Source organism: Silene latifolia, chromosome Y (genome assembly GCF_048544455.1).
Source record: "Silene latifolia isolate original U9 population chromosome Y, ASM4854445v1, whole genome shotgun sequence".
Taxonomy (NCBI): domain Eukaryota; kingdom Viridiplantae; phylum Streptophyta; class Magnoliopsida; order Caryophyllales; family Caryophyllaceae; genus Silene; species Silene latifolia.
Window position 1 is genome coordinate 480,052,646 of NC_133538.1, and position 144,179 is coordinate 480,196,824.

Consider the following 144,179-nt stretch of genomic DNA (forward strand, 5'->3'; position numbering starts at 1 on the left):
CAGTATTTTCGACATAAATCGCCTAATCCAATGTAATTATTGTAATTTATATTTATTGTAATTCATAGTTATTATATTTCTTTTATCATTTGTATGTTTTCACATGTAAATGAGCACTAATTCCAACTTCGACCCAATTGTATGCTAATTACGTGTCAACCGACTTAGTCTAAATTCTCACATGTTAGGATTAATCAATGGATGTTGCATTGCATGCATACAACCGACGATATATCAAGTACGAATAACTTCCCTAATCATTAGTAGAGGCCGCTATCGAGGCGGGCGGGATTAGGTGTTCGATCAAAAGAGCTTCCTAATACGTACCCTCACCCCTTACTCCAGATCTCCGTGAGCACCCGTGTTCATTGGCATCCACGAGAGTCATTCTAGACATAGAATGCTAAGGGTAACGATTGCTTAGTGTTCATGTCACTACTTTGTGTCTTGACATGACACGAGGTATTCGAACGGTTCCAATTTCCCATAAAAATTGGTGGCGACTCCTTACAAAATGCAAACGCTTGTTCCCCGTTTCTCACCAAGCGCCCCAGTGGGCGGCCCGCTGTCACGGTTTGGCGACTCCATTGGGATTATACACTTACGTGTAGCTAGGGTGAAACTTGAACAAGGTTAGGGAATAGTTTGTACAAGACAATTGTCGGTTTTCATAACTCTGTCTTCCTAGATCGTTTAATTCGGCCTTCCTAGGCCCAACCCAATCCATTCGACCAATCGTCCCGTCTAAACGGTCCTAATTCTTATTTGGGCCTAAGGATGGATAGCGATTGACGTCATCCATACCATGATGCTTACTCTTGTTTGTATCAAGGGCCTTCACTACTTGAGGAAATGGACTAGGAATCGGCCTTACTCTTGTTTGGCACGAGCCTCTCCACAGACTTCGGGTTTGATGGTTCGGTATGGCAACCTACCCTTTAAACCAAAACCCTTCTAAATGCACTCAAAGATCCGTTATAATGCTTGTATAATGTTTGTATCATATGTGATCACCATTTTCTAAACGAAACCATGACGATTTTTGTAAAATTAAAACCTCTTTTTAAAACGTAAATATTTTCGAGAAAAGGCAAAACAAAGTCCAAACTCTGTCCGTTTGTCGAGTCAAAACTTCGGGCCTAAAAGCCATTTCAAAAAAAAAAAAAAAAAAAAAAAAAAAAAAAAACGTTTTATTCAAAATATTTTCAAACCGTGTAAATGTAAATATGTAAATTTAATTTTGCTAAGTTAGAGTCAAAGTTCAAACGGACTGTGTCCTAGTCCGAACTCCGTCGAGTCATGAACCCGTCTTCCTTTACATTTTGGGTCTTTTCAAAGTTCAAGTCAAATCCTAAGGCGTCACGCCGTCATTTTGGACCCCCTACCCCAATTCAGTTAGGATCTAAACACTCGAGTCACACGTTCCGAGACTCAACACACGAGTCTTAATGGGCCTCATATTTGAGTCTAAACTACAACATTCTTCTTAACACCTATAAGCAAACTCGAGTCCAGAATCAACGTGCGTCATCAATTCCGTCAATAAAGTCAATCATATGAAGGTCACTTCGGTCAAAGTCAACACTCGAGTCTAAATTAAAGTCAAGCACCGTGAATTCAAACACGAGAAGTCGTTCACGACATTTCATGAATTCACAAGTCAAGTCTAGATTTGTCATCTTATCCCTTCCTTTGTTTGTTGCCTTAGTATGCGTGATCCCATGTCGAATCGAGTTGTAATGCGCGTCATTTCTGTCAAGTAGGAATCCAACAAGTTCTGTCAGTCAGCAAGGTCACGAAGCAGATCAAGCCACAATCACAATGTCTCTCCAGGACGTTTATGCCATGGTCCTACGAGTTCAAGCTACAGTGGAAAATCTGAGCATTCGCGTCCTCCCCCTTGAAAATGGAATGGTGGAAAAGAACACACCACCTAGAGAAACCTCTAGTCTAGGTCATCCAAAGCTTACCTCTTGTACTAACCATCGTCCTAGAAAGCCGAAGACAGCCGAAAGGAAACCTGGGAGGCATCAAAGGGTGCTTACCGATTTAGGCATGTCTTATGCTGATGCTTTGAAGAGACTCTCTTCCCAAGGCAAGCTACATCCAATAGGACCGACTCCGGATCCACCTTTAGAGAAGCAAGTGAACCTCTGGAAGGGCAACAAATATTGCCTATATCACCAAGGTAGAGGCCATGATATTGAAGAGTGTTTTCTCTTGAAACACACCATCGAAGATATGATCGAAGAGGGCAAGCTTCCTAAGCCACCTTCTGTCTAGCGATCCAAGAAAATCGACCCTCTTGGGTCTAACATCAATAAACATGATGAAGAATCATTCCTGGATTGTTCTCATCTCCTCAATCATCATGATGATAAAGAAATAAATGTCCTCGAAGACGATGATATCCAAAGTGAAATGCTCATGCTTTCCATTGCCTTCAACAACAAATTCTCCAAGATAGAAGGAGCCATTGATAATCTAAACTTCCGACTTTCCAACATGGAGAAACAGTTTGCTGAAATGAGTAAGAAGCTTGATGCCCGACCTCTCAAGATAAAAAATGTCCAGACAAACCCTCAACTTGACAGTCTTAAGGAGAAAGCAATAAGTGGGCAATCCATCCCTAGTTCTTCTCATCCAAGAATCAAAATCAACAAAGGCAACCTCATGGAGCCTTCGGGGTCATTTACAAAGGCTTCCGAAAATAAGGGCACACCTCCTAGGAAATTTACCAACATTGGTATTACATACACCGATGTCCTTCAGAGACTCATGGAACAACGAATGTTGAAGCCTATAGGACCTACTCCCGAACCCGAAAAGAAATCCAAGTTCTGGGATGAGAATTCCTACTGCAAATACCATAGAGGCAAAGGGCATGACACAGAGAAATGTTATAAATTAAAACATGTCATTCAGGATATGATCGAAAACGGGAAGTTGTCCCTCTCAACCTTTAACCCACAAGGTAGCTTAGGCAATCCTCATGGATATACCACTTATCAAGAAACTCTTCTTGACTGTTATCCTTCCAATGTTCCCAATGATGAGGACGAGGTGCTCAAATGGGTGAATGCTCAAAGACAGATGCCGAAGCCAGTTGCTGGAGGAGTAGATGTTCAAGCATGAGCCGATGATTACGAGTCTGGATCTAAGATCGAGTCAAAGTCTGGGTCCGAGTCCGAGTCTTAGGCTTTCTATCTCATTTTTTGTTCTAGTATCTTTCTTCGTGTCCATTTTCTATTTCTAGTGACAACCTGGGGGATGTCCCATGAGTCACGTGTCTTCTCGAGTCTATGTTAAATACATTATTCATTTCAATAAAGGTATAATTTTCAATCCACATATTCTTCTATCATATCTCTTCCTTCATCCCTTTTCCTGTGACAACAAGAATTGATTTGAGATATTTAAAAATGAACAACAAATGAATGTGAGTGCACTTAGATGATGTTCCATTCTAAGTTGTAAAGGATCCGAAACTCCGTGTTCATTTTTCTTTACCTATTCCATGTCTAGCAATAGAAACCACAAAATACCCTAGTCTAGGACGAGCATATCTCAAGAGATTCTAGGAAGAATCCAGACCGTCTCCCTTGTTAACGATCCATGACGGAAGGCAAGCCCATTCCCCACAATAAACAACCCGTGTTACTAAAGACCAACCCATTTCACACCCAAAGGTGCTAGTGTGACCCAAATCCATGGTAACAAGCAAATCCAAGACGATACGAGCCGTGATCAAAGACAAAGGCTCAATCAAGAGAACCCAAGATCAATATCTAAGGCCGCAGTTATGTGCGTAATCCAAGACAAAAAGAGTCATAAGAACAAGGCTCGATCAAGCAAGTCAATATCGAAAGTCAAAGTTATCCTTCAAAACCTGATAAAAAATCTGAGCAAAAGCCGAGATATATTCTAGACCAAGAATCTGAGTCTAAATCAAGAACAAGCCTGAAATCAAATGCTAAGCGGAATAATGTTGAAGTCTATATAGAATCAAGACATCGATAAAGATGGTCAACTAGCACCCTCACTTAGCCTTTCACACATCACACCCTAAGTCCTTCTCAAGACCGTTACGGGGAGATAGTAGGAATTTTGAGAATCCTCTAAAGCTCGTCAAACATACCCATCACTTAGGGCCAAGACATGGAAACTTGATCCCACGTCATTTTAACCTACCCTTATGTGCTCAGGCTACATCAAGCCAAGAGACTCCATTTCCAAGCCACATTACAAGCCATAATCCCGTAAAGCCTTAACACCACAAAATCAAGCTCCAGAGATTTGTTTCATCAAAGCCTCTTATTACCGAGCTCCACATTCCAAATATCCAATCCAGTTTCACCTTGACCCATACACGGAGTCTTCAATACTTTGCTACCTGGAACGAGACATACCCAATTCATCCTTAGGGTCCACCTTTAGGTGTGCTCACAGGACAAGGAAATTTTTATAAACCTAATTATACCTCTTTGGTCTATGATCAGAGGGAGTTATCTCAAATCGATTCTTCGAGTCACCAAAGGAATATACCCTCCTGACCCCTGCACTATAAGGCCCTAACAACATAGCTTAGGCACACACTTGAACTACGAGCATGGTTTGATTTCACCTTTTCAGGTGGATACGTAGGCAGTCCTTTCTTACACAAGAAGGATACAACCACAACACCCAAATAAAATTAACCAAACCTCAGAACTACGATCTGGTTTGATTTCACTTCACGTGAATACGTAGGCAGTCCTCAAGGACACAACCATCTCAACCATCACAATTTTCAACCTTCCAACCTCAATTAACATCCCATCCACAACCAACACCTCTATACTGGGGGCTCCTTATTGTCGCCCAGCCTCCTTTTTACCAAAGTCCAGAGTCATCTTCTCATCTTGGGGGCTTCTCTTCCGAGATGCCACCCTTCCTTTATTCCTATAAGTCTAGCTTTTATTCGGTCCAGACAATGACAAAGATCTTAGATCGATTCTCCAAGTCATCGTGCCTCAAGAGGGGTCTCTTTTACAGCAAACGGTGGTGAAAGATGCCCAAGTAAACAGATGATCCATGGCTCATGCCTTGCCTTTAATATGCCTTCATCATCCTTGCAATTATTCTACCTTTGGAATCGATACGCATTGTCACCCACACTTGGCTAGGGGTTGCGCATACTTAAACGAAGTCTGTCAAAGTCATCCCTGTGTCGCGTCAAACCTAAGTCTATATTTTGCGTCCATATAAGGTCTGTGTCATGACAAGCCCTATGTATAAAGCCCATTGAATATGCATAACGCATTACAAACGACAAACTTCTTTGAACAAGTTTTAAACGACTTTTATAAAGAAACAACTTTTGCAAAGCCTATGTGTTTCCTCATTCGAGGTCCATGTGATAATTGCTTACGTGCATATGTGTTTATGTTCTATTTGCATATTAGATTGCATTCTTGTGTGGCTAATATCCATGCAGGTAAGTATCAGAAGCAGTGCTCGCTCCAACTGGGGGCTTCACCCAAGTCTTCGTTCTCCCCAGCGCAGCAGTATTTTGCAGTATTGCTCACTCAAGATTTCTTCCATGACGATCAAGGTGTTCCTAATCGTCAATATATTCCCCAACAAGAGTTCGCTTGAGACCGACGCAAGCAGATTCAACCTCAAGTTTTTGCCAGAGTTCGCTTGAGACCGACGCAAGCAGATTCCCCAGCAGTTTCTACCGACGTCCTGCTACCCTCAATATTATTGTTTCCTCACGGAGTTCGGCAAAGGTGTCGTTCTCCAGAAGTTCCCAAACCAGAGCCTCCTTCCTTAGGTTCGTAAACCCAAAGTTAGGATTCTTACCCCTAGATTCTTAGATCCCACCATGGCTTCCTTTAGGTTTATAAACCTTTAAGCTCCCACACCAACATCCTTAGGTTCATAAACCCATAAAATCCTTTTGGAGTTCTCATACCTCAGAAACCTTAAAACGCATGCGTTCAAAACAAGAACTAGTACCCCAGTAGTTCCTAAACTTAACCTTAGGATCCCAATTCCTTTAGGTTCACAAGCCTTTAAGTTCCCATACCAGCCGTCCTTTTAGGTTCGTATACCCAGGTTCGCACACCTAGCTTCTTTTAAGTTCCCAAACTCCTTAGAGTTCATACACTTCTACCCTTAGGATCATATTCCTTTAGGATCATCACTTCCTTAGAGTTCCTATACCCAAAGCTTAGCTACCCTTAAGTTGACCTTATTGTTAGGCCTCCTTCCCGTCAATGCTTTCCTTTAGGGCCCCATACCCTAGCACAATCCTTATATATCTTTTAGGTCCTAGCCTTAGCTCCTACGCTTACCCTTAGCTCCTACGCAACTCCGAAAGCATCTCGAGAAAGAAGTCTCGGGTATGGTCTCTTCTTATGGCTGGCGAGCTTCCTAACATAGTCTAATGGACTTTAAACGACCCTCCCCGGAAGTCGACAGACTCTAAAATGTTCCCGACGACAGGTCCTTGGCTCAGACCCCTTGAGCCGTCTCGCGTCGCCATAGTCGTCAGGTTGTAATCTTCGATTGACCTGATGGCTATACTTTGACTTTCGCCTTGTCCAAGCCTCAGTCAAAGTGGGGGCTCTGTAGACACCTCGTTTCTGCACCTCTCGCAAACCACCCGGGGATGATTGGGCCGCATGTTTGTTACGCGGAACGATTTGTGACAGTTCGTAAGATTATCGTCAAGTGATTGCTCAAATATTAATGTCTACCTCTTAGTTGTCATCTACGTCCCGATACGGTCGTTTTGGCAGTAATTAGAGTACATTTGGAGTCCGGGTCAAAAACCGTCTTCATTTCCTAAAAACCGTCAAATCCCGAGTCAAAGCAATGGGCTTGTCTACCTAAGGTTAGGATGTCATAAAATGTTGAGATTATATCTCATTTTGAGTCTCATGTCACTTCATTAGGCTAAACTAAAAGTTTACATTACAAAATGTGCATTTCATTTAGCTAAAATGACAACCCGAACTTTAGGCCCGTTTTACGAGGTCATAACGAGTTTTTTGGGTCAGGCCTATTTCACAGAAAGTTCTAGATCTCTTTCTTAGCTTTCCAACGCCACCGAAATCACCTTAATCCGAGTCTTGTCGAGAAAGTTATGCCTAAAATACGACAGGCTGTCAAACGCGTTTTCTACGCGCAGAGGAACCTACCCGAGTCTTCCAAGGGACGCAGTACCTGCTGCGCCTTTTCCCAGGGCTTTCTTTTTGTCCAAGTTTCCGTGTTTTAACCTAAGTCGGTTGTTTCCGGATCTTTCCTTCCGTATCCTAGTCTTACCATAATTCCGTCGTGTGATAAGTATAAATAGGAGCCTTCGCTCCTCATATTTCTCACGCGAGTGTCCGCCCTTCTCTTCTCCCTTTGCATTCTAGACTTCGTTCTTACTAATTGGCGCCTACGTGCTTGGACTTCCGACCACGTAAGCTCGGATCTTTCCGGGTACCAGCCTCTCCGTTGCATGACCGACCAATTTGACCAACTACACAATAATCAATCTAATTAATCAATCGTTTTCCTCTTACGAGGGCACTCTCTTTGCATTCGCGTCGAGCATCACTAGACGATATCTTAGTTCATCTCGTTCCGTCAACATGTAAGTCTGAGGGTGTATAATCTCTCTTTTATTTATTGTATTTTATTTATCGTATCATCATTGTAAGATTTACGTCGAAAGTACCTTTAAAACCGATTTCTAAAACCGTCTTTCAAACCTCTTTTACGGATTTTCCAGAAGACTGAAAGTCGAGAAAAGACGCAGCAACTGCTGCGCCTCTTCGAAGGAGCGCAGTTCCTGCTGCGCCTCTTCGTGAGGCTGCCGCAGTTCCTGCTTCTTTTCTTCTTCCTCGTCCTCTGTAATTCGTCTTTGTTTATTTGTTTTTCACTTGTTTTCTTAAATTCTTCGTTCATCATCATTAATATTCACATGTATATTGTATCACATAATTCCTTCATCATTAACATGCTTAATCCGTCTTTAAATCCGACTTAAATCCCTTATAATCCAATGTTCGTGGGTTTTCGTCATTAAATTCAATTCCGGGTTGTAGAGATTCAATTTGTTCATATTGGGTTTCTGGAATTCGTCTTTGCTATAGTTTGCATCTGTTTATTCACATGTTCATTGTATATTCGTCATATATCGTCATATCTAACCTAGTTAATTGATTTCAATAGAGGACTCATTCATTAACATCGCTCCTTCTTGTAAATTAATTCGTTCATTCCGTCTCATCCATGTTTATTGCTTTTATGACTAATTCATATGTAATTAATGCATTAAATCACTTTCATCCGAGTCAATAATCTAATCAATCTTTAAATTCACCAATCGACATTAACGGTTTGCGTTCGGCTTCACGACGAGAATTCACCACTTGGGAAAGACGCAAAGAATCGCCGCGCCTCTTCCAGAGGGCGATCTCGCTGCGCTTTGTTCAGGATGAGTTCGTCCCGAACTCCTTTTCTCGCCTTGACGTAATTAATTAGGCTACGTATTAATTAACTATTATCCGTAATATCACGCTAATTCCTGTTCGTTATTTCTTTTAATTTATTCTTTTATTCCTTTTTCTCAAATCATCCGTTTTAGCGGTATTTTCGACATAAATCGCCTAATCCAATGTAATTATTGTAATTTATATTTATTGTAATTCATAGTTATTGTATTTCTTTTATCATTTGTATGTTTTCACATGTAAATGAGCACTAATTCCAACTTCGACCCAATTGTATGCTAATTACGTGTCAACCGACTTAGTCTAAATTCTCACATGTTAGGATTAATCAATGGATGTTGCATTGCATGCATACAACCGAAGATATATCAAGTACGAATAACTTCCCTAATCATTAGTAGAGGCCGCTATCGAGGCGGGCGGGATTAGGTGTTCGATCAAAAGAGCTTCCTAATACGTACCCTCACCCCTTACTCCAGATCTCCGTGAGCACCCGTGTTCATTGGCATCCACGAGAGTCATTCTAGACATAGAATGCTAAGGGTAACGATTGCTTAGTGTTCATGTCACTACTTTGTGTCTTGACATGACACGAGGTATTCGAACGGTTCCAATTTCCCATAAAAATTGGTGGCGACTCCTTACAAAATGCAAACGCTTGTTCCCCGTTTCTCACCAAGCGCCCCCGTGGGCGGCCCGCTGTCCACAAGCTCCTGCTGGTTTATTACAACCTTTGCCAATTCAAGAGGCAATTTGGATAAATATATCCATAGACTCTATAGAGGGTTTACCCAAATCACATGGGAAGGATACCATTCTGGTTGTGGTGGACAGACTGAGTAAATATGCTCACTTCGTACTATTGTCTCATCCTTTTGATGCAGTTTCTGTTGCTAAAGTGTACGTTGAACAGATGTTTAGACTACATGGGGTACCTAAACCCATTGTCAGTGACAGAGACAAGGTGTTTCTGAGCAAATTCTGGCAAGAATTATTCAAAATGATGTAGGTAGATCTGTTACTATCCACTGCTTACCACCCACAGACCGATGGTCAAACAGAGATTGTAAACAAATGTTTGGAGACCTACTTAAGGTGTATGTTAGGGAAAGACGTAAAGATTGGGCAAACTGGACCCCTCTTGCTGAATGGTGGTATAACAGTAACTTTCACTCTGCAATTGGTACTACTCCATATGAAGTGGTGTATGGGCAACCTCCTCCCTTGCATATTCCTTACTGTAGTGGTGACAATCTAGTAGCTGCTGTGGACATGAGCCTAACTACTAGAGAAGATTGTATAACAATGTTGAAATTTCATCTTAAAATAGCCCAAGACAGAATGAAACAGCAGAGTGATAAGCACGTGAGTGACAAAGAATTTGCTATTGATGAGTGGGTATATGTGAAGCTACAACCCTATAGACAACAATCATTGGTGTACATGCTTTACCACAAGTTAGCTCCCAAGTATTTTGGTCCTTTTCAGGTAATAGCCAAGAAGGGAAATGTGGCATATGTGTTGCAGCTGCCTGCTCATGCTAAGATTCATCCGATGTTTCATTTATCTCAGTTAAAAAGGCATCATGGGCCTCTTCCTGTTACAGTTTCAGTGACAGAAATAGATGGGATCATGCAAATACTAGCTGAACCAATTGATGTGTTGGAGAGGAAGATGGTTAAGAAAGGGAATAGGGCAGTGGTATATATATATACTGGTACACTGGTCCAGTGGATCTGAAGCTGATGCTACATGGGAATCTTATGAAGATATAAAGAAACGGTTTCCTGGTTTAAACATGAATGGAACTTGAGGACAAGTTTTGCTAAGGGGAATGAATTGTAGCGAATCTAGCAAGTCAACTGTCCACATCAGTAAATAAAGTCAACAAGTTATTAGGAAGTTTGTTACAAATACAGTTAGACTGTTAATAAGTGGTTGATTATTTTAAATAGGAGTTAACAGTCATTCCGTCATTCACTCTGAAATAATTCATTACACATTGTCTCACTAGAATCTTTCTACATTTCTGTTATTATCTTGTAGTTTGTTACAATCTTGTATCCTTTACATTTTTGTAATCAATTTTTCAAGATAATACAATTAGTTGAGCTTCATCCGAATTTCTTCTTTCTTCTAGAATTCCTGTAAATGATCTGCCTTGTGTAATCTTTCTTCCAGATTAATTCCCTGAGAATCGTTACACCGCCCCACCGGCTGCCGCCCCCACTACCGGCTCACAGCACCCCATAATTTTGGTTCAAACTTTCAGAGACTTCCAAGTCGGCCTAGCCACCGACAGTCGACTAGCCGGCTGGCGACACTCAACAACATCTCAAATTTTCCTTCCCAGACGGTCCATCGGCTCCCTCCTCACCGGCTCGCAGCTGCACAACACTAATTCCACTCCTTTGTTTCCAGAAGGTTCCCAGCCGGTCACCTCACCAACGGTCGGTGAGCCGACAGAGAACCCTTTACTGCGCTTAACCCGTCGCTTTCCCCCTTTTTGTTTTGCTTTATGTAAATTCTCCCCCCTCTCTATTTGTGGGTGTCGTGTGTCTTATTCTTCTTCTTATTATTATTATTATTTTTATTATTTACTAGTATTATTAACGTTATTGTTATTATTATTATTATTATTATTATTATTATTATTATTATTATTATTATTATTATTATTATTATTATTATTATTATTATTATTATTATTATTATTACTATTATTACTACTACTACTACTACTATTACTACTATTATTATTATTAGATTATTAGACTAGTATAAAAGACACATACTTATTACAACACACACAGCCAATTCGATTAGTTAGTCCATTTTTCTCTGAACATTTTAGAACCCTAAAATATTTTTCTCTCTCAATATTTCTTCAATAAAAGTTACAATGTTTCTTTAATTCTAGTTTAATTACTCTCTTGTTTATCCAAGTTCCACTCTTTTCAATAGTTTACATTTAGTTGTGGGTTGTATATTGAAGACTAAAAGAAATTCTTCTTCATATTTCTATCCAAGACTCTTACTTTCCTCTTAGCTGGTATAATTCTCACCTTTTGTTTACATTTGCTGCATTAGTTTACAGTTATTATCTTACTTGTTTGTTATTCATTTAAAGTAGTAATCTTTATCATATGTACCATGTTACCTTGTGTATTGTTGCACTTTGTTGTTGATTTCTCACCCATGAAAATGTGTGAGTAGTTTTATTTAGAGCTTAGGGGGATCTTGGGTTGTCTATGGGTGTGAATTTGGGTTATTAACATATAGGTTTGGGTGGTTTGTTGGTCTTTACTTTCATGCACATGAAGTGTTTGTTGGAATATTTGAATGAGAGTTTGACCCTTTTCCTCACATGTTTGGCTTTTCTTGGTGCCCTTTTCTAGTGGATGACCTATCTTGGTGCTTAGGCTATTAGAAAGTCGATGTGTTATGTGTGTGATGAGTTTATCTTAACTAAATGAAAATTTGTTAAGGAACTTAAGGTGACTAAGAAATTAGACGTAAACCATTGGCCATTGTTATCACCCATATCTTGTTTTAACCTTGTTTCATGCTCTATTATCAAGTGAACCCAAAGGCTCTAGTTTTTCATGTCTTTGATCAATCAACCTCCTTCTTTGTTAGACTAAACTAAAGGCTTAAACAAGCGAAGTATCTAACCCATGCCATCTTCGTGTTCGACCCCGATAAATATTACTTTTATTGGGTTTTATAAATAGTTTTTGATACCGAAAACAACGACTAAATCTGGTTATCACTGCTTTATGCCAAACAACATGGGTTTTCAGCTTGATCTTCAGTGGGTGACCAAGTTGAGCAGGAGTATGAGGTACTGGCTCCTTACCCTTACCCATTTGAGGCTTATCCTACTCTATCACCTTTGGTCTCCATACCTTTTGAACATCAAACTTTGGTGTTGTGTAGTTTTCTTTTTAGCTTTCTTAAATTCATTAGAACTATGTCCAATTCTTTAACATCCACATTTACCCAGGAGCATTTGGAAAGACATTCCCAGATAAATAAAGGTATTACCATCTCGGTTGCCGAGGCAGTGAATAACAAAAGTAACAATACAAGGTACTTTAATATAAAATTACTGTAAATTATCTTATTATAATAATCCAAGAACTAACTGAGTATTACATAACTAATTATAGTGGAAGTCATTATGATAACACTACCACAAACCCCTTGCATTCTCGACGCTTTATGGTCGACACTTTTAAAAGTGTCGACCCATTTTCCCCCCTAATATTCATTTTAATGATATAATAATCAATTTTTATTGAATAAACCGTTGAACCGTGAAATTTTTTCATTTACGCGCTTACTTTTCAACTTTTCCCCAAAAACTCAAACCACGCACCTGTACGATTCATCTCCCCAAACTTTTTTCCCCAATTTTTTCATTCATCTCCCTCATCAGTCGCGACCTAATCCATCTACCTACTTAATACGGAGTACATTGTTTCCGCAAAAAATCCCAATTAATTAATTAATTAAAACCTAATTCATCTACTGTACTCCGTCTTTCTCAATTACTCATCCCATTGAATCGCGCCTCTTGTTAATCATCATCGTCATCAGCTAAAGGTACGTAGTTAATCAAAACTTTATGAACGGTTCTATTTCATTTATTGCTTTCGATCGTGTTTTGTAGATGGAACTAGTTATGTTGGAATAGTTCCCAGTAATCTTGTTTGTGATTTCTATGAAATAGAGGGATATAGGATAGGATTATGACAAAGAGGTTCATGAATATGTTGTTGGTAATGCCCACGAGGGTGACTTTCAGATTTATTTGGTGATTTTATACTTTGTTAATTGCAAAAGTTGACTCAAGTATGTAAACTAACCTTCATTATCTATGGGAATGCTAGAGAAATCAAAATGGAATTAATCGGTAATTAGTTAATTAATCAAAAGCTAATTCATTTACTATTCGGTTGTCGTACTATTCATCTCTCGCAATTGCTTATCACACTGAATCGTGACGCTCGTTGACCATCACCGTCATCAGCTAAATAGGTAGGTAAATAATCAATTTCATGCTTTCAATTGTTGTTTCATCGTCATCGCAGGTCTTTGTTTGCTGCTCATCGTTGTTTGCTTTGTGTACTGTTCATCACTGTTTTAGTTGGGTTTATAATTGAAACTCAGATTATGATATTATAGACTTCCAGTACCATAGAGAAGCCCTAGTAAACGGTCACTACTTCACCCAAATAACCATATTCATCAAATGAAAAATTACTTGCTTTTTCATGGTTTTTCCTATAAAGATTGAATCTTTGAGTTGATTAAAGGTTGAAACGGCTGGAAAATCAATCAACGTTGGAGCTTTATTGTTGAATACTTGAGTTTTGTTTAACAGGAAAAATCAATGAAAGATTTGAGTTGATTTCACTTAATTGTCCTCAAATAATACAAATTTTACTTTATTGACCTAAGGTTAAGGTATAGAAGAGGCAAAACATAGCAAGTAGAAAGGTGATGCTCTTGTCGTAAAAATCGCTAAGTTTGACATCCTATTAATTTGGTTCGTCTTCATCATCTGATGAAATTAATTTTTGTATCCGAATCCGCTCAGTCTTGAGTTAACGCTACTTAAGAGTTGAGGAAAAACAATAAGTAAAGTTTTAAAAGAATGTAATACAGGGGTGATAACTTCAGGTATTGGACAAAAATTTATTGTTCAATCTGAAATAGGTAATGTAACATTGAATATTTATTGCTCAATCTGATTTTGATGATAAGTTGAAATCAATTTTAAGATCAGTGATTTGTTTGGAAACGTATCGACAGATTGTTTTTAAATCACTTCAAGACTATTATATATATATATTAGTGAATCATTTTCGATGCAAATGGTTTATCATAACTTTAATATATTTAATAGATGTGCATAATAAAAGTTTCGAAAACCATGTTCCCTGAATGATAGAAAATTAAGCACTGATAGAAAATTAAGCTGAAGTTTGTACCAGTGTAGAATCCATCTTTGAACGTCTCCTTAGCCTTACAGATTCTTTTCCAGTTCCAGGCATAGTCATCTTTAGGCTTATACTGCTCCCAACTATGCCCTCTAATATAGACACTATTAATCTGTTTGACCCATAGAAACTCGGAAATTTCCTTTGATTCCGCTTTTATTGAAAAAATTTCACTCTTTGTTATGCACTTATGCTTACTATTTTGTGCAAATTTCTAAAACTAGTATTTTTTTAGAATTATTAATAAATATTGAGCAATTACTTCTTCTGATCTTAAATATAGAGCAAAGAGAAGTCAAATTATTGGGCGTAGTATAGAGAATTCGCATAAAATGGACATACTGAGAACATTAATTTCCAACATAAAAACTATGCATATCAGAAAAGAGTTAAAGCATGTACTCTCGCAACTTCGTAAGGCGACAATACAATACGGCTAAAAAAAATGAATCATTTGCATTACCTTAACAAGAAATGTGCCAAAAGCGACTTACTAGCTAGAAGGTCCCTTAGTCTCCTAAAAGTCTTGACTAAGTTAGCTCATAGTCTTATGCTTAGACTCGACCGAGCTCCCTTTCTTCTTATTCTTTTTACTACTTTTATCTCTCCGCTTCTTAATTCTAAGACTGTCATACCGGCCTAGTAATCGAGTATTCCGAGCAATCCAATTCGATTACTAAGCAATCAAGCATCAGCCTCTGCAGTTATCCTTTGGCCTCGCATATACGTTTCCATCCCCAATCGCTTTCGGCTTTTGGACATATTCCTTCGATTCGCCCTTTAAGTGTACTTGATGTACCCACTTGATCCATAATTTATCATTCTTAACAGTAACCCACCACACTAACTTGCCAGCTAATGCTTTGATTCCAGTTAGATGTAATTTACATTTTTAATTTTCAAAATTCAGATTGCTTGAGTTATTGTGTATTTTGGTCGAAGACTTCATTTGTTGCTCTTTTTCAATTGATTTAGCAATGAAGATTTTGTGTGGAGCTACACCGAAATTTGAAGCAAGAAAGAGGATACGTTATCTTTTTTGTGAATGGATGATCCATAATTTCCCATTTTTACAGGTTAATTGAAAGCTACCATTTGTTTTTTTTTGCGTAAAGCTTAATTTCCTATCAACTTTGTTGAATTAAAAGTTCCTCGATTTAATTGAATAAATTATTCGGCATAGGGTTGTATCTATATTTCTAATTCAGCTGCTTTTGTTCATTCTTACCATTATATGTTATGTTTGTTATATATTTGTTGATTGCAGCCGCTTGTCTTTATTTATGGTGTTTTGTCATCTACCCCTGTTGATTAAGTTTTATCTTAATTGTTTTCTAATGTTAATTATGGAATAGATCAACGCAGCTAATTTACATTAGTAATTAAGGGATAGCTCTGCCTATCTATCAGTGCCTTCCGCTGGTCATCAAAATCATTCAGGCGGAAATGAGTGAACTAAAGTAATTATAGGTTAAGATCTATTAAAATAGGAAGTTATTTACTCAGATACTTTTGTGTTGTAGGTTTACATGTTTCTTATATGGTTTTGAGGAAGCAAGTTCTTAAAACTCCCAAAATTTCTTCTGTCTTTGACAATCTCGCTTCCTCTTTATCAGAAAAACTTTGGAATTCATTTTTGATGCTTTCAGACAACAAAGAAAAGTGTAATGCATTTTCCGCCTCAAGTTAGCTAACATGGATGATTAGTGTGTTCAGGTGGGTTGATATTGTTGTTTTTTTTATCGTCTCTTTGCTTCTTGTTCTTTGTCATTTGTTATTATTATTGTTGTTTTTCTTTGATGTTCTTTGTTGCTATTTAGATATTCTTTGTGTTGATCTTTATTCGCCTACTTTTGTTTGCTATTGTCTTTCATTTTGTCGCTTTGCATTTCTTATCTTCTTGTAGTGTTGTCCCGACGGTTGTCCGATCTTCTTCTTGTTGTTGTCTCTTCTTTGCTTTTTTTTGGGTGATTCCATGGTTATCCATTCTGGATAGGCCTTCTGCATACCTCATTTCATATAGGCAGGCCTGGCTGGTGAGCTTCTTTTCAGTTATGAACCATGTGTACAATCACTCTATTTTTTGTCCGTCCATTTTAGTTGTTCTTTAATGCATTGCTTATTTTGTAAAGTTTCTGCTCTACTTGATTACCCGGTGTCGTAGCGATATTAGGAGCTGCCAAATGATGAATAATACTCTTTTGCGCAAGGGCTTTGAGCTCGTTAACTTATGAAGCTATGAAAAGACATTGTATTTGTATCAGCTTCTCATGGTAGCAAGCAATTTTGTTTCGGCCTCCGTCTCCATCAATTGCTTACCTTTGGTTAAGCCATCAATGCATCTTTATAATCGGAGATTGGCCCGTTGTCTCTTATATATTATCTCCTCTCTCGCTCCCCTGAAAAATTTCATCTTGATGCTTAACAGTCGGTGATATTTGACTGTGTGGTTGGTAAACCACGATCGGTTTAGGATTTCAGATCTGAATATTTACAATATATCAAGTGGATGAAAAATGTAGAATAGTAAAGGAGATTCAAACATGTAAGAATTTTCTATGTACAATGGCATTTGGTGTTTGATATTGAATACATGATGATGAAACTACTAGGAAACAGATATGAGAAAGTAGATTAGAGAATGGTGTGAAAGTGAAACTACTTTGAAAAATTTATTTGACTATTTTCTTTAGTAAATGTAAATTTCTAGTATCATTTTTGAATTTATTGCACGTAGAGAATTGTGTCAACTTGTGCATATAGGCAGGTGAAACTAGTGAATGCAATCTTGTCGAATGAGTATTAAGTTGAGTAAGACATCTCTTTTTTCATTATGTGTATCATATACTCCCTTTGTCCCAATAATTTGTTCATAGGGTTAGCATAGTACCTAGCAGCACAGGGTTGCATCTATATTTCTGTTTTGGCTGCTTTTGTTCATTCTTACCATTCTATGTTATATTTGGTATGTTTATCGATAACAGCAACTTCTCTCTTTTTTTTAATGGTGTTCTGTCCATCTATCCCTTTTATTTAAGTTTGATCTTAATTGTTTTCTAATGTAAATTAGTTGCCTTTCTCTATCTCATAAGTTTTCTTTTGGGGAAGAATTTAGATGTGAATGTATCAGTGCCTCGCCTCTTGTTGGTCGTCAAAATCATTCAGTTGGAAATGAGTGAACTAAAATAATTATAGGTTTAGAAAATCTATTGAAATAGGAAATTATTTACCTAGATACCTTTGTGTTGTAGGTTTACATGTTTCCTTTGTGGTTTTGAGGAAATAATTTCTAAAAACTCCTAAAATTTCTTCTATCTTTGACCATCTTGCTCCATCTTTTATCAGATAAACTAATAAAAAATAGTTTTGATGCTTACAGACAACCAAGACAAGCCAGATGCATTTTCCGCCTCAAAGGTAGCTAACATGGATAGTATGGAAATCTCTAGGCTTGTGTGTGTGTGTGTGTGTGTGTGTGTGTGTAGGTGGGTTGTTATTGCTGTTGTTATTTATTGTCTAATGTTGCTCTGTTTGCTGCTTTATATTGTTGTCAGCGATTCTTGTATGCTATTATTGCCGCCGATGTTCTTTGTTGTCTTTTGATGTTGTTCTTTGATTGTATTGATGTGTTCTTTGGTGCTTTCTTCGCCGTCGTCTTCTTTGGTCTTTGTCCCTCGATGTTGTTCTTTATCCTGGTGCCGCATGCTTCGCTTTGTTTTTGGATAGTTTCATGGTTATGCATTCTCGGATAGGTTGTGAAATCCAAGTCAAGCTTAGCTTCCAAAGATTATTCTCGAAGATTTTTAGATAGGACCTTCGCCATTCATGGGTATGTATTGACTTTAAATTTGTTAGATAGGACTTTCGCCATTCATGGGTTGTCGAATCAGTTTTAAGTTTTGCTTCCAATTCAATTTTAGGGTGGAACCTTGGCCTTCATGATCTGTCAATATACATTTAAAGTAGAATCACTTATTTTGGTCGAATTTTGATTGTGAGTCAATGCGAGCATTCCATAGGTGGCTCAGGAACCCCAAAGACGGAGATTTATGTTATAATGTGAGGTAGGAGAACTCTTGAAGTGCACTTTGTACATTCCATAGGTGCCTCTAACAAAGGTATGTGACCTATTTACTGGTTTCCCTAATTATACTAATGCCTTTTTAATATAAAATTTATTGACAACCTAAGCCAACTTTTCAAGCGATTTCATGGTGTAGATGTAATACTGAGGTAAATTGCGAGTCTATTTTTTTTTTTAATTATGACAGTGCTGACTATGGAGTTGGATTAACAAGAAGACATCCTCGAAGAACAGCTTTTCGTCATCAGGTGAGAGAAGCGAGGCTATTTTTTTTTTTAAAACTTGAAACCATTGAAGTTTTATGTTTATCCAATGGAGATATACTCTTGTACAAATTTGAACAGGCTACCTCGTAGTGCTGAACTCCTTACCCTCAAATTTCAAGTCTTGTTGAATGTGTATAAATTTGCTGGCTCTCAACTTATTAACTAAATTAACTGGTTTGAATTGACTCTCTCATACACTAATACGCCGCTATAGGTCAGACACTATGTTCTCTGCAAAGCATTGTTTCCAGCTGAGTTTTTTCGATTATTAATTTTGCTGTTAAACTTTGCTTTATGAACCCGTTTTAAAGTTTAGCTAGTATACATACATCAGTTTTTAACATTTGGAAGACTATCTTAAGGTGGAATTGGCTTTAAATGCTGGACAACAAAGCTTTTCTCGGTGATTAATGGAAGGTTTCAAGTGAAGCACATTGAGTCTATTTTTGAGAAAATATGCCAGGTTTTTTCCTTATTAGTACAAAGTTGGACGGGGGAAGTTCTTGAAGTGAAGATCAAAGAGACGATACAAGAGCTTGAAGTAATGTAAATGTTACTTGTTTCCTACCATATTATAATGTAGTATATATATTTCTTGTGTGTTTTTGAAGAGGGTAGGTTAATGATTTAATATATTGTAAGGTTGTAATCCAAATTTTGTATTGTTGTTATTAATGTTCATCTACTTTCTACTTGGCTATTTCTTTTATCAATGATAAAGTTTGATGGGTTACTCTTCAAATATCTTAAAATTTAGCTCCTTTTAATTTGCTCGAGTATGTTGGGAGATATGAAAGAATTGGAGCCAAAAGAAACAATAGGGAAAAGTGCGGAGAGGTTCAAAGATTCATGATGTAATAATAAAGTGTCAGCAATTCTTGATGTGTAAAAGCGTCGAGAAATTTTGACGTAAAAAAGCGTCCCTCTTAAAACGAGTCATTGACGCAAAAAAGCGTCGACAAGGTTGACACTAAAAAGCGTCAAAAAATCCTGACGCCGAGAAAAACCAAGCTTTTTAAAGTGTCGAGAAATAAATTGGCGACGCTTTTAAGCGTCGAGAAAAGCCTAAAAAAGCGTCGAGAATGCAAGGTATTTGTTGTAGTGTAATTACACTGTCAAACTAAATTATATGACTAAAGTCCTATCAACTAAGACACGGTTACTTCTTGCTTGTCACGCCCCACTCCGAGCATCCAACACATATAGTTTCACCTGTTTGTCTTACTGCTCCCCATTTGAACGGGAATAATAAATGAATCAGGTCACCAAATAGAAAGGGTTGGGTCATACATCATATGGTTAACTAACTCAATGTCAGGTGTCCTTTGTTTAACTATAAGAGGTTTATTATTAAACAGGAAGTGCCCCTATTTTAAAACAGCCTCCCTAGCAAATATGCTCTTTAAGCGAACAATAAAAACTTCATTAGGTAAAAAGGACAGTTTATCTACTTGATGGTTAATCCAAAGCCTTCAAATAAAGCCTTCTACTATTTCCCATGGAGAATTGGCACCTAGAATGAACCAATAGACTAAATTCTTCCAATAATTTGATCGCTCTACCTTGACTACATCCTCTGTAAATTGCAGTAAGCCTTCAGGATCCTCTTCAATGACTTCCAAAGTAGTAGATTCAACACCGGAGTTTTAACTCAATTCTTCTACAACATTCTCAGCCAACTTCTGAAGATCCAAAGAAGGAATACCCACTAATCCACTATCGAGCTCATATTTTTTTTGCTTGTTCTTATCAGCACTAGAAGGGCCAGCATTTCTTGTCAAAGCAGGAAATTCTTTCTGATTATGTGGAGAAAGAATAAAGAAGTGTAATTACTACTCCCTCCTATCCATCGTTTTTTTCTCCTTTGAAGTGGGCACGGGGATTAAGGCTGGGGAGTATAATATTGATAAATATATGAGTGGAGTTTGGTAATTGGAGAGAGAGGTAGGAATAATTAGAATTAAATATTAATAAAGTATATAGTGGGGTTTGGTGAGTGGAAAGAGGTAAGAGTATAATATTAATAAAAACTTTCTCAAAAAGGAAAGGGGAAGAAAACCTGAATAATCCGTTTTAGGAAATAGGGAAGAAAAGAGTGGATAGGAGGGAGTATTTTTTTTGTAAGATGAAGAACACGATGATGATTTCATAGTTGCGGCAGTATTGTTTTTTGTGAAACAAAGATCCCTAGGGTTTCCCAAATTCTTCTATTTTCTCTTTCTCGTTCTATCTCAAATATTGTTTCTCCCTAAATCCGTGATAAATAATATTAATTGCTTGTGCAAGAACTTTATGTGCATGTGATGGGGCCACTGACTACTCCAAGTCCCCTCTGGTTGCATGGAATAAATTTGCATGCACAAACATGAAGGGGGAGTAGGCCAGGTTGTCAGGAACATTCACGTTTGGAATGAGGCATCTATTATAAAGTTGGTTTGGTGGATCTTTGACAAAACGGATAAATTATGTGTTTATTGGGATAACCATGTTTACTTGAAAGGGAGAGATTAACATTATTATAAGCAAACTGGACAATGAAACTGGTGTTGGAGAAAAATCAGTCATATTAATTAAAGATAAAATGAAGCATTTGTTACAGTAGGATATATGGAAAGATTATCCCAAACATTACAGAATACCCTGATGGATATGAAGCTATTAAGGATGTTGATACTAAGGTGAATTGGCAATCAAGTTTGGAATGTATGGTCCTGTTCCTAGGCACAATATGATTTCTTGGGTGATTCAGAGGTCTGCATTGAATACAAGTTGAAACTGATTAACTTAGGCATAGGTGACAGTCTTAATTGCTATCTATGTCAAGCTGATAATGAAGCAATCCATCATTTGTATTTTCAATTTGAGTATAGTTCTAGAATCATTCTGAGTATTGAAATAGCGCTTGGAATTAGGATGGTTAAGAATGTGATGGGCTAAAGTCATATGCCTCAAATTAACAATTTATATCACTTAAATCCTTGATACTAAACAAGTAGTAAAGATCATCGACTACAACCAATTACCAATCTTGAACAATCTATTACGATATCTAATAAAGTTTAGTTTTATCAAACATCAATTTCTCATCTAATTTAGTGAAGAAAGTCAAATCGGTTGCCTTTAATCACCCTTTCTGTTACTAACCCAAATCACGCAATTCAAGTTCAAGTAAATAGAAGCATTCAATCAATTGAGAAAAACTAATAGAAATAATTAATACCAACAACGTTGTCGATATTCAAATCACAATTTTAATCCTCTTTATGAATAAATTATGACAAATGTAGTTCAATAATTTTATCACTATTGCTACCTCGATAAGATTAATATAGCAAGCTGAGCATTTAATCGAATCTTAGCATAAAAATTAATATAAACTCTAATTAGTTGTACACCTAATCAAGATGAATATAAAAATGAGTAATAAAACAAGGTATTAAACAATACTCACGATGAAGCAAAAGATTAATAATCTCACAAGAAATTACCGGAGTTTCAACTAGTTTAATAAGGTAGAAGAGAATTAGCCTTGCATAATGGTTGCTAAACAATATTAGGTTTTTTTAAGAAAATTGTACAAGCCTTACTAAAACTGAAATCTTATTTAAATACTCCCTAAAAAGTCAACTAAATATAAAAGTAAAAAATGCCAAATTTCGTAACAAACCGAGTGAAATAATAAAACGCGACATAATAAGGCGAGCTACATCTAGGTCGAATGTAACTACAGACCTCAAATGTAGCTCGAATGTAGCTCGAATGTGATGCAAATTTTAGCAAATGATAACTGAAATAACAAACTCTTATGTTTGGCGCCAAAAAGTAGTTAGGAAGTTGTTAGAGTTGAGCTATCAGTTGGTTAGCAATTAGTTGTCAGTTACACTATATAAACAATAGTCGTCAATTGTATACATTCATTCAACATTTTACAAAAATTCTCAATAAAATTCTCAATCTTTCACTAATCTCTTCTCTCTCTCTAATTCCTCTAAAATCAGTTAAATCATGTGGAACCTCAAAATACCCTTTCTTCCATCAATTAGGGTTATTTCCTGCATTCTACATCACTGGTATCAGCCGTTTTCGATCCATTCTTTTAAAACTTTCGCCATTTTTGTCACCTGCAAATTACACTGGCACCTCCAACAAAGAAGCTCACTGTACAGCAAGTAAAGACAACAATGGACGGACGAATTGCAACTTTGGAGCAACAATTGGAGCAACAAACATCAGTTCTTGGGGAAATTATGAAGATGGTAAAGGAAAAGGAGAACGAAAAGGGAAGTAATTTTCAGGAAATGGGAAATGATAATACAGATTCTTCACAGAGTGGACTACGGAACAATCTCAGGTTTACCCCAAACTGGAATTTCCCTCTTTCGATGGCAATAATCGTAGGGTTTGGATGAAAAAATGCTTGAAATATTTTAATTTGTGCAAAATACCTGATAATCAACGTTTGGATTTAGCTAGCATGTATACGATTGGTAGAGCTGAATTGTGGTTTAATAGTTACATCATAATAAGACCATATGTGGAGTGGGATGATTTTATTGTTGATTTGTGTGCTCGAGTTAAGGAAGAAATTGCTGGAAATGTTGCCGAAGAATTTAATAAGTTGCATCAGACCGGCTCCATTGATGATTACTTAGATGCCTTTGAAAATTTGAAAGGCTTGATGATGCAACGAAACCCTCTGTTACCTGAGCAATATTTTCTTGACAGCTTCATTGGTGGTTTGAAACCCTCACTAAAGCCTTTTGTAAAAGCATTCAAACCAAGAAGTCTTGCATTTGTGGTTGAGTATGCCAGACTACAAAAGGAAAGTTTGTCTGTTACAAAACATATTTCCAAAATTTTTTCACAAATACAGTTTCTGTGACAAAAACAGTACCCTTTTAAAACACATTTGCAAACAAATCATCTAAAGGCTTACTCCCAACTCTCACCACCACTAATAACCAGACTGCACAACCTCAAAGGCCCCATAGGTTTATTAGTGTAGCAGAGAGGGCACAAAAACAAAAAAGGGGTGATACTACTTCTGCACTGAGCCATTTGATAGAAACCATAACTGCAAATTTAAAGGAACCCAACTCGTTTCAGTAGAAATTGTAGGAGATGACTGTGATGTTCAGTTGAACATGAGTGTGGAAGAGGGAGTAGAGGAATTAGATGTGGGATATGAGGTAATTGGGTGTGATCCTTATATTTCTGTGAATGTATTTGCTGACAGTTCTGGTTTTCAGACTATGAGGGTGACAGGATATGTAGGAAAGAAATCTATACATATTCTCATTGATTCTGGAATTACTCATAACTTCTTGGACCAGGAGATGGCAATGAAGTTGGGGTGTAAATTAGATAGCATTGAGGCTCGGTCTGTAACAGTAGCAGATGGAAGTCAAGCTCCAACAGTTGGAGTATGTGTCTTCAACAATAGTGCGATCACATTATTTAAACTCATGATAAGAATACACAAAGGGATGATTCATTTTTATACGTCAACTGATCAACATTAATCGGTAATGATTGGCTTACTAGAGTTTGACATTACTATCGTTTGACGGTAGTGATCAGTTTATACCTTAAGGTCACACCTAAAGGACAATTCCCTTATTAGATAAATTAATTAATTGTATAATAATACAGATTAATTAATTCCTTAAAATTGAACAATTTACATATGTGAGTAAGAATGTGAATCTTGTTGTAATTTGATTAAATGAGATTCGTTTTAGTAATTAAGATGTTATATTACTAAAACTTTGTTTTATGAAACAATTAAATTAAGAATGAACGGTTATTTATAATTGCAATATGTTGTAGATTATATTAACATTGACCATTTTATATACTTGTAATTGTGAATTACTAGTCAATTGTTGTATATAATTAAATTAATATATATAATTATATTTAATTGTTAAATATGCATTAATATTATTAATAACATGTTACATGTCACATGTCACACATTATATGACAAAATTGACAAATTGACAAAAATAAAATAGACTCCATTTTAACCTAGGGGCACTGGTTTTATGAGGTAGTTTAGGTGAAATGGTTAAGATTATTTTATTAGTGGTAAACACAATCATTATCTACAAAACCTAAACTACACCCTAGCATCTTTGATAAGATTAATTAGAAAATGGAAAATGGCGTGCATTGGCTCAATGGCCATCCCCCCACCCACCGGGTTTTCCACCCCCATATGATAAGAATTGTTCTTATTTTTATACACAAATTCTTACACATTCTCACTTCTTACTCCTCTCTCTTTTTGTCTCTAAAATTAAGCTTTAGAAAAGAAAATAAAATTTTTCAAAATCTTATATTTAGATTACTAAAATTAGTAATAGAAATAATAATAAGATTAATTTTAAGGTCACTAATTATATATATCTAGTTAATATATTAATTTGTATTAAGGGTTTGTCTTCGTGCAATTGAAAGAAGGTTCTCACAATATTGAGACAAAGGGGATCATCCATTTATTTTGAGCTCAAGAACAAGTAAGAAAGGTGTTCTTACTTGTGCCCTATAAACCGTATTTCTCAATCTAAGGAACATTTTCTTTACTTATCTATTTATATTCTGTTATGCATGCATAAGATCATCATATTTAATTAATGGGTAATTATATGTAAAATTAAAAAGAGTTTAATTTCAGGGTTAATGAATCCTTTCAAGTGGTATCAAAGCTTTGGTTGTTGCATGCATAATCGGCTTAGCTTTTCCGACTAAATTAAAACTAGAAATTTGTGTTTTATATGATTAAGCCACGAAATTATTTTTCATGTTATTTATTCTGGTCCTAAAATGTATTTAGGTCATTTTGATTATTTATGGTAATTTTTGGCTCAATTTAATGATTTTTAGTAATTTTATTACATTTAAATGTATAAAATGGTAATTAAAATGCTAAAAATAGTTAAACATTGTTTCTGACTTTGAAATTTTTATATGACCTCACATGCATATTTTACTTATTGTATGTAAAAGTTCGTATAAATTTAATTTATTTTGCATGATTTATGATTTTATGAGATAAAAATGACATAAATTGAGGTAAAATGGTTAAAATTAGTTAATCTTCAAAATAAGTCATGACATTTTAATATGTTGTGACGTGCACATTTTACTCATTGTGTGTAAAATTTTAGATGAAATTGGTTCATTTTGCATGATTTATGAATTTTTAGTGTAAAAATGACATAAATAGTGACTATTTTAGCATAAATAGCTAAAATAAATTAAATGGCATGAGAAAATTATTTTAGGTTTCATTTTTATCTCATATATCAGATCTAAAGTTGGAACATTGATTAAATTAATCTTTATATACTTTAGATGTTTTATTAGATAAAACCTATAAATTGCAACTATATTTTTTTTCTCGAAATAAATTCGAAAATTTTAACCTTGATTTTTGACATTATGAGTGTCATGGAATTATTCTAGAATGTTCAAAAATTTAAAATTCATAATTTGAAATTATTGTAATTTAATTTGGATTTATTCATAAAAGGTTATGATATTAAGGTAAAAAATGAGCATAATTGATAAATCAAGTTGAATTACTGTCAAAAATTGAGTAATGACTAATGTTTGAGTCCTAAAAGGTTAGGATAATTAACTTGGACTAAAATTAGATTTTAGTATTATTTTGTTATTTTAATAAGTTAAAGATCGTGAATATCCATAAAACCGGTTTATATTTACGATATAAGTTTAATAGGGCGATTTGGCACATAATTTGGCATGTTAGATACATATTATAATGCTGCATATTTCTTTGATGAATGTCATATTTCTTTTATATAATTTTGAATTATGTAATTTTATCTTAGTATGACCTTAGTTTAATCGATATTACCCGTAATGTAAGGGAATATTGATTCAGTTGTAATTTATTGTGATATCGTATCACTTTTATTTTATTAGATTTTATTTTAAAAATGTATAATAGGAAGTACAATGTACATTTTATTATTTAAATATTTGTAATTCCGGAGTTCCCAAAGACGGTGCTATTCGGAAATGAGTTCCGATCGAGACGGTGTCTATCCTTGGGAGGCGTGTCAAATGAAGCTTCAAGGGACCAAAGGAGTTGGTTTACGAATATGTAATAGAATATAAGATTTTCTATTTTAGGAAAAGCCATACTAGGAAATTTGTTTTCTTTATTTGCTTACTTTATATGCTTGCATGCATTGCCAAATCGCCATAACTACACATGCATAATTAATCGTTTTATCGACTATTGTCAATTATAATTATCGAGCATTCATCGACTTAGTTCACTTAAAGATGATAGATAATAAATCGACAAGACCTCTCACATATTTAAAATTGAGATTAGCCTTACGAAATAGTAGGACTCATGAATCCCTTTGACATTTGGGGTAGAATCGGTTCCCCGGGGTACTTTCATTTATCATTGGGTAAGTGGGGTAATAAAACGTTATTACACGCGAAATTTGGTTGGACTCAACGAGATATAAAGACTAGTCTTATGTTCCGGGGCTAGAGATGGAATTTATGGAATACATCGACCGAGAATTCAATAGTAAAATCAATTAAAGAGTTAATTCACCAAATTTATGCAAGTATGGGTTGTATCGGTTTCCCGTGCCCTTTTGTATAAAAATGGATCTCGGAATCATTTATATAATTTAGGTGCGAGGTCATTATATGAATGCATATTTTCTTTAAAACCTTGTTAAAAATGTTTACAAGTAAGATGATAAATTTTAATTGTTTGCTTCATTTCTTTTTTGTAGTCAATTTCAATTAATTTGCAATGACAACTCCGATTTTATCCGCTTCTACTAGTGGAACCGCTCCACCTCTCACCAATGCTTCTTGGCTCTGATCCTTTATGGATCGATGTAAACTTGAAAAGAATGGGACTAACTTTGCCGATTGGGATGCGCAACTCCGCTTGGCCACGGAAGATGACGACAAGCTTCGTTACCTTACCGACGCCGCTCCCGCTATACCTACTACTAGGTCCACCGCCACGGTTAGGGAGGCATATGAGGCTTACCTAAAGGAATCAGCCGCGATCAAGAATGTCTTGATCTTCTCTATGGATACCGATCTCCAAAGGAGTGCTATTAAGATAGGCACCGCCTATGAGATCTACACCAAGCTTGTGTCCATGTTTTCACAAGCTTCTAGGATCATCCAATATGAGGCGGCCTTCGCATTATTTGAGCTCAACATCAAAGAGGGTAAAAAAGTGAGCCCTCATGTGCTCAAATTGATTGAGCATGTTGAGACGCTCAAATTGCAAAAGGTTTAAATTCCTGAACAACTCGTTATTGACTGAGTTCTCCATTCCTTGAATCGCATCAAAGCATTTGTACAGTTTAGGGTAAACTACAATATGCAAAACATGAAAACCTCTCTCCATGAATTGCACAACTTTCTTGTACAAGCCGAGAGAGACATGGGTCTCAATGTGAGTACGACCAAGGATGTGCTCAATATTAATGATAAGAGCAAGGGGAAATTCAAGAAAAGCGCTAGAAAGGGTAAGAAACCCACACCCAACAAGGGCAAAGGGAAAGCTATTGTGAATAGCTCTTCCAAGCCCAAAAAGGGTGCTTCTTCCGAAGATAAGTGCCACTATTGTTGTGGTACGGGCCATTGGAAACCTAATTGCCCAAAGTATCTAGGAGATGTCAAAGTTGGATGTGTGACTCCAGTAGGTAATAAGTTCTCTAATTTATTGTGTTATTGATATAAATCCCAACTTTGTTATTTTGATACAAGTTCTGATTCTCACCCCCTTTACTGTAATTTAGGGCATGTGAGGAAAGACAAATGCAAGGAGAAGCAAGCTTGAAGAAGATCTTCAACAAAGGGATGCCATGGTAGCCGCCCATAGTAGAAGACCTATGGAAACTTGGCTTTCATTTTGTATTGTCTTCTTAGTATTATTGTATTTTGGCTTATTGTTTTTATAACTTATTTTGATTTCCATGTTGGACATAGAAGTTTGTTTTATTTCCATTTTGCAAACAATGGCTGTATGAATTTTAATGGCTTGGCTTTCAACCCAAGTCATTCGGTTGAATTTTCTATGATCTAAAAACCCGTCATTATGCACTTTTTACATCAACAACATAAATTGATTTGACTCAAATTAATCATAAAAGAATTACAACGATTGGATCATTGTAATGAAATCATAAGCCATGAATTTGATTCCCTCTTATGCTTTTATGACTGAATATCACATCTTATTTGAGATAAGATAGAACGATTGGAAAGTCAAATAGAGTTATTTGAACTCAAGGTAGAGAATTTTATAAACCAATTGAGAACACCACTTTTAACTAAGACTTGTAACCACTTATAAGACTCCATACTAGTTATGGGTGGTCTTAAGACCCTAAAATTGTATAAGACATGGATATGAGTCCAATCCTTTATCTTATAAAGGTTAGTCTATCTTACTACTAGATTACAATGTCATTACAAAAGGGTCATCTATTAAGGTCATAATGTGCGACATTTACTCTTGAGAATTGTTTGTTGCTCACATAGCTATCTTTCGAGAAAAATAGACGTATTTTTCAAAATATAGAGTGGGAGAAAATTAGCAACAAACTCGAGACTAGTGAGGAGACCAAAAGAAAGCTTCCTAGGTCAAACTCGAGACTAGTGAGGAGACCAAAAGAAAGATTCTTAGGTCAAACTCGAGACTAGTAAGGAGACCAAAAGAGGAGACCAAAAGAAAGTGTTCTTCAATAAAGATTATGAAGTGGTTGTATCAAGAAAAATTTAATTCAATTTACATAAGAGCCTAATGAGCCAAAGTGAAATTTGTGCATATGAGTTGCATAGATAGACATTAAGCTGTCTACAAAGCTGAGTTAAAGAGTAACTACGCTAAGATCCATATCATTATTGCTACACCTCAAAGTGTGAATAATCAAGTTAGATGATAAAACCAATTTCTTAATAAAGGGTGTGTGTGTGACATTAACACAAGGTTTTAATCAACACTTAGAAATTGCAATGATCATCTCAAATTATGTGATAAGAAAATGGTTTCACTCGAGTTGTCGAAAAGCCATGAGTTTACATGGCTTTAAGTGAGAGTCAATATTGTCATGTTTATATATGAAAGTCAGTGGGAGAAATTGTCTTTCATGTTAATGTCATTGAGGATGACATGCTAACACTACCGTCGATGAAGGAGTGTTTTTGTTTTCAATTCTCGATGAAAGAAGACATGTTGCATTTTAAAATTCCAAATCTATCATTATATAGGGAATTTTAAGTTGGCACTTAGATAAGTGTTTTGTGTGGATTTTGCGCAAGGCGAAATCAGGTCAGGGTAGAGTTGTGTAAGGTTAACTAGCTCTAGATAGTTTGTTAGTCAGGTCGTCAGGGTACAATAATAAGCTGTAAATGAAATAATAACAACAATAATAAGACAAGTAATTTTGTACGTGGAAAACCCTTGAATGGGAAAAAACCACGGGCACCAAGCCAGGAGAGGATTTCACTATGTAATTTGGGAGAATAATTATATGATTATAACAATGCTTATTTCTCTCTATGTATTGCGTATGCTTATTCTTGCGTGTGAATGATCTATATCCAATATCTTCAAAGTATTCTTTATATAGGCTTCTTCCGTGAACGGCTGCTTGATATGGTATTGATTGCATATTATTCTCCATTATTACCAGTAATAATTGCCAATTATTCCTCCCTTAATTACTGCATTTACTGCGAAATCTTCATACTTAATGCTGCGTATATAATTCCTTTATAACACGCGTATATGGTCTGATATCGTCCTGATATTTTGACCGTTGTCCTCTCCATGGCCAGGCGCCTATCTTCATGTGCCCTGATAGCCTGTCACCCTAACAGCCTGACAGTCAGGCTTAGATGAGATACTGATAAGGAAGGTCTGCGGATTTCCAGGCCTAACAATTGCCCCTTATCTCCTTATTTGCAGTGTGCCATGATGAAAAAATGAGGAGATAACTTTATTTTTAGGAAGATTACCCAACGGTTAAGTTTTGCCTAGTCAGTTTCCTGTAACAACTATTTTACTGCAGTTGATGACGCATGTGATATTTACTGCAACTTCCTTAATGATTATCCACTTCCTTTGCGGCTGAAACCCTAATCTTCTTCATTATAAATACCTGCGTGCTTCATTAAGTTGAACTCACCAAAGCGATTTCTTCTTATTTTCTCTCTTTAATAATCTTTCTCTTTAGTTCTCTTAATTTCCAACTTCTGCAATCTCTAATCAATTCTTCATAATCTTTCAAATAATGGCTGCAAAGAAGAAGTCTACCAGGGCAGCGGTTCCTGCAACTCCTCCTCCTCAGAATCCTGAGGAAACTTCTTTTGAAACATTGCCTACTTCTTCTGCTGCTCCATCTCCCACAGGCAATAAGCCGAGTGATTCTCCATTGGAGATGATCTCAATATTCCATGGTGATTTTCAATTCAAGCTTACGAAGGCTTTAAATGAGGATCAGTCTCCTGCAAACCGTTTGAAGCCTGAGTTTGAGAAGATTTTGAAGGATAAGGGGATCATCCTCGATCTTTGAAGTATGGATCCCGAGAATTCTCTTATCGGGCCGATTTGGGCTTGTCCTGGTTGGTACTTGTATTCATGATGGGCTTTTAGGCAAAAATTTGTAAGCTTCCTTTTTCTCCTCTTATGGTTGAGGTTATTAAGGAGATCGGTGTTCCATCTTATCAGTTAATGCCAATGGTGTGGAAGGTCGTATGTTCCATTGAGAATCTCTGTAAAAAACACAATATTTCTATTTCTCTTGATGATTTGAAGACTTGTTATGCTGTTAAGACAAACAGTCCTGGCCGTATAAGTTTGAAGGTCAGGGCGTCTATTACTCCTCTTCTGAGTAATTTGGACAGCGGCCATGATAAAGGCTGGGCTGTTGGGTACATGTTTGTCAGGACCAATTCTGTGGGTCCTGACTTGGCGTATTTAAATCATGAGGCCTGCGTTGCTGGTGAGTCTTTTGGTTTCTTTCTTTGCTCAGGTTTTATTTGTTAGTGAAGAATAAAATGAAAATTATAATAAGTCATACCTCTTATGGTTGTAGTTGATGACTGGGTTACTGAAACCGAGTATCCCACTCCCAATGTTTCTGCTTTCCTCGCTATTCCTCCTTTGGAGAGGTCATGGCCACTCTGTTGTGGGGTTGGTCACCTTCCTCGCTGTTTGAAGGCTGATAGTGCTGCCAGGGTGGCTAAGCCTTCAGGGGCTGCTAGTGCTACTACCTCAGGCAGTAAGTCTATCTTAGTCTTTCTTTTCTTTTACTTTACTTTCCTGATAATGTTTGGTTTATATTGCTAAAATAGTATTTCGTGTTACAGCCACTAGGTCATATATTCGCCTTGCCAGGTTTGGTATGGCTGACCTTTCAGCCAGGCTAGCTAAGATCAAGGAGGAAGGTTCCCAGGGAAGCGGGGATACTGAGCCTGTTATTGACTTGTGGCGGTTTGATCGCCAAGGTCTCTATCAGTACTGCTTTGCCCTATTTGAAACAGTTCAATGAGCCCAAAAAAGAAAAATTGAAGATGTTGATGTTTTTGCCCCGGTCAGGAAAGTAGAGAGCCAGGGTGGACAATATGGAGGTTGCTAGGGTGAAGATCAGAGACTATGCTGCTTCTAAATCAGATGTCATGCTCACCCTTGACTCTGTTGAGACTACTACTCAGGTAGTTGCTTAAGTGGATCATTCAGTCAGCCTCTTGGTTGGTGCCTTGGCTGCCGTAAGAGAGGTAGGTTGGAACAATTTCTATGTGTGTTTTGTTTTGGTAGTTTTCTATTATTAGGGTAAGTTACTCATTCTTTTCTCTCTGTTTTTGATCAGGGTGCTGCGACCTGTCTCCATAATGCCTATCAGGCTACTTCATTGGTAGCCAGAATTGATCTGATGAGATCAGATTATGATAGGCTAAAGTATTTGGATTTTGCACGTCCGACTGGGCCGTTAAAAAGCCGCCGACTTGACAAGGTGCGGTGAGAGGGATCTTTGCTAAGACCGAGGCGATTCGAGCAAGCGACTGTTGTAGGAGGCCTTGGACAGGAATGAGGAGCTCACCCAAGAGAGGGATGACTTGGAGTTCAAGCTGGATGATGCTTCCCTCTACTTCTATATCAACGGAAGGGCGGCTGCTATGTCGGAGCCTGTCGAGGCAGGGCGAAGTGGAACCCTGAGGCTGAGAGGGCTTTTGCTGCTTCAAAGTATCCTGACCTGCATAATATGGAGAATGAATAGGAGATCGACTCTCAAGGGGAGCAGGATGTTGATGTTGATCCGGCTAAGAGTGGGGAACAGGTTGTTGATGCTGCTACTGTTTCTAAGGAGAAGTAGTAGTTTATTTTTTTAGTTTGGTATTTTGGCCCATCCAGGGGGGATGTCCCTGGACAAACAATATTTTTCTTTTCCTGTATTGGGTCAGGGAGGCTATCCCTGGCTTTTATGAATATTTTGGCACCTTTGCCCCAGGGGTAAATGTTTTTATTAATATAAGCATGATGGCCTTCTTTTGGCTTATTCTGCTTTTGGTATTCCTTTGTGAGTTTCATCCTGTTAGGCCTGTTAAACATTCTATTTGAATAACCTGCACATTATTTTCGTTTTATTTTGTTATCATGAGTAATTCAACCAAGTATAGTTTTTTGCTATAATGGTTGAAGGGGTGGGAAAACCGGCCTGTCAGGAGGGCTTATGTCCCCTGCCTAGTTGGAGGGCTTGGTATTCGGCCTGTCAAGAGGGCATTTTAGACTAAGTGTTTGGGAGAGAACACCCTTACACCTGTCTTGCTGCGTCCAGCCGGTTGTAATCCGTGGCGTAAACCTAGTCGTCGAGGCAATTATTTCATGCACGATTCGTCCCGACTCTTTTTCATCTGATCGGTGGCGGTTACCAACTCGCCGTGCACGATTAAGTGCAAAATTTTTGTTTCAGGAATATATAGTAGATTAGCCCTCAATCCTGAATATTTATGCATATAATCTTTTATCATGTATTATTGTTCAGGATTTAAAAAATCAATATATGGGTTAGTTGAACAGTTATAAAATACAGACAAGGCATGTAAAACATGTAGTTCATCACATAGCATGTTAGGTTGAGTAGTGATTGAATTTTATACCTGATTGTAGCCTGATCTTTACATATGGAATAATTTTAAATTAGTTACCATTCCAGGATCTTGGGATCATTTCCCCTTCTAGCGTTTGGAGCCTGTATGCTCCTTGTCCAACAATTGAATCAATTAAGTAAGGGCCTTCCCATGTGGGAGCCAGTTTGCCTGCTGATTTTTCTTTTTTATTTGGGAATACTTTGCGTAGTACAAGGTCTCCTTCTTTAAAGACCACGACCCGCGTTTTTATTGTAAGTCCGGCGATCGCTTGTTGATATGATGCCATCCCGATTTTGGCGGCGTCTCTTAATTTTTCACGTCGGCACCAAGTTGTCTTGCATCAGGTCTTTGTTTGCTTCAATGTTGTTCAGCCGCATCTGGATGTTGGTACTCGTACTTCGCAGAATTACTGACTTCACGACCATACACCAGGGAGTAAGGTGTTTGGCCCGTTGCAGTTTTTGGAGTTGTCCTGTCTGCCCATAGTACTAATGGAAGTTCTTCAGCCCATCTGCCTCGTCTTCTTTTTAGCTTCTTTTTTATGCAGCTTATGACTACCTTATTGCTAGATTCAGCCTGGCCATTAGCTTTTGGATATCCAGGGGTTGATGTTACCATTTTAATATTCCATTCTTGGCAAAATGCTTGGGTCCTTTTCCCCGCGAATTGAGTTCCGTTATCGCATACTATTTCTGATGGGACTCCATATCTACAAATGATGTTTGTCCTGATGAAGGATATTACTTCTTTTTCAGTTACTTGCCTGAAAGAGTCAGCCTCAATCCATTTGGAGAAGTAATCAGTCATAGCTAACATGAATACTTTTTGTCTTGTAGCTACGGGCAACTTTCCCATAATATCCATGCCCCACTTTATGAATGGCCAGGGCGCGGAAATTGAATGGAGGAGTTCAGATGGTAAATGTATGATTGGTGCATGAATTTGGCAGGCTTTGCATTTTAAAGAGTAATCCAGGCAGTTAGCCCTCAGTGTGGGCCAATAGTAACCTGTCCTGAGAACTTTGCTTGCCAGGCTCTTTCCTCCTTTGTGGTTGCCACAGTGTCTATCGTGTATTTCTTGAAGTAGTAGTTTGGCTTCGTCAGGCTCCAGACATCTCAGGTAGGGTCCAGCCTGCGATCTCTTGAACAGAGTGTTATTGATGATAGCATAAGTTGAGGCTCTAATTTTAAAAGCCCTTGCCTCATGTCTGCCCTGAGGCAGTATTCCTTGGAGAAACCAGTCATAATAGGGTTTAGTCCAAGAGTTATTATCCTTATTGACAGGACTTACTTGTTCAGGTTTGCTGATGGTTGGCTCTAATAAGTGCACAATTGATATTTTGTCGAAAACAGTGGGGGTAAAATTCGAACCTAGGCTGGCTAGAGCGTCAGCCTGGGTATTCAGGTCTCTTGATATTTGATCTATGTCAAATAACGCAAATTTAGCGTTAATGTTTTTTGCATATTCTAAATACGAAATCATTTTTGCATCCTTAGCCGTATAAATTCCCTTTATTTGATTAGAAATTAAGAGTGAATCAGTTTTTACCTTTAGGTTTTGAACACCGAGGTCTAGACATACCTTTAAGCCTGCTATAAGAGTTTCATATTCTGCTTCATTGTTGGTAGCTTTGAATTCACAGCTTATAGCCTGACCTATCACGTCTCCCTGTGGTGATTTAAGTACTAACCCTAACCTTGTCCCCCTGGCGTTGGATGCCCCATCTATGAATAGGGTCCATTCTTGGTCTGGGGTTTTATTTTCTAGTTGGTTGACCTCTTTTATCAGGTCTGGTTCCAGGTTAGGGCTAAAGTCAGCCACAAAGTCAGCTAGGGCATGCGATTTGATCGCTGCCCTGGGTTCAAAAGAGATATCGTATGTGCTAATCTGTACTGACCATTTGGCCATCCTGCCTGAAAGTTCAGGTTTACGCAGGATAAATTTTATGGGCAGATTGGTCCTGACTATAATGGGGTGACTTTCAAAATAGGGTCGCAATTTAGTATATGACATAATTAAAGCTAAGACATATTTTTCAAGTAGCCCATACCTCAACTCAAAGATCTAGCAAAGGCTTTTACTTACATAGTATTTGGATGTTTCTTCGACCATCCTATTCTTTCACCAGGATCGCTTTCTTTGTGTCGATGTGAGATAGGTATATCTTGACAAAGGCTCTCCCTTTTCTCGCTTAGCCGATAAGGGTGGAGATGATAAATAGGATTTTAGATCTGAAAAGTCTGTCTCATGCTCATCCGTCCACTGGAATGTTTATTTTTTTACGAGGAGGTTATAGAATGTTTTGCATCTCTCGAGGATCTTGAAATGAAACAGTTCGGGCGACTACCCGGCTTGTCCATTTTTGGATATCCTAGACAGACTTGGGTGACAAGTAGTTCCAGGATAGCCTTTATCATTCGGGGCTAGCTTCTATGCCTCTCTTTGTGACCATATATCCAAGGAATTTACCTGCAGAGACTCCAAAGTGGCATTTTGCGGTTGACTTCATGTTATATTTTTCCAGTATCTCAAATGCTATTTCTAGATGTTTCACATGATGTTCTTCATTCTTGGATTTCACCACCATGTCGTCTATGTATACTTCCATGATGTCACCTATTTGGTCTTTAAACATCATGTTGACCGGCGATTGGTACGTTGCCCCTGCATTCTTGAGCGAAAGGCATGGCGGTGTAACAAAGATATGCCTCGATCTCTTTGTGGCGTCTACCATGGCATCAATATGAGGCAGGGGGAATGGATCTTTAGGACAGGCTTTGTTCAGGTCGGTGTAGTCTACACGGACTATCCACTTCCCATTCTTTTACGCACAACAACTACGTTAGCCACCACTCAGGGTACATTACTTCCCTGATCATCCCCATATCCAAGAGTTTCTCTACTTCCTCGTTTATTATGGTATTTCTTTAAGCTGTAAATTTGCGCCTTTTATGCTGTACAGGCTTAAAAGATGGGTCAACATTGAGCTTATGAGTAATTATATCAGCGCTAATTCTAGTCATATCAAAATGTGACCAAGCAAACCAAGATGATTTATTTTTAAGGAATTTTTACCGATTCGGGCGACTATCTCAAAAGTGCGTCGATCCTATTAAAACATACTGTCAGGGTACTCGGGGTCTAGGATTACCCGATCTGTTTCCATTCTAGGAGGTGCTACATAAGTGCTCCTGACAGTCTTTGTAATTGCTATGCCAGGGACTTACCTGCCTTGGAAGGCTTCAAGGCTGCTGTGTAGCATTCCTGGGTTGTCTTGTGATCCCCTTTGATTGTGGCTATGCCCCAGTCTGTTGGTATCTTGATGCACTGGTGATAGGTTGATGGTACGGCCTTGACATTGTGAATCTAGGGTCTGCCCAGGATAGCATTGTAGGATGACAGGCAGTCAAGGACTCCAAATTTCTCATAAGATGAGACTCTTTCCACGTAGGTTGGGAGGTGGATTTCTCCTAGAGTGCTCCTGGTTTCACCACTGAATCCTACTAGGACGCTGGATTTTTTGATGATTTGGTCCTCGTTGATATTCATGGCTTTTAGTACGTCAATCATGATCAGGTTCACTGAGCTGCCTCCATATACCAGGATCCTTCTTACTGTGGCTGTTCCAATCTGCATAGAAATTACCAGGCCATCATGATGAACATCAGGGATGCCCACTAGGTCACAATCATTGAAAGTGATTGTTGGGACATGATCCGGCTTGCAGGGCGATACAGTCCTTGGCGTCCTGGCTATCTTCATTGCTGCTGAACTTGTCAGGCCACAAATCTCTGAACCGTGTTTGGGCTAAAATTAGCACAACAAAGGAGGCCCACTTAATAAAATAAAAGCTATAGTAGGAGTAATAAGGAGGAAGGAAGCCCGTGGATGGAGGAAGAGGGAACGGGCTAAAGGGAGATCAGGAGCCCATCATAGAAGGCGTCCGGACTAAGGAAATAGAAGTTAGGGAGAAGTTAGGGAGAAGTTAGGGAGAAATTAGGGAAATCAGGGAGAATTGGGAAAGGCGGCCAAGTATGGAAAGAGTTCTTATGGAAATTATATTCCCTTTGCATATTCAAAGTAGGACATATCTAGGGTTCTTACCCTATAAATAGCCAAGGAAGCAAATCAAGAAGGACATTCGACACACCCGTATTCACACATCCACATTCAAGATCACACCTCGACATATTATACTCAAATATACGTTCGTCCAGGATCTTGCAAGCCTGACGCCTAGGGCCAGCAGGATTAGCTTTGTGCCACAATTGTAATCATCCTCCTATTCATATAGTGCAATACTTAGCAGGGTACCGTCCCTCCCGCGGGTGTTCCCACATTGAGTTTTCCGCGCTACCAAATCTTACGTGTCAATTTACATTACGCGATTTATTTTTCTTTTTACTTATTGACATACAAACGATCATACAACCAACCAACGAGTAAGACTACATTGACCCTAATTAATCGACTTGGGTAAAAATACCTAAACAGTTTGGCGCCCACCGTGGGGCATTGTGGTCGTCAATCATTGATATTCTAGATACACAATGGATAAGCAAGCATCTGAATCCGTGTCAGGGAGCAGGAAACCATCGCCACCGCCACCATCTACACAAAATCCAACATCAGTAGTGGCCACGCAGGATCCCGGACACACCTCAAGAATCATACCGACAACAAAAACCTCTTTACCTCCTAAGGCTCCTGCTATCACGGCCCAAGCCAGATCAGATAAAGGAACAACAAGTTCAGGCCTCCCTCCGCCACCTAGTCCCACACAAATCTTGCTCACCGGCGTGGAAAATCTTCAGAAAGCTATGGAAAACATGAGAGAAGACCAGAGGAAAGCTGAAACTGAAGCAAGAAGGAGGGACAGAGAACTCTGGGCACAGATAGACATCCTGAAACAGCAGTCTGTTACCCTAGCAAGCAGGATAGACGTAGGAAGGCCTACACTAATAGATCTGACGCAGGGGGCATCAGACAGCAGGAATTCACTTCGACAGGTACCGGCTGAATTAATAACAAGATTGGATCTGTCCACGATACCATAAGATGGAAGGATAACCCCACAAGGGCTAGGATACCTCACGCCAGATAACTGGACCGCAACTAGCTGTATGGAAGTACGAGCAAGTGGCATTCCTGTCAGCAGCCCCGCAACGATCGATCACACGCCTGGAGCAGGATCTGAGTCAAACCAACAAATAGACTGGCAGTAGGGGACAGTCGTTACAACAACTCCTCTAGCAGCTGGAACACATCAGAACAATCAAGAGCTCGGATCAGGAGGCAATATATTAAACCAGGAGGCAGCCGACAGCTAAAAGACGTGCCACCGAGATCAAAGGAGACAGGCTAGCCAATTCTTGCAGAATTTTACACAGTGACCTGCCAGCGGTCAGTTTTGATGAAGGAGATACATACGACGAGCGAGAACATCATGACGCACTTATTATCACCTTATCGATGGCCAATTGCACAGTTAGAAAGGTCTTGGTAGATACAGGAAGCTCGGTCAACCTAATAATGCTGAAAACTATAGAAAATATGGGATTCAGCGAGAAGGATTTACAGAAGAAGACTATTCCGCTAGTAGGCTTCAGTGGAGAAACAGCCAGCTCACTAGGCGAGATAGTCATTCCAACCTATGTGGGAGGAGTCAACAAGCAAGTCAGGTACCTGGTTATAGACGACCCCTCCACCTACAACGTCATCCTGGGAAGACTATGGTTGCACCAGATGAAAGCAGTCCCCTTAACATACCACCAATGCATAAAATTACCCACACCATAGGGAGTAGAAACAATAAGAGGAGATCAGGAGGAAGCTAGAAGCTGCTATAAGAAGGCACTCAAGTGCACTACCAGCCCTCCCGCATAGCAATTACAGAAGCAGCCTATCCAGGACGAATACATTGAACCCCCAGCAGAAGAGCTGGATCAAATCAACCTGGACAAGCTGCACCCAAAACGAACCGTGCTCATTGGAGCAGGATGCAAAGGAAACTTAAGACAATAACTAGTCAAGTTCTTACAGGATAACATGGATTGTTTTGCATGGTCACACGATGACATGATAGGAATAGATCCGTCCATCATAACACATAAGCTTAGTGTGGACCCAAAGAGTAAACCCATCCAGTAGAGAAGAAGAATGTTTGCAGCGGAGAGAAATAAGGTGATCAACCAGGAGGTAGATAGTCTGCTAGCAGCGAAGAAAATAAGAGAAGTAAAATATCCAGAGTGGCTATTTAACTTAGTGATGGTGCCTAAGAAGAATGAGAAGTGGAGAGTATGTGTGGACTTCACCGATCTCAACAAAGCATGCCCTAAAGATCCCATCCCGTTGCCTCATATTGACGCAATGGTAGATGCGACAGCTGGACATGAGATGTTAACATTCCTGGACGCATGGAGTGCATACAATCAGATCAAGATGGATCCTGCAGATCAAGAGAAGACGGCATTTATGTCTGAAAGAGGAATATACTGCTACAACGTCATGCCATTCGGCCTAAAGAACACAGGCTCCACATATCAAAGGCTGGTTAACCAAATGTTTAAAGAACAGATAGGAAGAACAATGGAGGAGTATATTGATGACATGGTGGTGAAATCAGAAAAGGCCAAAGATCATATGCGGCATCTGGCAGAAACATTCAGCACCCTCAGAGAATACAAAATGAAGCTAAATCCATCTAAGAGCACCTTCGGAGTATCTTCTGGTAAATTCTTAGGCTATATAGTAACCCAAAGAGGAATAGAGGCCAGCAACGAGTAGATCAAAGCCTTCTTGCAGCTGGAGTCACCTGAGAAGCCTAACGATGTTGAAAGACTAGCTGGAAAGAAGTTTGAATGGACCTCAGAGCACGAGCAAGCCTTCAGAGAGCTGAAGCACTACCTCAGCAGCCCGTCATGGCTGTCGAAGCCAAAGCCAGGGGAACCATTATTCCTATACCTAGCCGTCACAGAAGTGGCAGTGAGTGCTGTCCTGGTCAGAGAGCAAGAAAAGGAGCAGAAGCCAGTATACTACGTGAGCAAGTCTCTGCTGCCGGCAGAGACCAGGTACTCATCTTTTGAAAAGTTAGTATTAGCATTGGTAGTAGCATCTCGCAAACTGCGTCCCTATTTTGAGTCCCACATCATACATGTCGTGACCAACTACCAGCTAAAATCTATCATGAGGAAGCCTGAACTATCAGGCAGAATATCAAAATGGTCTGTACACCTGATGTGACCATAATTGGCGCATATTTAGCCCCCGAATTACCATTGTTTCCATGCTTTTTAGTGCCTATTTGGGTCATTTCTTATCTTTAGTTCTTTGTTTTGCATATTCTTTGAGATTTTGATCCCTTGGTAGGAAAGGAGTAAGAATCTTGCATTTTCATGGCAAAACGAGGCTAAATTGATTGTATTCAATGACCAAGCATCAAGGAGAGACAAGACTAGAAGGCCTTTGTACATATCATAGTAGAAGAACAATGTTGAGATAAGGATCCTTGAGTCCCCGAGGAAATCCCCAAGGAATTTATGAAGAAAAGGGAAGAAAAGAAGAAGAATTGAAGCTGACCTACAATCCGAACGGATTGTACCAAATCCGCCCGTCCGTCCAGCCCAATCCGAGCGTCCCACCTTGGAATCCGCTCGGATTCCTCAGCCAGCATCCGCCGTCCCGACTCTGATCCGCACGGATTTCAGTACAACACGTTTTTCATTCTTCAAGCTACGAAAAGAGAAGCCCTTCTCTCAGAAAATACCGGATTCTCCTTGCTCAACTTAAAAAGTGTAATTACTAGTTTAGCCCTTAGTTAACCCTAATGCATCCTCCCTAATTTTCACTATAAATACCCCATTAGTCTAATTAGAGGAGCATGTTCTTCTTATCAATAATTAGTGTAGTTAATATCAATCAAATCTCTCTTTAATATTGTAATCAAGTATTAATCAAGTTTTAATCCAAGTTTTAGTTCTTTAATCTCTCTCTTGTTCTTCCTTTATTTTTGGGTAATTGAAGATTATTTGGGTTATTATTGGGAGATTGACAACCTCTCAATCTAGGATTCAAGTACTTCTATTATTCTTGCTTTATTATTGGAATCATTAGTAGGTATAATCTCTTAATCCCTTTTTAATTATTATTAATTACTTTCATTTATTCATCATGTTTCATTATGTTAGTATGATTGACAACCTTTCTAGCATGATCAATATGATAATGAGTGAGTAGTCTCTTAGCTAGGGTTTAATGGGTGATTAGGGGAAACCAACATGGGGAATGATTCATGCTTAAATTAATATGCTTTCATATCTTATTTGCTTGCTTGTTTTGATCTTAATACATGCACATGTTATATTTGATGAAATGCTAAGCCTATGAATCCTTGCATTTACTATCATCTTCTATCTTTTCAATGAGACTTGTAAGACATAACCCAACTCGAGTCTTGTTAGACCATGCATGTGTTGAGTAGGAAAGATTAAGTCGACTTGTAGGTGTTGTACAATCTAATCGATCGGCTCCGGGACCCAAACTTTCCTAGGATTGTAAGATATAACCCAACTCAATCCATCACAACAATAATTGCTTGCTTATAATTTGAGAACATGTTTGTATGATCATATCCCATGATTCCCCTATGAACCCATGACACCCTAGTGCTTTTAATCAATTGTTTACACCCCTTATTTTATTCATCTTGCTAGTTTATTTTCATTGTTATTTTAGTTTAGTAACCTTCTACATCAACCCAAATTTGTGACACCCCTAGACACTACTAGTTACAATAGAATTCTCATTTCAATACCCGTCCCTTGGGATCCGACCTTTACTTGCCTCTTTACTAATTGTAGAGTTGTTTGTGAAGTATAAATTGTGTTTTGTATCGACCATTGACCAACGACCACATATGCTTAATTGTGAACACGAAATGGCCTCGATCAAAAATGGCGCGATTCTTAAGGGGACGGTGTTTAATTGATTTAAGATTTCTTTTATTGTTATTAGTTGTGTCTTTTTCACCTTGGGGAAGTAAAACTCCTCAAGGTTTGCTCTAATCGTTTTCAAGTTGTTTGATATTTTGCGAGAATGGATTTCATAGATTGTTTTGTAGAGGACCACTTGAGTATCCCTTACTTCAAGGATCCCATGCAAGCATTGGAGGCCTTAGAAGCAAGTAAGGCTAAGAGCGTGTATTGGGAGTTGGAGGTGGATCTCTTTGAGGCCGCTCTAGCTAACAAGGAACTCACTCATGCACAATCCGAGTTAGTGCATAATATTCTAGTGGAAGCATGTCAACCCATAGAGGATGAGCAATCCATCCTAGAGGATATTCTACAAACTCAAGAGCAAGAGGAACCCATCATGGAATTCGAATATGATGAGGTTCATGAAAGTGAAGAAGAGTATGTCATGAGAATGGAATGTTTAATGGAGATGGATCAAATTCTCAATGAAACTCCAAAGGAGGAAAGTGAGGTACAAACTCCTACTTTGAAACCTCTTCCCCCAAATTTGAAATATGCTTATCTTGATGAATCAAAGACCAAACCCGTAATTGTTAATGATAGACTTGATGATGACCAATTGGGAAAATTACTTAATGTGTTGAAACAACATGAGAAGGCTATAGGTTATAGTCTAGATGACCTTAAGGGGATAAGTCCCAACTTTTGCATGCATAGGATTCATCTAGAGGACGACCATAGACCTACCATTCAACCCCAAAGAAGATTAAACCCCCACATGCAAGAAGTAGTCAAAGGAGAGGTCATGAAATTACTTGATGCGGGAATCATATATCCCATATCGGATTCTTTGTGGGTTAGCCCCGTCCAAGTGGTACCTAAGAAAGGAGGTACTACGGTAGTGACAAATGAAAAGAATGAATTAATACCCACAAGGATGATCACCGGTTGGCGTATGTGCATTGACTCAAGTAAATTAAACTCCGCAACAAGGAAAGATCACTTCCCCTTACCATTCATTGACCAAATGCTTGAGAGGTTAGCCTCTAACAAATTCTTTTGTTACCTTGACGGGTATTCGGGATTCTTCCAAATCCCTATACACCAGGATGACCAACATAAGACCACCTTCACATGCCCTTATGGCACTTTTGCATATAGGAGGATGCCTTTTGGATTATGTAATGCCCCGCTACTTTCCAAAGATGCATGATGAGTGTCTTCTCCGATTATCTAGAGACCATAATGGAAGTTTTTATGGATGATTTTAGTGTTTATGGAAAGGACTTTGACTCATGCTTGCATAATCTTTCTCTTGTATTGCAAAAATGTGAAGATGTTAGTCTTGTTTTAAATTGGGAAAAGTGTCATTTCATGGTCAATGAAGGAATTGTTTTGGGTCACTTGATTTCGGAAAAGGGCATCGAGGTCGATAAAGCTAAAGTTGAGGTGATAGAGAAACTCCCACCTCCCGTGAATGTTAGAGGGGTGAGAAGTTTTCTCGGTCACGCGGGTTTTTACCGTCGTTTCATAAAAGATTTTTCGAAAATAGCGAAACACCTCACTCAACTTTTGCTTAAGGATGCCCAATTCCAATTTCTTGTGAGTGTGTTGAAGCTTTTAATAGAATCAAAGAAGCATTGATCTCGGCACCAATCATCCAACCCCCAAATTGGGAGTTACCTTTCGAGATTATGTGTGACGCTAGCAACTACGCCGTTGGAGCGGTTCTTGGCCAACGGGTAGGGAGAGCTCTTCATGCCATCTATTACATAAGCAAAACCCTCGACCCTTCTCAAGTGAATTACGATACAACCGAAAAGGAGCGTCTTGCCATTGTTTATGCTTTGGATAAATTCCGTTCCTACTTGCTTGGATCCAAGGTGATTGTATTTTCGGATCACCGTGCTCTCCGACATCTCTTGATAAAGAAGGAGGCAAAACCAAGATGGTTGAGATGGATTTTGCTTCTTCAAGAATTTGACTTGGAGATAAGAGACAAGAAAGGAGCCGAGAATGTAGTAGCGGATCACTTGTCAAGAATCCGGTTTCATGATGAAAATGGAGAAACCCCGATCAATGACTCATTCCCCGACGATATTTTGATGGCTATTCAAACTCAACTTGAAAGGCACATCACCCCATGGTTTGCCGATTATGCCAATTATATTGTTGGAAAGGTGCTCCCTCCTAACTTGAACCACAACCAAAGGAAGAGATTCCTATTCGAAGTAAAGAGGTACTTTTGGGATGACCCGAACCTCTACAAGGAGTGTAGTGATAGACTCTACCGGAGATGCATCCCTCAATGGGAAATCCAAGGAATCTTGGAAGGATGTCATTCATCACCCTACGGTGGCCACCATGGAGCAAGAAGAACCGTTGCAAAAATTCTCCAATCGGGCTTCTATTGGCCCACAATGTTTCAAGATACAAGAGAATTCATCATTCATTGTGATGCTTGTCAAAGAACGGGAAATATATCTTGGAGAAACGAAATGCCACAAAGGGGCATTCTAGAGGTGGAGATTTTCGATGTTTGGGGAATTGACTACCAAGGACCCTTTGTGACATCCAATGGGAACAAGTACATCCTTGTGGCCGTAGATTATGTTTCAAAGTGGGTGGAGGCAATTGCCACCCCAAATGATGATGCGAAAACGGTCACCAAGCTTTTCAAGAAGATAATTTTCCCACGATTTGCAGTTCCTAGAGCTATCATTAGTGATGGAGGAACACATTTCCATGAGAAGAAGCTCGCATCCCTTTTGACCAAATATGGTGTTCAACATCGAACCGGCTTGGGATATCATCCTCAAACAAGCGGTCAAGTGGAAATTTCAAATAGAGAGATCAAACAAATTCTTGAAAAAGTTGTGAACAAGACTCGGAAAGATTGGAGCACAAAGCTTGATGATGCTCTTTGGGCTTATAGGACGGCCTATAAGACTCCCATTGGTGCCTCCCCCTACAAGCTTGTGTATGAAAAAGCATGTCATTTGCCAATAGAATTGGAATACAAAGCCTATTGGGCGATCCGAGCACTCAATCTTGATCTCAAATTAAGCGGTCAAAAGAGGATGATCCAAATCCAAGAGTTGGAGGAATTCCGACTACAATCTTATGAGAATGCAAAGATTTACAAAGAAAGAACAAAATTGCTTCATGATAAGAGGATTCGACAAAAGGCCTTGCACAAGGGAGACAAAGTCCTTCTATTCAACTCCCGCTACCGACTCTTTCCGGGAAAATTGAACTCTAGATGGATGGGTCCCTATGTGATAACCGAAGTTGGGAAATATGGAGATTTCGAACTCAAGGCCGAAGATGGAAGCAAGTTCAAGGTAAATGGTCAAAGGTTGAAGCCATACTATGAAGGAGCATTTGTTGGAGAGGTCGAGGCTACCTACCTCGGGCCTCCTCCCCCTTGAAAGGACCATCTAAGGGAGAGTTTGGTGGAGTCCTCCCTAAACCACCATTTGTAAATATACTAACCCTCTAACTTGTATTTATTATTGCTTTTATTTTAATAAATGTCATAAACTCTTTTCATGAGCGTAAGTGAGGGAGGGTTACTAACAAGTTTTTGAATGAAGGAAGGAGCAAATTCCTAAGTGTGGGGATGCATTGAAAGAAAGAAGAAAAAGTCAAAGCTCGCTGACCAGAATCCGAGCGGATTTCCTGAAATCCGGTCGTCTTGGCCGAATCCGGACGTCTAGGAGAGAAGCCGCACGTCCGGCTGTGTCGAAAAATTGAAGGTTTCTGAGCTGTTTGAAAATCCGAGCGTCCTAAGGAAGAAGACGCCCGTCTGAAAGAATCCGGCCGGATTATTGGAAAGACGCTCGTCCTTTCCACCTGAGCATTTCAAGAAAATTCTCTGTCAAAGAATCCGTCCGTCTTCTCAAGAAGACGCCCGTCCAGCCCTTGAAGAATCCGAGCGTCTTGCCTTCGAATCCGCTCGTCTCCCTGCCCGTTTTTCGGCCCGACTTTTCTCAATTAAATTACACCCCACCACCCATATAATGACACATCACTACTCCTTCCACTTACCCTACAAAACCCACCTCCTTATGACTCCCATACATATCCAAATCACTCTCTTTGCCCTCAAAATTAAAAATCCCCAATTTTCTAGGGTTTCCAATTCTCAATCAACAAGGAACATCCTTAGCAAATCTTCAAATCAAAATAACCCAACAAAAGAAGCAAGAATGGCACCAAGGAGATCCTCCTTTAGAAGTGCAAGAAGACCAAGGATGGTGGGAAGTTCCTCTACCTCACATCTCAACACCATTAGAAGAGAACATGTGGAGATTGTAGACCTCACAAGGCTCGATGATTTCTCGAATGTGGAATTCCTTGATGATGTGCAGCGATTGGTCTTCCATCGACTCTTAAGTAAGAATATTCTTCCCACTAAATTCCTTTGTCATGATACCTTAAGAAAGCTTGGAATCTTTCACCAAGTAGAGGCACTCTTTGAGGTTTTTGGTCTTTCGACTCTCTTTCGCATGTATGAACCAACCTACCGGTCCCTTGTGCTAGAATTCTTAAGCTTTTTGAGAATCACAACCTTGAACAAGACTATTTGCATAGAGTTTAGGTTGGAGAATGTCTCTAGAATGATGACCCTTGTCGAGTTTGCCAATGTGTTCGGACTTGATGTTTCGCCTACCCGAACATCAAAGCCCAAAAAGTATAATGTTGCACCATTGTGGAGAGCCATGACGGGCCGGGATTTCATTCTTACCAAAGAGTGTCTTGCTTTTCACATCCAAAACCCGATCTTGAGGCTTACATATAGATTTCTTTCGGGTACTCTTTTCGCCCGCCGTGATCCGGCCATTGTCAACCCATTGGACCTTGTATTCATGGAATCATACCTCAACATTCAAGGGAGAGATGGGTATCAATTCAATGCACCTCTAGTTATGCTAGAGAAATGGGCAAAGTTTCGAAATGGGAATGATGATGGAATGAAGCACATAGTGAATGGTGGACTCATAACTAGACTTGCAAAGCACTTCACCCCAAGGTTCAATGAGAACAATGAGTACACTCCACTTGCGGGGAACACGAGAATTAATGAAGATCTCCTTATCGTCCAACACCATTGGATAACCCTTGAGGGGGTTGATAAGAGGATAAAGTGGTTGACAAAAGGGAGCGATCCACTCTATCTCCCAATGCATGATCTACCACGGGTCTCCCCAAGAAGAGGAAGCTTGTCCCCAATGCCCTCCTACCTCATCCCAAGTCAAAAAAGGCAAACTCCACCTCCACAAAATCCACCACCACAACAAGAGCAACAAACTCAAAATGAAAGGATAAAAGTGCCTCCTTACCCCTTTCCCTACCAACCATACAACCACCCAAATCCCTTCATCCTCCCCCGTGACGACTTTGTCACGGGAATCTTGCAAGATTTACACTACCGTCAATATGAGACCTCCGTGGATACTTATTATGCTCTTTACCCCCAATACTATGAGATGGCTCAAAAAGGACGGATTAGTGAGGAAGGAGCTTTCCCCTCATGGGCTCAAATGGAATTGCTCTTTCCTAACTCGGAGAAGGCTAATGAAGGAGCGAACGGTCGCAAAGGGGATGAAAGTGGGGACTCTTGTGGAGGTGATACGGTGAAGCTTGAGAGTGAAGATGAATTCATGGATCAAAGTTTAAGTGATGCTTCAAAGGATATTTGGGATACCGATATTGAAGGAGATGATGCCGATATCTAGGAGACTACTTCATAGCTAGGTGGAGCGGGCAAGAGGCACCCACCTTTGTTCAAGTGAAGTTTTCTCATCTCTCCTCTTTATCTTTCTTTTTCATGAAAAGAGCTTTGTTTCTTGTTTCTTTGTATTTTATTTCATTTTGATCATTGTTGGTTTAGTCCTAGCAACATCAAAGGACTCACACCTCGGTACCATTGAGGTGTTCTTTTTATTGTTCCCATTTGTAAAATCCAAAATGACAATCTAGTTTCATGCATAGCATAGTGTGTGCATGAACTATACCCATCCTTGACATTAGCAATAGTGTCTTATTTGGTTTGGGGAAGTTAATGCATACACAACGGGAGGTAATCTAAATTATCCTCTCCGTCATAACAAAAACCATGCATCATGTAGTATAGCTTAGTGTAGAATTGCATTTAGTATAGAAATCATGCATCATCTTTGCATAATTTCCATCATTTTGGCCATTGAGGACAATGCCCATACTAGTGTGGGGATGGGAATTCTAACACTTAACTTTTATTCAAAAACCCATAAAAATTGAAAAATTTCAAAAAACAAAAAAAAAAAAATTGAAAAAATTGAAAAACCAAACACAAGTTCATTTCCCTTGTATATATTGTCTTGTATATATTGTGTTTGTTTATCCTTGTTCACTTTGATTGACTACGCCACATCCGAGACATGAGGATATTGAAGACCGCATGGTATGATCTTTCCAATCTCCTTTTTCCTCTTTATGTTAATGACTATGTGGATTTATTTTGATTGATGCGGTAAAACAATGTGAACTTAGGACTTGCATTTAGATTATATGTCATATTAGTTGGTAGAATCATTTGCATTAGGATGTGTATATGCTAGTTGCATCATGGCATGTAGTTTGCATGTTAGAAAAATTTTGCGAAACCGTCTACTTTGGAAGCTTGACAAGTGTATATAGGCCCTAGTAGATGCTTTTTGTTCTTAAGACTTTGCTTGTTAGAATACTTGTAAAACACCCTAGGATGTGTCATGCTAGTATCCTTTGACCCATGGTTTAAGGCCTAGTCAAGAGTACCTTGTGGTGTGATAACTCCTTGGCTACCGTTTATTCCAAGGTGACCCTTGAAACCATGCATACTTCCATCATTCATCCATGTTCTACCATACATTTTTGTCATCAAAGGGAATGGGCACAAAAAGAAATCAATTTGAGTTCAATGAAATGAAAAGTGAAAGAAAGTTTGCAAAAATGCATCAAATGAAAAGAGGAGCAAAAATAGACTCCTAAAGCTTCAAATACAATGCACCCTCGTTACTAATTGGGGTGACTTTGAAAATGTTCAAAAAGAAATGCAAAAAGTTGAAAGTTGTCAAGTATTGAAAAGCCAAAAATCAAAAAGAAATGGCAAAGAAAGTGTTCTCAAATGTCAAATGCCACAAGAAATTGGGGGGAAAACAAAAACAAAAGCAAACTCCCAAATGAAACTCAAATTTTATTGATCCCTTTATCCATCGTATCCATTTTTGTGCATGGTAGAGAGGGGACGACCCTTCTTCTTGTCTAGGCAAGAGGGGGAATTCCGCGATCCTCCAGTGTTTCTAACACCATAGGGAGTCTACTCTTGACAAAAGCATTTAACGATTGAGGACAAAGGTACCCTAGCTTGACACCTTTTGGAGGTGATTTATTGGTATCCTTCTAGGCCTAGTAGTTTGAACAAATTGCATCTATGAAGGATTGTGTACCCTTGAATTGCTTCCCTTGTAGATAATTTCCGTCACTTAGATGAGGAAAGTGGCTATTCTTTTGTAGATGCATCCATTATGTGATTTTGTGTGCTTTAATGTTTGGATGTGTCGCCATTTTGGCAAGACCCACCTTGCCTTGCAAGAAGGCATCCTACCTCATGGTTGTCTTGTTGTGAGTTGAAGGGGCGGAGTGAGACCCGCTTATTGTCTCATATCGGCTATTATTATTAGGTTAGGTTAGTATTGGTCCTAGTCTTTGTCACCTCTTTACTCGGGACGAGCAAAGGTTCGGTTTGGGGATATTTGATGTGACCATAATTGGCGCATATTTAGCCCCCGAATTACCATTGTTTCCATGCTTTTTAGTGCCTATTTGGGTCATTTCTTATCTTTAGTTCTTTGTTTTGCATATTCTTTGAGATTTTGATCCCTTGGTAGGAAAGGAGTAAGAATCTTGCATTTTCATGGCAAAACGAGGCTAAATTGATTGTATTCAATGACCAAGCATCAAGGAGAGACAAGACTAGAAGGCCTTTGTACATATCATAGTAGAAGAACAATGTTGAGAAAAGGATCCTTGAGTCCCCGAGGAAATCCCCAAGGAATTTATGAAGAAAAGGGAAGAAAAGAAGAAGAATTGAAGCTGACCTACAATCCGAACGGATTGTACCAAATCCGCCCGTCCGTCCAGCCCAATCCGAGCGTCCCACCTTGGAATCCGCTCGGATTCCTCAGCCCAGATCCGGCCGTCCCGACTCTGATCCGCCCGGATTTCAGTACAACACGTTTTTCATTCTTCAAGCTACGAAAAGAGAAGCCCTTCTCTCAGAAAATACCGGATTCTCCTTGCTCAACTTAAAAAGTGTAATTACTAGTTTAGCCCTTAGTTAACCCTAATGCATCCTCCCTAATATTCACTATAAATACCCCATTAGTCTAATTAGAGGAGCATGTTCTTCTTATCAATAATTAGTGTAGTTAATATCAATCAAATCTCTCTTTAATATTGTAATCAAGTATTAATCAAGTTTTAATCCAAGTTTTAGTTCTTTAATCTCTCTCTTGTTCTTCCTTTATTTTTGGGTAATTGAAGATTATTTGGGTTATTATTGGGAGATTGACAACCTCTCAATCTAGGATTCAAGTACTTCTATTATTCTTGCTTTATTATTGGAATCATTAGTAGGTATAATCTCTTAATCCCTTTTTAATTATTATTAATTACTTTCATTTATTCATCATGTTTCATTATGTTAGTATGATTGACAACCTTTCTAGCATGATCAATATGATAATGAGTGAGTAGTCTCTTAGCTAGGGTTTAATGGGTGATTAGGGGAAACCAACATGGGGAATGATTCATGCTTAAATTAATATGCTTTCATATCTTATTTGCTTGCTTGTTTTGATCTTAATACATGCACATGTTATATTTGATGAAATGCTAAGCCTATGAATCCTTGCATTTACTATCATCTTCTATCTTTTCAATGAGACTTGTAAGACATAACCCAACTCGAGTCTTGTTAGACCATGCATGTGTTGAGTAGGAAAGATTAAGTCGACTTGTAGGTGTTGTACAATCTAATCGATTCGGCTCCGGGACCCAAACTTTCCTAGGATTGTAAGATATAACCCAACTCAATCCATCACAACAATAATTGCTTGCTTATAATTTGAGAACATGTTTGTATGATCATATCCCATGATTCCCCTATGAACCCATGACACCCTAGTGCTTTTAATCAATTGTTTACACCCCTTATTTTATTCATCTTGCTAGTTTATTTTCATTGTTATTTTAGTTTAGTAACCTTCTACATCAACCCAAATTTGTGACACCCCTAGACACTACTAGTTACAATAGAATTCTCATTTCAATACCCGTCCCTTGGGATCCGACCTTTACTTGCCTCTTTACTAATTGTAGAGTTGTTTGTGAAGTATAAATTGTGTTTTGTATCGACCATTGACCAACGACCACATATGCTTAATTGTGAACACGAAATGGCCTCGATCAACACCTCAGTGGGTATGATATCCAATATGACCCCAGAACAGCAATCAAATCGCAAGCACTGGCCGACTTCGTGTCAGACTTCAGCCCAGCCATCCAGAATCTGGCAGATACGGAGATCCTCACCTTAGAAGGCAGCAAGGAGACAGAAGTCTGGCAGATGCATATTGACGGAGCCTCCAACCAAAGGGGGGCAGGCATGGGATTAATCATGCGGTTACCACAGAGAGACCTGATAGCGCAAGCAGTAAGATGTGAATTCAAGGCAACCAACAATGAAACAGAGTATGAGGCCTTGATGTTAGGAATGAAGCTAGCTTTAGAGTTAGGGGTCAGGCACCTGCGCATATCCAGTGACTCTCTATTAATAGTCAACCACGCGAATGACGAGTTTATAGCCAGAGATTCAAACATGATTGCATACCTAAAAGTAGCAAATGAGTTAAAACAGAAATTCGAAACTTGCAAGCTTAAGCAGTTCCCCAGAGATCAGAATGTAGAAGCAGACGCCCTGGAAACCCTGGGGGCAACATTTAAATCAACACAACTATCCAACATTCCAATAGCACACATGTTGGAGCCTTCCATCCAGAAGGCAGATGAAATAGATAAAGGTGAACTGGAGGACCCACAGAGCGAGAAAGAAGTCCAGGCAGTTACAGAGAAAGGTGAGACCTCCCAGCCAAACAGGCAGACGCCTGACCAAACAACCGAACAAGCAAGCAACTGGCGCACACCTTACCTAGACTGGCTACGCCATAACAAGCTACCAGATTACAAGAAGGAAGTGAGAACTTTCAGAGTGAAGGCCTCCAGATTCATACTTATTGATGATATATTATTCAGAAAATCGCTAGCAGGCCCCTACCTACGGTGCCTGGACAAGGAAGAAGCACTGATCGTGTTACATGCTCTCCACGAGTGGCGAATGTGGAAACCATGCGGCGTGAGTCCGGCAAATAAAGCCCTCAGACGGGGATACTATTGGCCTACAATGAAGGCGGATGCGGCGAGTACGCACGTAAATGTAGCGCCCGGCGCTCGGCACCAATGATCCATCGGCCCAAGAGAGCCCCCGCACCCTATCATTTCCCTACGGCCATTCATAGCATGGGGCATGGACATAGTAGGCCCTCTACCATGGGCCACAGGAAACAGAACCTGGATGCTAGCAATGACAGATTACTTCTCCAAGTGGATAGAGGCAGAAACATTCACAGAGGTAAAAGATAAACAGGTCATTTCATTTATAAAATGAAACATCATTTGCAGGTTTGGTATCCCATCAGAAATCATATATGACAATGGCTCACAATTCATCTCCAACGATAACGAGGGATACTATGCCAGGTGGAACATCACCTTAAAAAAGTCAGCACCTAGGACTCCGAAGTCCAACGGGCAAGCTGGATCCAGCAACAAAATCATTATGGACAATCTGAGAAGGAGGTTACAGGAGTTAGGAGGAAAGTGGGCAGATGAATTGCCACTAGTTTTATGGTCGGATTTAACGACACCAAAGATAGCAAATGGTCAAACACCCTTCACTGGTGTTTGGCGCGTGAAGCGATCATTCCGTCGAAGTCCTAGTTCCCACTCACGAGTTTGAAAATATGACAGGGGAACTGAACAATACGAGATGATCGAAGCACGGACACAATTAACGAGTGCGAGCAAGCGCAAAAATCCGTTTGGCGCCTACAAACAGTCGGTGGCGGGGAGTTATAACAAGAATGTGAAAGTCGGCTCTTTGGAGGTAGGAGAGACTGGTCCTCGAGAAGTGTTTCAAAACACCAAGAATCGAAAAGCAGGCAAATTCGCCTACAAATGGGAAGGACCATACCACGTAGAAGGAGTTGTTGGCCATGGTGCATATAGACTGATGACTATGGACGGTCAAATCATACAACGCCCATAGAACATACTTCACCTGAAGAGATATTACTTTTAATAATAAGTAGACTTTAGCTTTCAGAATAATGTACTATGAAAAGACTACTCACTTTTTAAAGTTAAAATAAAAATCCGGTAGTAGGCATACTGCCAATTTCACTTTTATTTCTGGTGTCTCTAGTTATTTTTAAAACTTTAAACTAATATTAAATGGTGTGGTGCAGCGGCGTCTGGGACCACAATTGCTCACAGTACCCATGAGATGGCGACAGGTACTTCACATCATTTTAATAAATTTTCTTATTTTAGGCTTCTCTAAGTACATCACTCTGAATCCTAGTGTGTATGGTACTTTGAAAGAATGTCTAGCAGGACTGTCAACTGCCAACGCGGGGTGACAAGGCACACGACACTCCAACATGCCTAACTTATTTTCTCCACAAGGAGCACCCTCACTAGGCGGACTGTGGAACATACGAAAGGGAGCCTGATTGACAGCTGAATACGCTTATCCAACTACCCCTGATACCACCCCCTGGACGTAACTCGCACTAATCGCAATTAATCAGGGCCCCAGCATGCATGCACACGAACATGGAACGTAGGGATATCTGCTCTACCAGAATCCTGCAGCGTCCCATCGGTCCTAGAATGACGATAAACTTGCCTCAATGACGCCCCTGCTGGCTTTAAACGTAATGAACACACCTTGCGTCATGAACAAGGTTAAGTAGTGAAAAACTGCGGCATACGCCTAAATCAGCCATCCAGCTAACACGGCAGCTAGCTTAGTCTGAATCAGCCTATTCAGGCTGACCAGGCTGGTCTAAATCAGCCTCCTAGGTTGACACGGCCACTCCTCATTACATTGCGGCATATGCCTAAATCAGCCGCCAAGCTGACACAGCAGCTAACTGAGTCAGAACGTCAGCCTTTTCAGGTTGACAGGGCTCGCCTAATCAGTAAAGCAGGCTGACACGGCAACCTTCCTAAAAACAGGGAAAATAAGTAACAAGCATACGATATGTAAAACTAAAACCTTGCCAAACTATGACAAGGGGCATTTCAAAACATGGCCAAAATACGGCCGCAAGTTTAACCGCCACCTTGGCGGAGTAACCACAGAAAGAAGTTTTCAAAACTTACAAACTCTGCCACCTCTGCGCCAGACTGCCAAAAAATTTCATCAAAACATAAAAATACTTAATTATCGGTCACATTAATGACCTCCACCTCTAGCATCTCCTCTGCCTGCTGACCTCCCGTTTCAGGTACCGCACCAGCTTGCACATCCTCAGCTGCCATAGCTTCCTGAGCTCCGTCAGCAGTATCCTGGGACATTCCAGCTCCATCCCCAGCAGCAGCTTGCTCAGCCAGTGTAGGAGAATTCACCTCCCCAACTTCAGGCATCCGCACACTCAGATCAGGTTGGGTGGGGTAGAGCATCTCCAGCTGCTTCTCCTCTTCCTCTATAGCCTGCTGGGTAGGAGCGTCCACGCATCCCGCTGATCTGTCCCCGCCAGGTAGCATAGGAAACAACGTTGGTGGCCAGGGAGATCAGCTCACTGATCTTCTCATTGGAGCGCTTGAGGGCCCTTGAATTGGAAAAAACCACGGGCACCAAGCCAGGAGAGGATTTCACTATGTAATTTGGGAGAATAATTATATGATTATAACAATGCTTATTTCTCTCTATGTATTGCGTATGCTTCTTCTTGTGTGTGAATGATCTATATCCAATATCTTCAAAGTATTCTTTATATAGGCTTCTTCCCTGAACGACTGCTTGATATGGTATTGATTGCAGATTATTCTCAATTATTACCACTAATAATTGCCAATTATTCCTCCATTAATTACTGCATTTACTGCGAAATCTTCATACTTAATGTTGCGTATATAATTCCTTTATAACACGCGTATATGGTTTGATATCGTCCTGATATCTTGACCGTTGTCCTTTCCATGGTCTGTCGCCTATCTTCATGTGCGCTGATAGCCTGGCACCCTGACAACCTGATAGTCAGGCTTAGATGAGATACTGATCAGGAAGGTCTGCGGATTTCCAGGCCTTACAATAAGTGTCTTATGTTGATAAGATTCTTTATCTATTTAATATCAACATAGGTTGAGGAGGTTATTCATTTTGATGAAAGTGGAATTAATATGAGAGAGTCATAGTCATTCACTGAACCCCATGAGTCCTTGATCACATGAGATCGATTGCTATTGTTTCCGCCATTAGATCGACCATGTATGCCAAAATATGCACATGCCATGATGATTCATATGCTTGGAGCATAATGAGTCAATCACAAGTTATTTCGTATAAAAGTCATTTGAAAGCCTTCAAGAACATCCACTATAATTCCTGAGAAGAACTGAGGATCTGTTCTTATGTTTAGAAGACATACTAAGTTGTGTGTTGAAGGGTTACACAAACTTTGGTATCCAAACCTATAAGGATTTATTGAAATCCTAGGCTAATTTTATTGACTTAGGAGTAAGTGACTAGAAAAGTGTTCTAGTATCAATCATTTCAAATTATACAAATGGAGTCTGAGTACATTGTGATAAGGTAGTTTATAAAGGGACTATAGGTAGTTCCTTCCACCAAGTGTTTTAGCACAAGTTATATGATGACAGTGGGAGCATCTTTCAAGTTAAAGAGCCCAAGTCTATTGATGCGTGTCATTTATATGATGTTTTACATCTCTTTTTACACGCATTTCAGAGCTCATTTGTGTACTATTTGCTGCTTTTCTCCCTATTTCCATCTACTTCCGTATTTTGTACTTTATTGCAGAAATGTGAAGAATTCGACGGGAAATCAAGCCAAATCTGTCCCGAGAGTAATTTGCATTGCAAATGACGTAAAGGAGTTGCTTAAGGAACGAGCTTGGTGCGCAATCCAAGGCCCGAAAGACAAGTCCACGAGTTAAAAGAAGTCAAGTAGCGAGCTTAGCGGTCGATCGACTAGCCTAGTCGTCGATCGACCATGGCTCGGTTCGAAAGCTTCATTGTTTGAGTGTTTGATCGATCGACCGCCATATTGATCGATCGACCGGACTTCGATTCAGGCGAGATTTAGAAAGCCCGTGAAGTTTAGGTTTTAGAGAGGATTGTTGCGTTGGTTGCTATATAACGTAAAATGAGACATCGAATAAATCATCGAGTTTTTATCGGAGAACACATTAAGTTTCACATCACAATACATTAAGTTTTAGTTTTAGTTTGTTCGGATAATTAGGGTTTGCTATATCGATTCTTGCTTTGGAATTCTGCCTTGTTCCTAATCTTTCCTCTGAATTTTCGGTATTCATTCGCCTAATCCCGTTTATTGCTTTCTTTGTTAGTATAGAATTGATAGTTAGTGTTCCCAAGCCAATTATCGTTTCTTCATCATTGCTATTTATTTTAAGTATGAATTCGGTAATTGTCATGAGTTTTATTGTTGTTTTTACCTTCGCCATGAGTAGCTAAATCTGTAGTGCTAGGATGTAGGCGATTTATGGCTAGGCGGCATTAGATTGAACATGGATGAACCGCGTGTCGGTCGATCGACCGACATTGTTGGTCGATCGCCCGACCTTGTAAGGTTATCTTCGTTTTAATTGTTTTTAAATTGGTATTTAACAAATCGAATGCATGCGACAGATTAGATACCTATTTTTGTGACCGACCCATTAGACCGAAAGGTAGGGTAGGTTATGTGACCGTCAATTAACTCGACTAAGCTGTGCTAAGATCGAAAGATGGGTATAGTTTGGACCATTAGTCACTTTTCAGGACGAAAGTTAGTATTAGTGACATTAGGGACCTATAGCGAGATCGAGAGATGCTATTTGTTAGGAGTGGACCGAGAGGACCTCTTATTTCCCGCCTTACCTGTGTTTAATTCAGACCGACTTAGTTTCTTCGCCGAAAGTTGTAATGACCCGACCATCCTAGCACCTTTCTTTTATCTGTTTAATCCGCATCTTTAGTTTATTTTCTTCTTATTGTTATTAGTTATAGACCAATTTAACCAACCCCCATAATAGTTACCTTTGACTGATTATAGAACAACTAGAATTTCTTTGCCTCCTTGTGGTTCGACCCTGTTACCACTAGCCTAGGTTAGTCTTAATAGGAGATTATAAATTTTATCTTTGGTACTCACAACGACGGGTATCAAATTTTGGCGCCGTTGCCGGGGAGGCAATAGTCCTAATTTTAGTTGTTTTTATTTTCGGTCTTTCTCGTTTAAGGGACTTTTGTTCCTTAAACTTTTCTTATATTCTTGTTGTAGTTTCATCTTATGCGCAGTCACGGGGTGGAGAATTATTACCATTTGACTCGAGATAGAGAAATCTTTGCGCGGGTTGAGACGAGCACGAAGGATATTGTCGACGAGAGGAAGAGCGAGTACTCTGTCAAGCTATCTCGAACACGATCTATTTGAGGAAGACCAACAGTCTTCACCCACCTCTTCGGCTGAAACAGTTACCTCTCCAGAAATCTCAGTCATGGCCGAGGAAGCGAGTATAGCTAGTTTTTTCGAGCCGACCGCCGACTTGTACAAAGGGTTGAATTACCGGGAGAAGCAGGAAATTCGAACCAAAGCCTGCTTACATTACTATGGTTGAGAGAAACCAGTTTGGGGGAGCTGCAAATGAAGATGCAGCTAAGCACATGGAGACCTTCATTGACTCACTGCGGCGCCATTCCCCCACCGGTGGCGTGACCAGGATCAAATCAAGGAGACCATGTTCATCTTTTCCCTTCGTGATGCCGCAAGGGAATGGTATAGGGATTTGGACAAGACCGTTCGGAGATCACGATTGGAATACATTGGCATTGGCGTTCTACAAGAAGTACTTTCTCGCTTCAAGGACGATCGCTATTAGAGCTCAAATCACGGGCTTTAAACAAGGGCCAGATGAGAATTTCCACGAGGCATGGGTCCGATTCAAGAAGTTGGTGCGGACCATACCGCACCATGGGATTGCAAAGTGGAGTTTGTGCAATCATTTCTACAATGGGTTGTACGACGAGCAGAGGGCTATTTTGGATGCTGCTGCCAATGGGAGATTCGCTGAAAATTTGGGAGCAACCAAAGGGTGGAAAATCATTGATGATCTCGCTACCCACAAGGCCGAGTATGGGAATTCGAGAGGGAACCAGAGGAGAGCTGCTGAATCTTCCTCTGTTCTTTGCACTTGAGGCTCTTACCGCAAGATTTGACAAGTATGAGCTAGGAGGAGTCTCTAAGGGTGGGATATACCAAGTCAATCTTTGTGTCGACGGTCCCTTCGTCGTGAAAGGTGTGGAGTTGAGGGCCATGTCTCAAAAAATTGCCCTAGTCCATTTGAATCTTGCGCTGCCTTCCAACACTATAGGCAGACAAACACCTACTTTGAGCCAAGCCACCCGAACTTGAGTTGGAGGAGCCAGAATGTCCAAAACCCAACTCAACCTCCGCCACAGCAGCAGCCATATGTGCCTCCGCATCAAAAGCAACAGCAATACCAAAAGCCTCCTTATGTGCAAAGAAAGCAACAATCACAAAATTCTGAGTTTTCTGAGCTTAAGAATCTGTTGCTAAAGGAGTCCCAAGCAAGAGAGGCCGGGATGAAGTTACTTGAGAGCCAAATTGCTCAACTAGCTAGTAAAAGTAACACTCGAGCTCCCGGACACCTACCCACTCAACCCGAACAAAAGGAGACCCTAAATGCCATCACCTTGAGGAGCGGGTCCACCCTTAACGGTCCTGCCATGGTTGAGGATCTTTGTCGAGAAAGATGAGCCAGAAACAAGCCAAGAGAAAGCTTCAACGAACAATTCAAAGAAAAAGACGTGCAGGGAAAATCGGTCGATCGACCGATATACCTAGTCGATCGATCGATTTACGGGTTCAGGAGCTTCGAACAGGCTGTGCATTCCGTCGATCGGCGAGGAGGGTGGTCGATCGACCAATATCACTGCTGATGTTGAAGAATTCCGTCCTTTAATGCCAACTAATCTACGAGACCACTTGTTTCGGGGTACCACCGTCCCGAAAGTTCTAGGGGCGGACCGAGTCTTGATGGGTCGATCCGGCTCAGTTCGATCCAATGACGGTCAATGGGTCTCATTTGAGACGGTCGGAGGAGGGATCTAGCTTCAACAAAGAAAAGGTAACGGACTTCCAGCCAAAGTCCAAGGGCCGCGCGCGAATTAGAGGAGAGGCCTAAGGTGCTCCTTACAGCCCCATATCCGGAGAGACTCGTGCCAACCAAGGAACAGGTATCTTTCAATAAGTTTGAGAAAGTTATCCGTAGTCTGAATGTGCAAGTCCCCTTCCTTGAGCTAGTTAACCAAGTACCCGCTTACACCAAATTTATGAAACAACTTTTGTCTAAAAAGCGGTCACTTGAAACAGTGCACACTGTCGCACTTACCAAGGAGTCTTGTTCTTATCTGTCTCACACTGCGCCCCTTAAGTTAGAGGACCGGGCAGTTTTCCGTCCCTTGTAGCATAGGTACCTTTTCTATCGAAAAGGCCTTATGTGATTTGGGAGCTAGCATAAGTGTCATGCCTTTGAGTCTAGCCGGGAAGCTTAAAGCGACCAGGTTTGCTATTGCGAGATGACGGTCCGGATGGTCGACCGATCTGCGGTCGAGCCCATAGGAGTCCTAGAGGACATACCCGTCCAGATAGGGAAGTTTTTCTTCCTGTCGACTTTGTTGTCCTTGATATGCCGAGGATGACCATATTCCCATCATTTTGGGAAGGCCATTTTTGCACTGCTTCTTTGGTGCGATCATCGACGTCGGTCTAGGTACTTTGACTTTCAAAGTGGGAAAACACTCTATTGTTTTTGCCAGACCGGCTAAGAAAAAGGATCCCATGTGGCCCGTCACTTGTAATACGGTCTACGAAAAGAGATCGTACTTTGTACTTTCCGACATGCCTATTACTACTGTCTTTGTATTAACCCCTCCGCCGGATTGGGAGCAATATGGAGGAAGAATCTGCATTTTAAATAATGGGAGCTGGTTTGGGGAAGGAGTACTACAAGTTACGCCGGTGTAAAGCGTACCGATCATTCAAAGAGGAGGCCTAGGATGCTTAAGCTATGGGGACCGATGAAGAAGTAGAGGATGAGCCGGCCCAAGGTGAGATGGGTGATTTGGACTCCGATGATTCGAGGGAGTCCTTGATTGGGAAGATGACGACGCCGATCACTGAATTCTCCGTCTGTCGAAGCTGAGAAGGGTGCAACTGATAAGATGAGCACCATTGAGGCTACCTCTAGTAGCCAGAAGCCGACGAAGTGGGCCATACCGTGGTCCTTTTTGATCAACTATTAGTTGATCGAGTTCGTTATAAACTTCATTTTATTGCTTTCAAACTATTTTCTATTGCTTTTGTGTGCGCGAAAACTTCGCTTTTATTTTGTTTGCTTAGGATTTTTAAGTACCTTAGACTTCGTTCTGGGTTTTGCGCAATTTCGGGCGCGTACTATTGTGCATTTGCAGGTATTCCGAGCTTGTTAGCTCAAATCATTGAGCAATTACGAAGAAATAAGACACTGCAGCAGTGTTTTCAGTCGATCGACTGGTATCATTGGTCGATCGACTGAGTTGCGGGTTACAGGAGCTACTGTTCACGCCCAACTGGTCGATCGACTGTCCCTTTAGGTCGATCGACCACTGCTGCTGCTATATGCTTTCACGACCTCTCCCCTGCTGTGTTGGGTCGATATGCGGACTTAAGGGAGTTTTCTACTCCACTTTACATTCCGTCGAATTATCTATTTCTTCTTTTGTCTCATTTGTGCACAATATTTACCTTTCAAAATTGCTTTCTTCAGTCTTATGCGTGGTTTTTGTTTGTCTTTTCAGGTCTTTATTGGTAGCACTGCTGGCTACTGAAACCTCCTAGCTCACGCTGGTTTGGGGAGGTTTCCTTTGCTGCGCTTAAAGTCTTGTGAGTTCCCAAGTCTTTACTTTATGTCTTTATATTTTATTTCTTTTCTCGCAAATTCCCATTTCTCTTTTCTTCATTACATGATTTTGCACAATGGGGACATTGTGCGATTTGGTTTGGGGAAGGGTTTTGCGTCGCATATCATTTGCTTGCATTCACGTTTACATTTTGTATGCATTGTCTAATTCATTTTTCTTATACACATACAAAATTCCAAAAAAATTGAAAAATTTCAAAAATTTCCATAAAATGCATGTTTATTTTAGCATATAGGTCGAGTCGGAACGGTAGTATTTCAAGGATGATTTTGCATTTGCACCTGTTTTGCCTGAGCCCTGCTTGATTAACATGTTATTAGTAGAATCGTAAATGCATATCTACGAGTTTTCGTTACATTCTTGCTGAACTTGAGACTTGACTTAGAAATTTGGCAAGCTACATCATATTTCTGAGAATTAGAGCCTATAACTGGTGACATTTATGACCGGTTTATTTAGGAATGTGAGTAGTACTCCTTATGAGACATGTTTCCTTAATGTGCATAAATATGAACTTGATCTACTTAATACCTGTATGCATTCGGTTTGTAGTTAGTTGTCACATGTGGTAGAGGTTTCCTTTTCTCATTTTACCCATAAGCTCCACACTGCCAAAAATATCCTTTTTGTCCCATTTGCTACATACTACATACAGCCTACCTCTGTCAAGCTAGTAGTCTTGTTTTTGGGATTGTTACTCTTTTTTGGTAGCCATTGCTCTTTTGAGATGAAGTTGGGAAAATGAAAAGAAAGAGACAAAAAGAAAAAAAAAAAGAAATGAAAAAATGATTCGAAAAAGAAATGAAAAAGAGAAAAACGTCCTGTACTGTTCAGAGCAGTCGATCGACTGCTCATTTAGGTCGATCGACTGATGTCCGTGAAAGAAAAAGAAAAAAAATCAATTCGCATGATTTAATCCTTATCCTTTGGCGATTTTTGCTCCCATGTTTCATTTATATCCTATGGGGAGTTTTATTGATTTGATAGTTGGAGATTGTGAGTTTTGTGCTCGTTATAGCACCGTTTCGTTTGTTATTGAGCAAGAAGTTGGATGTTGTCACTTGGTTCCGTTTTGGTACTAGCTTGATCACCTGTACCTCCACTTCACCATAAAATGTTTTGCCTCTTCTTACCCATACCTCACATTTCCATATATATACCTCGGCATGTGTCTTTGGTCATCTGTTGGTTGGAATGCATATGTACGGTCGTAGAGATCATTTTCATATTTTATTGCTGGCATGTTTTCATAGGTCGTAGTTAGGTGAGAGTCACTACAAAATTAATTCTTCCTATCTTACAAATATATCACCTGTGCTTAATTGAGTGATTTGAGCGACCCGTGAGAGTCCAATTTGATAAGTCCCTATAGTCAACGGTTCAGCAGTTTTCGACGACCTTATAATTCGTTTGCATGATTCACATTACTAAGATTGTTGGTTGTGCATTAAATTGGCTTAGGTTTTACTTATTGCATTTCGCTCTGAGATTGAACTCGTTCCATTAGGTCATTAGATCGAGTCTAGTTCTTGCTTGGGGACAAGCAAGGTTTGGTTTGGGGAGATTTGATGCGTGTCATTTATATGATGTTTTACATCTCTTTTTACACGCATTTCAGAGCTCATTTGTGTACTATTTGCTGCTTTTCTCCCTATTTCCGTCTACTTCCGTATTTTGTACTTTATTGCAGAAATGTGAAGAATTGACGGAAATCAAGCCAAATCTGTCCCGAGTAAGCTGCATTGCAAATGACGTAAAGGAGTTGCTTAAGGAACGAGCTTGGTGCGCAATCCAAGGCCCGAAAGACAAGTCCACGAGTTAAAAGAAGTCAAGTAGCGCTTAGCGATCGATCGACTAGCCTAGTCGATCGATCGACCATGGCTCGAGTTCGAAGCTCTTTGTTCTTTGAGTGTTGATCGATCGACCGCCATATTGATCGATCGACGGACTTCGATTCCAGGCGAGATTTAGAAAGCCCGTGAAGTTTAGGTTTTAGAGAGGATTGTTGCGTTGGTTGCTATATAACGTAATGTAGCAAAGACATCGAATAAATCATCGAGTTTTTATCGAGAGAACACATTAAGTTTCACATCACAATACATTAAGTTTTAGTTTTAGTTTGTTCGGATAATTAGGGTTTGCTATATCGATTCTTGCTTTGGAATTCTGCCTTGTTCCTAATCTTTCCTCTGAATTTTCGGTATTCATTCTGCCCTAATCCCGTTTATTGCTTTCTTTGTTAGTATAGAATTGATAGTTAGTGTTCCCAAGCCAATTATCGTTTCTTCATCATTGCTATTTATTTTAAGTATGAATTCCGTAATTGTCATGAGTTCTATTGTTGTTTTTACCTTCGCCATGAGTAGCTAAATCTGTAGTGCTAGGATGTAGGCGATTTATGGCTAGGCGGCATTAGATTGAACATGGACTGAACCCGCGTGTCAGTCGATCGACTGACATTGTTGGTCGATCGACTGACCTTGTAAGGTTATCTTCGTTTTAATTGTTTTTAAACTTGTATTTAACAAATAGAATGCATGCGACCAGTTAGATACCTATTTTTGTGACCGACCCATTAGACCGAAAGGTAGGGTAGGTTATGTGACCGTCAATTAACTCGACTAAACTGTGCTAAGATCGAAAGATAGGTATAGTTTGGACCATTAGTCACTTTTCAGGACGAAAGTTAGTATTAGTGACATTAGGGACCTATAGCGAGATCGAGAGATGCTATTTGTTAGGAGTGGACCGAGAGGACCTCTTATTTCCCGCCTTACATGTGTTTAATTCAGACCGACTTAGTTTGCTGCCGCCGAAGCTGTAATGACCCGACCATCCTAGCACCTTTCTTTTATCTGTTTAATCCGCATCTTTAGTTTATTTTCTTCTTATTGTTATTAGTTATAGACCAATTTAACCAACCCCCATAATAGTTACCTTTGACTGATTATAGAACAACTAGAATTTACAACTGCCTCCTTGTGGTTCGACCCTGTTACCACTAGCCTAGGTTAGTCTTAATAGGAGATTATAAATTTTATCTTTGGTACTCACAACGATGGGTATCATCTATGAAGAAGTCTAGACATGTCCTTAGAAAAGTTCATAACATTAGAAATGACATTGAATAGAAGGAAATAGCAATTCATAAAGTTGGAATGAATGGATACATGGTATATCCACTAACCAAGCTTTTATTGCACCTTGACATGTGTAACATATACACTTTAGATTATGAGATATGAAATAGTAATATGGTATTGACTATTCATATGTGATAATCGCATTCATCGTTTGAGTTTCTAAAACTCATCCATTACCTTGTTATATCCAAATAGGTTGTTGAGACAAGTTTTTTGTGTGGATTTTACGCAAGGCGAAATCAGGTCAGGGTAGATTTGAGTAGGGTTAACTAGCTCTAAATGGTCTATTAATCAGGTCGTCATGGCGAAATATAAACTGTTAATGTAATAAAAAGAATAACAACAATAAGGCAAAGAATTTTGTACGTGGAAAACCCTTAAATGGGAAAAAACCACGGGCACCAAGCCAGAAGAGGATTTTACTATTGTATTGTATTTGGCACAAGCTAACATAATTATCCAAGAATTAAATGGGAATATTGTATGCTATCTTCTCTTGTGGTTCTTGTTGTTGTGTCTTCAAATGATTTTCAATGGTTCCTTATATAAGCTCTTGTTTGTACGGCTGCTTTGATCTCGTCATCAATGTGGAATATTCTCCTTAATTATCCGCAATAATTCCAAATATTACGCCCTTAATTGTTGTATTAATTGCCAGATCTTCCTGTTCAATGCTGTGCGTATATTCCTTTTATAATATTAGTTCCCGATCTGATATCTTCTTGATATTTTGACCGTTGTCCTCTTCATGGCCTGACGCCTATCTTCATGTGTCCTAATAGCCGGACACCTTGACAGCCTGACAATCAGGTTAGGGCGAGACATTGATCAGGGATGTCTGCGAATTTCTAGGCCTAACAATTGCCCCTTATCTCCTTATTTTCAGTATGTCAGGACAAAAAATGAGGAGAAAATCTTAATCTTAGAAAAACTACTCAACGGTTGAATCATGCCTAGTCAGTTCCTGTAACGGTTACTTTCTGCAGTTTATGATGCGTATAGCTTTTACTGCAACTCCTTCAATGATTATCCATCTACTTGCGGTTGAAACCCTAATTTACTCTACTATAAATGCCCGTTCACTTCATTGAATTGATCTCCATCAGAATAATCTCCCTTATTTCTTTCTTAATAATCTTCTTCACTAATTTTCCTTAATTTCCAGTTCTCTAATCCTTAATTAATCTTCATAATTATTCAATAATGGCCGCAAAAAAGCAGTCTACCAGGGCAGTGACTCCTTGAACTCCTACTTCCTAGAATCCCGAGGGGACTTCTTCTGAGAATTTGTCTCTTTCTTCTGCTGCTCAACCTTCCACGGTCAATAACCCGAGTGATTCTCCATTGGAGATGATCTCAATTTTCCATGGTGATTTCCAGTTCAGGCCTACGAAGGCTTTGAAAGACGATCAGTCTCTTGCAAACCGTTTGAAGCCTGAGTTTGAAAAGGTGTTAAAGGATAAGGGGATCATCCCTGCTGTTGCTGAAGTCTGGATATCTGAGAATTCTCCTATTAGGGCTGACTGGGTTTGTTCTGGTTGGTTCTGTATTCATGACTGGGCTTTTAGGGCAGGTTATATGCTTCCTTTTTCTCCTCTTATGATTGAGGTTATCAAGGAAATTGGTGTCCCTTCTTATCAGTTGATGCCCATGGTATGGAAGGTGGTATATTCTGTTGAGTACCTTTGCAAGAAACACAATATCTCGTTTTCTCTTAATAATTTGAAGGCTTGTTATGCTGTTAAAACTAACAGCCCTGGCCGTATAAGTTTTAAAGTCAGGGCTTCCACTACTCCCCTTTTAAGCAATCTGGATAGCGGCCATGACAAGAACTGGGCTGCTGGATAGATGTTTATTAGGACCAATTCCGTGGGTCCTGGTCTGGCGTATTTGAATTACGAGGCTTGTGTTGCTGGTGAGTTTTTTATCTTCCTTTTTATCCTGCATGTTTTATGAAAGATCATAGATCCATATTAGACTCTCTAATAAAATTAATTTATCTCATAAATTGTTATTTAGGTGATCTATGTAACATGCATGCTAATATGAAAGCATAAAAAGAAAGTATAAGGAAAAACAATTTCCTAACATTGAATTTGTGGTAAAAAGGGCACAAGCTAGTTCACCTTACTAGCTTGTTCTTGAGCTTAAACCAAATGGAAGATCCTCCTTGCAAATCTTCAATAAGAAGATCTCCTTCTTGTTGCACCCAAGAACTAACCCAAAAATATTAACAAGTATTGAACTAGAACTTATTAATATTGTACCCTTGATTATTATTAGAAATATTACTAACTAGTCTTAGTAATATTATTTATGTTCTTACTAACAAGCTTAGTAGAGATGATTATTATTTTAGAGAGATGTAGTAGAATTATTCACATGCAAAAGTGTTGAGTGAAGTAGTGAGGTAGAGTGAATAAATGAACAATATATGGAGTGTATGGGAAGGGAAGTGGCGGGTGGAATGGAGTGTTGTAGTGGAGAATTTTATCTTATATTTTTATCTTACATCACATGCAAAATCTAGTATAAGATAAATTATGGTAGTATAAAAAATAAGGTGAAATGATTATGTGAGTAATCATCCACTACTCTTATTTTACACGGTCCACTTGACCATTTACGGGTCCATGTTGGTTCTTATATTTGTCGCACAAATCCGTGTAATTTTTATTTTAAACATCGTATCATGTTTAAATATTTCCATAATAAATTCGTCTAATTCACTCCGTAAATATACGTGTACCACTACACATATTATTTACGTACTAATATTAATCACATTAATCCATTAGTATAATTTTAGTAAATTAACAGTTAATTAACTAAAACCCGTCTCCCAAAACTTACTATTCAATTATCGCATAATTAAATAATAACTGCCGCTCATCGAGTTCGCAACTCGAAATCTCTCTAAAAATAATCGACTAACCTCTTAGTCTATAAATCAAAGGACTAAACAAATTGTATCTCATACAATTAATTAGTTATCAATTGAGGTTCGTTCCTTTAGGTGTGACCGAAAGGGGTCAGTTGATCACCGCCGTCTCACGACAATAACGTCAAACTCTAGTCAGCCAACCGTTATCAATTTACGTTAATCAACTGACGAGGATCAAATAAATAAATATCTGATGATATTCCATTAATGAGATTTATTATGTTAACGCACTATTGTGGAGGACACTAACTCCAACAATCTCCCACTTGTCCGACACAAGCTGTGCGCTACCAATTCTCTTGTCCGTTTTAATCTCCCACTCAATGAAAGGTGTCTTTCAGGTCGCACTTGCACATGAACACATCGTGAGTGGTTTTCTCGATCGAGAGTGTGACTACCTGACCGGAAAAATCTCTCACAGATTACTTCCGAGCATGGCCACGCACTTGTAGTCATTAACTCCTCAAGTGGCCTTGAGATATAGTTACTCAACGTGGGTGGACAATTCCTGTATGCCCTATCTATCCTATTGCACTGTCTGACTCACCATGACCTAGTAAATGCCCTTTTGGCCTCCTTTCACGGCACGACCTAGGACAAAAACCAAAGTCACTCGGAAAATACACTTGCTCAGATAATAGTCTCCAGTCAAAAGAATCGACTCGTTAGAACATCTTAGAGATCCCCGCCACGACCAGGAGTCTATAATAGAACTTAGGGACTCTCTAAATGGTCATTGTCCGGCAAAGTGTCACACACTCTGCCTATGTAATCGACCAGTCATCACATATGACCTTATGGTGTTGAACATACATCAATCGACTTACAATCTAGTCACTCTGAGACGTCACCTCATTAAGTGACTAGGGACAAAATACAATGTTCATCTTATTCACTTGAATAGTGTTCAACATTGTCTCCACAACTTATTCAGATAAACAAGGTATTAAAATTTAGTCACACTAAATAAAAGATTCATAAAAGAATGAATACGAAAACAATGAATGTGATTATCATATATATAATAAAAGATACACTATCAAATTATTACATATCCATAATCTAAAGAAAATTTCCGATCGGTTTGGAAACTTGCGTCCGTTTAACCTCTTACACGCAACTCAGTTTCTCCTCCAAACACTAAGAACGAATCCTTAGTCCTTCTCAAGTACTTAAGGATGTTCTTTACGGCTATCCAGTGACTCTCACCAGGCTTGGCTTGATACCGACTTGTCATGCTCAAGGCATAAGCAACGTCGAGACGAGTGCAAATCATAGCATACATGATAGACCCAACAGCGGAAGCATATGGGACGCTCTTCATGTGTTCAATTTCCATAGGGATGGAGGGAGACTGTGACTTGCTCAAAGTAATCCCTTGGCCCATAGGTAGAAATCCTCTCTTGGAGTCTTTCATATTGAACCGGTCAAGAACTTTGTCAATATAAGCTTCTTGACTCAATGCTAGTATCCTCTTGGACCTATCCCTATAGATCCGGATACCTAAGATTCGTTGTGCCTCTCCCAAGTCCTTCATTTGGAAGTGTTTCCCTAGCCACTCGTTAACAGAAGTGAGTGATGGAACATCATTCCAAATGAGAAATATGTCATCCACATATAGGACAAGGAATGCAACCTTACTCCCACTAAACTTCATGTATAAACACGATTCTTCCACACTTCTAGTGAAACCGTATTGTTTAATAACATGATCAAAGCGATGATTCCAACTCCTAGATGCTTGCTTAATACCATAGATGGACTTTTTCAGCTTACACACCTTCTTAGGGTTAGATGCATCCACAAAACCTTCCGGTTGTATCATGTACACCTCTTCTTCTAGAATCCCATTCAAGAAGGCGGTTTTGACATCCATTTGCCAAATCTCATAATCATGAAATGCGGCAACCGTTAAGATTATCCTAATGGACCTAAGCATAGCGACTGGAGCGAAGGTTTCGTCATAGTGTAAACCATGAACTTGGGTGAAACCTTTTGCCACCAATCTAGCTTTGTAAACATCCACATGTTTATCCACGCCGAGCTTAATTTTATATATCCATTTACACTGAAGGGGTCGCACTCCCTCAGGTAAATCCACCAAGTCCCATACTTGGTTCTCGTACTTGGTTCTCGTAGATGGCCAATTTGTAGGTAGTGGGTTCATTACTTTCAAGAAGTAACAAAACACCATCCTCTTCGATGTTACCAAGGTAGCGATCAGGTGGAATAGAAATCCTACTTGACTTTCTAGGAATAATTACTGTTTCAGAGGAAGAGGGAATGCTATCCTCCACGTTCTCCTCTACCTCATTCTCGGTTTGTGGCTCTCGAACTTCTTCAAGTTCAAATTTTCTCCCACTCTGTCTCCTAGAAATAAACTCCTTTTCTAGGAAGACAGCATCAAGAGCCACAAACACTTTGTTCTCTTGTTTATTGTAGAAGTAATAGCCACGTGTTTCCCTTGGATATCCTACAAAAAGACATTTGTCAGACCTGGGTGCAAGCTTATTGTCAGACTTGATCTTAACGTATGCTTCACAACCCCAAATACGCATGAATGACAAATGAGGGACTTTCCCTGTCCATATCTCATATGGAGTCTTATCGGCCGCTTTAGTCGGGCTTCGATTTAGTGAAAATACTGCAGACAAGAGGGCAAAACCTCAAAATGAACTAGGAAGCTCAGTTAGACTCATCATTGACCGAACCATATCAAGTAAAGTTCGGTTTCTCCTTTCGGCCACACCATTTAATTGCGGTGTGCCAGGAGGAGTCCATTGTGATACTATACCACAATATTTTAGGTGTGAATCAAATTCAATATTTAGATACACACCACCACGGTCGGACCGTAGGGTATCTTTTTATCGAATTGGTTCTCTACTTCTTTTTGGAACTCTTTGAACTTGTCAAAGGCTTCACTCTTGTTCTTCATTAAGTAGACATACCCATATCTACTTAAGTCATCAGTAAAAGTAATGAAGTAGTGAAAACCTCCTCTAGCGGTGATGGTTAATGGTCCACACACATCCGTATGTATGATAGCCAAAACCTCACTAGCTCGTGTCCCTTTTCCCGCAAAAGGTGCACGAGTCATCTTGCCTAAAAGGCAAGACTCACATGTACCATAAGATTCGAAACCAAATGGTTTGAGCACTTTTGATGAAGCAAGTCTCTTAATGCGTCTTTCGTTTATGTGGCCTAAACGACAATGCCAAAGGTAGGATTGGTTTGGATCACCCTTTTTGAGCTTTTTAGTTTCCACATGATAAACGTCATTAACATCATTTAAAACATAAATGCCTCCAATTGAAATGGCCTTGCCATAAACCACATCATTAAAATAAAAAGTACAACACTTGTCCTTAATCATAAAATAAAAGCCTTCCGCGTTTAACGCGGAAATGGAGATGATGTTCTTAGTTAAAGTTGGTACAAAATAACACTTATTTAAATACAACTCTAAACCACTAGCTAAAGTGAGCACATAGGCCCTTACGGAACCGGCGGATACTCTAGCTCCATTGCCCATGCGGAGATCCACATCACCTTTTGCTAGTGCTTGCACGTCCCTTAAACCCTTCAAATGGTTACAAAGGTGAGAGCCACATCCGGTATCAAGTACCCAAGTGGAAGTACAAGCATAATTAACGTCTATTACATAGAGAGAGGAAATCATACCAATAGGCGTCATACGCCCTTCCTTGAGATCCTCCAAGTATTTGGGACAACTCCTCCTATAATGCCCCTTCCCATTACAATGGAAACATTCGGCCTCGGAGGGCTTGACACTTTTTGCCTTGGGATTGCCATTCTCAACGGCTTTCCCCTTTCCCTTGTCATTTTTCTTTGACAATTTCTTGAATTGGTACTTTTCTTTCCCTTTTCCTTTCTTGACTCCAAGGGACATGTTCTTTAACTTCATGGTTAAAACATCTCCTTTTTCACTCCCACTAGCCTCCATATCCCTCTTTGCTTGGGTGAGGAGTGCATGAATTTCATGGTAACTCTTATCCATGTCATTCATGTTGTAGTTTACCCTAAAGTGGGCAAACTTGGTGGGGAGTGAGTGGAGGATACGATCCACCACAAGAGTCTTAGGAATCTTACACCCTTGACGCTCTAGGATGTCAACATATTCGACCATTTTGAGTACATGGGGACCAACCTTTTGGCCCCTATCAAGCTTAGCTTCAAAGAAGCGTGCCGCCGCATCGTATTGATGGACTTTTGGTGTTTGTGAAAAGATAGTAATCATACGAGTGAAAATCTCGTAAGCATTTACAGAAATGCGTGATAGCTTGAGCTTTGGGGATATTGACCATATCAACACATTCTTGATATCATTCAACATCCTCACATAGTCATCATAGGAGGTCCGCACCGCCAATGAAGCTCTTGCACCGGGCTCGATTGGAGGAGCATCGGTCAAGTAAGTGACCACATTGTCGGACAACGCGGCACTTTTGATGTTGGATTCCCATTCAAGAAAGTTACTACCGTCATCTTTTAAAATACATTTGTCCATTATGAACCTTAGCCATGAATCTTTGCCTAGTGAAGTAGTCGATGGAGTTGATGAAGTTGCCATTGCGAATTAAAATGCTACAACAAAAAGGAAAAATTAACATTCATTGTTTTAAAAAATTACTTGTAAAAACATGTTTAGCAAGTTTTAGTATTTATATAATGACCTCCTACAAAATTATATAAATGATTCCAAGACCCAAATATTAAACAAAAATGAGCATCGCTTGGGCGAAACATCCCATAATTGCGTAAATTCGGTAAGTCACGTTGACTAATTCTACCTCTAGAACTCTTGGTCAACGAATTTCCTCAAATTCATCTACTAGCCCCGGAACACAAGACCGTCTTATATCCCGTTGAGTCCAACCAATTTTAGCGTGTGATAACCGTTTACCACCCTAATTACCCAAGGTAAAAAGAGAACACCCCGCTTGGGCGAGCGTGGCTCTAATGAACAAGAGATTCATAGGTGTTACTAATTGGTAAGGCTAATCTCAATTTTAGTTATGTGAGAGATCTTGTCAATTTATTCATAAATTCCTTATAAGTGAATTAATTCGGTGAAATTAAATGACGTGAATTGACAACCGCGAAAAATAAAATGCATGTGAATGGCGATTTTGGCATGCGCGAAAATAAAACAAGCAAACATGTAAGCATATGAATAAATCCTAGTATGGCCACCTAGTTAATAAAAACTAGTCTATTACATTTCAGAAACCAACTCCTTGGTCCCTTGCCTCTTCATTCCTTAAGTGGCTCTTCCTTGTGGGATTTGGAACACCTTCCAAAAATAGACTCCGTCTCGTAGTAATTCGTCTTTTGGAAACGCCGGTAAAAATAACTATTACAAATGAATTACATAGCTATTCCTATTATACATTAATTAATAAAATAAAATAAAACTATTAATTAATTACAAACCGACGATACGAGATCGTATTTAATTACAAACAAATCGATATTCCCATTCATTTCGATTAATAACGATTAAAATTAACTAGGCCATACTAGGTACAAAAAGATAAATACTTTAAATAAATGACAATCAGTCATTAAACTTAAATAAATATGCTTAAAATGCTGTAAAAATGATGCCAAAATTGCCCTATCTATCATTCATTGGTATCCATCTCGGTTTTTGTGGATTTAATCGATTTTTAACATGTAAAAATCAATAATTAACTCTTAAATCTCATTTAAGTCCAAACTAATTGTCCAAACTATTTGGAACCTCAAAATTAGTCCTCACTAATTTTATGATAAATTATTAGTTTGATTTGGTGATAATTTGCTAATTTAATCGATAAAATCATAATATTTAAGTAAAAATCCAAAATAATTGAAAAATTACCCAAAAAATTGAAACAAAAATTTTTAATATTCTGGAACACTCCTAAGAACACCAAAATGTCTGAAAAATTTCCCAAAAATTCGGGATAAAGTTTGTGAAGAAAAAGATCGATATTTATCGGTTTTTAACCACTAAAACCAATAAACATCAAAACAAAGTGAAAACACACATGAAAAATCACTTTTGATATTTAAATAATATTCTTAAATGTACATAAATTTATCATGAGCAGAATCAAAAGTTTTGAAATTATGATTAATTAATTTTACTTTTATCAACTTTTATCTCATAAAATCAATAAACATGCAAAAAATTCGAACCAACCTTCAACCTTTTGCATACAATCAGTAGAAAACATGCATGAACTACCATAAAAAATACATGTACCGAATCAACTTTAACTAATTTTAGTCAATTTTTCACTAAAATGCGACATTTTGACTCGGTTTTCTACCAAAAATCATTAAAAATCGCAAAATAACTTCAAAAATCACCAAAAAATTCCACAAACCTTTTTAGATCAGTAGGTATGCATGTCCCAAAAATTTCGTGCTAAAACCTCTTCTAAAACAATTTTTGAGTTTTTATAAATTATTACATAATTCATTAAAATGCTTAAAATCAACATGCAAATTACAAGCCTAAGCTCTGATACTACTTGAAAGATCATAGATCCATATTAGACTCTCTAATAAAATTAATTTATCTCATAAATTGTTATTTAGGTGATCTATGTAACATGCATGCTAATATGAAAGCATAAAAAGAAAGTATAAGGAAAAGCAATTTCCTTACATTGAATTTGTGGTAAAAAGGGCACAAGCTAGTTCACCTTACTAACTTGTTCTTGAGCTTAAACCAAATGGAAGATCCTTCTTGCAAATCTTCAATAAGAAGATCTCCTTCTTGTTGCACCCAAGAACTAACCCAAAAATATTAACAAGTATTGAACTAGAACTTATTAATATTGTACCCTTGATTATTATTAGAAATATTACTAACTAGTCTTAGTAATATTATTTATGTTCTTACTAACAAGCTTAGTAGAGATGATTATTATTTTAGAGAGATGTAGTAGAATTATTCACATGCAAAAGTGTTGAGTGAAGTAGTGAGGTAGAGTGAATAAATGAACAATATATGGAGTGTATGGGAAGGGAAGTGGTGGGTGGAATGGAGTGTTGTAGTGGAGAATTTTGTCTTATATTTTTATCTTACATCACATGCAAAATCTAGTATAAGATAAATTATGGTAGTATACAAAATAAGGTGAAATGATTATGTGAGTAATCATCCACTACTCTTATTTTACACGGTCCACTTGACCATTTACGGGTCCATGTTGGTTCTTATATTTGTCGCACAAATCCGTGTAATTTTTATTTTAAACATCGTATCATGTTTAAATACTTTCATAATTAATTCGTCCAATTCACTCCGTAAATATACGTGTACCACTACACATATTATTTACGTACTAATATTAATCATATTAATCAATTAGTACAATTTTAGTAAATTAACAGTTAATTAACTAAAACCCGTCTCCCAAAACTTACTATTCAATTATCGCATAATTAAATAATAACTGCCGCTCCTCGAGTTCGCAACTCGAAATCTCTCTAAAAATAATTGACTAACTTCTTAGTCTATAAATCAAGGGACTAAACAAATTGTATCTCATACAATTAATTAGTTATCAATTGGGGTTCGTTCCTTTAGGTGACCGAAAGGGGTCAGTTGATCACCGCCGTCTCACGACAATAACGTCAAACTCTAGTCAGCCAACCGTTATCGATTTACGTTAATCCACTGACGAGGATCAAATAAATAAATATCTGATGATATTCCAATAATGAGATTTATTATGTTAACGCACTATTGTGGAGGACACTAACTCCAACATTTTATTTCTTAGTAAAGAAAATAAAATGAAATTTATATTAAATTATACCGCTCACGCGTGCAGTTGATTATTGGGTTACTGAAACTGAGTATCCCACTGCAAATATTTCTGCTTTCCTAGCTATTCCTCCTTTGGAGAGATCTTGGACTCTCTGTTGTGGGGTTGGCCATCTTCCCCGTTGTTTGAAGGCTAATGGTGATGCCAGGGTGCCTAAACCTTCAAAGGCTGTTAGTGCCACTACCTCCGGCAGTAAGTCTATCTTAATTTCTTTTTTCTTCTTACACTCGTTTCCTGGTGATGTTTAGTTTATATTTCTAATATAGTATTTCGTGTGGTAGCCACCAGGTCGTCTACTCGCCTTGCCAGGTTTGGCATGGCTGACCTCTCAGCCAGGTTGGCTCAGATCAAGGAGGAAGGCTCCTAGGGAGACAGAGATACTGAGCCCGTTATCGATTTAATTGAATAACTGATGCTCCTAAGGTCACTGCTGTACCTGCTGCCCCTGCTCAAACAAGTTCAGCAGTCCAAAAAAGAAAAATTGAAGACGTTGACATTTCTGCCCCGGTCAGGGAAGTGAAGGCTAGGATGGACAATATGGAGGCTGCTAGGGTGAAGATTAGGGATTATGCTGCTTCTAAGTCAGATGTCTGAACAGGATTTTGCACGGGCTGACCTGGCTACTAAAGCTGCTAACTTGGTGAGGGTGCAGGCTGAGATGGATGCTGCTAAGGCTGAGGCAGATTTAAGTAAGCGGCTCTTGCATGAAGCTTTGGACAGGAATGAAGAGCTCACCCAGGAGAGGGATGGCCTGGAGTTCAAGCTAGATGATGATTCTCTTTATTTTTATATTAAGAGGAGGGCCGTTGCTATGTCAGAGCCTGTCGAGGCCAGGGAGAAATGGAACCCTGAAGCTGAGATGGCTTTTGCTGTTTCAAAGTATCCTCACCTGCATAATATGGGAAATGAACAAGAGGTCGATTCTCCAGGGGAGCAGGATGTTGATGCTGATCCGGCCAAGGGTGGAAGTTCTGGTACTGTTTCTAAGGAGAAGCAGTAATTTGATTTCTTTAGTTGGTATTTGGACCATCCAGGGGGGATGTCCCTGGACGAACAATTTTTTTTTTTTTTTTTTTCTGTCTTTATTCAGGTCAGGGAGACTATCCCTGGCCTCTATGAATATTTTGGTGCCTTTGCCCCAGGGGGTAAAGGCTTTATTAATATAGGCATGGTTGCCTTTTTTGGATGATTTAGCTTTTTTGACTTTGCTTGAGCATGTGAGTTTTACTTTTTCCCATCCTGTTGGACCTGTCAAAATTTTTGTTTGGTTAACCTGCAAAGCATTTTTGATTTATCCTGTTATTTGAACTGTCGTGAGTAATTCAACCAAGTATAGTTTTTTGCCATAATGGTTGAAGGGGTGGGAAAACCGGCCTGTCAGGAGGGCTTATGTCCCCTGCCTGACTGGAGGGCTTGGTATTCGGCCTGTCAGGAGGGCTTTTAGACTAAGTGGTTGGGAGAGAACACCCTTGCACCTGTCTTGCTGCGTCCAGCCGGTTGTAATCATTGGCAGTAAACCTAGTCAGGTCAGGCAATTATTTCATGTCTGATTGGTCCTGACATTTACTATATCTGGTGGTGGCTACCAACTCGTCAGGCACAGTTAAGTGCAAAGTTTTGTTTCAGAAATTGATGTATAGTAGAGTACCCCTCAATCCTGAATATTTATGCAAATATAAATATTTATCATGTATAATTGTTCAGGATTTCAAAAGTGAGAGAAAATGGGTTAGTTAAATATATAGGTATGAGTTGCATACAGAGCATGTAAAACACGTAGTTTTTCAGGTAGCACATTATTTTGAGTAATGATATGAGTTTGTACCTGGTTGTAGCCTGATCTGGTCTTTACATATGGAATAATTTTAAATGGGTTACATTCCAGGATCTTGGGATCATTTCTCCTTCTAGTGTTTAGAGCCTGTATGCTCCTTGTCCAACAATTGAATCAATTAAATAAGGGCCTTCCCATGTGGGGGCCAGCTTGCCTGCTGATTTTTCTTTTTTATTCGGGAACACTTTGCGTAAGACGAGGTCTCCTTCCCTGAAAACTCTGATTTTGAAATTTTTGTTGTAAGTCCTTGCAACCGCTTGTTGGTATGATGCCATCCTAATTTTGGCAGCATCTCTTAGCTCTTCTGTTAGAATCAGGTTACCTTGCATCAGGTCTCTGTTTGCTTCAACATTGTTCAGGTTGTACCTTGATGTTGGCACCCGTACTTATGCAGGAATGACAGCTTCACATCCATACACCAAAGAATAAGGTGTTTGGCCTGTTGATGTCTTTGGAGTTGTCATGTCTGCCCATAATACTAATGGAAGTTCTTCAGCCCATCTGCCTCGTCTTCTTTTCAGCTTCTTTTTTAGGTAGTTTATGACTACCTTATTGCTTGATTCAGCCTGACCATTAGCTTTTGGGTACCTAGGGGTTGACGTTACCAGGTTGATATTCCATTCTTGGCAAAATGCTTGGGTCCTTTTCCCCACAAATTGGGTTCCATTATTACATACTATTTCTGATGGGACTCCATATCTGCAAATGATGTTTGTCCTGATGATGGATATTACTTCCTTTTCAGTTACTTGCCTGAAAGAATCAGCTTCAATCCATTTGGAGAAGTAATCAGTCATAGCCAACATGAATACTTTTTATCCTGGAGCTACGGGCAGTTTTCCCACAATATCCATGCCCCACTTTATGAATGGCCAGGTTGCAGAAATTAAATGTAGGAGCTCAGATGGTTGATGTATGATCGGTGCATGGATTTGGCAGGCTTCACATTTTGAAGAGTATTCCAGGCAGTCAGCCCTCAGTGTAGGCCAGTAGTTGCCTGTCCTGAGAACTTTACTTGCCATGCTCTTTCCTCCTTTGTGGTTGCCACAGTGTCCATCGTGTATTTCTTGAAGTACTAGTTTGGCTTCGTCAGGATTCAAGCATCTTAGGTAAGGTCCAGCCTGCGATCTCTTGAATAAAGTGTTATTGATAATATCGTAAGTTGAAGCTCTAATTTTAAAAGCCCTTGCTTCATGTCTCCCCTGAGGCAGTATTCCTCGGAGAAACCAATCATAATAGGGTATAGTCCAAGAGTTATTATCCTGATTGACAGGATTGACTTGTTTAGGGTTGTTGATGGCTGGCTCTAATAAATGAACAATTGGTATTTTATCGAAAACTGTAGGGGTAAAATTTGAACTTGGGCTAGCCAGAGCATCAGCCTGGGTGTTCAGGTCTCTCGATATTTGATCTATACCAAATAAAGAAAATTTCGCGGAAAGGTTTTTTGCATATTCTAAATACGTAATCATTTTTGCATTCTTAGCCGTATAAATTCCCTTTATTTGATTGGCAATTAGAAGTGAATCGGTTTTTACCTTTAGGTTTTGAACACCGAGGTCTAGACATACCTTTAAGCCTGCTATGAGAGCTTCATATTCTGCTTCGTTGTTTGTAGCTTTGAACTCACAACTTATAGCCTGTGCTAACATATCTCCCTGTGGTGATTTAAGCACTAATCCTAACCCTGTCCCCCTGGCGTTGGATGCCCCATATATGAACAAGGTCCATTCTTGGTCTGGGTTTTTTTTTCACGTCAGGTTCTAGGTTAGGGCTAAAGTTAGCCACAAAGTCTGTTAGGGCCTGCGATTTGATCGCTGCCTTGGGTTCAAAGGAGATATCGTATGTTCTTATTGGCACTGAGCATTTGGCCATCCTGCCTGATAATTCAGGCTTACGTAGGACATATTTTATGGGTAAGTTGGTCCTGATTATAATGGGATGGCTTTCAGAATAAGGTCGCAATTTAGTACATGCCATAATCAAAGCTAAAACATATATCTCAAGTAATCCATACCTCATCTCAGCATCCAACGGGCTTTTAATTACATAATAAACAGGGTGTTGTTGGCCGTCATGTTCTTTTACTAGGACTGCACTGACTGCTGTGTCAGTAACGGATAAGTATACTGACAGGGGTTCTCCCTTTTCTGGTTTAGCCAGTAAGGGTGGAGATGATAGATAAGATTTCAAGTCTTGAAAGACTGTCTTATGTTCAACCGTCCCTTGAAACTGTTTATTCTTTCTGAGGAGGTTGTAAAATGTTTTACACCTCTCAGAGGATCTTGATATGAAATGGTTCAGGGCTGCTACCCGACCTGTCAATTTTTGGATATCCTTGATAGATCTGGGTAACTGTAGTTCCAGGATAGCTTTGATTTGTTCAGGACTGGCTTCTATGCCACTTTTTTTGACCATGTATCCAAGGAATTTGCCTACGGAGACTCCAAAGTGGCATTTTGCAGGATTGAGCTTCATGTTGTATTTCTCCAATATTTCGAATGCTATTTCCAGATGCTTCATGTGATTTGCTGCATTTTTGGATTTTACTACCATTTCGTCTATGTATACTTCCATGATATCACCTATTTGGTCTTTAAACATCGTGTTGACCAGGCGCTGGTACGTTGCCCCGGCATTCTTCAGGCCGAAAGGCATGGTACTGTAACAATATATGCCTCGGTCTGTAATGAATGTAGTACTCTCTTGGTCAGCAGGGAACATCTTTATTTGATTGAACCCACTGGAAGCGTCCATGAATGTTAGCATTTCATGGCCTGCTCTAGCGTCTACCATGGCATCAATATGTGGTAAAGGAAATGGATCTTTGGGACAAGCTTTGTTTAGGTCAGTGTAGTCTACACAGACTCTCCACTTTCCATTCTTTTTCTGCAAAACAACTATTTGACGTAGGCCCACCTGCGTATGACCAGCTCGATCTGTGGACAATGGCAGCGGTCTTTTGAAAGCCACGCTCGGCGGCGTAAAAATGCTTTCGACCGGATAATTTTAGATCGGTCGGTTTCGTCTCGGTAAGGGTCTCGAAAAGATTAGAGATGTTCGGACTCGCCACCATGCATTTGTGGGATGCTTGGAACCCGTTCGAAATCCACTTTATACCTCGGTCAAATCGAAGCACAAAGCAGCGTTTGACATAGGTGCTAAAGATATGGAAATCGTCCCTCTTTAGCATCCTATCTCTAGAATGACTCTCGTACGCGCTAGATAAGGTCGTCCACTATTCAAAGTTTCTGAGTAATAGGTGAAGGTACGTATTGGGAAGCCCTTTAATCAGACACCCAATCTCGCCCGCAGTAGCGGCGTTTACTGTTCAATCTTGGTTGGTTGAAGGCAAAAGTTGATAAAACAGTTTAAATGCATGAATGCGCATCCAATGATTTAAACCTAACATGTGAGAGCTTTCTAAGTCGGTTGATTTAATCTAAGTATCAAGTATAAGATGTCGAGTTAGATTAATGGTTGATTTGAATGCAAGACGGAAATTAAACATCCATTTACCGTATTAGGTTTATGGTGCATAACGTGATCCATTTGTCTTGGTAAAGCGTTTTGCAAATGTGATTTTGAATAGTCATCTGATCCGTCCTATATCCGGGCTAATCGGATTCGGGATTTTCCTAGACTAATGCTGGAAAAGGAACAGGCCTTGTACCAGACGACTATATGAGGCGCGAGCCAGCCGACGGAATAAAGGGGCCTCCCCTGGTTCTGAAAATGAGAAAGAAAAGGCCTGCTTGAGGTGCGGGTTATCCTACGGTTATATGTCGTATTCTGACCATTTGAAAAACGTTATAAAACGTGTTGAAAAATGGGTGTTTGAACCCAATTTGATTTGAAAGGGTCGTTTCGACCGCATTTGTTGATTTGAAGAACTAGAGTCGAATAATCATCATTATTTTGATAATATTCGGTGTCGGGTTCGATTTGACAAACTTGACATGAATAGTTTTGAAAATAATTATGAACTAATTGTTTCAAGTTCATTTGAATGTAATTAGTCGGTACTCGTCATCGTACCCGGGTTAAAATCCGGCATGGTATGTAGAACCAAGGACGACTTTGTGTTGGTGACTAATATGTTTATTTTGAAAACGTAAAGAAATGGTGAAAAGCTTTAAAATACCTTCCAAAAATGAAATAAAAGGCTTTAAAATACCTTTTAAATGTCATTAACAAAAATTATCACCGAAACACGGATTTAACCGTCATGGTATATGGAACCAAGGGTGAAAAATGTTTTATGGTGAAAACAAATGAAATAAAATAAAAAGTGTTTGAAAATATTTGAAATGATAAAAACCGATTACAAATATGAAAATGAATTAAAGGGAAATGACGAGAACAAACACAGTTGATCTCTGACCTGGACACCCCATTTAGGCGTGGGCAAGCCGGGGAACCAATGGGCTTCTGTCTTAGGCCAAAAATCAGTTTTGGCTCGTTTATCCCATGTTTGGGTTCATGTTATGCACGTTTTAGCATGTTATAGTCATGAAACAAACGAAAACATAATAAAAGAGGATATTTACACCCACATACTTACATATTTGGTTATGGCGAGTGACCGACGTAAGTGTAACAACTCGTTTGATCGGAAACAAATCGGTTTAAAACCGTTTTGGTAAGTAAAAAGAGTGTTTTAAGATTAGTGACGGTGTAGTGGTCGAAGTGTTCGGTCAAGTGATTTAATGCACGATGACGGTACCAAACAATGTGTAAGGCATGTATTTACGATCGGTAGGTCGTAAATACACGTCGGATTGTGACTTAAGAAGTCGAGTCTAGAATTTTAAGGGAGAAAAGTGGGGGCGGACACTCGCGTAAGTCTCAAATGGAGGGCATTTGAGGGGTATTTATAGGGAAATGAGTGGTTGTGTGAGTGTTGAGTGACGTGACCACTTGGGCTGCTCAAAGAGGCGCGAGACACGTCGCGGGTCTTCGAGCTGAGTTGTCTCTTTCACAACAAACGCAATCATGATTTATTCTATCCTAGGTTTTGTAGTCACATGTTTTGTTCTTGACCATTCATGAATCCGGGAAAACTTAAGGTAGAAGGTTTGAAATGTTTGTTTTTTGTGGTTGACTCAGTTTGACTCGTTGTTGGAGTCGGGATTTGAATTTTTGAGTCGGTTTTTGGTCTGGTGTCGGTTTTGACTCTAGTTAGTGTCATTGCGACCCCGTCGTCGTCCATTAAACACTCTTGGTATTTATGAAATGTTTTGAAATGTTTTATTTTCGAAATCGTTTTAAGTTTTTCCGACGTAAAGTTGTACACAAACTGTCGATCAAACGCCGCGATTCCAAAACATGTTATAGTCCGATAATCATCGGGTGTTTGTTGGAATCGCAGCAGATATTGGGTATCTACAGAGCCCCCACTTTGGCTGAGGCTTGGACAGGGCGAAAGTCAAAGTAGAGCCCCCAGGTTAATCGAAAATTACAACCTGGAGACCCAAGCGAGGTCGAGGCGGCTCGAAAGGATTCGGGCCAAGGACCTGCCGTCGGGAAGGGCGACGCCAAGGCGACCTGAGGGTACAAGTCAAGGTCCTGTCATCGGGAACATTTTAGAGTCTGTCGACTGTCCGTACGGGTCGTTTAAAGTCCATTAGACTACGTACAAAGGCTCGCCAGCCATAGGAAGGAGTCATACCTGAGGCATCTTCGGATATGTCCTTGCACGTTTGCGGACAAAGGCTCGCCAGCTGTGATAAGGAAATGTACCCGAGGCATCTTCAGGATGTGTCCTTGAGTGTTTGCAGACAAAGGCTCGCCAGCCATGATAAGGAAATGTACCCGAGGCATCTTCGGGATGTGTCCTTGAGTGTTTGCGGACAAAGGCTCGCCAGCCATGATAAGAAAATGTACCCGAGGCATCTTCGGGATGTGTCCTTGAGTTTTTGCGGACAAAGGCTCGCTAGCTGTGGTGCCTAGTAAGGCTCACCAGCCATGGGGCGGTCGGTTGATGGACCGTGAGCATAGCCGCGTCGAATAGGCTTGTTTTGAAAGTAGCGAACTCGTGATGCCGCTGTGGAAATAGTGAAGTTGAATTTTCACTATCACTGTTTTTGAAATGAGCGTGTTCCGCGAGGAAGCCTCCTGCTAGTATTTAAAGGAATAGTGAATTTGGGATCTTCACCATTCGTCGTTCTTTTTTGAATTTGAAGTGGCGGTTTTGATCGACGTTGAATTTGAATTTTGAAGGAAATAGCAAATTTTAAATTTGCTATTATGTTTGAAGTGACGGTTTATGTGCCGTCGCTGACATTTGAAAGAAATAGTGAATTTGGAATCTTCACTATTAATTGAAGTGACGGTTTATTTGCCGCCGTTGACAGATGTAGAAAATAGCGAATTTAGAATCTTCACTATTATTTGAAGTGACGGTTTATGTGCCACCGTTAACATTTGATGAAATAGTGAATTTGAAATCTTCACTATTAATTGAAGTGACGGTTTATGTGCCGCCGTTGACAGATGTAGGAAATAGCGAATTTGGAATCTTCACTATTATTTGAAGTTTGAAGAAAATAGTGAATTTTGAATTTTCACTATCATTTTAAAATTGGCGGTTTTGATCGCCGTTTGTTTGAAGACTTCGAAAATAGCGAAGTTGAATTTTCACTATTTGTTTTTGTTTCGGAGAGAATGACGATTTTTGATGTCGTCAATGAAAATTTGAAATTTGTTATGTGGAAATTGGGCTAAAGCCCAAAATTCGCTGAAAGAGTAAGGGGGGGCCTGGTTTAGGCGCGAGCCACCTGGCGAACCAAAGGGGCTTCCCTATTTTTCTGTAAAATACGCGAGGCTTGGCTGCTCGTCATTCATTACTTCGTCTTCTCCAAATTTCGACAAAACAGGTTAAAATCACCATTGTTGGACCTTGTAGCTCGCTTGGGTTCGTGCTATCAACGACAATGTCATCTCAAGGTATGTATTTCCTCTTGAATCCATTTAAATTTGTTGATCTTTAGCTTAATTGAATTAGGGAGAAATTTTACCCTAGAAAATTGATTTGGGCGTTTTTGATTGAGCCCATTTCGAGTGAAATTGATGATTGCATTAGGTTAGAAACCTGCTTAAGAGTATAGGGGTGCTTTTAGTTTGCATTTTGGTCCCCGTTCTCGCTCCCTATGCTCGAAAAACGTGAGTGAGGTGAGAAACCGTCTTATTTCGCAATGCCAAGTTTATTTGCTTGGATAATGGGTCCCACTAGGTTGCATTGTTGTCGGGAGAGTTCATTTTTGCCATTGTGGACCTTTGTTGGGTTTTGTGGGCAAAGTTGGAAATTTTGCCCTTTTGTGACGGTCTTATGTCTGACAAAATAAGCGTCTGTTTGACCTTGAATTGAGCCAGTTTGCCTTAAAATGGACCTTATTGGTAGTTTCGGTCGCCTTGAGACGTGGTAAAATCACGTTTGCCCTTTTTGCGGTCGTTTTTGAATTTTGACCGGCATGTGCTCATATTGGCGCATGAATTGCCTCTTCGAGACGTAGCAAAATTTCCCATTGCCTTGGGAACGTATTTTTGGTTCGTTGGCGGACCTTGTATGGGTCTCGAAATGCCGTTTTTTTTTTGGCGGTTTTGACTCGTCTTTTGCTTGAAAAGAGGGGCGAGTCGTTTTTTGTGCTTTTGTGTTTTTGTTTTTTTTGTGAATGGTTTTGTTGTTTTGTTGGATTTACGGCGGGATTGCCCTTGTTTTGTTTTGCAGGTTGTGTTTGTTTTGAGTTTGTCCATTTCACGCCGTGATAATGCCGAAATTTCGGCTGCCGTTTTTTTGTTTATTTTTGATTTTTGTAGGGTACCATTTCGGACCTATGGGGTCTGCTGTGGAGGTACTGGAGGAGGAGGATGATCCTGGAGGAGATGTAGTGACCGAGGAGGCTGCCGGATTTGAGGCGGTGGTGGAGGACGCTTCCGTAGAGGAGGAGAGGCGGCCGATACGGCCGACTTGTCCTTTTCATTGTGGCTCATAGACAGGATGGCTGATGATTGTGGGTCAGCACCGGGGTGGTGCATCGCATCATGGTTCTTGGCCTCCTCATCATCCGAAGTATGCAGGACACTGTCTTTATTTTTGTCGTTGAGCAGGAACGAGGTATTACCGCCATGGTAACCACCTCTGCTTCCGCTGTTGCTCCTTTGTTCCTTATGTTGCTCCCTTTCTTTTCTGATTGGAAGGGTAGGGAGTTCTTAGTTCGGTAGGTGGCGAATAGCCCCCAGTTCGTTGTCTTAAGACAGTGTCTGTATGATAGATGTCTTTACTGGATCCTGTTTGTATGGTCAGTCGTTTGTATCAAACGTGTGTCGATGTATTTTGCGTGAGGCGGTTTGTATATATGTATTTTTGGATTGTGGTTCATTTTGTGATTTTTGGCTTTTTTGTGTTGTGTTTCGGAGGAGCGCTGTCGGCTGTTGATTCTCCTTTTGCTTTGCATCAGTTCCTGCATCGGTAGTATAGAAAAACAGGCAACAGGTAGCACATATGCAAACACGTAAAAGCATTTGATTGAAAACAAAATTAACCAAGATGACTTGAAGTTAAAATTGATATTTGAAAATTCCGAGACAAGTTGCACGTTTGGATTTCGAAAGGAATCGATTTGAAAATCGAGCAATTTAAATTGCATCGGAATTATTAAAATTTATTTGTGACTCAAAAAATTCAAACTCAATCCGTCGGGGAATGAATTTTAGAAAAAGATTTTTGCGAGTATATTTGATTTTTGAGAGATCAAGACTCGAATTTGTGAGTGCTTGAATTTTGAGGAAATTGACGTCGTGTTATCAATTTTTCTATTTTATTTTGATGGAGAATTGTAAAAAAGCGAAAAAAATTTCGGAATTTCGACTGACATGGAAACGATCCATCGCGGATCGGGGCGACTAACCCTTCCTCTCCTAAAAAAAGAAAGAAAAATACGTATGTTTAAAGCTGCGTCATGGAAATCGTGTCGGATTTCCTAAAACGCGAAATAAGGAAATGTGAGTGTGAGGAAACACAAAAATGTTCTGGATTATCCCGAAGAGGCGCGAGCGTCCTGGCGGGAGGTTTGAGGTGTCAGGAAAAAACACAAGTTGAAAGAGACAATTCAGCAGCGGGAATCCTGGGGAAGCCTCAAAGAGGCGCGAGTAGCCTGGCGATAGAAGCCGGCTCTCCCCTTTTTCCAAAAAAAAAAACGCGCTGATCAGTTTGTATAAATAGTGATGTTTGTGCTTCGTTGTTTCATCATCCGAAACACAACATCATCTCTACAAAACCTCTTCTTCTTCCACAAAAATATTTCATGGATGCTTTTGAGAACGCATTGCGACAATGGTGCCGGGATTTATCGCCTCCCGAAAAGTATCAACTCATTTGCATGGGAGTTGGTCAATTGTTGGTGCTCCGTCAAGCCAAGGTGCAACCTTTATTTCTTGAAACATGTTCTCGGTTTTGGGATTCGAAACACCATGTTTTCGTTTCCTCGAAAGGTTAAATTTGTCCTATTGCCGAAGAAGTTGGAGCCATTGGTGGGTGGCCGGGTTGTGTTCCGGTGCTTCCTCCGACTCGGTTGTGCTATAAAGAGAAATTCCGTTCCATGTTGGGCTTGTCGCGAGTCAAGTGAACTTCCTCCTTGCTCCTCATGGTGTGGATATGTTGGCTCTTATCAACATCTTTTCAAACCGATTAGATGTCAATGTCTCAGAGGTGGCTAGGAGAAGGGCTCTTGCCTTTTGCCTTGTCCATGTGTACCTCTTTGTTGATGTTTTGAAGAAGGAGGGGCCAAAATGCTATGGTAGCATGACCCTTATACATGTGATTGAGCAAATGGAGCATGGTAGAGATCCGTCATGGTTGGTGCTTGGAGAGATCGTCCAAGCTTTGGACAAGGAAGGCTCTTTTGGAGAAGCTCCCTCTTTTGGGTCCCCAAGGATCCTTCAAGTGTGGCTTTTGGAGAGGATAAGGTATGTAGAGCCTTCGGTTAATCCTTCTTCTTATTCCTTCCGTCATCTTACCATGAGGAAAAAGTTGTACCCGGATAGCTTTGCTTCTACCAAGGCTTATTGGGCCGCGAGATTGGCCGAGGAGGGTGGTCCCCACATCCGTTGGGCGGTGCCGTGGTGGTATTCGAGGTCCTTCACAGGGTTGCCAGCTTCGGGTGCTAGTCCTTGTTCTTTGATGGTGGTGGGTTTGAAGGTTGTTTCCTTCATTTATTCCGAAAGGCTCATAAGGAAAATGGGGCATCAACAAAAGGTGCCTGCTCGAGATACTCTTGTCCAAGAGAATGTTTTCCGGAACTCCGAGCTTATGGAGGTCTTCGAAATATGGTGGGCCACTCGGCCGCTTTGGGAGGTACAAAACCCCGTTGCTACGACATGGGTGACTCCCGCTTATGTCAAATGGTCACGAGCTCCGTCCTTGGAAGAGAGATCCAACTTTCGTAAGAAGGAGTTTATCGACTTGAATTACCGAGAGGTTGGCAAGGCCAACCGTGCCTTCTTTGAGGAGTATGTTGATGGAGCTACCCCCGATGTGATCAGACCACCGAAGAGGAGGAGTTCCGGCCCCAAGAACATGGTGGACCGTACATTGGTCGTTTTTGGGTCCAACATGGGGTCTTGTGCTAGACCGGAGGCCGTCACCGTCTTAGATCCGTTCCGAAGAAATCCATGCTAGGCGGGCTAACAAGAAGAACAAGGGGAAGATGTACCCCGAGGGAAAGGGCAAGGGTAGAATGGAAGATTGAAGACCTCCATTACCCACTTTATTATTATGTTGTATTATTGTTGTGAGTTTTTTTATTATGTTGTACTAGCTAGTTATTATGTGTTTTGTGCTAGTTTTATTAGTTGACACCTTAGCTTTGACAAGTTGTAGACTCGTCGAGCTTTATTTGTTGTTGAAATTAAATAAGAGGATTGCTTGTGTCGAAAATTATGAACGCTTATTTCTTCCATCCATTTGGTGAAGGCAATTCGATTTGAATCGTCCAAAACATTGGCACTTGGGAAAGTGGGATTTTGTGGGAAGGGAGAAAGGCTTATTTTCATACTTTTGTGGGAAAGGGAACGATTTTCCCTTTCTTTTTTAATGGGGATGTTTTTTGTATGTGGGCAAAAAGTTTATGATTATGGGGATGGTTGTTATTTGATTATGAGAATGGTTGTTTTTTTATTAGGGGAATGGTTGATCCTTCTTGTGTAATAAAGGACTGCCTACGTATTCACCTGAAGAGGTGAAATCAAACCATGGTCGTAGTTCGAAATGTTTTGTAAATTTGATTGGGTGTTGTGGTTGTATCCCTCAGGTATAAGAGGGACTGCCTACGTATCCACCTGAAGAGGTGAAATCAAACCATGCTCGTAGTTCAGGGTTTTTTTTTGTTTTAGTGCAAATGGATGTTGCCTTTGACAGATCAAATGACCTTTGAAACGGGCAAGGTGCCTCCGCTTAGACTCTTTAAAACATGCAATTTCAATTCATAACACGTTGAGGAACTTGACTTGAAAAGGGGTTGACGTGGTTGCTAGTTGTAAAACTAGGCTAGGTTGTTGGTTGCTATGGTTCAAGGGTAGTATTTCTTGAGTTGGTCCAGGTTGGTCGGGTTTGTAAAGTCCTCCCCATCTAGGTCACTCAGTCTCACTGCGCCCCCCGAAAGTATTTTCTTGACCAGGTATGGCCCGGCCCAATTGGGTTTGAATTTTCCCCTCGCATCGACGGATAACGGTGCTCGAACTGACTTGAGGATCAAGTCACCCTCCTGGATGTTCCTGGGCTTAACCTTCTTGTTGAACGCCCATTGTATACGTCGTTGGTATAGCTGGACGTTGTGCAAAGCGTTGAGTCGTCGTTCGTCTCAGTTGTTCGTACCTTCGACGGGTCCATTCCGCCTCGGGGACTTGACTCTCCAGTAGGATGCGTAGAAAAGGGCCATGTAACTCTACCGGTTGAACCACCTCCATACCATATGCTAGGTAGAAGGGTGTGGCGCCCGTCGGTGTTCGAATGGAGGTTCGGTATCCCAGAGTGCCAATGGGAGTTTGCTCGGCCAATCGCGGTAGTTGTCTTGCATTTTCTTGATAATGGTAACAAGAGTCTTGTTAGCTGCCTCCACCGCTCCGTTGGTTTGGGGACGGTAGGGGGATGATCGATGTCGCTTGATCTTGTATTTGTCCAACAAAGCTTGAGTTTCCGCTCGGAAGTGAGAGCCTTGATCGCTGATGATTTCATGGGGTACCCCATACCGGCAGATGATGTTGTTTTGAATGAACTTGGCCACTTTTTTGGTGGTCAAGACTGCATATGACTGTGCTTCCACCCACTTGGTGAAGTAGTCGATGGCCACGAGGACGAAACAATGCCCCTTGGTGCCTACCGGGTTGACTTTCACGATCATGTCGATGCCCCAGGTTGAGAAAGGCCATGGTGACGTTATTGTGTACAAAAGGGATGGTGGTATGTGTTGTATGTTAGCGAATATTTGGCAATTGTTGCAATGTTTGACGTAGTTACGGCAATCGGCTTCCATGGTGGTCCAGTAGTAACCTAGCTGTGTGATTTTACGGGTAAGCATCATTGCGCTCATGTGAGGGCCACATTCTCCGTCGTGAACCTCTCCCATGACTTTTTGGGCTTTGTGATGGTCAATGCAAAGGAGGAGAAATCCTTGGGGTGTTCTTTTGTATAGTTGATTTTGGTTTATCACGAATTGTGATGCAAGTAAACGGATGGCTCTTTGTCCTCTTTGATCAAAGTTGGGAGGGATTTCGTTTTTGTTCTTGTAGTTAAGGATGGTTTGGTACCAAGGTTCATCATGGCATTCCTCGTCGTCGTTGATGGCACAAATGTGAGCTGGCTTGCTACTTCTCTCGACACATAGGGGCATCGATATCATGTCGTCAGGTATGTTGACGAGCGCGGCAAGTTTCGCCAGGGCATCAGCAAATTGGTTTTCCTCTCGTGGCAAGTGGAAGTAGTCAATTTGGTCGATGAACTCAGCCTCTTGATTGATCTTTGCTCGGTAGGGAGCTAAGCTGTCACTTAGGATTTTCCATGATCCGGACACCAGATTGATGATGAGCGAGGAATCGCCGTGGACCCTCAATCTCTTGATGCCAAATGTGATGGCTGCTTGTAAGCCGATGAGGCATGCTTCATATTCAACGGCATTGTTGGTGACGGCAAAGTCTAGCTTGACCGAGATCGGAACATGTTCTCCCTCTGGTGATATTAGAAGGATCCCTACCCCAAAGCCTCTCAGATTAGACGCATCATCGAAGTATAGGTCCCATGCGTCAGAATCGGCACAAAGAATGTCTTCGTCAGGAAGTGACCATGTGTCGGTCGTTGGGTCCTCGTTGACGGGATTCTCTGCCAGGAAATCGGCGACTGCTCTTCCCTTGATAACCTTGAGGGGTACAAACTTGAGATCAAATTCGGACATGACATGAGCGTCCACCAGACGACCTTCCGTTTAGTACGGGTTTTTCGAAGATGTATTTGACCGGGTCCATCTTGGAGTAGATGTGGACCGTGTAGCTGAGCATGTAATGCCGCAGCTTCTTTGTTGACCATACTAGGGCAAGACATGACCTCTCCAGTTGGGTATACCTCGTCTCGTACTCAATGAACTTTTTGCTGATGTAGTAGATGGCTCGTTCTTGGTCCCATTTGTTTGTGCCGACATTGCTCCCCCATTTGTGTTTGTGTGATCGGGTATAGGGATAGAGGAATCCCTGGTGGAGGTGGCATGAGTACGGGAGGTTTGGATAGGATTTCCTTTATCCTGTCGAAGGCCTTTTGACAATCGTCGTCCCAATCGGTGTGATCGGAGGCGCGTAGTTTCTTGAATATTGGTTCACAAATCACGGTGAGCTTGTCAATGAAGCGGCTGATGTATTGAACCTGACCGAGAAATCCCCGAATCTCCTTCTCATTCTTAGGCCGAGGCATTTGCTGAAGGGCTTTGATTTTGGTTGGATCAATCTCAATGCCTCTTTTGCTGACGACATGTCCCAAGAGTTTTCCGGAGGTGACCCCGAATGCACACTTCTGAGGATTTAGTCTCATGTTATATTTCCGCAGACGAGCGAAGAATTTTTGAAGGGTGTTGATGTGGCCGTCCTGTTCTCTGGAGTTGACGATAATGTCATCGACATACACCTCTACCTCCTTGTGCATCATATCATGTAGGAGAGTGGTAGCGGTTCTTTGATAAGTAGCCCCGGCGTTGATGAGACCGAAGGGCATGACTGTGTAGCAATATGTACCCCACTGTGTAGTGAATGCTGTCTTGTGCATGTCTTCCTTAGCCATTTTAATTTGGTTGTACCCAGCATACCCGTCCATGAATGATAGAAGGGCATGTTCGGCGATATTGTCCACCAGAATGTCAACATGTGGCAAAGGGAAGTCGTCCTTTGGACTCGCCTTGTTCAGATCCCTGAAGTCGACGCAAACTTGAATTCTTACGTCTTTCTTTGGTACGGGCACAATGTTGGCCACTCAATCAAAATATTGAGACACTTTGATGAAACCGGCCTTGAACTATTTGTCCACTTCTTCCTTGATTTTCAGGGCCCATTCAGGACGCATCCGGCGTAGCTTCTGTTTCACGGGTTTAGCTCCGGGCTTAATGGGTATCCTGTGCTATGCAATTTCTCTGTCAATCACAGGCATATCTATGTAGGACCAGGCGAACACGTCCTTGTATTCGTGGAGGAGGTTAATGAACTGTTGTCTTTCCGAGGGGTCCAGGGTTGTCCCTATCCTAAGTTCTTGAGGTCTGTTATCGGTTCCTACGTTAATAGGTTCGGTCTCCTCAATGATGGGGGTTCTGGTTTTGCGTTTGTCAAGTTCTTTGGCTACGTGGGGTGGGTAGTCACTCAAGTGAAATTCTAGGTAGTCATTCAGAATTGCATTGCAGTTAAATTAAGTTGAGTCATAAGAAAACTTAGCGTTCATTAAGTTGACACGAGTGAAAAGCTCGGAGAGGACATACATCTCGTGGTCAGTCAGAGGCGCCACAACAGAGGAGGTGGCCCCTGGATCAGGCTTCAGGTTGTCACCTTTCATGGGTGTGAGGGTGACCCTAGTAGACTCAGCCTCTGAATCAGCCACGATTTTGTGATAAAACAATGGGAAGGGGACCTTGATTGGGACATTAGGAGTTATAACAGACTCTGACTCCTACTCAGACTCGGACTCAGATCCTTCTTCACTTCCCTCCTTGAACATAGGGCCTTCTTCAGTTGTGATTTTGAGAATGCGGCCTTGGCGATCGGTCCACTTGACGGTTTTCCTCCAGCCTTGTGTAGCTTTCTCTGGGTCAGTGTCAGAGATTAGGGCGGTTGGGTCAAACTGGTTGTCCTTCAGGACGATGTTGATAATGTCCTCATAGTCGAGGTGTTTGATGTTATCTTCCCCAAAGAGAAGTGTGACAGCTTGCCAATCAAGGCATGACGACGGCTTAGACTCAGTTGATGCAGCTTCGATGTTGTCGGGGATAAAGTAGCAGTCCTGGAAGACTTCCACTCCCGGGTACCTAGCCTTGGCCACAGAGTCATAGATTGGCTCTGGAAAGCCATGGTAGAGCTCAGACTCTACCTCGGGGACAAAGTATCTGTTGAGGGTCAGATGATAGGGACGGAGGATAACTCCGTGCTTCTTGCGCTTTCGAACTAGGAGGTTCATCTCCTGGATATCTTCATCGGTAGGCTCATATCCGAGCCCGAAGGGAATGTTGGGAACCTTGGCCTGTTTCAAGGGAGGCAAGGTGTCTTTCAGTGGATTGAGGGGTAAGCCCGGGAAGTAGCCTTGGCGCATCATGATACGGTTGATTGTGAGGTTAGCAAACGGGTAACAATCAAAGGGTGTTGATTCATCAATTATGGCGTTCACGGCTTGGAAACCCCACATTTCATTGTCATCCTCCTCAATGGCTTAGGAGGATATTCCCTTTCTCATGACAGCTTTGATCGGGGAAGCAGGAATTGTGATTGTTTTCCCGTTGAAGGGGACCCTGATTTTCTGGTGGAGAGTCGAGGTAACTGCCTAGACGGCGTGAATCCAGGGACGTCCCAAGAGCATATTGAAGGAGGCGTCAATGTCGACCACCTGAAAACTGGTTTGCCTTTCCAGTGGCCCGGTTGCGACAGTCAAAGTGATAAGCCCTGCGACCTTGCGACGAGTGCCGTCATAGGCGCGTACTCCTTGGTTTGTCGGGACCAAATCATCTTCCTTAATACCCAGCTTGTGAGCAGTTTTGAGAAGGATAACAGTCACCGTGGATCCGTCATCTACGAGGACCATGGGTACATTTTTCTTGAGGCATTGTACGGTGATATACAGGGCCAGGTTATGATTGGCTCCGAATGGAGGGTTATCCTCGTCAGAGAAGACGAGTGGGTTGTTCAGATCAGGGGCGTCCCTCGTCATATGTGCCACTATTTCTTCTGGGGAAGAGGTGGAGGGCACGGTTAACTTTCCCAACGTCTGTAGCAAAGCCTGTTGATGCTCAAAGGACGTTGCGATCGGTTGCCTGGGAGGCGAGATCTCGGCTTTGCCTTCAAAATTTGTTTGAGGATAAAATTCTCAGGAGCCCTTGGTTGAGTGTCTACTTCTGGGACGACTTGGTCATTCGTTGTTGGAACGATCGTTGGGTTGTTCAGGTTCTGATAGGGGCGTCCGGACCGGGTAAGGTGACCGATCTCTTTCGCCCGTTTCTCTTTCCCAAGGATGATATAGACATCCTCAACATCATCTCTCCAGATGCCATTAATTTCAGGGTCTCGATGGTACCTTGGAGGGGTATTTTTGGTGGGTGATTTTTGTGAGAAATATTTTTGTGGGGGTGATTTTTGTGAGGGTGATTTTTATGAGGGTAGTTATTGTGAGGGTGATTTTCGTGAGGTGCATGCCAGAATAGTCGCGGGAGCAATCCATCCTGGTGTGGGTAGTTTTGGGCGCGGTGGCGGAGGATTGAAGATAAGCCGACGGTAGGCATCGTCATGTCTGGTGATCCTCTCGGAGAGACTGGCTATGAGTTCCTCAACCTGTTGGAACATAGTGAGCATAGTGGCAGCACTGAAAACAAACACTCCGTTTGAGGGATCTTTCTCCAAGGCATTCACCTCGTCATCAACTGGCAGGATGAGATGTGAGCAGTCCAGAGTTGGCTCATCGTCGGAGATGGCGTGGATTCCCAGAGGGTTCATTTTGTTGTTCGGCTTAGTTGGCGGGGGTAGAGGCAAATCCCCTTTCTCAATCATGTCTTGGATGATGTGTTTGAGTTTGAAGCAGGTTTCGGTATCATGCCCTTTCCCTTGATGGTACTGACAGTAGGCATTGGGGTTCCAGAAGCGCTATTTCTTAGCATCGGTCGGATCCGGGGAGGGTCCGATCGGTTGTAGTTTCCCCTGGTCCATGAGCCTCTTTAGGGCACTCGCATAAGTTGACCCAATGTTAGTGAACACTCTCTGGGAGCGCTCAGCTCTCTTAGTGGATGGTTCGATGAGGTTGACCTCATCGATCTTGTTCGTTTGGCCGTAAGGGCGAGATCCGGTTGATGTGGATCCCTGGTAACCTCTGCCGGTGGTCTTGGCCAAGACACCCTTCCGGAGGTTATCTTCAATACGTGTCCCCAGAATTTGCAGGTCTTGGAAGGTCTTGATATTTTGATATCTTCGTAAGTTGGCATACACTTGGCGAAGATTGTTGACGAACTTTTCCACCAAAGTTGATTCACTCGGTTTACTGACCAATTGAGTGCTCACCCTCCTCCAACGGGTTAAGAACTCGGTAAACCCTTCCTTGTCGTTCTAGGTTAGCAACTCGAGAGTACGGGTATTGGCCTGGATTTCGACATTGTCGGCATATTGTTTGGCAAACTCAACTGCGACCTCATCCCAAGTAGTAAGGTTTTTCGGATCAAGGGAGTAGTACCATTGGCGAGGGATTGGTTCTAAAGAGGATGGGAAGATCCGGGTGAAAAGTTCCTGTTTGACCCCTTTAATGGCCATATAGTTTTTGAAGGCTCGAATATGATTGAGCGGGTCCTCCACTCCTTTGAACTTAGGCACATCAGTTAGGGTAAAGTTCTCAGGCAATTGATCCCCAGCAGGTTCGAACCTTCGGTTGTTCTCAAGATGGATATTGTTACCCCGGGCTAGGAGCTGTTCTTCCAAGAGCTTTAGCCACTTCTCAGTTTCAGTCAGAGGTGGAGTATTATGTTCTCCAATTTCTTTGTTTTCCAGGGCGTCGATCCAGGGTGACCTTAAGAGCGGTGAGCAGGCTGGCTAGCTGATCAGTCGTGACATTTCTGTTGTTATCATTGTTGTTGGACGAAGCTGAAGACGGGGCCATGGCTCTGAGGCAAAAAAATGGCTCACATTACAACTCAGTCCGACACGGTTCAAAGACTGAACGCAGACAACACAAAGGACGAGACAAAGATCAGACTCAACAAGACGAGGGTGATCGTGTGTGGTTCCTCGGTGCTGACTCGATTTACGATGTGACGGTGTTTGACCGAACCTTTGACATGAGTACAACATAACGGCGCGACGCCATTGGACGGGTCTCGTGGTGAGACGACTCATAAGTACGTTTGCTTCGAATCGATAGACACGAGGCGGGACTGGAATGGTGGACTGAAGTTTTCGAAATAGAAATTTTCAAAAAGATTCATTTGTCGCTTTAATGGACGGCTTCCGAAGATAGAGATATCCGCAAGTCGATCAGTTGAAAGGGTTATCTTAAGTTTTTTTGCAAAAGACAGTTTTGAGTTTGAGTCGGCTCGGAAAACAGTGTATTGTTTCCCAAGACGGTTTTTTTTAAATTCAAAATTGTATGTTTTGAAAATCGGGTTTGTAATGTTTGAAGAGGTCTTGGGGACGGTGAACGGTCCTCGGGATCTCGAAAGTGTCTCGAGAAAAGGGTGTGTCCTTTTCTCGGGTTTTGAAGGAGCCATGTCGGCGCGAAATGGGTTAAAATCCGTGTCTAGACGCGGCGATTATAACGGCGTGAAAATGTGATTTGAAATGGTTGTGAAAAACCGGGTTTGAAAATTGTCATTACAACGGCGTAGAAAGACGTGTTGAAATGGTTATAAAAACCGGGTTTGATAATAGTCATTACGACGGCCTAGAAAGGCGTGTCGAAAATGGTTATAAAAACCGAGTTTGAAAATTGTCATTACGACGGCCAAGAAAGGGGTGTTGAAATGTTTATAAAAACGGGTTTGAAAATTGTCATTACGACGGCCTAGATAGGCGCGTAACGGTCGGCGAAAGACCGATGTTTGAAACGGCCATTATAACGGCGCAAAAAGGTGATTTTGAAAGTTTGAAAATGACACAAAAGGACTTATGATCAAGTAGCACATAAGCACTCACAGTTCATTATATTATGCATCATACTGACACGGGTTTTGGCTTAAAAGGGTGGGTTACACACCAAGCGATCAAACTCCGATTTGCGAGAGGGATACCAATCCAAACAAAATGTGTAAGGAGGGTGCCCTAGCCTCGTGCTCGAAAGTGATGAAAGCTCTTTGTTGAAACAGAAATGTGTGACGTCAATGGTATGCTTGACTCAATCGGGATTCCAAACGCGGGGATGAGAAAACTTACGCCGACGAGACGAGCCAATTGGTCGAAAAGGGTTAGGTTATGGGCCCGGAAAAGGAACCCGACTGTGACCGTAATATCAATTAATGCATTCCAACCAAGACCTTGTTCGAGTCTCACCATCTAGGGATCACAAAGACGTAAGTCTCCTATTTTTCCCCAGCGGAGTCGCCAATCTGTTAGACACGGGCCCACCTGCGTATGCCCAGCTCGATCTGTGGACAATGGTAGCGGTCTTTTGAAAGCCACGCTCGGCGGCGTAATAATGCTTTCGACCGGATCATTTTAAATCGGTCGGTTTCGTCTCGGTAAGGGTCTCGAAACGATTAGAGATGTTCGGAGTCGGCACCAAGCATTTGTGGGATGCTTGGAACCCGTTCGAAATCCTCTTTATACCTCGGTCAAATCGAAGCACAAAGCAGTGTTTGACATAGGTACTAAAGATAAGGTAATCGTCCCTCTTTAGCATTCTATCTCTAGAATGACTCTCGTAGGCCCTGGATAAGGTCATCCACTATCCAAAGTTTCTGAGTAAGAGGTGAAGGTACGTATTAGGAAGCCCTTTAATCAGACACCCAATCCCGTCCGCGGTAGCGGCCTCTACTGATCGATCTTGGTTGGTTGAATGCAAAAGTTGATAAAACATTTTAAATGCATGAATGCGCATCCAATGATTTAAACCTAACATGTGAGAGCTTTCTAAGTCGGTTGATTTAATCCAAGTATCAAGTATAAGATGTCGAGTTGGATTAATGGTTGATTTGCATGCAAGACGGAAATTAAACATCCATTTACCGTATTAGGTTTATGGTGCATAACGTGATCCATTTGTCTTGGTAAATTGTTTTACAAATGTGATTTTGAATAGTCATCTGATCTGTCCTATATCTGGGCTAATCGGAGTCGGGATCGTCCTAGACTAATGCTGGAAAGGGAACAGGCCCTGTACCAGTTGGCTATATGAGGCGCGAGCCAGCCGGCGATGTAAAAGGGGCCTCCCCTGGTTCTGAAAATGAGAAACAAAAGGCCTGCTTGAGGCGCGGGTTAGCGTAAGGTTATATGCCGTATTCTGACCATTTGAAAAACGTTATAAAACGTGTTGAAAAATGGGTGTTTGAACCCGGTTTGATTTGAAAGGGTCGTTTAGACCGCATTTGTTGATTTGAAGAACTAGACTCGAATAATCATCATTTTTTTGATAATATTCGGTGTCGGGTTCGATTTGACAAACTTGACATGAATAGTTTTGAAAATAATTATGAACTAATTGTTTTAAGTTCAATTGAATGTAATTAGTCGGTACTCGTCATCGTACCCGGGTTAAAATCCGGCATGGTATGTAGAACCAAGGACGACTTTGTGTTGGTGACTAATATGATTATTTTGAAAACTTAAAGAAATGGTGAAAGGCTTTAAAATACCTCCCAAAAATAAAATAAAAGGCTTTAAAATACCTTTTAAATGTCATTAATCAAATATTATCACCGAAACACGGATTTCACCGTCATGGTATATGGAACCAAGGGTGAGAAATGTTTTATGGTTAAAACAAATGAAATAGAATAAAAAGGGTTTGAAAATATTTGAAATGGTAAAAACCGATTACAAATATGAAAATGAATTAAAGGGAAATGACGAGAATAAACACGGTTGATCTCTAACCTGGACACCCCATTTAGGCGCGTGCACGCCGGCGAACGAAGGGGCTTCTGTCTCAAGCCAAAAATCAGTTTTGGCTCGTTTATCCCATGTTTTGGTTCATGTTATGCACGTTTTAGCATGTTATAGTCATGAAACAAACGAAAACATAATTAAAGAGGATTTTTACACCCTCATACTTACATGTTTGGTTATGGCGAGTGACCGACGTAAGTGTAACAACTCCTTTGATCGGAAAAAACTCGGTTTAAAACCGTTTTGGTAAGTAAAAAGTGTGTTGTAAGATTAGTGACGGTGTAGTGGTCGAAGTGGTCGGTCAAGTGATTTAATTCACGATGACGGTATGAAACAATGTGTAAGGCTTGTATTTACGATCGGTAGGTCATAAATACGCGTCGTATTGTGACTTAAGAAGTCGAGTCGAGAATTTTAAGGGAGAAAAGAGGGGGCGGACACTCGTGTAACTCTCAAATGGGTGGCATTTAAGGGGTATTTATAGGAGAATGAGTGGTTGTGTGTGTTTTGAGCGACGTGGCCACTTGGGCTGCTCAAAGAGGCGTGAGCCACGTCACGGGTCTTCGAGGTGAGTTGTCACTTTCACAACAAACGCAATCATGATTTGTTCAATCCTAGGTTTTGTAGTCACATGTTTGGTACTTGACCATTAATGAAACCGGGAAAACTTAAGGTAGAAGGTTTGATATGTTTGTTTTTTGTGGTTGACTCGGTTTTACTCGTTGTTGGAGTCGGGATTTGAATTTTTGAGTCGGTTTTTGGTCCGGTGTCGGTTTTGACTCTACTTAATGTCATTGCGACCCCGTTGTCGTGCATTAAACACTCCAGGTATTTTTGAAATGTTTTGAAATGTTTTATTGTCGAAATCGTTTTAAGTTTTCCGACGTAAAGTTGTACACAAACTGTCGATCAAACGCCGCGATTCCAAAACATGTTATAGTCCGATAATCATCGGGTGTTTGTTGGAGTCTCAGTAGATACTGGGTATCTACACAACCACGTTAGCGAACCACTCAGGGTACATTACTTCCCTTATCATTCCCATATCCAAAAGTTTCTCCACTTCCTCGTTAATTATGGCATTTCTTTCCGCTGCAAATTTTCGTCTTTTCTGTTGTACAGGCTTAAAAGATGGGTCAACATTGAGTTTATGTTTAATTATATCAGCGCTAATTCCAGTCATATCAAAATGTGACCAAGCAAACCAAGATTACTTATTTTTAAGAAACTTTAGCGATTCGGGCGACGACACTATCCGGGGCGTCGAGATCCTACTAAAACATACCTATCGGGGTACTCGGGGTCCGGGATTACCGATCTGTTTCCATTTGCGGGAGGTGCTACATAAGTGCTCTGACGGGTGGTCTGTAATTGCTATGTAAGGGACTTACCCTGCCTTGGAAGGCTTTAAGGTCATTGTGTAGCATTCTGGGCTATCTTGTGATCCCTTTGTTGTGGCTATGCCCCATGTCATTGGTATTTTGATACACTGATGATAGGTTGATGGCACGCCCATGACATTTTGAATCCAAGGTCTGCCCGAGATCGCGTTGTAAGATGACAGGCAATCAAGCACTACAAATTTCTCATAGGATGAGACTCCTTCAACGTAGGTTGGAAGGTGGATTTCTCCTAGAGTGCTTCTGGTCTCTCCACTGAACCCTACCAAGACGCTGGATTTTTTGGTGATTTGGTCCTCGTTGATTTTCATAGCTTTCAGCACGTCAGGCATGATCAGGTTTACTGAGCTGCCTCCGTCTACCAGGATCCTTCTTACTGTGGCGGTTCCAATCTGCATAGAAATTACCAGGCCGTCATGATGAACATCAGGGATACCTACCAGGTCACAATCGTTGAAAGTGATTGTTGGGATATGGTCTGGTTTACAGGGTGAGACAGTCCTTGGAGTCCTGGCAATCTTTTTTGCTGCTGAACTGGTCAGACCGGAGATTTCTGATCCACCAGATATAAATTTTACTTCGTATATTGGAGGTGGTGGAGGGAGGCTGCGATCCTGTTTGTGCTCCTGACCCTCTTTGCCCTGGTTAGCATTCCTGCCTTTCGTCTTGATCAGGTCTTTTAAGTATTCGGAATTCTGCAGATAGGCCACTTCTTTCCTCAGGGTGAAACAGTCATCCGTCGTGTGTCCAATATCCATGTGGAATTCGCACCATTTGGAATTGTCCCTTCTAGGGTTAGGATTCTCCGACTTCCTGGCCCATCTGACTACTGATCCCATGTTGTCAAGTCTCTAGATTAATCCAGCAATATCAACACTGAAGTTATGTTCAGAAATAGGTGGAAAAACTTTTGCCTTACCTTGATATTCATGAGCCAAGTTCACTTCTTATTGATATGGCCTGGAATATGGAGTAGGCCTATAGTTGTTTCCTTTGTTGCTCTTCCTATTGCTCCTTTCATAATCCTTTGGTCCACTGGGTGATCCAAGTTTGTAGCTTTGGTCTTCTTCTAGCTTGATAAAGGCAAGAGTCATGGCCTGGACATCTTCAAAGGTATGGCAGGGATACTTAGTGAGCTCGCTGTATAAGTCACTGTGTGGTAGCAACCCCTGCCTGAATGCCTCCACTACTGTCCCAACGTCACACCTGAGAATGGATACTTCCTCTTTGTGGAATCTTGCAAGGAAAGTCCTGAGAGTTTCATCAGGCTTCTGTGTGATTCGGTAAAGGTCACTGGATCGTTTCTCCAACTCTCTGCTGCTCGCAAACTGCTGGTTGAAGCTGTTGATCAGGTTGGCGAAGGAATAGATGCTCCCAGTTAGCAGGTTGATGTACCATTGTAGAGCAGGGCCGGCCAGGGTCATTCCAAATCCCTTACACATGCAAACTTGTCTAAATTCACTGGGAATAGATGCAGCCATCATTTTTTGTTTTTAGAGAGCCACGTGATTTTGTGGATCTGTGGTTCCATCATAGATTTTCATGGATGGGACCACAAACTTCTTTGGTAAATCTACTTTTGCTATTTCGACTATGAAAGGCGAATCAGCATAACTGTCAGGGGTAGCTTCTTCCATGCTGGCAGGTACTCTGGGTATCTTGTCAAATTTTTCATTGAGCTTCTTGATCTCTTGAATCACGACCATCATGATGGCTGCTGCAGATTCATCAGGTTTCTCATTGTCTTTTTTTGGCTCGTCATCACCATTAACATTAATAAATTTAGAACCACTTGGGCTCCCAAAACTGGAGAAATTAATGTTTTTGATGATTGATACAAATGTAGTTCCTGACTCAGATTCTCTTAATTGTAGGATTTCTGCTTCAGTTTGGGCCACTTTCTCTTTCAAGCTTTCCAACTCAGCAATCTGTTGGAGGGCTGCGTTCAATTGTTCTTCAATGGTAGGCTGGGCCATTTTTGTAGGATTTTTGAATTTTTGTAAGATGGGAAAAAACGATTTAAAGAGCTAGATGCCCCACGGTTGGCGCCAATTGTTTTGTGTGGATTTTGCGCAAGGCGAAATCAGGTCAGGGTAGATTTGAGTAGGGTTAACTAGCTCTAAATGGTCTATTAATCAGGTCGTCAGGGCGAAATATAAACTGTAAATGTAATAAAAAGAATAACAACAATAAGGCAAATAATTTTGTACGTGGAAAACTGTAGATACCTCATTTCTGCACCTCCCGCAAACCACCCAGTGATAATTGGGCCGCATGTTTGGTACGCGGAATGATTGTGACAGTTCATAAGTTTATCATCAAGTGATCGCTTAAACATTTATGTCTACCTCTTAAATGTCATCTACGTGCCGATACGGTCGTTTTGGCAGTAATTAGAGTACATTTGGAGTCCGGGCCTAAAACCGTCTTCATTTTCTGACAACCATTAAGATGCCGAAAGTCGAAATGTTCGGAATGTTCCGGATATTTCTATTCCATATTTTATAAATCTTTTAATCTTTGGTAAACAATTCCCCGTAATATTCACACAAAATATTAAGGAAAACCAAATTATTCCGTTATTCCATAAACTAAACACGGAAATCTTTCTTCCGCAGGAGGAACCACTTGGGAATAGACGCAGCAGGTGATGCGCCTCTTCCAAGAGACGCGGTGCCTGCTGCGCCTCTTCCCAAGTCCTTTTCTGCGTATCTTTCGTATCTTTTCATATATTTTCGAGATTCACTTCCAAAGTTTCTCCGAAAAACCCTACTTCCTCCACGTGATTAGTATAAATAGAGACCTTCGGTCTCTCATATTTCTCACGCGAGTGTCCGCCCTTCTCTTCTCCCTTTGTCATTCTAAGACCACGCTCTTGCTTATTGGCGCCTACGTGCTTGAACTTTCGACCATGTAAGCTCGGATCCTTCCGAGTACCAGTCTCATTTTGCATGACCGACCAATTTGACCAACTCCACTACACCATAATCAATTAATCAATTCAATTTGCTTTTAAATCCTTTTTCAAGGGCACTTTCATATTTGCAGTATAGATCGAGTCGAGTTACCACTAAAAACCGATTTATTTAAATCTCGCGAAGCTAACATGAAAGTCTGAGGGTGTAAAATCCCAATTTTATTTAATGTATTTTATTTAATGTAATTATTTTCTGTATTATAATTAATGTATGAATTTATGTCATAAGCATGCTTGAAACCGTCTTTTAAAATCACCTTTTTAAAGCCCTTTTAACGGAAATAACACAGATCTGACGTGGGGAAGAATCTCATCAACTGATGCGCCTTCTGGAAACGGCACAGCATCTGATGCGCCTCTTCCAGGGGCTGCTTTCAGTTGATGCACTTCTTCTTCTTCCTCGGGTTTTTGTTTTTTATCGTCTTTTACTTTTCTTTCTTCGTTCTTTCCCTTATTTCACCTAATAATTTTCAAATTAGTTTTTATGAATCCTTTTCAATAATTTTCGACTTAAATCCCTTATAATTAATATTTGTGGGTTTTCGTCACAAATTCAAACTCGGATTTTAGAGACTCGATTCGTTCATATCAAGTCCCTTGAATTCGTCTTTGATACATGTTTTAAATCTATTTTCTTCATCAATTCGTAATCCTTTGTTTCCACTATTAACTTAAAGTTTGTAAATAAATCAATTCCAATATCGTAAATAATATCTAACTTATAATAATTCGTTTTAAATTGTTTTCTTTCACTTCATGACGATCCCAAATGCATGTAAATTAATTAATCACTTCTACTCGAGTTACCAATCAATAAATCAATAAAAATTAACCAACGAACATTAAAAAACCGCGAGTCTGACTATCAGAGTCAGAACCCAACTCAAGAACAGACGCAGGAAGTGCTGCGCCTCTTCCAGAGGACTCATCAGATGCTGCGCCTGTTCTGAGGTGGTTTCTGCCTCTGAACTCTTCTCGTTTTGACGTAGGGTTTCTAATTAGGATTTTAATTAACCATTATTCTTATTATCACCATAATTCGACATATTTTCTTTCAATTTCCTTATTTTCCAAATTTCCTTATTCACCATAATTTCCATAATTTCCTTATTTTCCAATTTTCCAAATTTCCTTATTTTTTCCAATTTTCTAATTTTCATTTATTCTTTTATTTCTAAAACTCTTTTGGGCATGTTTATGACTGTTTTAGCAGGATTTCCCCTGAACGGATCCGGCTTGATCAAAGAGTAATTTGGGTATCTATAACTATAAGTTTGGAATATTATGAGTGAATAACAAGGGAAGAATTAAGTATATTGAATAACGTTTGTATTATTTTGATAAGCTGAGTACAATCTTGTGTGTGTAGTTGAATATTCAGGAATAAAATGAGAGATAAAGTGTAAATAATCGACTAATAATGAATGTCTTTACAATTGTTAGATTCTGCTATTTATAGTTCTACAAATGCTACCGTTATATTCATCTTTAACGTTTTTCCCAATTGTAGGAGCTGTTGCCGGATTAATAGGGCACACTCCCTATTAATTCGCTTGACCCGTTCCACTCTCAACCAATCTTCAGCTTCTTCTCTTCTTTCTGTCCTGATTCATAGCTGATATAGATTCATGGTTGGTCTTGGTCTTCCTTGAGAATAGGACACGGTTATTGACTCATACAACTGCACTTTTTGTTCTTCTTCTTAATCCAGCTTGTTTGAATGCCCTACCAGGCTATTCCGTACTTACTATCAGGCTCTTCTTCCAGGATCTAATAGCCTGCTTATCCTGTAATACTCTTCATCTGTCAAATAGTAGTCAGATTTGTCCGGCCCCTGGAGGTCTTAATCAGCCGAGTAGGGTCAGGCTAAGTTAGAGTCAGACCAGGCTAAACTGGGCCTAACAATTGCCCCTTGACATTTTCCCCGTGCTGGATCAGGCCATGGGTGAGATGTCAACTTTACCGGGTTAAACATTAAAAAGAATTATATTTACTCAATGACTCTTAGACTCCTAGTTACCGTTAAATACTTGCAACGGCTAATTTGTGTGATGTCACGCTGACAATTTTGTGTTTTCTAGGGTTTTTACACCGTTATTTCTCTCCTATAAATATGGCATTTGCGATGAGTTTGTTCTTCACAAAATTTCTTCCACTTTCCTTGCTCAACTTTCTCTAAAATTCTCCCCTATTTTCCAGGAGTCTTACTCTGCTAACTTATAATTTTTCAATAAGTAAAATTAATAACAATAAATTAAATAATGAAGGATATGGGAGCCAAAAAGCGTCCTGCACCTCAGAAGGCTGCTGCTGAACCTGAACCCAAAGACGTCCAGGAGGAGGAGGTGACTGAAATTGATCCTCCTGCTCGTGCCATAGCTTTTAAATATCAGGATTCTATTTTTTCTGCCCTTCAATCTCTCGGATCCTTACTTCCTGAAGAGAACTTATTGAAAACAAACTATGACAAGGTTTTAAGGGAGAAGAAAATAATTCCCGAGTCGACTGAGGTATGGATTCTCGAGTCTTGTCGATCGAGCTAATCGGGTGTCACCTGGTTGGTTCGTATTTTTGAATGGGCGTTCAAAGCGGTGTAAGTTACCTTTTACTCCCTTAATGATTGACACCATTCGTGCTATGGAAGTATCACCTTTTCAGATTATGCCAATGGTTTGGAAACTTGTTCATTCCATTGAAAATTTATATGCTAAACACAACCTTGTAATTACTATTAATGATATCAAGGCAATATATCATATGAAAAATCCTGTTGACGGTCGTTTTAATTTGAGAATTAAGTCAAAGATGTCTCCATTAATTACTAACCTGGACTCTGGAGACGATAAAAGCTGGGCGAAGTGTAACACCCCCATACTCCAAGTGCCTTACCAGGACCACTCAGGTATGAAGACATTACCATCTCGGATTACCCGAGGCAATGATAATCAAACAACAATAACGAAACAACATTTATTATAAATAGTTTAACGAATAGTTACAATCCATGAAACCAACTAAAAGCGCAATACATTATTCTCAAACGACTGTCTAACTGAAAAGTAAATAAACTAAGGCTACAGTGGAAGACTCCTATCATCATGTCGTGGCATCCCAGCTATCCCAGTACTCATCTCAATACCTGCTCAAGATCTGCTCACCATCCCCGAATGGATCACCGCAGGTTTACAAAGCAACACCGGGGTCAGTACTAATCACACAATCAATATAGATAACAATAATAAGATAAAAGACAGGCAATTTTTGTCACACACACACACACACCACCAACTCCCATCGTCTCAATCCGATCCCGTGGACTTTGGACCGGCCCGCGATGGGGGACCGCAGCCGTTCCCACCTAAGCCCCGCTCATCGTCGAGCGATAACCCTGTCCCATTAATGTGCACATCCCCTTCCGTGGCGGGTTCCGCGAAGGGCGAAACTAGGGCGTGAAGTCACTCCCGCAAGTGACCCCACTCAGCCGAGAACGCATCTCGAGAACCATCAACAGCAATCACAACCACAAACACAATACAATCATCATATCAAACAACTAACTACAGCACATCACCAATATCCCATTATGGGACTAATACTGAGTAGGAAATCCTACCTGGAAAGCACAACAAGCAGACGGTATCTACAGCTGTATCAAAACGCCTCTTCTACGAATCCTCCTCCTATCACATAACACATAGGGACTACACATCACATACTACACACAAAACCCCAATCTCTAAATTAGGGTTTAACCAATCTTAACAAAGCATTATAAAAATTATGTTAAAAGCTTACCCTCGACGCAAGGAACTCAACGATACGAATAACGACAAGAACCGACCGTCGAACTCGGAATTGCTAAGAATGCGACTAGGAAGATGAATCGATTGCTTTCTCTCTTAAACGGGGTTTTAGGTTTTGTAAAAGTGATTTAAAACAATGACGATTATGTTTAAATACCTTAATCGCATAATTAACAAAACCCGAGAAAACTCCCGTAAAAAGGACACTCGATCGAGTACCCAAGGTACTCGATCGAGTACCTAAGGTACTCGATCGAGTACCCCTTACTCGATCGAGTACCCAACAGTCGAAACTATTTTATTTCGCAACTTGCCCTTACTCGGCAGAGTAAGGGCTACTCGATAGAGTACCCCAAGACTTATAAATACGGAGTATTACAGTCTTCCCTCCTTAAAAGGAACTTCGTCCCCGAAGTTCAAACCACTACCAAACCAAGGTACTCCCCTAACATTCCCGACTCAGCAACCGAACATAAAACATGATACTAACCCAACTTATCCCGACAAACATCCCGACACAACATATAAAAGGTTTAAAAACTCTCGCGATCATCTCCTACCCCCCTAAAAGAAACAAGGTTACGTCCCCGTAACCATACATACCTGATCAAAGAGGAAAGGGTAACGCTCTTTCATAGCTTCCTCTGGCTCCCATATAGCTTCCTCAGTCTCGTGGTTAGACCAAAGGATCTTAAGCAAAACTGTCTCACCACTCCTGGTCTTTCTAACCTTTCGGTCTAGGATCTGCTTAGGCACCTCAAGATATGATAAGGACTCATCTAGCTCTAAGCTCTCTGCCTCCAACACATGTGACGGGTCACTCACATACTTCCGCAGCTGCGATACATGAAACACATTATGCACTCTCTCCGGTAGCAGTGCAGTAAAGCCGACGATAAGCAACTTCCCCAACTCGCTCTAAGATCTCATAAGGCCCTATAAACTTCTGACTTAGCTTGCCTTTCTTCCCAAATCTCATAACTCCACGCATCGGAGACACTTTTAGAAGAACCTTGTCCCCAACTTGAAACTCTATGTCCCGACGATGTAGATCTGCATAACTCTTTTGTCGATCCTGGGCTGCTCTCATCCGTTCCCTGATCATCTTAATCTGTTCCACCATCTCATGCACCATCTCCGGTCCTAAAACCCTTTGCCTCATCACTATCGTCCCCAGCATTGGACTCCTACATCTCCTCCCATACAAAGCTTCAAACGGTGCCATACCAATACTTTGGTGTGATAGTTTGTTGTTGTAAGAAAACTCTATCAAGTCCAACCTCTGCTCCCGGCTACCACCAAAATCCATCACACAAGCTCGCAACATATCCTCAAGAGTCTTGATTGTTCTCTCGGTCTGCCCATCTGTCGCATGCAGGATGAAATGTGTACTCATCTTCAAAGTTGTTCCCAACGATTCTGCAACTCTTTCCAAAACCTCGATATAAACCTCGCATCTCGTCGGACACTATGTCCTTAGGGACTCCATGTAACTTAAGCACGTTCTTTCGATAGGCCATAGCCAATTGTGCCTTAGTCCATGTATCTTTCATTGGAACAAAGTGAGTGACTTGGTCGGGACGATCCACTATCACCCAAATCATGTTGTTACCTTGTTGACTCTTAGGCAAACCCACAATGAAATCCATGGAAATGGATTCCCACTTCCACTCGAGGCACCTCTAAAAACTGAATCTTACCTTGTGGTCTTCTCTGTTCCCCTTTAACTCTACGGCATGTAAAACAACGGACACAAACTCATTTGTCTCTTTCTTCTTCCCAGGCCACCAAAACGTTTTCTTCAAATCCTTGTATAGCTTGTCTCCACCTGGATGAACTGAATATGGTGTGCAATGCGCCTCTGTCATGATCGTCTTTTTCAACTCCTCATCATTAGGAACACACCACCTACCATCAAACCTCAAACTACCATCGGTATGAATAGAAAACCGGGACACTGTCCCTTTCTCTACTCCAGCTCTCCACTCAACTATCTTAGGATCCAAAGCCTGCTTATCCCGAATGTCATCATAAAACTCCAGATGTACTGTCATATCACCCATGGCATCTCCTTTCTGCATCATATGTATCCCAAAGCTCGCTACCTCATCTATCAGCCTCATCAAAGATAGAGCTGTACATAAGGAATGTACACTCTTCCTACTTAAAGCATCAGCAACAACATTGGCCTTCCCTTCATGGTAGATAATTTCCATGTCGTAATCGCCAATCAGCTCCATCCACCTCCTCTGTCTCATGTTCAACTCCTTCTGCGTGAAGATGTACTTAAGACTCTTGTGATCAGAAAATACCTTAAAGATTGCTCCATAAAGGTAATGTCTCCAAATCTTGAGAGCAAACACCACTGCACCCAACTCCAGATCATGAGTAGGGTAGTTCTCCTCATAAGGCTTCAACTGCCTAGAAGCATAGGCAATCACTTTACCATTCTGCATCAACACACATCCCAACCCATTCTTGAGGCATCCGTATAAACCTCGAAATTCTCGCTCCCTTCGAGCAATGCGAGGACGGGAGCGTGGTCAAACGCTCCTTTAATGTTTGGAACGCCGTCTCACAACTCTCATCCCAACGAAACTTGTTCTCTTTCCTCATCAACGCTGTCATCGGTCTAGCTATCTTGGAGAAATCTTTCACGAACCGTCCGTAGTATCCAGCTAAACCCAAGAAACTTCTAACCTCAAAGAACATTCTTCGGTGCTTCCCACTTTGTCACCGCCTCAATCTTCGCCGGATCCACGGCTACCCCATCTTTAGAGATTACATGCCCCAGAAAAGCAACTTTCTCTAACCAGAACTCACACTTGGACGACTTAGCACAACTCATGATCCCTCAAAGTCCGCAACACGATCCTCGGATGCTCCTCATGCTCCTCCTTAGTCTTAGAGTAGACTAAGATATCATCGATAAACACTACTACAAACTGGTCCAAGAACTGTCTGAAGATTCTATTCATCAAATCCATAAACACTGCCGGCGCATTGGACAACCCAAACGGCATCACCACATACTCATAATGGCCATACCTTGACGTGAAAGCTGTCTTTGGTATGTCCACCTCTCTAATCTTCACCGATGGTACCAGGACCTCAAATCAATCTTAGAAAGACTGTTGCACCGCTCAACTGATCAAATAGGTCATCTATCCTTGGCAAAGGATACTTGTTCTTTATCGTCACACGGTTCAGCTCCCTGTAATCTATACACAGCCTCAAGCTCCCATCTTTCTTCTTCACGAAAAGAACTGGTGCTCCCCAAGGCGATACACTTGGTCTAATGTATCCCTTTTCTATCAAATCATCCAACTGCTTCCTAAGTTCCTCCATCTCCTTAGGACCCATACGGTACGATGCCTTAGAGATTGGCCCCGTCCCTGGCTTCAACTCTACGGTGAAATCTATCTCCCTCTTCGGTGGCAACCTCGGAATCTCCTCTGGAAAAACATCTGCACACTCTCCCACCACTGGTATCTCATCAACCGTCGGACTCTCTATCCGGTCATCTCTCACATGGCACAAGATCAACGGACATCCCTTCCTCAGATAAGACTTCAAGGTGACAGCTGCAATCAACTTAACTTTGGGTTTGACTAGAAACCCACGATAAGACACACTAACACCCTTTGGACCTCGTAAGGACACTTTCTTTTGATGACAATCTATCTTAGCTTTATACTTTCCTAACCAATCCATCCCAACTATCATCTCAAAACCGTTAAAAGGAAACTCTAGCAAGTCTACAGGGAAATCGACTTGCCCAACTATCAAAGATACATCTCTAAACAACCTCCCACACGATACAGACTCACCCGAAGGTATGAAAACTTGCTCACTAATGGACTCATATACTCTCAAACCCAATGTTTTACATGACTCGAAGACACAAACGATCGAGAAGCCCCCGAATCAAACAAAATAAACGTAGGAATACCATTAACAAGGAATGTACCGGTGACAACGTGCGCATCTTCCTCAGCTGCCTTCTTCTCCATCATGAACAACTTGCCCTTTGGTCTTCGCCCACCTCCCTGGACAAGATCTTGGTGATGCGGTCGGCTTAGCACCGACCCTTGATTTTTGTTGTTGTTCGTCGGTGTCTTCTGATAAGAATTACCGCCGTTGCGGTTGCCTCCACTCTGGTAACTCTAACTTCCCCGGTTTGGCCATGATCCAGCCGGCCTGTTGCTCGCGAAGCTCTGTGCAGGTCTCGAAAGATCTGGGGTGCACTCGTGCACTCATGTCTCTTGTGGCCTACACCACCACAACCAAAGCGAGTCACTCCCCGGCTATTACTCACACTCCCACGGCCACGCCCAAAGGAAGCCCCGACACTCAACCACGACCCGAAGAAAACCCCTTAGACCGATTGTGGTTGCCTTTCTTGTAATTAGATTGGCCACCACCCTCGCTCTCGGACTTCCTCTTCTCACCACGGACCTCTCCGAGCCATCTCCTGACCTCTCGGCTCTTCCGGCCCTCTCATAAGCTTCCTTAACATCGGTAAGGATTCCCACGGATAACTTATCCATAATCGTGGTAGTCAACCCCCTTTCAAACCGCAATGCCAGGTTCTCCTCACTCAAACCCATATCCTCAGCATACCTGGACTTCTCATTGAACTGTCTGTAGTACTCGGCTCACCGACATCTCGTGGTCATCTTAAACTTATCAAACTCTTCCCTCAACTTACTCCTCACATGCTCCGGTACGAACTCCTTCCTCACGGCCCTACGAAACTCCTCCCAAGGTATAGCGGGTAAGCCTTGGTTGGTGTATATCTCCTTAGCACTCACCTTCACTGAATCCCACCACTTGCCTCTTTGCCTCCCTCGGATAGAACGCACTGTTCCACTCTCATCTCCTCGGGACAATGAACCAAGTCTAAGATGTTCTCCATCTCTCTCAACCAACTATCAAGCAGATTAGGCTCCCCAACTCCCTTGTACTCTTTCGGGTTAAACCTCGCAATATAGAGGCTGATTTTAGAATGATCAACCTCCTTCTCCTTACTCTTATCCTTGTCCTCATTCACTCTCTTCAGGGTCTCGAAGAGCGTCCTGGTGCTCTAACATCTTAACGATGTCATCCACGGTCATAAGCTCAGCTCTCGCGTACAAAGCGAGTTCTCTTGGCGGCATCTTGAAGCTATAGAAGAAAGGGTAAACATAAACACACGTACTAAACCTCAAAACACGAAATCACGATGCCTAGAACCCACTCGATCGAGTTCCCAAACACACTCGATCGAGTAACAGGCTACTCGATCGAGTGCCCCACGACCGATCGAGTACCCAAACTCCGGACCCAAACGGACCTTCGATCTCTTACCTACTCGATCGAGTATCTAGGCTACTCGATCGAGTGATTTCTACTCGATCGAGTACCCCTAGTTACTCGATCGAGTGCCCCAAAACTCGATTCTGGACTCAAAATCGCCAAAAACCCACTCGATCGAGTCAGTCCCACTCGATCGAGTAACACTAATACGTAAGAGCTACCCGCATATTACGTCATATACTAACATGCTAACTTTATAAATCACATATTATATCATAACAATCATGCTATTAATTGCCACGTTGTAAAACATTCCACATGCTATCATTTCATCAACAGTTTCTATATATATATCATCACTTTTCTTTCACCTCTCAACTTCCAATTCGAACATCCATCAATCAACACATCCATCACATTTGTAAACAAGTTAACCAAACACACATACGACAAACACTTCCCCCATGTGACCGGTTCAAAGTTTAGGGCGACCCCCGCGACTTTAGGACGTCTCCCAAGCCTTTGCACTAGCTCCTACAACTTTTACCCCGGGTTCATTTTAATTGACTCCCTATGTTCATTAAGTTCATTGGTTACGAGTTTCAGGATCGTCGCTCGATACCATTTGTAACACCCCCATACTCCAAGTGCCTTACCAGGACCACTCGGGTATGAAGACATTACCATCTCGGTTACCCGAGGCAATGATAATCAAACAACAATAACGAAACAACATTTATTATAAATAGTTTAACGAATAGTTACAATCCATGAAACCAACTAAAAGCGCAATACATTATTCTCAAACGACTGTCTAACTGAAAAGTAAATAAACTAAGGCTACAGCGGAAGACTCCTATCATCATGTCGTGGCATCCCAGCTATCCCAGTACTCATCTCAATACTCGCTCAAGATCCGCTCACCATCCCCGAATGGATCACCGCAGGTTTACAAAGCAACACCGGGGTCAGTACTAATCACACAATCAATATAGATTACAATAATAAGATAAACAGATAGCTGAACTGTCACACACACACACACACACCACCAACTCCCATCGTCTCAATACTGACTGTCCACTGGACCAGCCCCCGCCGATGGGGGACCGCAGCCGTTCCCACCTAAGCCCCGCTCATCGTACGAGCGATAACCCTGTCCCATTAATGTGCACATCCCCTTCCGTGGCGGGTTCCACGAAGGGCGAAACTAGGGCGTGAAGTCACTCCCGCAAGTGACCCCACTCAGCCGAGAACGCATCTCGAGAACCATCAACAGCAATCACAACCACAAACACAATACAATCATCATATCAAACAACTAACTACAGCACATCACCAATATCCCATTATGGGACTAATACTGAGTAGGAAATCCTACCTGGAAAGCACAACAAGCAGACGGTATCTACAGCTGTATCAAAACGCCTCTTCTACGAATCCTCCTCCTATCACATAACACATAGGGACTACACATCACATACTACACACAAAACCCCCAATCTCTAAATTAGGGTTTAACCAATCTTAACAAAGCATTATAAAAATTATGTTAAAAGCTTACCCTCGACGCAAGGAACTCAACGATACGAATAACGACAAGAACCGACCGTCTGAACTCCGGGAATTGCTAAGAATGTGATTAGGAAGATGAACTGACTGCTTTCTCTCTTAAACAGGGTTTTAGGTTTTGTAAAAGTGATTTAAAACAATGACGATTATGTTTAAATACCTTAATCGTATAATTAACAAAACCCGAGAAAACTCCCCGTAAAACCGGGCACTCGATCGAGTACCCAAGGTACTCGATCGAGTACCCCCTTACTCGATCGAGTACCCCAGCTACTCCATCGAGTACCCAACAGGTCAGAAACTATTTTATTTCGCAACTTGCCCTTACTCGACAGAGTAAGGGCTACTCGATAGAGTACCCCAAGACTTATAAATACGGAGTATTACACGAAGACTTTCCTGTTTATCCGGACTGAGAGTCTGGGCTCAGGCTTTGACTATTTGAGATATCCTCCTTTGGAGAGTGGTACGTTTCTTGTACTCTCAATTTGCAATTTATATTGAATGAAAGTAGGGTATATAAATCTTACCTGCATATTTTTGTTTTTGTAATGTTTGTAGCTCCTGACTGGAACCATGATCCTCTTGACGAGGAGGCTGTTGCAAGGATAGACGCATTCCTTTCTATTCCTGAGGAAGAGAGGACCTGGCCTGCCAGTCCGGGTAGGGATTTATTGCCCCGGTATATAAAGACCAAGCTGAGTGGGGTTAGAGTACCCAAAGGTAAGCCTAGCTCCACTGCTCTTTCCTGTATGTTTTCTATATGTCTTAATGTTAATTGTTGTCTTCTTATCGCTTCTCATCTGATATTTATGTATACTCTTTATATATTCTGTATTCAGGTCTTCTGTTAGGTTGGCCAGCTTTTCTCGCAAAAGATTTAAAGGTGGGGTGGCCGGGATTCTTGAACAGTCAAGAGCCGGGAGGCTAGTGGGAGTGACAAGACGCTTGATATTTTGGTTTCGATGTCCGGCCTCCCAAGAACCGCGCCCTGGCTAGTATCACCGAGAGGTCGTTTAGGCTTCTAAATGGAGAAGGGAAGATGTTATTTCTGAAGAGGAAGTGGGAGAGAAAGAGCCTATTCGAGCTCAACCAATCGGGAGTATTAGGCAAGTGTCCGCCGGGATTGACGACATGGATCTTTGCCAGGAACGGATAAATGAATTTTTCGCAAAAATGGGCGGCCAACTTTTGTCCGCAATACCCTTGAGTCTTCTTCTAAAGTGGTTTCTATCCTGACTTCTCTTGTGACAAAGGCTGCTAAACTTGCTTCTCAAGCTAAGGAGGTTAGTTGTAAAAGGATGTTTTAATTGTTTACGTGCTCTTTGTGTTGCTTTGTATTGGTGATTAATTTCGTTTCTTGTAGGGATTGGATGTCGGGTTGGCTATCGCTTGTCGGCTCGGGGATGCCGAGGCCAGGGTTTCTACTCGGAAGAAAAACTGGATAAGGTTAACCGTGAGAGTGCACACATCTAGGGGTAATGAAGTAGTACTTCAATCTCGGTGGCGGACTAGAGAGGCATCCGGGTCGCTATAGTTTGTGAGGTGGCTGCAAAAAATGCTGAGAAGGTTGTCAGGCAAGAGTTGCAGGATGTCAAGGGAGAGCTGGCTGCTGAGAAGCAGGCAATGCAGGATCAGCTGAGGAAGAATAAAGAGCTTGGTGTTGAAAAGGAATTAGTGGAGGCGCGGCTTGCTGATGCCGCTCAGTACTTCTTTAGGAAAGGCCGGGTTGATGCCATGAGGGATCCGGAATCTGACCGGGCTAATTGGGATCCGGACCGGGATGAGACAGCATTGGACACTCAGTATCCTGATTTGGCCAACATGGGTCAAGAAGAAGAAGTGGATTCTCCTCCTTCCAAGGAAAAATCTGGTGATCAGGAAATGGTGGATGGTTGTGAGTCGATTACTGGCTCAAAACTTTCTTAGGTTTATGTTCTTCTTCTTTGTTTTGGCTCATCCAGGGGGGATGTTCCTAGAATGGATATTTTAGGTTTAATTTTTTTTTTTTTTTTTTTTTTTTTTTTGTTTTTTTTTTTTTTTTTTTTTTGGCCCATCCAGGGGGGATGTCCCTGGAATGGATAATTATTAGGTATGTGGCAAGCCTGGCTATTTTGGATGAATAAATTTTTGGTCTTTGTTGGTTCCTTTTTGTGTTTTGATAAGGTACTTTTGTAGTATTGGATGTCTTACTGGATCTGGCAAGTTATTCGACTGGATCGGCCCAGTTTCTTGTGCTGGATCTGGCCAGTTTATTGTGTTATGGGTGGGGTTGTTGCCTGTCTGGAGGGCTTATGACCCATCTATGTTATACAATCCAGGAATAGATTTTCCAAGTTTGTATGTTAAGTTCAGCTCAGTATTTTAAGGCCTGTTTTTTGCAACTGAAAGTTGGGTATCAGTTGGATATTGGTGGGGGTGGCCCCCAATCTTTAAGATTTGTTTTAAGTAAAGTGCAGTATGTAAAACAAGTATTGAAGATTCTACTTGGTAAAAAGAAATATGAGAATATTGATAAGTACTTGGGCACATCATGGGAGAAATTATATAAGGCATTTATTCATATAATGGCAAGTATCATACATGTAGTTTCATATCAAGCCAGGCAAGAAATGTCAAGGTGAAAATTATACCTGGACTGGGAGATATATTTTATATGTGAAATAGTTTTAAGTGTGCAATATTCCAAGCTCTTGGGATCATTTCGCCGTCCAGGGTTTGTAACCTATAAGCTCCCTAGCCGACTATTGAGTCAATCAGGTAGGGACCTTCCCAGGTTGGGGCCAATTTGCCAACATTCTTTTCTTTTGTGTTTTGGAAGACTTTCCCGAGGACCAGATCTCCTACCCTGAATACCCTGGCTTTGACAGTCTTGTTGTAGCTTTTCGCAACTCTTTGCTGATATCCTGCTAATTTAATGCTGGCTGCATCTCTTAGCTCTTCTGTTAAGTCCAGGCTGTCCTCCATTAGAGGTATATTGCTTGTTATTGTGTTCAGGCTACATCTGGCTGATGGAATGTCTACCTCAGCCGGGATTACTGCTTCACATCCATAGACCAAGGAGTAGGGGGTTTTGCCTGTGGATGTTTTAGGCGTGGTTACGTCGGCCCGGAGGGCCGAGGGGAGCTCTTCACCCATCCGCCTTTCCTTCTTTCTAGCTTCTTCTTTATGCAGCTGACTACTACTTTGTTACTGGATTCTGCCTGACCGTTAGCTTTTGGATATCCTGGTGTGGAGGTTACCAGATTGATGTTCCATTGAGCATAGAAGGCTGCTATTCTTTTTCCCACAAATAGCGTGCCATTGTCGCATACTATTTCAGAGGGGATGCCATATCTACATATGATGTTGTGTTTGATGAATGCTATGACATCCTTTTCCTTGACTTGCCTGTATGAATCAGCTTCTATCCACTTGGAGAAGTAATCAGTCATTGCTAGCATGAAAACTTTTTGTCCGGGTGCTTGAGGTAGTTTCCCTACTATATCCATGCCCCACTTCATAAATGGCCAGGGTGCGGATATGGAATGTAGTTCCTCAGATGGCTGATGGATATATGGTCCGTGAATCTGACAAGCTTTACATTTAGAGCTAAATTCCAGGCAATCGGCCGTCAAGGTGGGCCAACAATAACCTGTTCTGAGTACTTTGCTTGCCAGACTTCTTCCACCTTTATGCTTTCCACAGTATCCGTCATGGATTTCTGATAATATCTGCTCAGCTTCTTATGGCTCTAGGCATCTGAGGTATGGCCCAGCCTGCGATTTCTTAAAAAGCACGTTGTTAATAATAGTACATGAAGCGACTTTTATTTTGAGTGCTCGGCATCTTGTTTATTTAGGGGAGGATTCCTGTTTGTGATCATAGTAAGGTTTTGTCAAGAATTGGCAACATAAATTGGGAAACTTTCATCTTGTTTATTTATTGCGGGTTCTAATAAATGTACAATGGGTATTTTGTCGAAGTCAAGGGGACTGAAGTTGGATCCTAGGCCGGCTAAGGCGTTGGCACAGGTATTCAAGTCCCGGAAATTTGGTCAATATTAAAATTGCGGAATTTTGATTTTAAAATTTGAACAATTTCCAAATAAAGCATCATTTTTGAGTCTTTTGCAGTATATATTCCGTTTACTTGGTTGGAAATAAGAAGGGAATAAGTACGTACCTTTAGGTTTTGCACACCAAGGTCAATACATACCGTAATCCGGCTATTAGGGCTTCATATTCGCCTCGTTGTTGGTAGCCTCAAATGCACGGACTTATAGCTTTGTACTATCTTATCCCCCGTGGCGATTTTAGTACTACCCCCAGGCCTGTGCCCCTCATGTTGGCTGCACCATCGACAAATAGGGTCCATTCTAGGTCCGTTTGGTCATTTGGTCAGTTTATTTACTTCTTTTATTAGGTCGGGTTCTAGGGTTGGACTAAAATCAGCCACAAAGTCTGCTAGTGCTTGTGATTTAATTGTTGTCCTTGGCTCAAATGTTATGTTGTATGTGCTCATTTGGGTGACCATTTGCACATTCGTCCAGGACAATTACGGCTTCCTAAGTACGGACTTGATAGGAAGATTGGTTCGACTATTATAGGATGGCTTTCAAAGTATGGTCTTAATTTTGTGCAATTCATAATTAAAGCTAAAACATATTTTTCAAGCAGGCCATACCTGATCTCTGCATCCAGTAGACTTTTACTTACGTAATAGACAGGGTGTTGTTGTCCGATGTCCTGATGGAAGTCACACCATCTTGTTGGGTCTTTCCTGTGGTTGTCGGATTTCTTGGGCCATCGATCGTATCTGTCGGGCTTTCCAGCGTTTGATTAATCCTGCAGTATTAATAGAGAAGTTATATTCGGGAATAGTTGGAAGGCTAGAAAGGTTACCTTTGTGTTCTTGCGCCATGTTGACTTGGATCGTTCGGGCCTGGAATAGGGTCTTGATCGGGGTTGCCTCATTTACGGTAGGAGCTTTTTCTGTTAGTGTGTCCATAGCCTTGCTTTCCTCCGGATGAGTTCGATCACGAAATTGAGATCTTCTTCCAATCGACATGCTCTAAGGCGATGGATTGAACAGTGGCAAAGGTTGGGCATGCTTTCTTGGTTAAGTCCGCATAGATGTCACTATCAAGCAGGACTCCTTGCCTGAAGGCTTCTACCATTGTTTCTTCATCACACCTGGGAATGGCCACCTTCTCTTTGACAAATCTTGCCAAGAATTCTTTGAGAGATTCTTGGGAAGTTGCTTTACCCTGAGCAGTTCTTTGGGTCTCTTGGCCATATCTCTGCTCGCTTGCGAATTGTTGATTGAAAGCATCGATCAATTCTGCAAAATTCTTGATACCTCCATTTGGGAGATTAATGAACCATTGCAATCTTTGCTCGGTCGGGGTTGTACCAAAGCCTTTAAACATGCGGACTGCCTGAGTTCTTTGGGTATTGAGGCGGCTAGCATTTTCTGTTTGAATATAGCAACGTGATTTTGTGAATCAGAGGTTCCATAATAAGTTCTCATGGATGGGACGGTGAATTTCTTGGGGAGATCAATCTTTGCAATTTCATCTGCAAAGGGCGAGTCAGCAAAGTTGTCAATTTCTACTTCAGCCACGGGGTCTGGCACTCCTGGTATATTTTCTATTTTGTGTTGGAGTTTTTGAATTTCCTGAAGCATAGCCATCATTATTGCTGCTTCAGTTTTGTTTGTTTCATCATTGGGAGTGGTCCAGGTACCGGATAAGGTATCCTTCTCCGGAGTTCCAAAATTGGAAAAGTCAATGTTTTTGATAATGGATGAGAATGGGGTTCCTGGCTCAAATCTGGTCTTGGAACCTGAAGCCTGATTTTCCAATTTCTTTTTCAGGTCAGACTCAGATTCCTTAAGCCTACTGATTTCTGCTTCTGCTTGGGCTGCCTTCTCTTGGATTGTCTCCAATTCCTTGATCTTGGCCAGGGCAGCCGCTAGCTGTTGTTCTGGGGTTAGTTCCACCATTTTTGTGTGTGAATATTAAATGGAAAATGGTAAAAGGAATTTTTTGAATTAAAGAACTAGATGCCCCACGGTGGGCGCCAATTGTTTTAGCAGGATTTCCCCTGAACGGATCCGGCTTGATCAAAGAGTAATTTGGGTATCTAGTTCTATAAGTTTGGAATATTATGAGTGAATAACAAGGGAAGAATTAAGTATAAGGAATAACGTTTGTATTATTTTGATAAGCTGAGTACAATCTTGTGTGTGTAGCTGAATATTCAGGAATAAAATGAGAGATAAAGTGTAAATAATCGACTAATAATGAATGTCTTTACAATTGTTAGATTCTGCTATTTATAGTTCTACAAATGCTACCGTTATATTCATCTTTAAAGTTTTTCCCAATTGTAGGAGCTGTTGCCGGATTAATAGGGCACGCTCCCTATTAATTCGCTTGACCCGTTCCACTCTCAACCAATCTTCAGCTTCTCCTCTTCTTTCCGTCCTGATTCATAGCTGATATAGTTTCATGGTTGGACTTGGTCTTCCTTGAGAATAGGACACGGTTATTGACTCATACAACTGCACTTTTTGTTCTTCTTCTTAATCCAGCTTGTTTGAATGCCCCACCAGGCTATTCCGTACTTACTATTAGGCTCTTCTTACAGGATCTAATAGCCTGCTTATCCTGTAATACTCTTCATTTGTCAAATAGTAGTTAGATTTGTTCGGCCCCTGGAGGTCTTAATCAGCCTAGTAGGGTCAGGCTAAGTTAGAGTCGGACCAGGCTAAACTGGGCCTAACAATGACGTAAAATCAAGTTTATCAATTGTAATTTATTTCTTTATTTCGTATTCGTATTTATTATGTATGATTTATTTACTTGGCATTCACATGTAATTAATCTAACATTCACTTCGACCCTAATTGTATGATAAATTACTTGTTCACCGACTTAGTTAATTTTCACATGCTAGGATCAATTTATTGGATGTTGCATTGCATGTATATAATCGACAACATATCGAGTATAGATAATTTCCCTAATCATTAGTAGAGGCCGCTATCGAGGCGAGCGGGATTAGGTGTTCGATCAAAAGAGCTTCCTAATACGTTCCCTCACCTCTTACTCCAGATCTCTATGAACATCCGTATTCATTGGCATCCACGAGAGTCATTCTAGACATAGAATGCTAAGGGTAACTAGTTCTTGGTGTCTATGTCACTACTTTGTGTCTTGACATGGCACGAGGTATTCGAACGGTTTCCAATTTTCCATAATAAATTGGTGGCGACTCCACAAATGCAAACGCTTGTTCCCAAGCGCCCCCGTGGGCCCATTGTCCACAGTTTGGTGACTCTGCTGGGGATAATACACTTACGTGTAACCAAAAGGGTGAAACTTGAACAAGGTTAGGGAATAGTTTGTACAAGACAATTGTCGGTAGACAATTGTCGGTTTTCATAACTCGGTCTTCCTAGATCGTTTCATTCGGCCTTCCAAGGCCCAACCCAACCCATTCGACCAATCGTTCCGTCTAAACGGTCCTAATTCCTATTTGGGCCTAAGGATGGATTGGTCGGACTCTCGAGGAAGTTTAGTTTTCAGTACTTGTCGTTAGGAGCACCTAGACCAAAACACAATTTATAACATCACAAACAACTCTACAATTAGTAAAGAGGCAAGTAAAGGTCGAATCCCAAGGGACGGGAATTGAGATGAGATTTTGTATTGCAACTAGTGGTGTCTAAGGGTGTCACAATTTGAGGTTTGAAGTAGAAGATCACTAAACTAAATAGCAATGAAAGTAAACAAGCAAGATGATTAAAAAGCGATGTAAACAATTGATAAAAGGCACTAGGGTGTCATGGGGTCATAGGGGATTCATGGGAATTGATCATACAAACATTATCTCAAATTATAAGCAAGCAATTATTTTTGTGATGGATCGAGTTGGTTTATATCTTACAATCCTAGGAAAGTTTGGGTCCTGGAGCCGAATCGATTAGATTGTACAACACCCACAAGTCGACTTAATATTCCCTACTCAACTATATGCATGGTCTAATGCGACTCAAGTTGGTTTATGTCTTACAAGTCTCATTGAAAAGATAGGTGATGGGTAAAAAATGCAAGGATTCATAGGCTCGCATTTCATCAAACATAACATGTGCATATGTTGAGATCACAACAAGCAAGCAAATAAACTATGAAAACATATTAAATTAAGCATGAATCATCCCCCATGTTGGTTTCCCCTAATTACCCATTAACCCTGGCTAAGGAAACTACTCACTCATTATCATGTTGAACATGCTAGCAAGGTTGTCAATCATACCCACAAAGTGAAACATGATGAATAAATGAAAGTGATTAACAATAATTAAAAAGGGATTAAGAGAATTATACCTACTAATGATTCCAAAAATAAAGCAAAGAATAATAGAAGTACTTGATGATAGATTGGAAGGTTGTCAATCTCCCAATAATAACCCAAATAATCTTCAGTTACCCAAAACAAAGGATGAACAAGAGAGAGATTAAGGAAACGAAACTTGTATTAAAACTTGATTAAATGTTGATTACAAGATTAAAGAGAGATTTGATTGATATTAACTACACTAGAGATTGCTAAGAAGAACATCCTCTTCTAATTAGCCTCATGGGGTATTTATAGTGGGGATTAGTTACATAGATTAGGGTTTACTAAGGGCTTAAATGACGATTAAGTCCTTGAGGAATCGACGGTCTCTAGGGAGACTCCGGTCTCCTTTTTGCCGGTCTTAGAAAAATATGCACATCCTTCCTTGAAGCTTGTAGAAGACGAAATGGCTGTTAGAGAATCCGCCCGTCCAGGGCACGGGACGGGCGGATTCTGGTGATTCTGGACGGGCGTCCAGGATGGGGAAGATGGGCGGATTGGGCGTGTTTTGGACGGGCATCCACAGGGGGAAGACGCTCGGATTGTGGTTGCTGGACGGGCGTCTTGTGGAAAATCCGCTCGGATTGTCTTACAGCTTCATTCTTTCTTCTTTTCTTCCTTTTCCTTCATTAAATCCTCGAGGATTTCCTCGGGGATGCAAGGATCTTTTCTCATCATTGCCCATCTACTATAGTATGGACAAAGGCCTTCTAATCTTCTCTTCTCTTTGATGCTTGGTCATTAATTTCAATCAATTTAGCTCTATTTTGCCATGAAAATGCAAGGTTTGCACTCCTTTCCTACCAAGGACACAAAACCTCAAAGAATATGCAAAACAAAGGACTAAAGACAATAAATGACCCAAATATGCGCTAAAAAGCATGGGAACAAAGCTAATTCGGGGACTAAATATGCTCTAATTATGGTCACATCAAATATCCCCAAACCGAACCTTTGCTCGTCCCGAGTAAAGAGGTGACAAAGACTAGGACCATTATTTAAACTAACCTAATAGCATAGCCGATATGAGACAATTAGCGGGTCTCACTCCGCCCCTTCAACTTACAACAAGACAACCATGAGGTAGGATGCCTTCTTGCAAGGCAAGGTGGGTCTTGTCAAAATGGCGACACATCCAAACATTAAAGCACACAAAAACAAGTAATGGATTCATCTACAAAAGAATAGCCACTTTCCTCATCTAAGTGGCCGAAATTATCTACAAGGGAAGCAATTCAAGGGTACACACTCCTTCATAGATGCAAATTCTTCAAACTACTAAGCCTAGAAGGATACCAATAAATCACCTCCAAATTTTGTCAAGCTAGGATACCTTTGTCCTCAATCGTTAAATGCTTTTGTTAAGAATAGACTCCCTATGGTGTTAGAAACAATAGAGGATCGCAGAATTCCCCCTCTTGCCTAGACAAGAAGAATGGTCTGTTGGAATATGTGTCCTCCGACAATAATGCGATCACAACTGTTGATCATGATGATCACATGTTTAAGTCTCATTTTAAAGAATACAATTGGGAAGTAATATTTTACTGTCAACGGGTCCACACATTTCGGTAATGATTGGCTGACTAGAGTTGGACATTACTGTCGTGAGACGGTGGTGACCAGTTGATCCCCTTAGGTCATACCTAAAGGGTAACACTTTTAATTGATTAGTTAATTGATCGTATGATGATACGGGTCAATTAAATTACTTAAAATTGACGGACGATTTTGGAAGTTATATTTACGTGTCTCATTGTAATTTGATTAAATAAGATACGGTCTAAGTAATTGAATTGTTTTATTACTTAGATGAAATTATTGTTTAAGGAAACAATTGCATTTGAATGAATAAATTATTATAAATACAAGATGTTGTGATTTATAATTGGTAAAATAGTTTGGTACAAGTAATTATGAATTACTAAGTCGATTTTGTATATGACGTATTTTTATTAATGCGTCGATTTTTAATATGTTAAAAATACATAACAATTTTATGTGACATGTGACATGTGACAAATTGACAAATTGACAAAATAATTTGTAAAATGGATTTTCCATTTTACAGTAAATGTACCGAAACTTAGGGTGTATTAGGCAAAATATTGTGTTGATTATTTTATATGGAAAACACAATCATTAACCTAAGGAATAGCCATGCAAACCTACTTGTCTTTGTGAAGAGGACCTTGATCATGCATTGGCTATTTCCACCCCCCCTTACCCAGTTTTTGAAGAGCAAGGCCAAGGGTCTTTTGCTCTATAATTTACCTTATGCACTACATGAAAAAACTAGTGTATCATTATTCATTCTAAACATCTAAAATAAGAGTTTTTAGAGAGATAAAAATATTCCTCCTTCTCCCTTTCTCTCAACCGAAATTATTGAGAGAACAAAATAATTTTTGGTCAATTTTATACAAAATTAATATTGTTCTAGTAATAATAATGTTAATTTTATTAAGTTGTTACTTTGGGTATTAATCCTTAGGAGGAATTCTCTACTTGAATCCTTGTTCATCCATTTAAGGAAGCTCAAGCACAAGTGAGTAGGAGAACTCACTTGTGCCCAAATAATCCGAAATCTTCAATGTAAGATGATGATTTCTTCCTTATTTTCTTTATTGTTTGCATGCATAAGATCAATGTTTAATTTTATGACTAAATTAAATCATCACATATATGAATATGTCAAATAATGAGATATTTATTTCTAACAAGCGGTATCGAGAGCCTTTGGTTGTTTGCATGCAAATCGGTTATAGTTTTTCCGAGTTATACGATTAACATATAAAACTTGTAAATTTGTGTTATTATGATATATTACGAAATAAATTATGCATGTTAAAGTTTCTGGTCCTAAAATGTTTTTAGGATATTTTGGTTAATTTATGGATTTTTATTGTTCATCTTATATAATAATGGCATTAAAAATGTGATTTTATGATTAAAATGTCATTTTCTGACTAAAATTAGCTAAACTTTGAATTTTCCAGTGGTTTTTGGATATGTTATCACATGTTTTATTTTTAGATGACCTGTATATATTCAGAATTTTTGGAGTTTTTATGCTCGAAATATGGATTTTTCATGATAAAAATCGTATTTAGATGAAAAATAGGTTAATATGAGATAAATTTCGAATCTGGTCATAGAAATTTAGTATGTTGTCACATGAAATTTTACAATATGTGTGTAAAATAATAGGCTATATTGAAGTCTTTATGCATGATTTATGAATTTTTGATGAAAAATATCATAATTAGTGACTTAATTAGTGAATAATTGCTAAAACATACTCCTTGACTAAGGAAAAACGTCACATGTTGTATTTTATTATCTTTTTCAGATCTAAAATTGAAAAGTTGATGAATATAATTTTTTCTCATGTTTTTATGATTATTATTGATAAATCCGATAAATCGCAAAATAGTTTTTCCGATAATTTTTCGAAATTTTAACCTAAGTTTTTTGAACATTATGAGTGTCATGGTATTTTTACAGAATGTTCAAGAGTTTAAATTTCAAATTTATTTGAAATTTTTGTGATTTATTTGAAGTTTATAGCATTTTATTGTATATTTGGCTCCATTAATGAACAATTTTAAGAAATATGAGTTAATTATAGTCAAATAGTTAGTGGAGACTAATTTTGAGTCCTAAGAGGTTAGGGTAATTAACTTGTGCATAAATATGAATTTATGTAATTTATTGTGATTTTAAAAGGTTGAATCACGCAAATCCGTAAAAACCGTTTAATATACGATATTGGCTCCTTAAAGGCGATTTAGCATAAAATTGGGCATGTTCATACATATTATAATTCTGCATTTTATTTATGATTGTCATAATTTTATTTTATGTAATTTTGAATTATGTAATTTTACTTAGTATGGCCTTAGTTTTTAATTGGTATTACCCGAAATGTATGGGAATATCGATTCGGTTGTAATTTATTGTGATCTCTTATCACCGTTTTGTAATTTAATAGATTTTTTTTATTTTAATTACAAATGTATAATAGGAAATTATGTAATTTGTTATGTAATTTATTTATTCCGGAGTTCCTTGAAGACGATGTCACACAAGAAGGCGATACATAAAGACGGTGTTACCTCGAGATGCGTGCCAAAACCGAAGTTAAAGGGACCAATGGAGTTGGTTTCCGAATATGTAATAGTTAATTAGATTTTCTATTTTAGGAAGGTCATACTAGGATTTATTTTATGTTTTGCATTTTATTTATATGTTGCATGCATCGCTAAATCGCCATAACTAAAACATGCATCATCTTTCATCGAGTTTATCGACCGTGTCAATTAGAATTATCGTAGTACGTGATAGATAATAAATTGACATGACCTCTCGCTAAAAATAAAGAATTGAGACATAGCTTTACCAAAAGTAGAAACCATGAAAACCTATTTCGCGAGGGAGTGCACTCGGCCATCCCGGGGTACAAACCTTGTTACGTAGGGGAAGTGGGTGATAAATTTCTATCCACCGAATTCGTGTTGACAAGGGTTTCATCGGCCATCCCGTGCCCAAGTTAATGTGAATTTGGATCATGGACACATTTATTCGAAATTTGGATTGAGCTCAACGGAAGTATTCGTGACCGTAGTCGCATGTGTTCCGGGCTATAGATAAACATTAGAGTAATTTTATCGACTAAGAGTTCTAAAAGTAGAATCGATTAAAAGTTAATCCACCGAGTTATATTAATAAGGGTTTCATCGGCTATCCCGTGCCTAAGTTGGTATGAATTTGGCTCTTGGAATCATTTATCTAAGTTGGGTAGAGGTCACTAGATAAATGCAATAAAACTTGTTTAAATTATTTTTACGAGTATTATTATTTTGAAAACGACATATGTTTTATTCCTTCTATTTTGTTTTGTAGACCGCTTTTATTTCTCATTACAAATGGCCAATCGAAACACCAACGTCACGCCGCTCACTAATACTTCATGGCTCCGATCCTTCATGGATCGTTGTAAACTTGAAAATAATGGGTCAAATTTCTCCGATTGGGATGCCCAACTCAAACTAGCCGCCCAAGGTGACGACAAGCTTCGTTACCTTACCGAGGCCTCTCCACCCGAACCTAATGATAGGTCAACCGCCGCCACTAGGGAAGCATATGAGGCTTACCATAAGGAGTCCGCCGTAATGAAAAATGTGTTGATCTTTGCGATGGAGGCGGATCTCCAAAGGAGAGCCTTTAAAATGGGCACCGCTAATGAAATTTATTCCAAGCTTGTGACAATGTTTTCACAAACTCCGCGGATTATCCAATATGAGGTGGCCGCGGCATTCTTTGATCTTGACTTTAAAGAGGGCCAAAAGGTTAGCCCTCATGTGCTCAAATTAATGGAGCTAGTCGAGACTTTGAAGATTCAAAAAGTTGAAATCCCCAAAGAACTCATTGTAGATAGGATTCTACACTCCTTATCCAAAGTGAAGGCATATGTTCAATTCCGGGTGAATTTTAACATGCAAGATAAGGACGTGTCTCTTGAAGAGTTGCACAAGTTACTTGTGCAAGCCGAAAGAGACATGGGGTTAAATGTTAACCCACCCAAGGATGTGCTTAACATAAGCACCAAGAGTAAGGGGACGTTCAAAAAGAATGGGAAGAAGGGTAAGAAGCAAGCTCCCACTTTCACCAAAGCTAAGACTTATGAAGCTAGCACTTCCAAGATCAAGAAGGGCCCTCTTGATAAATGCCATTATTCTAATGGTGTTGGACATTGGAAAATAAATTGTTCCAAATATCTTGGTGACATCAAAGCTGGAAAGATCACTCCAGTAGGTAAATGACTATCCTTTCTTTTATGTTTCTAATTCAACTATGGTATTGTGATACAAAGTTGTGATAATGTATCCCCTTTCTATTGTAAATAGGGCCTCAACCAAGCAAGGACAAGGGAAAAGAAAAGCAAGCCTGAGAAACCATCGAGAAGCTAGGAGTAGCTTCCATGAAGCTTGTCTTTTTATTGTCTTATTTTAATTTATGTCTCGGATTTTAGAACCTTTTGATTTCCGTGTTCGACAAGGAAATGTATTTTGGATATTGGTTGTATTTTGGATAATGGTGGCTTGGTGTGCAACCCAAGTCACCCGTTTTATCGTATTTTATCCTTGTTCTAAAATTCGTCTTTATCCGCTTGCTCATAGAAACATATGATCATTCACTTAAAGTGATCTAATAGACAACTACAATGATGAGATTCATTATATGTCCACAAGCTTAAGGCTTGTATATGATCAATTAGTAAGTGATATTGAGTTGATGAACTCTCTTAAAGGAATGTCAATCACCAAGTACACTTATCAAATTTAAAACAATTAGTCAACCTATGAGATAGTCCTCCTTATACTTCAAAATCATTATTTGTGTCTCATAAGCTATCTTTGAATCTCTAGTGTATTCATTCTAAAGATAGAGTGGGAGAAAAATGAAGACACAAAGAACATCAAGAAAAAATTTGTGTATGTGAGATCTACGCAAGGAAGAATGATTTGAATAAAGGTATATCTATTTATATAGTATACACGAATAGATGAGATCTATGGTCTCGAATACATCTACATGACAAAAGAGACCAAGTGAAGTAATCAAAAGAATATGTTCTCAAGATAACTACACGAGGAGACCAAAAGAAAGTTTTGGAAGAAGAATGACTAATGTAAAGTCTTAATTGACTAGTTTATGATAAATTTTGACCAATAGTTTCAATATTGATATTTACTTAAGAGCCTATATAAATCAAAGTTTCATCCTAGAAAATAAATGAGATTTATGACTAAAAGTTTCAAATGTTGATATGCCGATATCCACAAGAGCTAAGCTAAGTATTAACCACGATAATGTCATTACTTAACCTCATTTTGAAAATAAAATGGTTAAACCTCCTTCCGAAAAGGGTATTTTGAAGGACGTGTATTGGATATAATTCACATTTAATCTGATGACATTGTCGCGCATCATTATAAGATGAATGAGTAAGATATTAAAATCTCTTTCCATAAGATTGAAGATTTAAACCTTTTCAAAATAGGTATTTTGAAAGGATATGATGGGAACATATATGGTTTTATCTTAATAACTTGGCAAAGCAAAATATATTTCAATTCTTGAAAATGTTTCGATTGAGTAGTCAATTTCGAAACATGTGGAATTAAGTGGGAGTTTAGAAATTATCATGTGAAGACATGGAATTTAGTGGGAGCAATCATCTTGTAAAATTTATAACTCACTAACTCATTGAGAATGACGAGCTAATACTTTCCTTCACAAAGAAGTATTTGAGTTTTGAATTCTGGATGAAAATGGACTATGATGAATCCAATTACATCATGAGATGTTGGATAAGTATTGAGATACACACATCGAATCAACGAGAAACATAGGTTATTCATGTCAATGAAATGGAATTGCCATTAGCAGTCATGGTCGTTCATTGAACCTAAGAATGGTTGATCTCATGATTATTAGTTACTAATGTTTCCGCCATTAGAATAATCATGCACATGTCCAATAATGAATCATATGCATAAGAGAATGATGAATCATTGGCAAGCTATAGAAGAAACGTCATGAATTCTCGAGGAGAATCCGATGAGCGATTTCAGTGTTGGACAGAACACTCTGTTATGTGTCAAGAGGTTGCACATATTAAAGTTCGAACACCACGTAAGGATTTATGAAAATCCTAAGCCTTTCAAGTTAAAAAGAGAAATAAAAGGTTTGGAAATGTACTTAGTTGAAGTAAAAAGTTACTCAAAACTAATATTTCCTAATATGCTAGGACTTGTGAGAAGTGCTAGGCTAATCATCTTGACAATTGTTGCAAGACTCTGCAAAACATTTACCTAGTGCATTATGAGTGGGTGGAGTATTTAATCAGTGCAAGTTATATCATTCACCGCAAATTCATTGGTTATGTGATAATCGACAGGGAAGTTCTTTCAAGATAAAGAACCTAAACCAAGGTTGGGAACCTATATGTGTACTTGGTAAGGTTCATACTATGAAAGATAACATGAACGTAAGGGAAAATGCGATTATAAAAAGTTTGAACACATGGACACATGGTATGTTAAACTTCTATTGCAATCAACAAGTGTTTACACACTTATGATATGCATCACAAGGTTGTAATATGGTATTGACTACCCGAATGTGATGTCGACATTTGTCGTTTGAGTTATTATTAACTCACCTAATACTTTGTTACATCCAACGGGTTGTAGAGACAATTGAACCCCGTTAAAGTGAACAAAGATTAACATTGTATTCGCCCATAGTTACTTACATGAGGTGACGTCTCGAAGTGACTAAAATGTGATGCGGTTGATGGCAAGTTCAAGTGCCATGGAGTCATATGAGAATGACTAGTCGATCACATAGGCAGACTGTTAGGAACACTTTGTCGGGCCTTATGACCGCTTATAGAGTTCTGGCAAATTTATATAGCCTGGTCTTGGCGAGCGCTACTATAGTATTCTAATGAGTCAATTCTTTTGACTAAAGACTATTCGCCTAAGATGGCAGAGTTTCAGATTAACTTTGATTTGTGTTACTACGACCTTCGTAAATGGGGTCAAATGGGCATATTTTGGGTTATGATGGTTGTGGCTAGTCGAAGGGAATGAGTGCGATAGGAATTGTCCACCCGTAGTCAGGGTTATAACAATATCTCAGGGCCACTCGAGGAGTAATGAACTGGAAATGCGTGGCCACGCTCGGAAGATATCTATGGTAGATAAATCTGGTCAATCAGTTATTCTCCAGATCGAGGAAACCACTCTCGATATGATCACTTGCAAGTACGACCTGAAAGACACCTTGCATTGAGTGGGAGATAGTAATAGGACAAGAGAATTGGTGACACACACTTGTCGAGGATAGGTGGGAGATTGTTGTAATATGTGTCCTCCGACAATAATGCGATCACAACTGTTGATCATGATGATCACATGTTTAAGTCTCATTTTAAAGAATACAATTGGGAAGTAATATTTTACTGTCAACTGGTCCACACATTTCGGTAATGATTGGCTGACTAGAGTTGGACATTACTGTCGTGAGATGGTGGTGACCAGTTGATCCCCTTAGGTCATACCTAAAGGGTAACACTCTTAATTGATCATTTAATTGATCGTATGACGATACGGGTCAATTAAATTACTTAAAATTGACGGACGATTTTGGAAGTTATATTTACGTGTCTCATTGTAATTTGATTAAATAAGATACGGTCTAAGTAATCGAATTGTTTTATTACTTAGATAAAATTATTGTTTAAGGAAACAATTGCATTTGAATGAATAAATTATTATAAATACAAGATGTTGTGATTTATAATTGGTAAAATATTTTCGTACAAGTAATTATGAATTACTATGTCGATTTTGTATATGACGTATTTTTGTTAATGCGTCGATTTTTAATATGTTCAAAATACATAACAATTTTATGTGACATGTGACATGTGACAAATTGACAAATTGACAAAATAATGTGTAAAATGGATTTTCCATTTTACAGTAAATGTACCGAAATTTAGGGTGTATTAGGCAAAATATTGTGTTGATTATTTTATATGGAAGACACAATCATTAACCTAAGGAATAGCCATGCAAACCTACTTGTCTTTGTGAAGAGGACCTTGATCATGCATTGGCTATTTCCACCTCCCCTTACCCGGTTTTTGAAGAGCAAGGCCAAGGGTCTTTTGCTCTATAATTTACCTTATGCACTACATGAAAAAACTAGTGTATCATTATTCATTCTAAACATCTAAAATAAGAGTTTTTAGAGAGATAAAAATCTTCCTCCTTCTCCCTTTCTCTCAACCGAAATTATTGAGAGAACAAAATAATTTTTGGTCAATTTTATACAAAATTAAAATTGTTCTAGTAATAATAATGTTAATTTTATAAAGTTGTTACTTTGGGTATTAATCCTTGGGAGAAATTCTCTACTTGAATCCTTGTTCATCCATTTAAGGAAGCTCAAGAACAAGTGAGTAGAAGAACTCACTTGTGCCCAAATAATCCGAAATCTTCAATATAAGATGATGATTTCTTCCTTATTTTCTTTATTGTGTTGGCATGCATAAGATCAATGTTTAATTTTATGGGTAAATTAAATCATCACATATATGAATATGTCAAATAATGAGATATGTGAATTATAGAGAGAGAAAGCGATTTCTAGGGATTCTCTTCGTTCCTTCAGCAATGGCGAGGAACAAGCGAGTCTCGTCTCCGCATAGTACTTCTAAAACACATAAAAATAATAATTCATCATCTATTATTAAATCTGCTACAAAAATTAGTGCTAGTACGACACATAATACAAATCTGAGTGAACCTGTATCACAAGTTTTTGAGGTGGGAAGTTCTTCCACGACTGATCTTCGAGCTTTCAACCTTGATAAGGAATTGGAATCAATCAATGAGGACAAATCAACTGATGATGAGGAATGGACGGTGGTGAGCAATCGAAGGAAACAGAAGTCTGCAGAGTCTGGTAAGCGTCCTTCTCTGAAAATTGACGCCTCTGATGTCACTCCGGAACTGGAATATTGGGCGTCTGCGATTTCATGCTTTGTCCTTGGTGCTAATCCACCGAGTCTTGTGCTAGGAGGTTTTATCAGACGTATTTGGAACAATTTAGCGATTTCTTCTATTGCTTATCAACCTAATGGTGTCTGTTTAATCCGATTTAAGACAACGGAGGATAAGCAACGTGCTCTTCAGTCAGGCCCTCCCTTCTTTGACAATAAACCTTTCATTGTCAAGGATTGGACTCCTGGAATGAAGCTTGTTAAGGATAAACCTGTGGCTGTGCCTGTGTGGATTCGTCTATATGACCTGGACATCAAATATTGGGGTTTGGCCTTGCCTAAGATTGTAGGCTTAGTGGGTAAACCAATTTGCAGTGATCAGGTTACTAAAGACAAGGAATACTTAGGGTTCACTCGATACTTGGTTGAGGTTAAGGTGGGAGAGCAGCTGCCTGATGCAATTGAGTTCATTGATGAACATGATATTTGTCAGACGCAGCAGGTTCATTATGAACGGAAACCAGTCTCCTGTAACCTATGCCATGGAATAGGACATGAGACTGGTCTCTGTAAGAAAAAACCAGTTAAGGCGAAACCTAAGATTGTGCTGCAGGTTTGGAAACCTAAGGTACCCGTCCCCCAAGCAAAAGTCTCTGAGAATCTGCCTGTGCCTCAACAGGCCAAGAGCAGACAGCCTGATGTAGTTCTTCCTCAATTGCAGCCACATATGGTAGTCACACCCATGCCATATCAGGGCTCAATCTTGAACTCTTTGACTCCTTCCAGGTTTCTCAATAGACTAACCAAGAAAGGGGAGGGGATCTCTTCAGGACCCACCTTTGTTGATGTTCTCAGCTATTCTATAAGGAAGAATCTGTTGAATAGCATGGGAAAGGGACCCTCCTCTCAACATCTCAATGGTTAGCATCGGGTTTTGGAACGTTCGTGGCTTGAATAAAAAGAATAAGCAAGGTGATGTTAGGCGTCTCTTGCATATTAATAATGTAGGATTGTTTGGGTTAGTTGAAACTAAAGTTAGAACCAACAACATCACTTCTGTTCAAGATGGTTTAGGGAATAAGTGGAATTTTCTCAATAATAATGATATCCATGAGAGTGGTAGGATCTGGCTCATATGGGATCCTAGCCTATTTCATGTAGTTCTGATTATGAAGGATAAACAGGCTATTCATGTTTCTGTTGATCAATTACAGTCTGGCTACTCTTGGACCTGCTCCATCATCTATGGATGTAACAAAGACTCTGAGAGAACCAGTCTGTGGCAGTCTATTCTCCAGTGCAAATCCATTGTTCATGGCCCTTGGCTTCTCATGGGGGACTTTAACAATGTTCTTCACATAGGGGAACGTATTGGCTCTGAGGTGACCTTAGCTGAGATCAGAGATTTTCAACAGTGTGTGGATAGTTGTGGGCTCTATGACCTTGTGAACCAAGGTGCTTATTTCACCTGGAACAACAAACAAGAAGAGAATAAGCGTGTTTTTAGCAGAATTGATAGGGTTTTAGCTAATGACCTGTGGATTGACAGTGGCCCCTCAGGAATTGCTTCCTTTTTACCTGAGGGACTCTTTGATCATAGCCCTTGCATCATTAGGTTGTGGGATGAGTCTGCTAGGAAACCTTTTTGTTTTAAATATTTTAATATGTGGGGCAAAGACGAGAGGTTTCACAGCACTGTCATGGATGTTTGACAGCAACATATCAGAGGTTGCAAGAGTTTCCAGGTAGTTAAGAAGCTTAAAATGCTCAAATACCCTCTAAAGCAACTGAACAAAGAGGGATTTGGGGACATTATTAACACCACCAAGGTGGCTCACCTCCTGCTTGAGGATATTCAGAAAAAGCTACACCAGGACCCTCAGAATACCTTATTGCAGAATGAGGAAAGAGCTGCTGCTATTTCATACAAAGAACTCAGTGAGGCTAGGGATATGTTCTTGAATCAAAAAGCTAAAGTTCAATGGATGAAATGCAATGATGAGAACACACAGTTCTTTCATAGCTCTATCAAGGCTACAAGAGCTCTCAACAAAATTCTGACCATCAAGGATCAGAATGGGGTTCTCTGCTCTGATAACAAGACCATTGAGAATGCCTTCTTGACCTATTACAAAGATCTCCTAGGAAGTTCTAAAGAAGTTACTAGGGTGAACCTGGGGGTTGTGAGAAGAGGCAAATGTATTAATCATCAGCAAGCTAGTGCCATGATCCAGAGGATCTCTGATGTTGAAATCAAGGAGGCTCTCTTTGATATTCCCATTGATAAGGCTCCTGGCCCGGATGGTTATACTTCTTGTTTCTTCAAAGACTCTTTTGATATCACTGGTAAAGATGTTCTTCTTGCTGTACATGAATTTTTTGAGAATGGCAAGTTACTGCAGCAGCTAAACTCTACAATGGTGACCCTGATTCCTAAAAAAGACCTCCCTGAGACTGTAATGGATTTCAGGCCCATTGCGTGTTGCAATGTTATATTCAAATGCATCTCCAAAATCATCTGTGCTAGGCTGTCTAAGATCCTACCTGATATTGTGAGCCCTAATCAGAGTGCTTTCATTCATGGGAGAGAGATTGTTGACAATATCCTCATCTGCCAAGACTTGATGAGGCTTTATAACAGGAAGCAATGCTCCCCTCGAGTTTTGATGAAAATTGACCTTAGGAAAGCCTACGACTCTATTGAGTGGAATTTTGTTGAAGACATGCTCATTGCCCTGAAATTTCCCTCTCTTATGATCAATTGGATTATGCAATGTGTTTCTACTCCCTCCTACACATTGTCTTTGAATGGCTCTCAATTTGGTTATTTCAAAGGGAGAAGGGGATTGAGGCAAGGGGATCCCTTATCTCCCCTTCTTTTCACCTTATGCTTAGAGTACTTTACTAGAATCATTGATGTGGTGACACTCAGACCTGACTTTCAGTATCATCCTTTGTGTAGAGCTTTAGGCCTCTGTCATCTTGCTTTTGCAGATGACTTGTTGCTTTTCTGCAAAGGGAATACTGGCTCTGTCAAAACTCTCATGAGGGCTATGCTTACTTTTTCTTTAGCTTCTGGCCTCACCATCAATTCCAACAAGTCTGATGTGTATATGAATGGAGTACCTGATTCTGAAATTGCTCACATTCTGAATATCACTGGTTTTCAGCAAGGTAGTTTCCCTTTCAGGTACTTGGGAATTGACATTTCCTACAAACGGCTTACTAACTATCAATGTAACAAGCTAGTGGACAAAATGGTGCTTAGAATCAGGAGTTGGGGGGCTAAAAAGCTTAGCTATGCTGGGAGATTAATCCTTGTTAAAACAGTGCTATCACAGCTTCACTGTTATTGGGCTCGTATTTTTCTTCTTCCTAAGGGCATCCTCAACAGAGTGACCATCATTTGCAGGAATTACCTATGGTCTGGTGATAATGAGTACCATAGAGTTCCTGCAGTGTCCTGGGAGAGCTGCTGCCAGGATAAGAATAAAGGAGGTCTGGGAATTGCTGATTGCTTCTTCTGGAATGTGGCCAGCATTGCCAAATATACCTGGTGGATTGCAAATAAGAAGGACAGCCTCTGGGTGAGATGGGTGCATCATATTTACATCAAGCAGGCTGACTGGTGGACTTACTCTCCCACTGTAAATTCCAAGTGGGTGTGGCGTCAAATTTGCAAGGTCAAAGATAAACTGAAACTGGTCATTAATGTTCAGCAATGGGTTCAGAAGCCTTTCATTACCCAGCAGACTTATGATTGTCTGATGGCTGCTGGTGTGCAGGTGCCTTGGCACCCATTTGTTTGGAATCGTCTTTGCCTTCCTAAAGTTAACTTCATATCTTGGCTCTTTCCTAAGAATAGGCTGCTTACTAAGCAGCGCCTTCTCAGATTTGGGGTTGTTTCTGATGGACTGTGTAGCATTTGTGCTGCAGGACCAGAATCTCAGGACCATATATTTTTTGACTGTCAGTTTAGCAGGAATTGCTTGCAGTTGGTGAGTACTTGGCTGGGACTTCACTGGACTAGTTTTTCCTTGGAAGATATGCTGCATTGGAAATTCAGAAGTTTGTTGAAGAAACAGATCGTCATGGCTGGCATTGCTAGCTTGATTTACAATATATGGGTATGTAGGAACTCTGCAAAACATGATGGGTGCATACCTAGACCTCATAGAGTTTTGCAGCAGGTTCAAAGCATGGTAAAGTTCAGATTGCAAGTGATAAAATCAGAAGCAAAGCTACTAAAAAGTCGTCCCTGGCTTGAAGCTAGGAACCTCCTTATATGCTAATGTGAGAGATTTGTAGCGAGTTTGATTGTACTGTGAGTTATGTATTCTAATGTGTTGATGGATCTTGTAACTTGTTTGATTATTGAGCTTAATGAGAATTTCACATTCTACCAAATAATGAGATATTGATTTCTAACAGGGTCGTCCCCTCTCTACCATGCACAAAAGCGGATATGATGGATAAAGGGATCAATAGTATTTGAGTTTCATTTGGGAGTTTGCTTTGTTGTTGTTTTTCCCCCGCCCCCAATTTCTTGTGACATATAACATTTGAGAATATTTCTTTTGCCATTTCTTTGATGTTTGGCATTTCAACACTTGGCAACTTTTAAACTTTTCTTTGCATTTCTTTTTGAACATTTTCAAAGTCACCCCATATGTAGTGAGGGTGCCTTATATTTGAAGCTTTAGGAGTCTATTTTTGCTCCTCTTTTCATTTGATGCAATTTCAAACGTTTTCACTTTCTTTTCATTTCTTTGAACTCAAATCAATTTCTTTTTGTGCCCATTCCCTTTGATGACAAAAATGTGGTAGAACATGGATGATGGATGCATGGTTTCAAGGGTCACCTAGGAATAAACGGTAGCCAAGGAGTTATCACACCACAAGGTACTCTTGACTAGGCCTTAATCCATGGGTCAAAGGATACTAGCATGACACATCCTAGGGTGTTTTACAAGTATTCTAACAAGCAAAGTCTTAAGAAGAAAAAGCATCTACTAGGGCCTATATACGCTTGTCAGGCTTCCCAAATAGACGGTTTCACAAAATTTTTCTAATATGCAAACTACATGTCATGATGCAACTAGCATATAAACATCCTAATGCAAATGATTGTACCAACTAATATGCCATATAAACTAAATACAAATCCTAAGTTCACATTGTTATACCTCATCAATCAAAATAAAGCCACATAGTCATTAACATAATGAGGAAAAAGGAGATTGGAAAGATCATACCATGCGGTCTTCAAAATCTTCATGTCTCGGATGTGGCGTAGTCGATCAATGTGAACAAGGATAGAACAAATACAATATATACAAGTCTACACTACAAAGAAAATGAACTTGTTTTTGGATTTTCAAATTTTTCAATTTTTTTGGTTTTTTCGAAACTTTTTGATTTTTTTGGGTTTTTGAATAAAAGTTAAGTTACAATTCCCCATCCCCACACTAATATGGGCATTGTCCTCAATGGTCAAAATTATGGGAAACTATGCAAGCATGATGCATGAATTCTAGACTAAATGCAAGCTACACTAATCTAGACTACATGATGCATGGTTTTTTTGTCTATGACGGAGAGGGTAATTTAGATTACCTCCCGTTGCGTATGCATGTACTTCCCCAAACCGAGATAGACATTATTTCTAATGTCCTAAAGTTGGGGGTAGTTCATGCACACAAGATGCAATGCATGAAACTAAATTGTCATTTTGGATTTTCAAAAGTGGGAACAATGAAATAAGAACACCTCAATGGGGCCGAGGTGTTAGTCCTCATGTTGCTAGGACTGTCCAACCAAAGACAAAGTCAAAAACTGTACAAGTTAATAAAACATAATCTTCTTTCATGAAAATTGAAAATAAAGAGAAGAGATGAGGAAACTTCACTTAAGCTTGAGATGGGTGCCTCACGCCCGCTCCATCTAGCTATGAAGAGATCCTCTAGAGATCGCCGTCATCTCCCTCTAGATCACTATCCCATATTTCCTTGGATGCATCACTTGTATTCGGGTCCATGAACGCATCATCTTCGCTACCAAGCTCCACCGTGTCCCCACCGCAAGATTTGTCGCTCCTTTCCTCTTGTCGCCCGTTTGCCCCTTCATTTGCCCTCTCCGAATTGGGGAAGAGTATATCCAATTGTGCCCAAGAGGGAAATGCTCCCTCCTCACTAATCTTCCCCCTTTGAATCATATCGTGGTATTGAGGGTAGAGTGCATAATAATTGTCCACGGTAGCTTCATATTGTCGGAAGTGCAAATCTTGTAGAATTCCCGTTACAAAGTCATCACGGGGAAGGATAAAGGGGTTGGGGTGGTTGTACGATTGATATGGGAAAGGGTAGGGAGGCACTTTGATTTTCTCATCTTATGGTTGTTGCTCTTGTTGTTGTTGTTGGGGATTTGGAGATGGTGGTGCTTACCTTGCTTGGGTTAGGTTTGGAGGGATGAGGCAGGATGGGATTGGTGATAAAGGTCCCCTTCTTGGTGAGATTCTTGGTAGTCCGGTTATTGGTAGGTAGATTGGATCACTTCCTTTTGTTATCCACTTGACCCTTTTATCAACCCCCTCAAGGGTTATCCAATGATTATGAACAAGAAGAAGGTCTTCATTTATCCTTGTATTTCCGGAAAGAGGAGCATACTCATTATTCTCATTGAATTTCGGATTGAAATGCTTTGCAATCTTTGTAATGAGCCCTCCATTAACAATGTGTTTCATCCCATCTTCATCACCGTTCCTAAATTTTGCCCATTTTTCGAGTAGCACAAGAGGCGCATTAAAGTGGTACCCACCCCTTCCTTGGATATTGAGATAAGACTCCAAGAACACAAGGTCAAGCTCGTTCACTATTGCCGGGTCTCGGCAAGCAAGTAGAGTGCCGGAAAGGAACCGGTAAGTACGTCTCAAAATAGGATTTTGAATGTTGAAAGCTAGACACTCCTTGATGTACATGAAATCTCGGCCGGTCATGGCCCTCCATAGGGGTGCAACACTATATCTCTTCGGTTTTGATGTCCGAGTAGGCGAGACATCGAGACCAAGCACATTAGCAAATTCCACTAGAGTCATCATTCTTGAAACACTCTCCAACCTAAATTCTATGCATATTGTTCTATTCAAGGTTGTGATTTTAAAGAAGCTTAAAAATTCAAGCACAAGGGATCGGTAAGTTTGCTCGTGCATGTGGAAAAGGGTAGAGATACCAAACAACTCAAAAAGAGCTTCCATTTGGTGATAAAACCCAAGTTTCCTTAAAGTTCTATGACATAACAACTTAGTAGGGAGAATGTTCTTACGAAGAAGCCGGTGAAAAACGTGCCTTTGCACATCATTGACGAATTCAACATTTGAGAAGTCATCATGCCTTGTAAGATCCACAATTTTTTCATGCTCCCTTCTTAAGGTGTTGATGTGGGAGGTAGAAGAGCTTCCTCTTACCCTTGGTCTTCTTCTATCCCTAAAGAAAGATCCCTTTGGTGCCATTCTTTGATTGTTGAGCTGGAATTTTTTGATTTGTTAAAGTATAAAGATGCTCTTTGTGGATTGAATGTTGCTTTTGAAACCCTAGAAATTTGGGCCTTTTTTATTTTGTGGAATGAAACAGTGTTTGGGATATGCTTTGGAGTCATAAGGACGTGGGTTTTTATAATACAAGTGGAAGGAAGGGTAATGTGTCATAAATTGTGTGGTGGGGTAATTTAAAATTAGGAAATTCTGGATTGAATAACGTAGGAAGACGAGCAGACTCGGGCACAAGACGCTCGGAATCTGTCATTCTTGGACGAGCGGATTCCAGGGAAGACGCTCGGATTCTCTTACAGCTAATTTTTGCAAAAATTTGACGCCGCATAAGACGAGCGGATCGAGCATAAGACGAGCGTCTTTTCTGGAGCAGGACGAGCATCTTTTCTCAAAGACGGACGGATTCTGTGACAGGAACTTTTCTTAAATTGCACTGGGAAAAAGAAGAACGGATTCGTCATCAAACGCTCGGATTTTAGCAGGACGAGCGGATTCTCAGAAATATGAACGTCTTTGTTCAATCCGAGCGGATTCTCTCTTTGGACGCTCGGGTTCCTGGCTGCAGATTTCTTTTGATTTCCTTGATTCCGATAAAAGCTTCCCCACACTTGAAAATTGGTTCCTTCCTTCATTCAAAATTCATTAGTGACCCTCCCTCACTTACTCTCATGGAAAGAATTTATGTTTATGATAAAAGGAAATGTAACAAAATTATAAATACAAGTTAGAGGGTTAGTATATTTACAAGTGGTTGTTTAGGGAGGACTCCACCAAACTCTCCCTTTAATGATTCTTTCAAGGATGAGGAGGCCAGAGGTAGGTGACCTCGACCTCTCCAATAAACGCTCCCTCATAGTATGGCTTCAATCTTTGACCATTGACCTTGAAATTGCTTCCATCTTCCGCCTTGATTTAAAAATCCCCATATTTTCCATCTTCGGTGATCACATAGGGACCCATCCATCTAGAGTTCAACTTTCCCGGAAAGAGTCGATAGCGGGAATTGAGTAGAAGGACTTTATCCCCTTTGTGCAAGGCTTTTTGCTTAATTCTTTTGTCATGGAGCAATCATGTCCTTTCCTTGTAGATCTTGGCATTCTCATAAGATTTTAGTCGGAATTCCTCCAACTCTTGAATTTGAATCATCCTCTTTTGACCACTTAATTTGAGATCAAGGTTAAGTGCTCGAATTACCCAAAAAGCTTTGTACTCCAATTCGATTGGCAAGTGACATGTTTTTCCATAGACAAGCTTGTAAGGGGAGGCTCCTATGGGAGTCTTATAGGCCGTCCTATAAGCCCAAAGAGCGTCATCAAGCTTTGTGCTCCAATCCTTTCGGGTCTTGTTCACCACTTTCTCAAGAATTTGCTTGATCTCTCTATTCGAAACTTCAACTTGACCGCTTGTTTGAGGGTGGTATCCCAAGCCGGTTCTATGTTGAACACCATACTTGGTCAAAAGAGATGCGAGCTTCTTTTCATGAAAATGTGTTCCTCCATCACTTGTGATTGCTCTAGGAACTCCAAATCTTGGGAAGATTATTTTCTTGAAGAGCTTGGTGACCGTTTTTGCATCATCGTTTGGAGTGGCAATTGCCTCCACCCACTTTGAGACGTAATCTATGGCCACAAGGATATACTTATTCCCGTTGGATGTCACAAACGGACCTTGGTAGTCGATCCCCTAAACATCGAAGTTCTCCACCTCTAGTATGCCCCTTTGTGGCATTTCATTCCTCCAAGAGATATTCCCCGTTCTTTGACAAGCATCACAATGAATGATGAATTCCCTCGTGTCTTGGAACATTGTAGGCCAATAGAACCCTGATTGAAGAATTTTTGCAATGGTTCTCCTTGCTCCATGGTGCCCACCGTAGGGTGATGACTGACATCCTTCCAAGATTCCTTGGACTTCCCATTGAGGGATGCATCTCCGGTAGAGTCCATCACTACACTATTTGTAGAGGTTTGGGTCATCCCAAAAGTACCTCTTTACTTCGAATAAGAACCTCTTCCTTTGGTTGTAGTTCAAATTTGGAGGGAGTACTCTTCCAACGATATAGTTGGCATAATCGGCAAACCATGGGGTGATGTGCCTTTCAATTTGTGTTTGAATGGCCATCAAGATATCGTCAGGAAATGAGTCATTGATCGGCGTTTCTCCTTGTTCATCATGAAACCGGATCCTTGACAAGTGATCCGCCACTACATTTTCGGCTCCTTTCGTGTCTCTTATCTCCAAGTCGAATTCTTGAAGAAGCAAAATCCATCTCAACAACCTTGGTTTTGCCTCCTTCTTTATCAAGAGATGTCGGAGAGCACGGTGATCCGAAAAGACAATCACCTGGGATCCAAGTAAGTAGGAACGGAATTTGTCCAAAGTATAGACAATGGCAATAAGCTCTTTCTCGGTGGTATCATAGTTCACTTGGGAGGGATCAAGAGTCTTGCTTATATAATAGATGGCATGAAGAGCGTTTCCTACCCGTTGGCCAAGAACCGCTCCAACGGCGTAGTTACTAGCATCACACATAATCTCGAACGGTAGTTCCCAATTTGGAGGTTGAATGATCGGTGCCGAGATTAGTGCTTCCTTGATTCTATTAACGGCTTCAACACACTCATCAGTTAAATGGAATTGGGCATCTTTAAGTAAGAGTTGAGTGAGGGGTTTCGCTATTTTTGAAAAATCTTTTATGAAACGACGATAGAAACCCGCGTGACTGAGAAAACTTCTTACCCCTCTAACATTCACGGGAGGTGGGAGTTTCTCTATCACCTCAACCTTAGCTTTATCGATCTCGATGCCCTTTTCCGAAATTAAATGACCCAAAACTATTCCTTCATTGACCATGAATTGACACTTTTCCCAATTTAAAACAAGACTAACATCTTCACATTTTTGCAATACAAGAGAAATATTATGCAAACATGAGTCAAAGCCCTTTCCATAAACGCTAAAATCATCCATAAAAACTTCCATTATGGTCTCTAGTTAGTCGGAGAAGACACTCATCATGCATCTTTTGAAAGTGGCGGGGGCATTACATAAGCCAAAAGGCATCCTCTTATACGCAAAAGTACCATAAGGACATGTGAAGGTGGTCTTATGTTGGTCATCCGGGTGTATAGGGATTTGGATGAATCCCGAATACCCATCAAGGTAAC